The sequence below is a fragment of the Aotus nancymaae genome, unplaced genomic scaffold (genome assembly GCF_030222135.1).
Source record: "Aotus nancymaae isolate 86718 unplaced genomic scaffold, 86718_ANA_hifiasm-v0.15.2.pri h1tg000067l, whole genome shotgun sequence".
Taxonomy (NCBI): domain Eukaryota; kingdom Metazoa; phylum Chordata; class Mammalia; order Primates; family Aotidae; genus Aotus; species Aotus nancymaae.
The window spans coordinates 17222170-17336689 of record NW_026988482.1 but is presented as its reverse complement, the minus strand read 5'-3'; the positions used below and the strand labels follow the sequence as shown (position 1 = coordinate 17336689).

General features: G+C 43.0%; 4 protein-coding genes and 1 pseudogene across 8 annotated transcripts; 2 read left to right on the top strand and 3 right to left on the bottom strand.

Moving 5' to 3' along the window:
- Nucleotides 1-8693: 8693 nt before the first annotated feature.
- SENP5 (SUMO specific peptidase 5) lies at nt 8694-74604 on the top strand. Of its 3 annotated transcripts, none has more exons than XM_012435054.2 (10): nt 8694-8752; nt 29534-31077; nt 42383-42488; nt 42649-42787; nt 43094-43141; nt 46842-46919; nt 61645-61782; nt 66210-66293; nt 68036-68086; nt 69271-74604. In XM_012435054.2, the coding sequence occupies exons 2-10, from the start codon at nt 29565-29567 to the stop codon at nt 69379-69381; spliced, it is 2268 nt and encodes a 755-aa protein (XP_012290477.1). In that variant the 5' UTR covers nt 8694-8752; nt 29534-29564; the 3' UTR covers nt 69382-74604. The 3 variants fall into 3 exon arrangements, with proteins under 3 accessions (XP_012290477.1, XP_064223030.1, XP_064223029.1); XM_064366959.1 differs by lacking the exon at nt 8694-8752 and adding an exon at nt 17458-17539; XM_064366960.1 differs by lacking the exons at nt 8694-8752; nt 66210-66293 and adding an exon at nt 17457-17539.
- On the bottom strand, nt 73424-81162 carry NCBP2 (nuclear cap binding protein subunit 2). 2 transcript variants are annotated; one of them, XM_012435053.2, is made up of 4 exons: nt 81035-81162; nt 77344-77525; nt 75541-75679; nt 73424-75123 (listed from the first exon to the last, which is right to left on the bottom strand). In XM_012435053.2, exons 1-4 carry the CDS (start codon nt 81110-81112, stop codon nt 75052-75054), a joined length of 471 nt encoding a protein of 156 aa, XP_012290476.1. In that variant the 5' UTR covers nt 81113-81162; the 3' UTR covers nt 73424-75051. The 2 variants fall into 2 exon arrangements, with proteins under 2 accessions (XP_012290476.1, XP_064223031.1); XM_064366961.1 differs by lacking the exon at nt 81035-81162 and adding an exon at nt 80714-80781.
- A 119-nt stretch (nt 81163-81281) lies between these two features.
- On the top strand, nt 81282-82155 carry NCBP2AS2 (NCBP2 antisense 2 (head to head)). Its single transcript, XM_012435052.2, has one exon. It carries the CDS (start codon nt 81326-81328, stop codon nt 81623-81625), a length of 300 nt encoding a protein of 99 aa, XP_012290475.1. The 5' UTR covers nt 81282-81325; the 3' UTR covers nt 81626-82155.
- A 1475-nt stretch (nt 82156-83630) lies between these two features.
- Nucleotides 83631-104882, bottom strand: PIGZ (phosphatidylinositol glycan anchor biosynthesis class Z). Its single transcript, XM_012435048.3, is given in 4 exon segments — nt 83631-85943; nt 89493-89623; nt 89625-89692; nt 104847-104882. Coding segments are annotated over 3 exon segments (1719 nt in total). The 5' UTR covers nt 104847-104882; the 3' UTR covers nt 83631-84423.
- Nucleotides 92923-104801, bottom strand: LOC105705230 (eukaryotic translation initiation factor 3 subunit J-like; annotated as a pseudogene). Its single transcript, XR_010338906.1, has 3 exons — nt 104543-104801; nt 96838-96898; nt 92923-96518 (listed from the first exon to the last, which is right to left on the bottom strand). The product of XR_010338906.1 is annotated as a eukaryotic translation initiation factor 3 subunit J-like (transcript).
- Nucleotides 104883-114520: the final 9638 nt, after the last annotated feature.

Here is a 114520-nt window from a genome sequence, read left to right as displayed (position 1 = left end):
TGAGGAATACTTTACAGATGGAAGCAGTTTCGTGACAGAAGGGACCCGGTGAGCTAGGTACGCAGTAGTGATATGGGACTCAGTGGTGGAGGCGCGACCCCTACCAGCCGGAACATCAGCTCAGAAGGCAGAACTGATAGCTCTAAGAAGAGCTTTACTATTGGCTAAAGGGAAAATAGTAAACATCTATACTGACTCTAAGTATGCCTTTGCCACCCTGCACACCCATGGGGCTACATATGAAGAAAGAGGACTTTTAATTCTAGAAGGGAAAGAGATAAAATATAAGGAGGAAATTCTACAACTCTTAGATGCTGTGTGGGCTCTGGAAAAGGTGGCTGTCATTCATTGCAAAGGACATCAGGTAGAGGGGACTTTTGAATCAAAAGGAAACAGGAAGGCAGACAGGAAGCAAAACTGGCAGCAATGAAAACCCTACCCCCTAAAGAGGAATCCCTAGCTATGCCTCTCCTCCCGAGACTTCCCTACCAGAGACCCCTAGCTATACTCCAAACGAAAAGGCTTGGCTTGCCCAGGAAAGTGGAAATTACATTGAAGGAGGCTGGTGGAAGTTTTCTGATGAGAGGCTAGCCATACCGGAAATGGCGGCCCCCAGATTTGTAAAGTAGTTCCACCAAGGAACACACATGGGGAAAACAGCATTAGAAACATTGCTTGGACCGCATTTCTATATGCCACAGCTCACTGCCATCACTCGAGCCATTTGTGAACAGTGTCTAACTTGTGCCCAAGACAACCCATGACAGGGGCCTACCCAGCCCCCAGGAATTCAGGAAGTCGGAGCAGCACCTCGCGAGAACCTACTCATGGACTTTACTGAGTTGCCCCGGGCTGGGAGCTGTCAGTATATGTTAGTGTTAGTCTGCACATTTTCAGGATGGGTAGAGGCTTTCCCCACCCGGACAGAAAAGGCACGAGAGTCAGCAATGACTAAGGTATTGCTGAGAGACATTATTCCTAGATTCGGACTCCCCCTAACTCTGGGGTCAGATAACGGACCGGCATTTGTGGCCGAAATAGTTCAGGACTTGGCTCGACTGTTAAAATAATGGAAATTACATACCGCTTATAGGCTGCAAAGCTCAGGAAAAGTGGAGCACGTGAACTGGACACTCAAGAAACTGCTGAAGAAATGTTGTCAATAAATTCACCTGCGATGGGATCAGGAATTGCCTATGGTCCTCCTCCGAGTCATGTGCACCCCCACAAAACAGACTGGGTATTCGCCCTATGAGGTTTTGTTCAGCAGGAACCCCCCAACTGTAAGTCAGATTAAAGGTGATCTCCATGAGTTAGGGGAGCTAACTTTAAAAAGGCAAATTCAGGCTTTAGGCATGGAAATGAAAAAGTACACACTGGGTGCAGGAAAGGATGCCTATAAGCCTAACAGAACAAGCACATTCCTTTAAACCTGGGGACTCTGTTTGGGTCAAGAAATGGAACCCAACTTCTCTAGGACCCATATGGGTTGGGCCCCATACTGTAATTTTGTTCACCCCCACTGCTGTTAAAGTTGAAAGGATTGTGCCTTGGATCCACCACAGTCGGCTGAAACTCGCAGCCCAGGACCAGCAGACCAGTCAACAGGATCCAGACCATCCTACCCGATTAATCCTGCGACCAGACCGTGTTGCCAGTGAGGATGACTACAGCCCTGCTCTGGCCACTCCAGAAGCTGGCCAGTCTACTCACGGCAGAATCCTGAGTAAATCTGCAAGCCCTGCTCTAGTCACACAACCAGAAGCTGACTAGTCCATGCACAGCCGAAGTTTGAGGAGTCATCCAAGTAAATGTGGTTAGAAATGTTAAGCTTGATTGCCATTTTAGTACTGTTAACTGTTCTATTGCTATGTGGTCATTTTTTGCCAGTCCCTCTGCCCAAGGAGAGATTCATTCTGCCCATGCTGGATATAAGGATGCTATCCTTTGCTTTGCTCTTGCTAGTTCCTGTATCTGTACAGGAGGAAGGGCAACTCATAGAAGGATGTCCACACTGCATGCATACTACTTGGATAGGGAATACAGTAGTCAAGACTTTACTGTATCAGAAATATTATGAATGTACAGGGACCCACCTAAGGACTTGTACTTACAACCAGACAACTTACTCAGTTTGTGCCCCAGGAAATGGCCAGTCTTATGCTTGTTACGAGCCTAAGTATTCACCTGGGTCCTGGTTTGAAGTTCGGATCAAGGAAGAGGACAGGTGGACTAAAGCCCCTCCTTCCCAGAAAGAAGCTATAGATTTATACTTTAATTTCTGTCAAGTGAAATTCACAAGTACAGCTCCCCCCACAATGACTAACTCCACAGGTTTCACCACTGCCTGTCACAGAACTAGGTGTTTATCCCCTGCATGTTGGTGAACAATTTGCTGGAACTGTCTGACATGGTCCAGTAACCAGCAGCAACCAAGGCAAGTCATGGTTATGAAAACAGCTTCCTTTTTTCTACTGAAACCAGACTGTAAAGTGAGCAGCTGTCACCCTGTAACTCTTTCAATTCTTAAGCCAGATCTGTCTATATGGATAATAAGTAACTATATGACAATATACAGAGGCAGTCGGAGAATCATTTTGTAAATTGCAAAAAAAAAAAAAAAAAAAAAAAAAAAATTGAGTCCGTCCCATTCAATGACAATTCCAGGTATTTAAGTCATTCTATAAGAATCTCAACCAAGAGATACCTTAACCCCATCCTGCAGCCAGTAACCTGTTTGCTCAATTGGCCGAAACATAGCCAGCAATCTATGTGTCTTCTCTTATGTCTGCAGAGGAGCCAATATGGGAGATCAATGGCCATGGGAAGCAAAAGAGTTAATGCCTCAAGAAAGCTTTACCTTCTATCTCTCTTCTACTGAGCCGATGCTCAAACATTCAAGAATTTGGCTCTTGAAATCCTCTATCATAGGGAGATACTGCATTGCTGACTGGGGGAAAACCTTCACCAACCCATTTGGGGAATTGGTTTGCTTAGGACAGCAATATCATAATGAAACAATGAAGAAAACTCTATGGAAAGGCAAAAACAAGCAAGATAGAGATCCCACCAGACTATCATTTTCTCGCTTCCCTTCTCGGAACCACTCCTGGTACCAACTAGAGGCAACTAATAGCTAGTAAACACCCTCTGGCCTCTACTGGATCTGTGGGCAACGGGCTTATCAACAGTTATCTGCCAACTGGACAGGGGCCTGCCTACTAGGAACAATTAGACCATCTTTCTTCCTACTCCCACTGCAGCAAGGGGAGACTCTTGGGTACTCCATTTATGATGAAATCAAAGAAAGAAACAGATGAGATGTAGACATCAAGAGAGACATAAAGATAGGAGACTGGAAAGATACTGATTGGCCCCCTGAGAGAATAATTTAATATTATGGACCAGCCACCTGGGCACAGGCTAGATCATGGGGATACCACACCCCAACTTATATGCTTAACCGCATCATAAGGTTACAAGCAGTACCTGAGATCATTACCAATGAGACGGCAAATGCTTTAGATCTCTTAGCCCAGCAATCCACAAAGATGAGGAACACAATTACCAGAATAGGCTAGCTTTAGAATCTCCTTGCCCAGGAAGAAGGAGTATGTGGAAAGTTCCACTTAACTAACTGTTGCTTAGAAATTGATGATAATAGAAAAACTATCATGGAAATTACTGTGAAGATGCAAAAATTAGCTCATGTTCCAGACTTGAAAACCCGACAGTTTCCAGATTCCCTTTTTGGAGGTTGGTTTTCACCCTTTGGTGGTTTTAAAGCATTAATAGGAGTAGTGCTGGCTATATTAGGGAATTGCTTAATACTCTCCTGTCTCTTGCCCCTTATTATTAGAAGCATTCAGTCTACTATAGAAGTTTTAGTAGACAAAACAACCGCAACCCAACTGATGGCTTCTATGAAATATCAGTCTTTGCCTGCAACAGAAGACCCGCCCCGTCATGAAGAACTAAATAGAAGTGATGCTTTCTATCGAGTTTTTACTCACAGGAAGCATCCATGGGGGGAATGAGGCAGGGAAATAAAAGAATAAATAAGTAAAGTCACATAAAAGTAAGTTCCTTGTGTTAAATTGAAGACAGTCTATAAGCCCAGGCTCTGCAGAAGCTTTGATATCATTATCTCAGAAGCCAGAACTTAAGGGAATGTGCTCTGAAGACTTTCCCAATACTCCCTCACCATCTGGAGGAAAGCATAAATTTTCTCCCACATCCCTACCCGCATGATATGAGTAAGCCTAAGAATTTATAGATATCTGTGTATTGCAAGCCTGTTTTATATCTAAATAACACAATGAAGGCCATGAGAAATGTCCCAACAGGATGGCTCCCTAGACATCAGAAAGGAGGCCAGACTGAACCAGCCTAGGTTTGAGATAAGGCCACCTGGCCCACATATCAAGAGTCATGTGTAAGCCTGTCACTGTATTGATTAACTGCTTTTGTTCTCGCTTCTGTAAGCCTGCTTCTTTTCACACCCTTAGATGCATAAAAGGCACGTGCCCTCTTTGTCCGATGCTCAGTCCTTTGGATACAAATCCACTGAGCCTCTGTACACCTTAAATAAATTCTCCTGTAACCTCATAGGTCTCTCCTGTTCCCTGATTTCCTGCAACACTCCCACCTTGGCTTCCCAAAGTGCTCGGATTATAGATATAAACCACTATACCTGGCTTCAAGGATTAAGTAAACTAAAATTCCAGACAAGAAGAAGCCCTTCCAAGGTGAATTGATAATAACTAGCTGTTTTTTGTGTGTGTGTGTGTGGAAACATTTTCTAATTTTAGATCACTCTTAACATAGGCAGAGGAGTTTTTTGGGGCTAAGAAAACCCAGAAGAGCTTTGTGGTCATTTGGGGTTACTGAACTGACTGAAAATTAGAAAAGTCCCAAAGCATGGTTGATTTTTCATGTGGGATATTTGCTGAGTTGAAGACCTGCTTGGGGTTGGCTCAGGGATTGGCTCAAAACTTTTCAAAAGCAAAATCATTGTGTTTAGGAAACAAAACCCCATTAGAAGGATATGGCTTCCTCAAATTCATGGCTAGTATCTATCTCTCTCAAGATATTTCTCATATTTTGAAGCTGAATAAGCTAGAAGCTAAACTCAACGTTAAACTAAGCTCAAAGTCTCTAAAGGAATGAACTGAAAGTCCTGTAGTCTTTCAGGATTGAGGAGACAAAGATCTACAAGGTTTTTCTATTAAAAACCTAGGGCCAAATGTGGTGGCTCATGCCTGTAATCCCAGTACTCTGGGAGGCCAAGGACAGCAAATCACAAGGTCAGGAGTTTGAGACCAGCCTGGTCAACATGGTAAAACCCTGTCTCTATAAAAACACAAAAATTAGCCAGGTGCGGTGGCATGGGCCTGTAATCCCAGTTATGGGAGAGGTTGAGGCAAGAGAATAGCTTGACCCTGGGAGATGGAGGTTGCAGTGAGCCGAGACTGCACCACTGTACTCCAGTCTGTGTGACACAGTGAGACTCCATCTCAAAAAAAAAAAAAAAAAAACTAAAATGGATGAGAAGATGGAGACTTTCAACAGATAACTAGAATCTATAAAAAGAATTTGTAAAAACAAATCAAATTTTATTTTGTTTGTTTGCTTATTTATTTGGGACAGGGTTTCACTTCTGTTGGCCAGGCTGGAGTGCAGTGGTGCAATCTCCTCTCACTGCAACCTCTACCTCTGGGTTCAAGCGATTCTCCTGCCTCAGCCTCCTGAGTAGCTGGGATTACAGAGGTGCATGCCACCACTCCCAGCTAATTTTTTTTTTTTTTGTATTTTTAGTAGAGACAGGGTTTTGCCATGTTGCCCAGGCTGGTCTCAAACTTCTGGACTCAAGCAATCTGCCCACCTGGACTTCCCAAAGTACTGATTATAGGTGTGAGCCACGGTGCCCGGCTACAAATCAAACTATAAAACTGAAAATCTAGGCCAGGCACTGTGGCTCATGCCTGAAATCCCAGCACTTTGGGAGGCTGAGGTAGGGGGATTGCCTGAGGTCAGGAGTTTGAGACTAGCCTGGCCAATATTGCGAAACCCCATCTCTACTCAAAATACAAAAAATTAGCTGAACAGGGTGGTGGGCGCCTGTAATCCCAGGTACTTGGGAGGCTGACACAGGAGAGTCACTTGAACCTGGGAGACAGAGGTTGCAGCAAGCCGAGATTGTGCCACTGCACTCCAGCCTGGGCAACAAGAGCAAAACTCTGCCTCAAAACAAAACACAACACAACAAAACAAAAAAAACCTGAAAATCTAGTACTTAAAATAAAAACTCAATGTATAGATTTAACAGCAGGTTGGAGATTATAGCAGATAGACTCAGTAAAAGTGTAAAAGACATGGTGAACAAGGTCAAATATTTTTACATATGAGCTGGGTGTGGTGGCTTGTGCCTGTAATCCCAGCTACTCAGGAGGCTGAGGCAGGAGAATCACTTAAACCCAGGAGGCAGAGGTTGCAGTGAAGTGAGATTGCAGCATTGTGTTCAAGCCTTAGCAAAGAGAATGAAACTCTGTCTCAAATAATAATCATCATCATCATCATCATCATCTTACATATGGTTATTGATGTCTTGAAGAACAGGCATAGAAAATACAGCAATAGCCTTATCTGAAGAGATAATGATTGAGAATTTTCCAAAACTGATGAAAGACATCAAGCCACAAATCAGAGAAGCTCAATGACATCCAAGACAGATAAATACAAAGAAAACCAAGAAAGGGCACAAAATAAATGGCTAAAAATCATTGACAAAGAGAAACTCTTAAAAAGAAGTGAGAGGGCCAGGCATGTTGGTTCACACCTGTAATTCCAGCACCTTGGGAGGCCCAGGTGGGAGGATCGCTTGAGCCCAGGAATTCAAGACCAGCCTGGGCAACAAAGGGAGACATCATCTCTACAAAAATAATAATAAGAAGAAGTTAAAAAAATTAGTCCAGCAACATGGCAGAAGCCTGTGGTCCCAGCTACTCTGGAGTCTGAGGTGGGAGGATTGCTTGAGCCCAGGAGGCAGAGGTTACACTGAGCCCAGATTGTGCCCCTGCACTCCAGCTTGGCGAGAGAGCAAGACCCTGTCTGGGGAAAAAAAAAGAAAAAAATCAACAGTAATTGCAGTAATTGTTTAGAACTAAAACTAAACAAAGCTTTTGTTTGGAAAGGAGTACTTTATCATTAACATTGTTTAGAATTTTTCTGACAGATGGTGATAATTAAAAGCAAACCATCCCGCTGTTGGCTTCACTATGGTTTTTTTTTTTTTTTCTTGAGACAGAATCTCGCCCTGTTTCCCAGGCTGGAGAGCAATGGCAAGATCTTGGCTCACTGCAACCTCCCACTCCCCGGTTCAAGTGATTCGCCTGCCTCAGCCTCCCAAGTAGCTGGGATTACAGGCAAGCACCACCACGCCCCGCTGATTTTTGTATTTTTAGCAGAGACGGGGTTTCACCACGTTGGCCAGACTGGTCTCGATCTCCTGAACTTGTGAGTCGCCTGCCTCGGCCTCCCAAAGTGCTGGGGTTACAGGCGAGCCACCGTTCCAGGCCAATTATAGTTTTTATCTTCTCCACCATCAATTTATATCTTTTTTTTTTTTTTTTTTTTTTGAGACAGAGTTTCGCTCTTGTTACCCAGGCTGGAGTGCAATGGCGCGATCTCGGCTTACCGCAACCTCCGCCTCCTGGGTTCAGGCAATTCTCCTGCCTCAGCCTCCTGAGTAGCTGGGATTACAGGCATGCACCACCATACCCAGCTAATTTTTTTTGTATTTTTAGTAGAGACGGGGTTTCACCATGTTGACCAGGATGATCTCGATCTCTTGACCTCGTGATCCACCCGCCTCGGCCTCTTAAAGTGCTGGGATTACAGGCCTGAGCCACCGCGCCTGGCCCCAATTTATAGCTTTATTGCCTACACAGGTGCTCAGGAACACCCTTCGTATTCCATTGCAGTCACCTCCACTTTATTCTTCCAGATTGAGTATGTCCCAAACTGAACTCATCTTCTGCCATAAATCTGCTATTATTATGTTTTTACCTATCAGGACATTGGCTTATAATTTTGGAAAGCATTCACAGTTGGGGCGGGTAGGACATTTATGTGTCACAATACCGGACATTTATCACAATAGCGGGGGGGGCGGGGGGGGCAAGATCAATGAATGGGAAAACCAGAGAGGAGACGGACGTCTGGGCCAGGCCTCACAACGTCCAGAGCTGGAATGGGTCTTTTGCTTTCGGCGCAGGGGTGACGGGATCAGTGAAGGGCAGGGGTGTACACTAGCTGCGGTCTGATTTAGCCCTTTGGGGTTTAAAAACTGTAGAAGGGGCTGAACAGAAGTCTCAAACGCGCTTTGCAGGGCCTGAACGCAGCTGTCATCCCGGCGCGTTCCGAGGGAGACCGGGGCTGGGGACTTTGTGACACGCGAGGGCCGAACGGCTCCGGGCCGGGAGGCGGGGCGGGAACAGCGGAAGCGGGGCGGTGCCAAGACCCCCCCCCCCGCCGTCAGGCGGAAGGGCGCGGAGGAGGTGACGCAGTAGGCCAGCGCCGGCGTCGCGGCAGCGGCTTCAGAGGAAGCTCGGCGGCGGTGGCCGCGGCGAGCAGGCCGGACGCCTACTCGCTGGCTGGGCTTCCTCTGGAGCTGGCGAAGGCGGGGCCCGCGGTCCAGGGTGCTGCCGCGTCGGGGCCGGCGGTGGGACAGGTGCTGGGAGCGAGGGGGCAGGTAAGCGGGGGCGCGGGCAGCCGAGTGCCGGACGTAGCGATCGCTTGGCTGGGCTGGCTGGCCATTCCTGCGCCTGTGCGCGCCACCTCAGCTCCCGGCCCGGAGGCCTCAAGCCGCCCTCCCCCATCCCGAGCCGGAGGCCGCGGTCCGTCCCGGCCACAGCGTGCCTTTCCCGGGGAGGCGCGCGAGCTTGTCCCGAGGGGCCGCTGCCTGCGCTCTCGCTCCAGCCGGGCTGTGCGGCGGAGGCACCGCGAAGCTGGCGCCGTACCCTCCCCGACCCCTAGCTCCTCCTGAAGCCTTGAAAGCTCTGGAAAGAGAATCGGCTGTCACAGGCTTCCAGCTCGGGCCGCCTTGGAAGTCCAGGGTTTTTATTTATTTGCTTGGACTGCCCTGCCTCCTTCCGGCCTTGATTCCTTCCCCCGCGTTCCCGGGACCGTTTTCCAGAGAGCCTGGCTGGGCATGAGCGCGGCGGGAGCCGTCTTTTCCCTTCGGTCTGCGCTGGGCGGTATCAGCCCCCGCTCTTCGCCCAGTGGCCACTCTGTCGTGGGAAGAGGGATGCAGAGGGGTTGTGGGAGTTTTGGACTTAGAGCCAGAATAGACGAGGTGAAATCCTACCCTGCTGTCTGGTAGTGTTTTTCATCTCATGCTAGACATTTCGACCTTTTTCACCGCATGTAAAATGGGACTTTTTTCTACCAACATAAATTATAATGTTGGGAGAATTAAATGAAGAAAGCAGACGTTAGTTATGAAATGTTTTGAGAATATGATTAAATTTAAGAATATCCAGAACACTTCATGAAAGATTCCTAATTCTGTTTCCGCCCCGCCCCCCCCCCCCATTTTGCCCGGAATAACTAAGCTTGGTATGGAGAAGGGTGCCCGGAGATGCCAGCCTCTTGTGTGGTCAGAGCCTAACTGCAGCCTCTGCTTTGGGTGGGCAGTATCAGGAAGAAAGGAGACTGTCTCCCAGCCATCTACATGTCTCACGCTTTTTGATAGCACGGTATTGGTTATATGAGGGATGGCTTAAATGAGTTTTGATCTTTACTCAAGATAGGTTTTTCCCAGGTGATCTTTTCTAGGAGTGTAGAGGAGGGTGATAGGGAGGGAGGCTTCATTTACACCTTGGTTCACTCTTACTTTTTTAAAAAAATTATTTATTTATTTTTTTGAGACAGAGTCTTACTCTGACGCCCCGGCTGGAGTGCAGTGGCGCGGTCTTCTCCGTTCACTGCAACTTCTACCTCCTGGGTTCAAGCGATTCTCCTTGAATTGATTCAGCTTCCCGAGTACCTGGGATTACAGGTGCCCGCCACCACGCCCGGCTAATTTTTGTATTTTTAGTAGAGTCGGGGTTTCACTATGTTGGCCAGGCTGGTCTCGAACCCCTGACCTCAAGTGATCTGCCTGCCTCAGCCTCTCGAAAGTGCTGGGATTACAGACATGAGCCACTGCACTCGGCCTATATCACTTTATAAATCAGACTTTTTTTTTTTGTAGGTTATTATGTGAATCCTTCAAAAGTCATAGAAAAATTGAAATTTAACAATATTTTGCTTTCATTCTAGCTTGTCATAAACCCAGTGCTCTATACACAGGCCTGCCTTTCCCTCCTCCATCCTGGTATGCATGACCATTTACTTTGTTATTAGCCAGCTTCCTGTGGAGCTCAGTTTGAGAACAGGGGGTTCTGTGTTTCTTTAGTTGCCATACAAACATCTTACTGAAGTAGATCACCTTGGCATTCTCGATATTAAGCATGTCTTTGTGAATTTTTAGTTCATTTTTCTTTTCTTCATTAAATTGTACTCTGTCACTGATTTAAAGAATTTGGTAGATGCTTTAGGAAGGGTCAACTGATAAGGTGGTCACAGTGTTTGACATGTACTTTTCTTATCCATTATGATGAAACTTGTGACTTTTTTTGGGATGTGGGTAATATTTTCAAAATTTAAGGTAAATAGGCCATCAGGCTGAGTTGAACATTCTCTTTTAGGGAAATATATTCATTCTTAAATTATTCTTTTGTAGCCTTCTCATTGCTTTAGCAATTCCTACTCTGTTATTGGTAGAGCCAGAAATGGACCCTACGTCGCAGATTCTCCAAAGATGCTAAATTTTTTTTCTCTAAAATGACCATGTTTATAGCATGTTGGTTTTCTTTTCTTTCTTTATCGATATGGAGTTTCGCTCTTTTTGCACAGGCTGGGGGGTAATGGTACGATCTCAGCTCACTGCAACTTCTGCCTCCCAGGTTCAAGCAATTCTCCTGCCTCAGCCTCCCAAGTAGCTGGGAACACAGGCACCCAGCACCATACCTGGCTAATTTTTGTATTTTTAGTACAGATGGGGTTTCACCATGTTGGCCAGGATGGTCTCAATCTCTTGACCTTGTGTTGATTTTCTACAACAGATGATAAAAGACATCATAAAGTCACTGATTTAAAGTCATGGTAACATATAGGTGGTCTAATACATTCAGAGTCTACAGAGACCTGGTATGTATCTGAAAAACCAAATGGCTGAATCTCTAAAATTTTATTTTTGTGTCTGAAATACCTTAACTCTAAAGTTGATGAATTGATGTTGAATTTCAGATTCTGACAGAAAACTTTTCACATTTCTGACAGGAAACAAGTAGAGGTATATATGAAGGGTTGGTATGAACCCAGGGTTACAGTTTCAGTCTAAACAGATACTACAGATTTAACATTGAAACATAGCAGGGCTATGGAGTAGTAACAGCCTAGCAAAACGTAAAGATTAGAAGTCACTTGCTGGCTCTTGAGGCAGTCTTCTGACTCTGAAACTACTTGAGATGAAACTTTTGAATAATTTTTTTAACTTAATTTTTTTTTCTTTTGAAATGGAATCTTGCTCTGTTGTCTAGGCTAGATTGCAGTGGCAAGATCTCAGCTCACCGAAACCTCTGCCTCTGGGCTTCAGGTGATTCTCCTGCCTTAGCCTCCTGAGTAGCTGGGACTATAGGCATGCGCTACCATGCCCAGCTAATTTTTATATTTTTAATAGAGATGTGGTTTCACCATGTTGGCCAAGATGGTCTCAATCTCTTGACCTTGTGAGTCGCCCACTTCAGCCTCCCAAAGTGCTAGGATTGTAGGCATGAGTCACCATGCCTGGCTAACTTAATTTTTTAAATATATAATTACGGCTAGCTGTGGTAGCTCATGCCTGTAATCCCAACACTTTGGGAGGCTGAGGCGGGCAGATCACCTGAGGTCAGGAGTTTGAGACCAGCCTTGCTAACATAGTGAAACCCTGTCTCTACTAAAAATACAAAATTAGCCAGGTGCGGTGGCACATACCTGTAGTCCCAGCTACTCAGGAGGCCAAGGGCAGGAGAATCGCTTGAACCTGGGTGGTAGAGGTTGCAGTGAGCCTAGATCTGGCCATTGCACTCCAGCGTGGGCGAAAATCAAAATTCTCTCAAAAAAAAAAAAAAATTACACACAGTGAAATACATAGATGTTAAGGGTTTTTGTTTTTTAAAGCATATATACACAAAATGGAAGACAGAACAACAGCAAAAACATTTGGAAGTTGGAATGCAGATTGATTTAAGCAATCTGCCTGCCTTGGCCTCCCAAAGTGTTAGGATTACAGGCGTGAGCCACCACACTTGGCTGATACAACTTTTTCATAGTGAAGCTTCAGTTAACCTGTACAGTGGCTGCGCTGCAAACTTTCACCCAAATATTGCGCTACTTAAGGGGTTGCTTAGGCTTGGGGCTATCCTGGAGTTGGAGAATGTCTAACAAGAATGTAAAGCTCACTTCTTTTTCCTATATGTGTGTGCATTTTATCTTTGAAGGAATATTGATATTTGATCAATGTAAACATAACAGCATGGCTGTGAATACAGGGACAGAAATGTAAAGGAAACCCATGTGAAAGTTGCTTTAATTACTGTACTGTTTTATTTGAGAATCTTCAATGGCAGTATCTTTTGTCTTTGCTCCAGGGTCAGATTTCCTAAAGAAGAAGGGATCTCCTGCTTGGAGAGTACAAAGCAGGCTTCCAGCTGTCTACTTGCTAAACTGAGAGAAAAGCTGGAGGTCTTAGCATTCATTATTTAAACACTCATTCATGTTCATTTAACTCAACTGTTTTCAGAAAGATGACCTCATTCTCAGCTGGACCAGTTGAAAAGCTTTCCAGTCCAGGAATCCACTATCCAATATGGTAGCCACTAGCTACATGTAGCAGCTTAAATCTAAATAACTAAAATTAAAGGTTTAGGTCCTCAGTTGCACTAGACACATTTCAAGTGCTCAGTGGCCACATTTGCTGAGAGCCTACCATATTGGGCAGAGTAAATATAGAATATTTCTATCATTGCAGAAATTTTATTGGGCTGTGTCATTCTAGTTTAGAGAGGAAGGCTCCAGGTTTCTGTAAGGATGAGTTAAGGGACAGTTGGCTGGTTTCATGGAGTGTGGGAGGATATTTAAATCATTTGACCAATTCTTTTGTTTTTAGTATCATGTTCACATTGCTCTGTAGAACAATTCCTAACCTGTTCTGAGGTATTGTTCTTTAGATTGCTTTCCTTGAGTCTCCCTCTGTGGCCCAGGCTGGAGTGCAGTGGCATGAACTCAGCTCACTGCAACCTCTGCCTCCCAGGTTTAAGCAGTTCTCCTGCCTCAGCCTCCTGAGTAGCTGGGATTACAGGCACCCACCACCATGCCTGGCTGATTTTTGTATTTTAATAGAGAAGTTTTCACCAGGTTGGCCAGGCTGGTCTCAAACTCCTGACCTCAGGTGATCCACCTGCCTTGGCCTCCCAAAGTGCTGGGTTTACAGGCATGAGCCACCTTGCTCAGCTGAGATTTAACTTCTTTAGATCATTCAGTCAGTCTACATTCTAACTTCCAGAATGTTTTTGCTGTTCAGTCTTCCATTTTGTGTACGTATGCTTTAAAAAACAAAAGTCCTTCAGGTTTATGTATTTCACTGTAAGTAAGTTATATCTTTAAAAAATTAAGTTAAAAAATTCCTTTTTTTTTCTTTTTGAAACAGAGTCTACCTCTGTTGCCCAGGCTGGAATACAGTGGTGTGATCTCAGCTCACTGCAACCTCTGCCTCCCAGGTTCAAGTGATCTTTCTATCTTAGCCCCGCCTAGTAGCTGGGATTATAGGAGTACACCACCGTGCCTGGTTAATTTTTGTATTATTATTATTAGTAGTAGTAGTAGTAGAGTTGGGGTTTCACCATGTTGGCCAGGCTGGTCTCGAACTCCTGACCTCAGGTGATCCACCTGCCTCGGCCTCCCAAAGTGTTGGGATTACAGGCATGGGCCATCACACCTAGCCACGTTAAAAAAGTTTTTTTCTTTTTTTTTAAGAGACGGGGTCTCACTTTGTTGTCCAGGCCGGAGTGCAGTGGCTGTTCACAGGCACTATCCCACTACTGATCAGCACAGGAGTTTTGACCTGCTCTGTTTCCGACCTGGGCCAGTTCACCCCTCCTTAGGCAACCTGGTGGTCGCCTGCTCCCAGGAGGTCACCATAATGATGCGGAACTTAGTGCGGACACCCAATCGGCATAGTGCACTACAGCTCAGAACTCCTGGGCTCAAGCGATCCTCCCACCTCAGCCTCCCGAGTAGCTGGGACTACAGGCACGCGCCACCGTGCCCGGAAAAAATTCTTAAGGTGTTGATCAAAAGATGCAAAGTCTCAGACTGGAGGAGTAAGTTTTACTGATCTATCCCATTGCATGGTAACCACAATTAAGAATGAATTTCTTAAGAACGAAGGCCGGATGCGGTGGCTCACGTCTGTAATCCCAGCACTTTGGGAAGCTGAAGCGGGCAGATCACCTGAGATCAGGAGCTGGAGACCAGCCTGACTAACATGATGAAACTGCTTATCTACTAAAAATACAAGATTAGCCAGGCATGGTGGTGCACGCCTGTAATCTCAGCTACTTGGGCGGCTGAGGCAGGAGCATTGCTTAAACCCCGAAGATGGAGGTCGCAGTGAACTGAGATCGTGCCATTGCACTCCAGCCTGAACAACAAGAGCGAGACTCTGTCTTAAAAAAAAAAAAGTATGTATTTTGAAATTGTTAAAAGAATAGATTTTTGGTGTTCTGATGACAAAAAGTTGGTGAGGTGATGAATATGTTAATTAGCTTGATTGAATCTTTCTACAATGTATACATAGATCAAAACATGAGATTGTATTCCATAAATATACACAATTATTTTCCAAATAAAAATACCTGAATCACAGCCTGGCCAACGTGGTGAAACCCCTCTCTACTAAAAATACAAAAACTAGCTGGGCGTGGTGGCACGCACTTACACCCCCAGCTACTTAGGAGGCTGAGGCAGGAGAATGCTTGAACCCAGGAGGCCGAGGTTGTAGTGAGCCAAGATTGTGCCACTGCACTTCAGCCTGGGTGACATAGTGAGACTAATCATAAATTAATTTTAATTAATTATTTAGGATTGGGTCTTGTTATGTTGACCAGGTTGGTTTGTATCTTGGCCTCAAAGGATCCTTCTGCCTCAGTCTCTTGAGTAGCTGGGATTATAGATGTATGCCATGGTTCCTGGCTGGTTTTTTTTTTTTTTTTTTTTTTTAATTTAATGGCTTACACCTGTAATCTTAGGTAGTCAAGGCAGGAGAATTGCTTGAGCCTGGGAGTTTGGGGCTGCAGTGAGCCATGACTGACAGAATGAGACCCTGTCTCTTAAGAAAAATTAAAAAATAAAAAAGGGAAATTTTTTTATTCTTAATGAAGTTAGCAGGGAATGATGGCAAAATGTGTCTAACAATCTGCAGTCTTTATCCACAAGTAAAGTACTTCATCAACATTTAAACGTGTATAAGAATCTCCATTAAAAAAATGTTTCAGCTTTACCCAGGCTTCTTGAGCAGTTTTATGTATTGCCATCTTTATTCTACCGTCGTTTTTGTCCTTTCTATTGTGCTAAAATTTCTCCTGCAAATGTCAGAATTCAGTGAACACTGTTAATCGTTATCTTCCTTGGCTTCTCAACAACCTTTGACCATTTCCCTCTTTTTAGAAACTTGTTCTAGCTTTGCTGATACCACTACCTTTACCTGATTTTCCACTTTATCTCACTGGTCCTTCTTTTTCACTTTCCTTTGCTTAGTCTTCTTTCTTTATCTCACTCTTAAATCCTGGAGTTCCTTGGGATATTGCCCTAAGGTACATTCCTTTCTACCTTTTACAAATTCTTTCTAGGTGATCTTATCATTTTCTATAGCTTTGGTTACTCTAAACTGAAAACTGCAATTCCCATAGTGTCCTCTTTTCAGAATTCTTGAACTGTATATCCCACAGGATATATCCACTTAGATTTCTGATTCAACATGTGAAATAAATAGATCTCCAATTCAACACGTGAAAGACTAAAGGCATGGTCAGTATAACTTTACCCTGTCTCCATCTATGTTCCGTATCAGTGATACCACTATTTACCTAGTAGCTCATACTTTTACCCCCTACAGATAGGCTTTTGACAAATTACAAGTCCTGTAATTTCTGTGTCCTGAAGATTGATTCACTTTGCTACATCCTCCCAGTTTTCTCCTTAATCCAAGAGGCTGTCACATTGTACCTGCATTTATTTACCTGTGACAGACTCCTAGTGGGTCTCTTCTGCTGTGGCCTTCTCCTAGCGATTTTGCACATTTCAGGTAGAATAATTTTTTTCAAGAATAAGAATCAGATGTTTGTCTTTTAGTGGCTTCACACCAACCTTATGTTAAGTATCAGCATCATGAATTTAGCTCTCCTGTTCTTTATTTACCCCTTCGGTGCCTCCTTTCAGTGTTACTGAAGTTCTTTCTGTTCTTTGGAATGCTGAATTCCCTCTCTTGCCTAGTAACTCTTGCTCATCATTTGTCTCACCTGAAAAATAATTTATTCAGAGAAAAAATAATTTGTTCAGAGAGGTGTTTCCTGACCCTTTTGCCAGAAATTTCCATTGTGCCTTGAATTTGACCTTTTTTTTTTTTGAGACAAAACCTCGCTCTGTCACCCAAGCTAGAGTGCAGTGGTGTGATCATAGCTCAGTGAAACTTTGACCTCCCGTGCCCAAGTGATCCTTCACCTCACCCTCCTGAGTAGATGGGAACACAGGCATGTGCCACCACTTTTGGCTAAAATTTTTTTTTTTTTTGAGACAGCATCTCCCTATGTTATCCAGGAAGGTGATCTTGAACTCCCAGGCTAAAGCGATACTCCACCTTGGCCTCCCAAAGTTCTGGTATTACAAGCATAAGCCACCATGCCTGGCCGATATTGGCAGTATACCATAATAAGAGTTTATTTGAATTACATTATTTATTTCATATTAAGAAGTTTGTTTATATATAAGTGATTGTTCCACTCTAAACTAGAGGTTCCTAAACTTCTTGTTTACAGCCTCCTTAATATATTTTTTTACATGTCCTTAAGCCTAACAGTTTAATTTATTAAATAATTATGTTCAAACAGCTTAAGAAGTATTTAAGTTCTAGTAACCTAATTGACATCTAAGACATACACAAATTAAAAGACAAAATCAGATAGATGTGGTGGCTTGTGTCTGTTATCTCAGCTTTTTGGGAGGCCAAGGTCGGTGGATCGCCTGAGCCCAGGAGTTTAAGACCAATCTAGGCAACATAGTGAGACCTTATTTCTACAATTTTTTTTTTTAAATTGCCAGGCATGGTGGTGTACGTCTGTAGTCCCAGCTACTCGGGAGGCTGAGGGAGGACTGCTGGAGCCTGGGAGAGGCTATGGTGAGCACTGATTGCAACACTGTAATCCAGCCTTGGTGAACAGAATTAGACACTGTCTCAAAAAAATAAAAGAAAAATTTATATTTTTATTTTATTCTTAAATAACTACAGTTGTTTGCTGAATATGCTTGTTGGGGATGACAAAACCCAAACCCTGGAATCATATTGAACACTGCCACTCACACTACCTTTTACTGTTTTAATTAAACTTCTTTGGGGGCTGGACATGGAGGCTTATGACTACAATCCCAGCACGTTGGGAGGTTCAGGTGGGAAGATCATTTGAGACCAGGAGTTCAAGACCAGTCTTGACAACATAGTGAGACCTCCATCTCGCTACCTTATTTTATTTTTTTAATTTAAAATTTTTATTTATTTATTTATTTAGAGACAGAGTCTCACTGTGTCACCCAGGCTGGAGTGCAATGGCATGATCTTGGCTCACTGCAACCTCCGCCACCCAGATTCAAGTTATTCTCCTGCCTCAGGCTCCCGAGAAGCTGGCCATTACAAGCGCCCACCACCACACCCAGCTAAGTTTTGTATTTTTAGTAGAGATGGGATTTTACCATGTTGGCCAGGCTGGTCTGGAACTCCTGACCTCAGGTGATCTGCCCTCTTCAACCTTCAGAAATGCTGGGATTACAGGTGTGAGCCACCACACCTGGCCACCGTCTCGTTATTTTCAAAAATAAATAACATTTGCTTACATCTTTGCTTTCTCTACTCATTTTTTTTTTTTTGCTCTGAATTGATATTTGCATACTTATTTTTTTTAAAATCACAGCAACCAACACATACTCAGCTTTGCAAAGATTATGATATCATTAAAAGGAATATAGCATGATTTATTTTGAACCTGATCTTGAACTAGTAATTTACTGAGTGTTTGACAAATACAGAATATCACTTTTTCCCTGTAATTTAGAATTTCCTGTGGTGCCCTTGTGAGATCTCTACAGAATCACAGGTTGCCTTGGGCACAGTTTGGGAACTGTGATCCTAAACTGTTAATAGGTTAGTGTATATGCTTATAGACATTTTTCTGATTCAAGCATATGCATGTAGTTTTCCTTTTAACAAAAATGGGCTGGTACATATTGCACAGCAACTTGATTTTTTTCGTTCAACAGTGTATCGTAGTAAAGGTAGTGGATTGAACATATACACCTAATTTTATGCCAGCCTGAAAATTTCATTAAAACAATAGAAGACTTCAAACAAACAAACAAACAAAAACCTTGTCCAGGCACGGTGGCTCACACCTGTAATCCCAGCACTTTGGGAGGCTGAGGCGGGTGGCTCATGAGGTCGGGAGTTCAAGACCAGCCTGACCAATATGGTGAAACCCTGTCTCTACTAAAAATACAAAAATTAGCCAGGTATGGTGGCAGGTGCCTGTAGTCCCAGCTACTCGGGAGGCTGAGGCAGGGGAATTGCTTGAACCTGGGAGACAGAGGTTGCAGCGAGCCAAGATTGCACCACTGCACTCCAACCTGGGCAGCAGAGTGAGATTCCGTCTCAAAACAAAAAAACAAAACAAAACAAAAACCCTCAAGATAACAACAGGAACTATGAGCATAACAACAATATTGTGAAAGCTGGAAAGCAGAAAAGACTAATGGTAACTAATTCACCAACTTGAAAAAGCTGTATCATAAACCAACAGTGGAGAGAGCCTTCAAATAGTCATGTTATATTACCAAACCCTATAAAAATCTCAGCGTTAGCTGTGTCGTATACTGTGGAGGTGAAGGTGGAACAGAAAATATGAGTTGTTTGAAAGTGTTTCAGAAAAGTATTTCCACATCTGACCTCCCTTTCTTCTCCCGGTAGACATAAACAGGGTAACTAGAGACTTACTATCTGGAGTAGAAAAGAATTATTATCTGGACAAAGGGATACCATGCATAGTTAAGGGTGAGGTACTGTGCCTTATAAAGAAGCCTAGTGGAAATTTGTATACTGAAGGCAGAAACCTCTAGCCTTTTTTCCTGACTTAGTTCTCAGAATCTTGTCCCTTTCTACTATTTCCCATTCACCAAAAGCAGCCTCTTTCAAGTTTAAGCTATTGAATTGGTGTAAACAACATGTCTTTAAATTACCTTTTTATTTTTTTATTTTTATTTTTTGAGACAGAGTCTCGCTCTGTTGCCCAGGCTGGAGTGCAGTGGCACGATCTCAGCTCACTGCAACCTCCACCTCCTGGGTTTAAGCAATTCTCCTGCCTCAGCCTCCTGAGTAGCTGGGATTACAGGTGCGTGCTACCATGCCCAGCTAATTTTTGTATTTTTAGTAGAGACAGGGTTTCACCATGTTGGTCAGGCTGGTCTTGAACTCCTGACCTTGTGATCCACCCACCTGAGCCTCCCAAAGTGCAGGGATTACAGGCATGAGCCACTGCGCCTGGCCACCTTTTTATTTCTATTTATTTATTTTCTTTTGAGACCAGAGGCTTCTTGTTGCCCAGGCTGGAGTGCAGTGGCACGATCTCTGCTCACTGTAACCTCTGCCTCCTGGGTTCAAGTGATTCTCCTGCCTAGTCTCCCAGGTAGCTGGGATTGCAGGTGCCTGCCATCACACTTGGCTAATTTTTGTATTTTTAGTAGAGACAAGGTTTCACCATGTTGGCCAGGTTGGTCTTGAACTCCTGACCTCAAATGATCCTCCCACCTTGGCCTCCCAAAGTGCTGAGAGTACAGGCATGAGCCACCGTGCCCCGCCTAAATTACTTTTCATAATGTAACTTTTGATTACTTAATTTATGCTTTATCTGTTGATGAAGATCGTTCTTTTTCACATCTGTTCCCTGCATCTGTGTGCATGCATACTTCTTATCTTCCCTCCAAGATATCACTGTATCTTCCCTCTATAGGGATGCCATAATTTTTTCTAGAATTAATTTTCCTGAATGGGGGGCAGTATTGCTATCCCAGGTGAGTTAATTCTTCATTGTTCTGTTTATTACTTGATATTTAGCATCCTTGGACCCCAGCACCAAATGTCAATACCAACCTCAATGCATTACAGCAACCAAGAATTTCCCACATATTTCCAAACATTGGGTTGGGGTGTCGTATGTAGTATCTGGTTGAGAAACATTGGGTTAGAGCAGTGTGGAGCTGATTACTATTGTGTAAATGGTAGTCGTAGTTAAGTCATGTAGTATACCAAGGTTTACAACCACTATTTTCCCTTTCTTGTACATTTTTTTGTTGCCCCTGAAATTAATTGTTTTTATTTTTTGTTTAGTGTTCTCTGTACCTACTAACTGCAAGCTCTCTTTTGATTGTCTATATCTCCTTTATTTGCATTCTTACACTTTAGAAATTCTATGAGTGTCACATTCTTGGAGCCTTTTGACCACTCCCTTCAGGATTGGTGGCTCTCCAGGCTTGAGGCACATTGTCATTCTGCATCTATTTTTACTGTTATGTTTAGTATTCTCTTTGCTTGACCCTTGTTTTGGATCTCATTGCCTGGATCGTGTGTCTTCTTGACTTACTCCCTTATTTGCCAGAGTATCTCTGCATCCTTCTCAGAGTACCTGTGACTCCCTGAGAACGATGCATGGGAGTTAAATATTTTGATAACTTACATCTCTGAAAAGCTTTTTCTGTTAGTTTTTATGTTAGTTTCAGTCTGTAATTTTGTGGTACTTTCTAGGAGATTGCCTCAAAATTTTAAATGTTTTAAATTTTTGGCCCAGTGCGGTGGCTCACACCTCCCGAGTAGCCGGGACTACAGGTGCGCACCACCACGCTAGGCTAATTTTTGTATTTTTAGTAGAGACAGGGTTTCAACCATGTTGGCGAGGATGGTCTCCATCTCTTGACCTTGTGATCTGCCCGCCTTGGCCTCCCAAAGTGCTGGGATTACAGGCGTGGGCCACTGCGCCCGGCCATTTTTTTTTTAACTTTTAACTTTGAAATAAATTCAAATTTACAAAAAAAAAAATGGCAAAATATTACAAAGTTTTCCTATATGCTTCACCTAGCTTTGCTCCAGTTTTTTTGTTTTTTTTTTTTGTAGACACATTCTTGCTCTGTTGCCCAGGCTGGAGTACAGTGGTGTGATCTTGGCTCACTGCAACCTATACCTCCTGGGTTCAAGTGATTCTCCTGCCTCAGCCTCCTGAGTAGCTGAAATTACAGGTTTGTGCCACCACGGCCATCTAATTTTTGTATTTTTGGTAGACATGGGGTTTCACCACGTTGGCCAGGCTAGTCTTGAACTCCTGACCTCAGTTGATCCACTCACCTCAGCCTCCCAGAGTGCTGGGATTACAGGCATGAGCCACTGCACCTGGCCTTGTTTTAGTTTTTATGGAGACAGAGTCTTGCTATGTTGCCCAGGCTGACCTTGAACTCTTGGGCTCAAGCAGTCCTGCCTCCGCCTCCCAAGTAGGTGGGTCTACAGGTGTGCACCACTGAACCTGGCCTCTCTAATGTTATAGAACTATAGCACGTTATCAAGGCTAGGAAATTAACATTAATAGAATACTATTAACTGATCTACACACCTTATTCAAAGTTTGTCAATTGTCACGTGACTTTTCTTTTTCTGAACTAAGACTCAATCCAGGATTACACCTTGCTTCTCCTTAATCTCAATCTTTTATTCTAGGACAGTTCAGTCTGTCTTTGTCTTTCAGGACTTTAATTGACCTGATTGAAGAGTATTAGCCAGTTATATATTAGCCAGATATAGAATATCTCCCCAAATTTGGGTTTGTCTGTTGTTTCCTCATGATGATGATGATTATTATTTTTTTAGAAAATCTCTCTCTGTCGCTCAGGCTAGGGTGAAGTCCTGCCATCTCGGCTCACTGCAGCCTCCGCCTCCCAGGTTCAAGTGATTCTCGTGCCTCAGCCTCACTTGTAGCTGGGATTGCAGGTGTGCACCATCGTGCCTGGCTAATTTTTGTATTTTTAGTAGAGACAATGTTTTGCCATGTTGGCCAGGCTGCTCTCAAACTCTTGACCTCAGGTGATCCACCTGCCTTGGCCTCCCAAAGTGCTGGGATTATAGGCATGAGGCACCGAGCCAGTCTGGTGATGTTAATCGTGATGATCTGATTAAGATGTTGTTTACCATGTTTTTCCATTGGAAGTTAATCTTGGCCTGGTGCAGTGGCTCACCCCTGTAATCCCAATACTTTGGGAGGCCGAGGTATGTAGATCATTTGAGGCCAGGAGTTTGAGACTGGCTTGGCCAATATGGTGAAACCCCATCTCTACTATAGATACAAAAATTAGTCTGATGTGACGGCATTCACCTATAATCCCAGCTGCTTGGGAGGCTGAGGCAGGAGAATTGCTTGAACCCAGGAGGTGGAGGCTGCAGTGAGCAAAGATTGTACCACTGCACTCTAGCTTGAGCAATAGAGTGAGACTGTCTCAAAAAAAAAAAGTTATTCTTTTTAATTTAAAGTATTTTGTGGGAGATACTTTGAGACTGCGTATATATCTTGTTTCTCATATTTTCAGTCTCTAGTTTTAGCATCCATTGATGAGTCTTCCTGAGTCAGTTATTTCTGAGAGAGGTTGCAAATTATAACTTTCTATTCCTTTTTTCTTTTGAGACAGAGTCCCTCTGTCACCTAGGCTGGAGTGCAGTAGTGCGATATCAGCTCACCGCAACCTCTGCCTCCCTGGATTCAAGCAGTTCTGCCTTGGCCTCCCAAATAGCTGGGACTACAGGTGCATGCCATCACGCCCGACTAATTTTTGTATTTTTAGTAGAGATGGCATTTCGCCATGTTGGCTAGGCTGGTCTTGAACTCCTGACCTTGAGTGATAGGTATTAATTTTAAATTAGGTGTTAAATATCTATAAGGTATTAAGTATTCAGTAATGTCACACATTAAATATTAAGTATTTAATATTTAAAATATTAATTTAAATATTTGAACAGTAGAAGTAAAAGTTACACATACTTTGGTAACTTTTCTGTCATTCTTTCTGTGTCATTCTGTGTAAGGAATAGCTGTCCCTTCTGCCTGTTTGTTTATTTAGTTAGTTTTTTACATCCCTATAAACAAGGATATTTACTTTATTCTTGGTGCCTTTTTTTTTTTTTTTTTTTGAGACAGGGCCTTGCTCCATTTATTTACCAGGCTGGAGTGTTGGAGTGTGGTGGCACAATCAGGGCTCACTGCAACCTCAAATCCCTGGGCTTAAGCCATTCTTCTACCTCAACTCCCCAAGTAGCAGGGATTACAGGTGTGTGCCACCACACCTCACTAATTTTTTTGAATTTTAGTAGAGATGTCTCACTATGTTGCTCAGGCTGGTCTTGAACTCCTGAGTTCAAGCATTCCTCCAGCTTTGGCCTTTCAAAGTGGTGGGATTAGAGGTGTGAGCCACCATGCCCAGTCTTGGGTCTGTTATTTATTACTCTCATTTGTAATGTTAATAATATAATGGTAGTATTTGGTTGCTCAAAGTTTCTTGGCCATTATAAGTGAGGCCTTTCAGGTTGTCTTCTGTGTCCTTTTGTTTTTTTGTTTGTTTGTTTGTTTTATTTTTTGAGATGGAGTGTCCTTCTGTCACCCAGGCTGGAGTGCAGTGGTGCAATCTCAGCTCACTGCAACCTCCACTTCGTGGGTTCAAGCAATTCTCCTGCCTCTCCCACCTGAGTAACTGGGATTACAGGTCTGTGCCACCACGCCTGGCTAATTTTTGTATTTTTAGTAGAGATGGGGTTTCACCATGTTGACCAGGCTGGTCTTGGAACTCCTGAATCAAGTAATCCATTCGCCTCAGCCTCCCAAAGTGCTGACAGGAGTGAGCCACCACACCCTGCCTCTTGTGTCTTTTTGACTTTTTTTTTTTAAGCACTTCTATATCTGTATGTATATTAAATACTATGAGTTCATACTGATAACTCTAATTTCAGTCTAGCACCATGAGTTAATTCTCACTTTGTCTCCTGTTATTTGTAATTTCTTTCTCCAGCAGGAAGAAACCTAGCTCTGTCTACAGTGTATTTATTTACTCATTTGCTCAATTTTAGAATACTTGTTTCAGAATTAACTCATACTTCTGTGAAAAACAAATTTGCTAACCAGTGTACTGTGCTTGCATGTAGTCCTTTTGTCTTTACAGTAAAAATGTTGTTTTCCTGCATTTGCTGCTTCTCTACTCCTTTCAGTGTAGTTATGGTATTCATTTGAAATTCAATTATTGTTTGCGTTTCATTTTGGATTACTCTGCATTCTGGTTGGTTTTCATTATTTGTATACTTAAAAAATATGTGAAACATTATCATGGTCCGAAAAGTTGGAACTTTACAAAAAGGCATATTCAAAGAAGTGCTACTTATCTCATTTACTCGACCCTTTCCCAGTACTTCCATTCTTCTCACCTTTTTCCCACCTATCATGAGTGGCGTATTATTGATGTTCATTTGAACTTTGCTTTTTTCGCTTAATGATATATCCTGATAGAACTCATTCTAATTCTTTTATAGCTTTATTCATTGTGTGCATAAACCATAATCTATTCAGCCACTCTCTGTGGACATTTAGGTTGTTGTCTCTTTTTCTTTTTTCTTTTCTTTTCTTTTTTTTTTTTTTTTTGAGACCAGATATCACTCTGTTGCCCAGGCTAGGGTGGCAGTGGCACGATCTCGGCTCACTGCAGCCACAAATTCCTGGGCTCAGGTGATAAGCTCAGCCTCCTGAATAGCTGGGACCACAGGAACACGCCACTACACCTGGCTAATTTTTATATTTTTTATAGAGATGGGTTTTCATCATGTTGCCCAGATTGGTCTCCAACTCCTGGGCTCAAGCAATTCATCCACCTCAGCTTCCCAAAGTGGAGGATTATAGGCTGAGCCACAGTGCCCTGACAGTTGTTTTTTAATATTTTGCTATTATAAACAATGTTACAATGAATAGCCTTGTACATGTGTATATTTGTATTATTGTAGGCATGTCTTCAGGGTAAATTCCTTAAAGTGGGGTTGCTAGATTAAAAGGTAAATACTTTTGTAGTTATTAAATGTTACCAGATACCCTCCAAAAAGATTGGATCAGTTTGTATTCCTCACAACAAAGTGCAGAAAGGCCCTTCTTCCCCATCAAGAGAATGTGTTATAATTTTTGCCAATTGTCTTATGAATGAAGTTGGACATCTTTCTTAAGCTTAAGGAACATTTAAAAAGCTTTATTTATAAATTGTCTCCTTACATCTTTTTCCTACTTTCTATTACCCTTTTTTTCAATTATCTCTCAATTTAAGAGTTCCATATGTTAGGGATATTAGCCTTTTATAATACATGTTGCAAATTTTTTTTTTCTAGTTTATCGGTTGTCTTTTTATTTTGGTCATTTATTATTATTAAATTCCAAGCTTTCTATTGAGTTTTTAATTTCTGCTATTATTTTTAATTTTTAAGACTCCTTTCTTATTTTTGGCAATTCCTTTTAAACAAAAATAACATCCTGTTCTTTTTTCCAATGGATATATTTACTTTTGCTTCTTTGAAGATAGTGTTAGTTTTCTTTTCTTCCTTCTTCTTTTTTTTGAGACAGAGTCTCGCTCTGTTGCCCACGCTGGAGTACAGTGGCTCAATCTCAGCTCACTGCAACCTCCACCTCCCAGGTTCAAGTGATTCTCCTGTCTCAGCCTCCTGAGTAGCTGGGATTACAGACATGTGTCATCACACCCAGCTAATTTTTTTTTTTTTTTTTTTGAAACAGAGTTTTGCTCTTCTTGCTCAGGCTGGAGTGCAATGGTGCGATCTCAGCTCACCACAACCTCTACCTACTGGGTTCAAGTGATTCTCCTGCCTCAGCCTCCTGAATAGCTGGGATTACAGGAATGTGCCATCACGCCCGGCTAATTTTGTATTTTTAGTAGAGACGAGGTTTCTCCATGTTGGTCAGGCTGATCTTGAACTCCCGACTTCAGGTGATCTGCCCACCTCGGCCTCCCAAAGTGCTGGGATTACAGGCATGAGCCACTGCACTTGCCCCCACCTTTTTTTAATTGTGGTAAAATATATGTAACATAAAATTTACTATTTTAGCCTTTTTTAGGTGCACAGTTCATTGGCATTAAGTACATTGGCATTGTTGTGCAACCATCACCACCATTCATCTCCAGAACCTTTTCATCTTCCCAAAATGAAATTCTGTACCCATTAAGCAATAACTCCCTTTCTTCCCCTTCCCTGTTAGTTTATAAAAGTTGACTAACCTATCTATTTTTTTTTGCTTTTATCTGTTTGTTTTGGTCTGCTTTTTATCCCTAGAGGTCTGGTGATTCTTGTTCATCCTTTATTTTTTATTTAATTTTTTTTGAGACTGAATCTCACTCTGTTGCCCAGGCTAGAGTGCAGTGGTGTGATCTCAGCTGACCACAACCTCTGCCTCCCAGGATCAAGCCAGTCCTGTGCCTCAGCCTCCCAAGTAGCTGGGATTACAGGCGTGCACCACCATGCCCAGCTAATTTTTGTATTTTTAGTAGAGGTAGGGTTTTCCCTTGTTGGCCAGGCTGGTCTCAAACTCCTGACCTCAACTGATCTGCCCATCTTGGCCTCCCAAAGTATTGGGATTATATGCATGAACCACCATGCCTGTCTAAGAATGACACTAAGAAACTGCTTGGAAACTCTTAACACATGGTGGGACATGTCAACTTTGGGCTATGTTGAGCCATTTTGTCGGGGAATATCTGTATCTTTATGGATTTTTTTTGTATGTGTGGACTAGTTATATTTTCCAGAGAAGAATATTCCAGTCTGTTTGTATGGATAAGACAGACTGCTAGCATTCTGGGAGATGAGTGACAAAGAGTGCTTGAGGCCTCGTATCAGTATATAATTCCATCTTCAAACTGTACCTGGAGTTTCTCTGTCTGTAGACTTTCCATTTTACTCTTTTTGAAAGATAAACTTCCAATCTTGGGTAGGGGAGGGTCACTTAACTGCCATGGTGGAGTTAAGTAGGGATCTGGAGTCAAATTGCTTCTTAAACTTTAGGCTACCCTATAGCCTAAAGTTTAGGCTTGTTTTGTTGAGATATCCGCAAATATCAACAAATATCAATTAATATTAACAAATATCAATGAGATATTAAACAATTAATTGATTAATTCAGGCTTGTTTTGTTGAGATATCCCCAAATATCACTATCTCTTGGTCTTTTCTCTTTGAATGATCTGTTTCCCCCAGGGACTGGTCGCCTTCTTGGAGGTATAGAGCTTCTTGCCAGTCTTATGGAAGCTGAGTGGGGAAGGGCTTGTATTTATCTTCCTAGTATGCTCCTGTGCTCAGCTGTACATGATATACCTGACTGTCCTGGGTCATCTTCCCCAGGAAGTGAAATTTTCATTACCTGCCAGGGTAGGAGATGGTATCTAGAAGTTTCACTGCTTCTTACTCAGACTTTGAGCCAGCCCTTCCTTTTCAGCACCATGCATACTCCTGACTTTCATAGGTATATATTGCCTCCACTTTTGAGCTTTTCTGCTTTCTGAGGTCCTATAGCTTCTTGCTGCTGCTGCTGCTTTTTTTTTTTTTTTTTTTGAGACAGAGTTTCACTCTTGTCTCCCAGGCTGGAATGCAGTGGCGCAATCTTGGCTCACTGCAACCTCTGCCTCCCAGGTTCAAGCAATTCTTCTGCCTCAGCCTCCTGAGTAGCTGAGATTACAGGCACCTGTCATCACGCTTGGCTAATTTGTTTTGTATTTTTAGTAGAGACAGGGTTTCACCGAGTTGACCAGGCTGGTCTCGAACTCCTGACCTCAGGTGATCCACCTGCCTCAGCCTCTCAAAGTGCTGGGATAACAGGCGACAGCCACCACACCCAACCCTGTGTTCTCATTTGTAAAATAAAGGAGGGGGAAGGGAGAGGAGACCAAATACCACTTAAGACTGATTCCATATTGACTTATTTATAATTTGCTTATAGCAGAATAATTTGTTTCATACAGCAAATTTTTAAAAGAAAGAGCAGGTACTTTTTCTCTGTGTAGTCATGCGCCAGTAGATATTCAATAAATACATGTGGTGTCAACATCTCAAGAGGGAGGCCGGCGTCCTCTGTTACTATTCAAAGACTCTTTGAGTAGCCATGCAAGGACAGGACTCTATCAAATGCTCTTACTCAGTGATGGTTCTGGATCTTAAGTGAATATAAGAAAAAAGAACCAACACAAGCATACACACGTATACTGCAGGAACATACTCTAGAGACAGCAGATGGAAATGAATGACACTCAAAACCATACAGTGATTTCCCTTCAATATTTAAGGAGATCTAATATTAGTGAAGGCTCTTTAGTCTAGAAAGAAAGGCACTAGTCACTGCAGGTAGTGGAAGAAATAATAGCCTATAAATTGGAAGCCAGTATTCTAATTTCAGCTTGCTAACAATTTATTAAGAAAAGCTGCATTACTCTTCTGTGTATAAGTTTTCTCTGGGGAAAAGAATGGAGGGCTGAACACATGTTTACCTCAGTTCCTTCTCCAAATCACACTGAAGTTACAGAAATCAGATTTTTTTTTTTTTTTGAGGTAGAGTTTTGTTCTTGTCGCTCAGGCTGGAGTGCAGTGGTGCGATCTCGGCTCAATGCAACCTCCGCCCCCTGGATTCAAGCAATTGTCCTGCCTCAGCCTCCCCAGTAGCTGGGATTACAGGTGTGAGGATTACAGGGCTCAAGCAATCCTCCCACGTCAGCTACCCAGAGTGCTGGGATTATAGGTGTGAGCCACTGTGCCTGGCCGGAAATAATTCTTTAAATATTTTTCTCAGAGGCAGATGTACAATAAATGGCTTCTTGTTAGAGTACTCATGTCCTCCCTCCTCTCCAGTTTTCATTGTGATGAAAACCTTGGTCAGGTAACATTTCATTGTGTCTAATAATCTAAATTGAAGTATATGTACTCTTTTTTTTTTCAATTTTCTACCTTAATTACTGTGAATATCTCTTCATGACCTTATTTTTAGATAGAAATATAACCTCCTTCTCTTCTTTACAGCTGCATCCAGATCTCATTATGCATCAGAAAAATGAAAAAACAGAGGAAAATTCTATGGAGGAAAGGAATCCACTTAGCCTTTTCTGAGAAATGGAATACTGGGTTTGGAGGCTTTAAGAAGTTTTATTTTCACCAACACTTGTGCATTCTGAAAGCTAAGCTGGGAAGGCCAATTACTTGGAATAGACACTTGAGACATTTCCAGTGTAGAAAGAAAGCCCTTCAAATCCAGAAAACGTGGATCAAGGATGAACCCCTTTGTGCTAAGACCAAGTTCAGTGTGGCTACTCAAAATGTTAGTACTTTGTCCTCTAAAGTGAAAAGAAAAGACACTAAACACTTCATTTCCTCCTCAAGAACTCTCCTGAGACTCCAAGCAGAGAAGTTGCTGTCATCAGCAAAGAATTCTGACCATGAATACTGCAGAGAGAAAAATCTCTTGAAGGCAGTTGCTGACTTTCCATCAAATAGTGCTTTAGGTCAGGCCAATGGTCACAGACCTAGGACAGAACCACAAGCTTCTGACTTTCCCATGAAGTTCAATGGGGAGAGCCAAAGTCCAGGTGAGAGTGGCACGATTGTGGTCACCTTGAGCAACCATAAGAGAAAGTGCTTTTGTTATGGCTGTTGCCAAGGGCCGGAACACCACAGGAATGGGGGACCCTTGATTCCAAAAAAGTTCCAACTTAACCAACATAGAAGAATAAAATTATCTCCTCTTATGATGTATGAAAAATTATCCATGATTAGATTTCGGTACAGGATTCTCAGATCCCAGCACTTCAGAACCAAAAGTAAAGTTTGCAAGCTAAGAAAAGCCCAGCGAAGCTGGGTGCAGAAGGTCACTGGGGACCATCAAGAGACCCTTAGGGAGAACATTGAGGGTGGCAGTTGCAGCCCATTTCCTTCCCCAGAACCTAAAGACCCTTCTTGTCGGCATCAACCGTACTTTCCAGATATGGACAGCAATGCTGTGGTGAAGGGGACGAACTCTCATGTGCCTGATGGCCACACTAAAGGAAGCCCTTTCTTGGGCAAGGAGCTCAGTTTAGACGAAGCATTCCCTGACCAACAAAATGGCAGTGCCACACACGCCTGGGACCAGTCACGCTGTTCTTCTCCTAAGTGGGAGTGTACAGAGCTGATTCATGACATCCCCTTACCAGAACATCATTCTAGTACCATGTTCATTTCAGAAACCGAAAGAGATATTATGACTCTGGGTCAGGAAAATCGGACAAGTTCTGTCAGTGATGACAGAGTAAAACTGTCAGTGTCTGGAGCAGATACATCTGTAAGTAGTGTAGATGGGCCTATGTCCCAAAAGGCTGTTCAAAAGGAGAACTCATACCAGATGGAGGAGGATGGATCTCTCAAGCAGAACATTCTTAGTTCTGAGTTGCTGGACCACCCTTACTGTAAAAGTCCACTGGAGGCTCCCCTGGTGTGCAGTGGACTCAAACTAGAAAATCAAGTAGGAGGTGGGAAGAACAGTCAAAAAGCCTCTCCAGTGGATGATGAACAGCTGTCAGTCTGTCTTTCTGGTATGCACTTTTCCTTTATTCTCTGCCAAACTCCAAGCTCACACCTGCTGTCCATTATCCTTGCTTATAATAAGAGTTCTATTTTTTTCTCCCACACATGGATTTTTCTCTAAAGCAGATAGTCTTCTTGAAGCCTTTTATATTGCTGCATTGTGTAGATGTTCCATAATTTAATCTTTAATCCTCATAGACACTTGCATTGATTCCATTTTTTTCCATAAGCTAATAGTGCGACGAAATTATTTTTTTTTTTTCTTTTTCTTTTTGAAACGGAGTCTCGCTCTGTCACCCAGGCTGAAGGTCAGTGGTGGGATCTCAGCTCACTACAACCTCCACCTCCTGGTTCAAGGATTCTCCTGCCTCAGCCTCCTGAGTAGCTGGGACTACAGGTGCATGCCACCACACCTGGCCGATTTTTATAATTTTAGTAGAGATGGGGTTTCACCATGTTGGTCAGGCTGGTCTTGAACTCCTGACCTCAGGTGATCCACCTGTCTCGGCCTCCCAAAGTGCTAGGATTACAGGTGTGAGCCACCATGCCTGGCTTTTTTTTTTTTTAAATATAGGAGATGCTCCTACGTACTAGGCACTGTACTGTTTCCCAAGAATGTAGCAATGAACGAAATACATGATCTTCAGTGTCATTCTAGTCATAAAATTGTTATATTAATTGCTAATTATAAATGTCATAAGAATGGTCCCTCAAAAAAGGTAAAAGCTTTCAGTACCCCAAAATCGTTTGATATTTTTGCTTAATAGAAAATTTCAGTTCTTACATAGTGAAACTTTTTTTTCTTTTTTTTTTGAGACGGAGTCTTGTTCTGTCACCCAGGCTGGAGTGCAGTGGCGGGATCTGGGCTCACTGCAGCCTCCACTTCCCGGGTTTAAGAAATTCTGCCTCAGCCTCCCGAGTAGCTGGGACCACAGGCACAAACCACCACACCCAACTAATATTTTGTATTTTAGTAGAGACAGGGTTTCACTGTGTTGCCCAGGCTGGTCTTGAACTCCTGAGCTCAGGCAATCCTCCCACTTTGGCCTCCCAAAGTGTTAGGATTACAGGCGTGAGCCACCATGCCCTGTCTAAAACTTATCTATCTTTAAATTTGTGGCTTCTAGTTCTTAGTCATGCTTTTTAAAAAGGCTTTTCTTGTCAAAACTATCCCATAAATCAAATAGGTATAAACATTTATTTGGAAGACAATATGATAGTATAAATTAAAGCACAATCTGGCAACAGTTTGCTATGCAGCTCTTTAAGAATATAGATTTAGTCCAGGCGTGGTGGCTTATGCCTGTAATCCCAGCACTTTGGGAGGCCAGGGCAGGTGGATCATGAGGTCAGGAGCTCAAGACCAGCCTGGCCAACATGGTGAAACCCCGTCTCTACTAAAACTACAAAAATTAGCCAGATGCAGTGGTATGTACCTGGAATCCCAGCTGTTTGGGAGGCTGAGGCAGGAGAATGACTTGAACCCAGGCGGCAAAGGTTGCAGTGAGCCAAGATCATGCCACTGCCCTCCAGCCTGGGCAACAGAGTGAGACTCTGTCTCAAAAAAAAAAAAAAAAAGAATATAGATCTATATTTTGATAAAGATGTCTGTGTAAAGTGTAAACAGGCTGAGCATGGTGGCTCACACCTATAATCCCAGCACTTTGGGAGGCCGAGGCGGGTGGATCACCTGAGGTCAGGAGTTCAAGACCAGGCTGGTCAACGTGGTGAAATCCCGTCTCTACTAAAAATACAAAAATTAGCCGGGCTTGGTGGTGTGTACCTGTAATCTCAACTACTTGGGAGGCTGAAGCAGGGAGAATCACTTGAACCTGGGAGGTAGAGGTTGCAGTGAGCCTAGATTGCACCACTGTACTCCAGCCTGGGTGACAGAGCAAGACTCCATCTCAAAAAAAAAAAAAGAAAACAGCAAGTTGTAAAAGTCACATATATGAATATGTGTATATATGTGTGCATATGCATTTGTATAGGACATATCAGGACAGATACATGAAATTATTACAAATAGCTTTTGGGCGCTAGTTAGGAGGGTTATTTCTTGGTAGTTTAAACAGTTCTGAGCACTTTATTTTTCCAGCCACTAAGTATAAGAAATTCTTTCTCATAAAAAGGCACAAAGTACAGAGTCTTAGCAAATTAAAAAAAAAAAAAAATTCCATCTATCCTCTTCTGTTCTAGAATAAAGACAGATTTCCCTGCTGAGGTTAGCAGGTTCATGATAAGTAAACCTAAAAAAAATTAGTATTTACCCACAAATGCCAATTAACCCTTATAGATGTAACAATTCCAAATACAATTGATAAGGTGAATATGCACATAGTAAAAGGGTAGCATGACCTGAGGAAGTAGGAATTCTTACAGAATTCACATTTAGTGATAATATAATTCATTATTTTAATAGGCTAAAGGGAAAAAAAAAATGTTATCTCAGCAAATGCTGAAAAACCTGTTAGTAAAATTGTTTCCTGTTAGTAAAATTGTTTCCTGTTATGTTTAAATCTCTTAGAAAACTAGTAATAAAGGAGGCTTCCTTCACTTACAAAAGAATATCAATCAGAAACCAATAGCAGTTCTAGGTTTAAGACAATGAAGTAAGCATGGAATCTCTTCTTCCTCCTACCAAATCCATAGAAATTATGAAAAATATATTAAAAACACATGTGTCTTCATATTCACAAACAAGGAAGAGAGAGTTTTGGTAGATTAGAAACTCAGAATCAGCTCCCACTGGGCAGAAAGTAGAGGGAGTCCAGAGGGGCAGAAGGAAGATCAGTGCAGGGAGGTGGTGTGACACTGAGTGCCCATATTTCTGGAGATGGTGGAAGTGGAGAGGAACGGGGACACCCATGGTAAAGACTAAGTAGTTGGGGAATTTCTCCCTGTCTGTGCCACATATCAACAAAGAACAAATCTGTTATCAAGCCAAAATTTTCAGAACAAGAGACAGGATACTCTTCCACACATGTCCTCCTTGTAACACTTGGCAAGAGTGAGGAACATCCATTTTCAGAATAGCTGCTGGGGTTCTTAAGGTCCTTATTCCCACTGAAAATAGTTCAAGGCAGAGCAGCAGCTACTGCCCATCATAACCCTTTGCCCTCCATTCTCAGCAAGTTACCTAAGTAGAGATGAGCTCACAGTCTGTCTCATCTGAGAAAAGCCAACACAATGAAATAGACAAATTCAACAAATAACAGAACTAAACCTCAATAATGATTAATGGGGCAGTGAGTACAATAGATGCTCTTTTAACTGACTTCTACAACATTAGCCACTATTGAGTTCTATGATGTGCTGAATGCTGGCTTGTCTTTAGTATGACTGCACATTGTGCTCCTTTCAGTTGATTTATATCTTTAAGAGTCAATTATACTTATGGGTAATTGACTCATTTCAGTTTCATTATTTTATTCAGTATTACATAAACTGATGAAATATGAAGAAAACTCCTCCCTTGAAAACCAGTGGAATGCTTTGTAATGACAGTAGCGAGTTGCTGCAAAATTAATACTGAGTTACACTTAGGCAAGACAACTGTAAAAGATTTGAGAGAATGTATGAAAATGTAGGACTCTGTACTGAGATTACTTGGCAAGTTCTTATAACTTGTTGCTTCATTTTAAAGTTGTAACCTCCATGTCTTGGGTATGCCAGGAGATAATGGAAGGGAAACTGAAGAAATTAGTAGTGTTTTCTAGAACTGAAAAGAAAGATCTGAGTCTAAAGTTGAAAGGCTTTGTAAGTGTAGTAAAATTATAGCACATTAAGGATTAAGAGAAATAACTTGGACAATTACTTCTTTTGGAGGGAAAAGGGATAGATTCCTGTGCCACAAAACATTCCAGATGGATTAAAAGTTTGGCTAACTGGAACCAAGTACACAAAAATGTGTACAAAAAAGCTTATAACAGCATTATTCGTAATAGCCAAAAAGTGAAAACAACCTAAATGTTCAACAACTGATGAATGGATAAATAAAATTTGGTATATCTACACAATGGAATATTATTCTATAAAAGGAATAAATACTGATATATACTTAAATGTGGATGCACCTTGGAAACATGCTAAGTGAAAAGCCAGACACAAAAGACCTTGTACCATATGATTTCATTCATTTGAAAAATCCAGAATAGGCACATACATAGAGATATAAAGTAGATGAATGGTTGTCAGGAGCTGTGAAGAAGGAGAATGAGAGGTGACTGTTAATGGGTATAGAGTTTCTTTGTGGGGTGATGGAGATATTCTGGAATTAGGTAGTAGTGATAGTTACACAATCTGAATATATTAAAAACCAGTGAATTGTATTCTTTAGTGGGGCAAATTTTATGGCATGTGAATCACATCTCAATAAAGCTGTTAAAAAGAAACAAATACAGGCTGGCCATGGTGGCTCACATTAGTAATCTTAGCACTTCAGGAGGCTGGGGCAGAAGGATTACTTGAGGGTAGGAGTTTGAGACCAGCCTGGGCAACATAGCAATATAAATACATAGAGGCATATATATAGACTTAGTGAGACTCTATTGCTACAAAAAATAAAATTATCTACATGTGGTGGTGCACACCTGTAGTCCCAGCTACTCGATGATGAGGTGGGAGGACTGCTTGAGGCCAGGAGTTTGAGGCTGCAGTGAGCTATGATAGCTCTACTGGACTCTAGCCTGGGTGACAGCAAGACCTTGTCTCTTAAAAAAAGAAGAAAAAAAAACAAATACAAGTAATGATTCTTTTTAAGTTTTTGGTTTCTTTGTTTGTGACAGTCTCACTCAGTCTCCCAGGCTAGAGTGCAGGGGTTCTGATCTTGGCTCACTGCAACCTCCACCTCCCAGGTTCAAGCGATTCTCATGCCTCAGCCTCCTGAGTAGCCAGGACCAACAATGTGCACCACTACGCCTGGCTAATTTTTTGTATTTTTAGTAGAGACGGGGTTTTACCATGTTGGCCAGTCTGGTCTCAAACTCCTGACCTCAAGTGATCCACCCGCCTTCGCCTCCCAAAGTGCCAGGATAACAGGCATGAGCCAAGGTACCTGACCTAAAGATTATTTTTAATTGACAGAATTATATACATTTATGGGTACAATGTGATGTTTTGATATTTGTTTACATTGTGAAGTGAATCAATCTAATCAACATATCCATCACTTACACGCTTACTTTCTTGTTGTAAGAACATTTAAAATCTATTCTTATGTATTTTCAAGACACGGTACATTAACTATGGTTGCCAGACTGTACAATAGATCTCTAGGGCTGCTTCTTCCTGTCTAACTGAACCTTTATAACCCTTGACCAACATCTTCCATTTCTCTGCTCTACCCCTAGCCTCTGGTAACCACCTTTGAGTTTGACTTTAGATCCCATATATAAGTGAGATCATGCAGTATATTTCTTTGTGTCTGGCATATTTCAGATACTGTGCTTCAGATTCATCCATGTCATTGCAAATGACAGGATTTTTTAAGGCTGAATTGTATTCCATTGTGTATATATACTACATTTTCTTTCTCCATTCATCCACTCATGGGCATTGAGGTTGATGCCATGTGTTGGCTATTGTGAATAGTGCTGCAGTGAGTATGGGGGTACAGGTACCTCTTCAACACACTGATTTCATTGTCTTTAAAATATACCCAGAAATGGAATTGTTGGATCATATGGTAGTTCTATTTTTAATTTTTTGAAGAACTTGTATGCTGTTTTTTCTTCATGGCTGTGCTATTTCACAGTCCCACCAGCAGTGTACAGGATTCCCTTTTCTCCACATTCAAGTCATTTGCCTGATATTTAAATTATGTTCTTGCTATTCAGTTGTTTGAGCAGGAGACCATATTTATAATCTTACATTGATGACATTTTTGCCCATGATAGGAAGCTCAGAAGCAATGAAAATATACCAAATTGACTCTACATACATTTAAATCTTGCATGTATGTGTGTGTCTATAGCAAAAGTCAGGTGAAAATTTAAAAATTGAGATATGCATGTCCTTTGACCCAGAAATTTGACTTAGTAGCAAGTGAGTCCTAGGGAAACAACAAGGATAGATAAAGAGTTTTAATTGTCACATTATTTAGAGGTAAAAATAAATGGCCATCAGTAGGGAATTGATTAAAATACAGTATGTGTATTTTCAGGGAAAAAAAAAACTGTCTGTTATGTATTAAATGGAAAAAAGCAGCTTCCAGAAGAGTAAGTTTAGGCTGGGCGCAGTGGCTCATGCCTGTGACCCCAGCACTTTGGGAGGCTGAGGTTGGTGGGTCACCTGAGGTCAGGAGTTCGAAACCAGCCTGACCAGTATGGTGAAACCCCTTCTCTACTAAAAATACAAAAATTAGCCGGGCGTAGTGGCATGCGCCTGTAGTCCCAGCTACTCGGGAGGCTGAGACAGGAGAATTGCTTGTACCTGTGAGGTAGAGGTTGCAGTGAGTTGAGATCATGCTACTGCACTCCAGCCTGGGCGACAGAGTGAGACTCCGTCTTAAAAAAAAAAAAAAAGTTTAGTATAGTGTGTTTAAGACATACATGTTCAAAGGCTTGAAAGTCCAGAAGGAATAATGGGCTGACTGCCATTTATTTAAAAATATTTATGGTCATATATTAGAAAAAATAAGAACCACTTAAAGGCTTGTTTCCACATACAAAGTAAACGTTTATAAAAATGTCCAACTCTTTCTTTTTCTAGACTATTAATGTGGTATTTTTAATTTAGTGCTTTGGAAAAAAGTTTAGATCCTTACCTCATTCTTTACACCGAAATGAATTCCAGCTGTTAATAAATTTTTAAAATTTATTTACATGAGTCTGGTAACCAATGAAATTAGTTGCTAGTTCTAATACTGTTTATTGAATAATTTGTTCTTTTCCCTGTGGTTCAGAAATGGAGCCTGCCATTGGGTCTCTTTTTGGATTTGATCTCTATTCCATGCTGGCTCTATTCTGCCTTAATTGGTATAGTTAGTTTTATAATTTGACGGGACTAGTCACTTCTTATTCACTTCTCTCCTTTAATTCTTTTCAAAAATTTCTAGGAATTCCTCACATTTTTGTCCCAAGGTAAATTTTGGATTTGTTTTGTAATCTTTTCTAAAAGTATGGTTTTTACTTGGTGTTGCATTATATTTATAGATTAATTTAGGGAAAACTGCTTTTATTGCAATATTGAGTTTTTCTGTCCCTTAGTATTTCCCAGCTTTTCACTTAAGTTTTGCACATTTCTTATGTTTGTTCTTTTTTTGTTTTTTTTTTCTTTTTGAGACAGAGTCTAGCTCTGTTGCCCAGGCTGGAGTGCAGTGGTGCTATCTTGGCTCACTGCAGCCTTCGCCCTCTGCCTCCTGGGTTCAAGTGATTCTCCTGCCTTAGGCGCCCAGCTAATTTTTGTATTTTTAGTAGAGACAGGGTTTCACTGTGTTGGCCTGGCTAGTCGTGAACTCCTGACCTTGTGATCCACTTGCCTCAGCCTCCCAAAGTGCCGAGATTATAACCATGAGCCACTGTGCCTGCCCCTTATGTTTGTTTTTAGATACTTTATACCTTTCTTATTGTTGATGGGCCCTTACTGAAGTATGTATTATTTATTTTATATTTTGTTGGAGAACCATGTGGTTGCATTTCTTGTGTGCATAACACAGTGAACTTCACTCCACATTCACAGTGGAATGTGACCCAGGTCAGTCATATCAAACGAAAACTGTCCAGTGTCCTTAGTTTAACATGATAGGTACTTTTAAGTTCTTTTTTTAAAAAATTATTTCTTTTTAATTTTTTTAATTAATTGTTTTTTTTGGTCTGGCTCTGTTGCTCAGGCTGGAGTGCCATGGTACAATCTTGGCTCGCTGCAATCTTTGCCTCCCAGGTTCAACCCATCCTTCCACCTCATCCTCCCAAGTAGCTGAGACTTTAGGCATGTGCCAGCACGCCTGGCTAATTTTTATAGTTTTTGAGAGTGGGGTCTCACTTTGTTGCCCAGACTGGTCTTGAACTCCTGAATTCAAGCAATCCTTCTGCCTCAGCCTCCCAAAGTGTTGGGATTACAGGCGTGAGCCACCGTGCCTGGCCAGGTACTTTAAATTCTAAAATAACACCTCAGGTTTTGTTTTTCTTTTGTATTTTTTAAATTTATTTTTCTGTCTTGATTGAGTTATATAGGTTTTGTTTTTCATATTACTTCCTTTTGTACTTGCAGAGGGCTCTATAATTTGAACTCTAGTTTTTGTTTGTTTTTTCCTAACATTTTACCCTTTGTTTCTTGGGTCAGTTTGAAATTTTAGTACTTTTGGAGTAAAACAGATTGTGTATACCAAGTGTATTTTTCCTTTTTTAGTTGATTCGTTTAGTGAAAGCAAGTGGGTGAAGAATGGTGGATTTAACTATCATTTTATAAAATCTGTTTCTGAGTAGTTCTTGGCCCACAGATATTAAAAAGGAAAGGTGAAGAACCAAGTTGTTTTTGTAGAGAAAAGATAACAGATATTTCTTGCTTTGGAAGCAGTATAGCGTAATAGTTAACAGCCCAGTTTCTGTAGTCACAGGACCTATAATCAGAATCTTAGTTCTACTGTATACTAGTTAAGTGCCCTTGGGGAGGTTACTTAACCTCTGTAAGCTTCTATTATCTCCATTTGATTGATTGAGACAAAGTCTTCCTCTGTCGCCCAGACTGGAGTGCAGTGGCATAATGTTGGTTCACCACAGCCTCTGCCTCCCGGGTTCAAGTGATTCTCCTGCCTCAGCCTCCTGAGTAGCTGAGATTACAGGCACGCCACCATGCCCAGATAATTTTTGTGTTTTTAGCACAGGCAGGGTTTCACCGTGTTGGCCAGGCTGGTCTTGAATTCTTGACTTCAGGTGATCTGCCCGCCTCAGCCTTCCAAAGTGCTGGAATTACAGCATCTGATCCAGTGTCTCTATTTATAAAGTAGGGATACTATCTTAATATACAGGGAAGCTATACGGACTAAATGAGATATACTAGTGCTTGTCTTATGATAAGCGTTCTTTAACTGTTGTTTTACTCTGGTCCCAGTGAGATAATGGTGTGTATAAGTGAGATATTGTCATTTAGAGTTCTTGAAGATCTTGCCCTGAAGGGTATTTCTGCCTAAGAAATCCATGCTTATCAGCTGAAAATGAAAATAAAGATACAGATAAGAGGAAAATGTGTAACAATTTAGAATCTCCATAATACTGCCACTAGAAATAACATTGTTAACAAGAGCACCATGTTACTAATTTGAAATTCAGATCCATATCCCATTGTGGGAGAAACTGCTTTCTTTCTTTCTTTCTTTTTTTTTTTTTTAGATAGAGTCTCGCTTTGTCACCCAGGCTGGAGTGCATGGTGTGATCTCGGCTCCCTGCAACCTCTGCTTCCCAGGTTCAAGTAGTTCTCTGCCTCAGCCTCCTGAGTAGCTGGGATTATAGGCGCCTGGCACCATGCCCGGCTAATTTTTGTATTTTACTAAATACAAAAGACGGGATTTCACCATCTTGGCCAGGCTGGTCTTGAACTCCTAACCTCATGATCCACCCGCCTCAGCCTCCCAAAGTATTGAGATTACAGGCCTGAGCCACTGCACCCACTGGAGAACTGCTTTCTTATTTGAGGAGCCTCAATCAAGGTTGTGGGGCCTAAAGTTTAATTTTTGTTGTTGTAGTTAGGGGTGTTATTTTTATATGAAATTTATTTCTTAAGTGCAGTTTCTCAAATATTGAGATTCCTTATCTTCCGTTGGGCCCATTCCCCAACGTAGACACAGGTTATGATTAGGAAACTGCAAGATGTGAAATAGCAAAAAATAGTGGCAAGTATATGGTCTGTTCCTAGTTTGGAAGCCCCAGATCTTTATCCCCTACCCTGATTAAGTTAACATGGAACTATCTTCCTGTCTACTGTATTTGCCTAACGCCTAGAGAAGAATGGATGTGAGAAAGCACCTCTTTTCTGTTTACTGTGCCTCGACCTTTGCTCTTATGTTAAGCCTTTAAAATTGAGAGCTACTCTAGGAGATTAACAAGAGGAAAAATAAATTTTCACTTCTTTGTCTGTCTCTTCCCCCATAAGAGATGAAACACTTCATTCCCAAGACACTCTTGTGATCTTTTCTGTCCTGTTTATGTCACTGCATAGTAGAGGCCATTCTTAGAGTTACAGAGGGAGCTGGTATGTGGCTAACAATCCTTATTTTTCCTGTCTTAACTCAGTAGACTTAACTGTCAGACTGATAGTTAGCTAGGTTGTTGCTTTGCCCATTCAGCATTGGTGAACAGCATGTCATGTGTGTACTTTTGTGAGCTCCTAAGCCTTGCCTCAGCATTTTTTTTTTTTTTGTATTTACTTAGAAATAATGTCCTGGGTTTATTTCCTGGGGCTTTTTTAGGTTCAGTGGATCATTCAGTGATATATAAGTACATATACATGTTACTCAAATTAACCTGAAAACTGTCCTATGATGTGGCCAAAAAGTCACCTTTAAATTTATTTCTTATCTTGGGAGGCTGGGGCGAGAGGATCCCTTGAGGCCAGAAGTTCAAGACCAGCCTGAACAACATAGCAAGACCCCATATAAAAAAAAAATTAAAAAATTAGCTGGGTATGGTTTTGTGGGTCTGTAGTCCCAGCTAGCATCCAAGCAGGAGGATGGCTTGAGCCCAGGAATTTGAGCCTGTAGTGAGCTATGATTGTGTTACTATGCCCCAGCCTGGATGACCCCATCTCCAAAAAAATTCCATTTACTGTCTTAAAATGTGCCTTACTAGCTGTTATCCAGTTGAGCTCACCCTACAGGGTTATTCGGTGTCATGACTATAATAACTCTTATCAAGTTGTATGATGATGTTCCTTGCTGATACTAAATTACACACCTTTACCAAGTAATAGAGTCACAATGATCTCATCAATTCTTATTGTGATTTTAAAACAATTCTTTTAGTTACCAAAAGGATAGACAAATATGACTATGTGATTAAGCCCTTTAGATTTCATGCTTTAAGAAACAGGATTCGTCTCCAAGGTTAAGCTATGGGAAGCTGTTAGTACCTATCCATTCCTTCTCTAACAAGCATCAGTAACTTAAAAATCTAATGTGAAATGATGCCTCACAGTATTTCTCTCTAGATTACAATGGTTAGAGTCTAATATATTTTTTTAACAAAAGACATAACTTCAAAAATATAGGTTAACTACTGTATGTGTTAAGTGCTGTGTATAGGTTAAGTGTTTGGAGAATGACACTACTGAAAATGGCTTGTTTTTCTATCTTAATTTGTCTTTCTTCCTTTATTTAAGGATTCCTAGATGAAGTTATGAAGAAGTATGGCAGTTTGGTTCCACTCAGTGAGAAAGAAGTCCTTGGAAGATTAAAAGATGTCTTTAATGAAGACTTTTCTAATAGGTATATAAATGATGCTAAAGTTAAGCCTTTGAAAATAAAATTGTTAGCGTATATGACTTTTCTCTTGATTTAAGGAAAAAAAAGAAGATACTTAGCAGTAAATTGAGAAGTACTAATTTTTTTTTTTTTTACCTTTTCTTTCAAAATCTTTCTGTTTCAGAAAACCCTTTATCAATAGAGAAATAACAAACTATCGGGCCAGACATCAAAAATGTAACTTCCGTATCTTCTATAATAAACACATGCTGGATATGGATGACCTGGCGACTCTGGATGGTCAGAACTGGCTGAATGACCAGGTTAGTATATTGTAGTTTGTCAATGTGGAGAAGTTGCAGAGGATGTTGGTCAATTAAATATAATCTCTGGTTTGGTCTCTCGGTTGTCTTTTGGAATCAAGGATTCTTTATTCTTTATTCATTACTTACTGACCTCAGGATCCAAATGGTTTGATTACTGCTGACAGTAATAATATATTATTCATTCTGATTGGGGTGTTCTGAATTGTATAGGGTTAGTAGCCTGGTTTTATTTATTTATTTTGTTTTTCTTTCTCCAACTTATTGGTAGAGATTGTAAGCTGGTTTTATGTTGACTTCTTATAGGTCATTAATATGTACGGTGAGCTGATAATGGATGCAGTCCCAGACAAAGTAAGTGAAAACCTTCCTCTTCTCCAGGAGAGAGTGTCCTTGTGTATTAAAAGGAGTAGTTTTGTTTTGTTTTTAAACTTGTTGTAAATATTTGACATTCCTTAATTTTTTTTTTTTTTTTTTTTTTGAGACGGAGTTTCACTCTTGTTACCCAGGCTGGAGTGCAATGGTGCGATCTCGGCTCACCGCAACCTCCATCTCCTGGGTTCAAGCAATTCTCCTGCCTCAGCCTCCCAAGTAGCTGGGACTACAGGCGTGTGCCACCATGCCCAGCTAATTTTTGTATTTTTTAGTAGAGACGGGGTTTCACCTTGTTGACCAGGATGGTCTAGATCTCTTGACCTCGTGATCCACCCGCCTTGGCCTCCCAAAGTGCTGGGATTATAGGCGTGAGCCACCCCGCCTGGCATTCCTTAAATTTTTAAAAAGGAGAATTCAGTTTTGTCTTGATCATGTACTGGGGTTGACCTTAAGTTCCATCAGATCACTTCTGCATAAGAAAATCACTGTGCAATTGTTTTTATTTGTGTTAATTTGTGTTAGGGTAGGTATGTTTGTTAATATCTGGAGAGGGCTTTTTGTTGTTGTTGTTTTTGGTGAGGAGATGTGCAAAATGGGAGTAGTTAAGCTTCTTACATTTGTTTATTTATTAAACTTTTTTTTTTTTTTGAGACAGAATCTTGCTCTGTCACCCATACTGGAGTGCAGTGGCATGATCTCGGCTCACTGCAACCTCCTCCTCCTTGGTTCAAGCGATTCTACTGCCTCAGCCTCCCGAGTAGCTGGGATTACAGGTGCTTACCACCATGCCTGGCTAATTTTTGTATTTTTAGTAGAGATGGGGTTTCACCATGTTGGCCAGGCTGGTCTCAAACTCCTGACCTCAGGTGATCTGCCTACCTCAGGCTCCCAAAGTGCTGGGATTACAGATGTGAGCCACCACACCTGGCCAGCTTTTAAAATTTAACCTAAAATCTTGCTCTCTTTAAAAAGTATTCATCTTTCACTTTTTCTTGGATAAATCTTTGATACTCAGTTCAAATACAGATTCAACCCTTATAAACTCTGTCTTAAGAGTTTTATTACATATCAAAATTATTTTTTTACTTATTGTATTTTTCTGAGTACACAAACACCTGATGGGTACAAAAATTTCCAAGTACTATATAAAACTTTTATAAATCTAATAAAGTAACAACTACTAAAAAATCAGATTCTGATACTGTTTATGAATATAGAAAATGTTTTATGACTTTCCACTTAAATTACAGATCTGTTATACATTTATAAATTGGAATCAAGACACTAATCTGCTAGATTCTCTATTGTCAAATTTTCTTAATCATCAGAAAGTTTAAACACATGGATTATCTTTAACATAAAAATATTAATTTCAGTGGTTTCATTTACCATCATTGTACATTTAATTCTAAACATTCATGGAGTCTAAAGGACACTTAACTAAGGCAGCAGTTCTCAAAGCATGGTCCCCATGCTAGCAGCATCAGTATCCCCTGAGAACTTACTAGAAATGCACGTTCTCAGACTCTAACCTAAACCTGCTGGAGGGTGGGGCCCACCGATCTGTGTTTTGACAAGCCCTCCAGATGACTCTGATGGACACCAAGTTTGAGAATCACTGCTGTAGAGACAGCTACTATAAGCTCTTATTTATTTATTTATTATTTGAGACAGAGTCTTGCTCTGTCGCCCAGGCTGGAGTGCAATGGCATGATCTTGGCTCACTGCAGCCTCTGCCTCCCAGGTTCAAGCAGTTCTTCTACCTCAGCCTCCCTAGTAGCTGCGATTACAGGCACCCGCCATCATGCCTGGCAAATTTTTTTGTATTTTTATAAAGACAGGGTTTCACCATGTTAGCCAGGCTGCTCTTGAACTCCTGACCTCAGATGATCTGCCTGCCTCAGCCTCCCAAAGTGTTGGGATTATAGGCGTGAGCCACTGTGCCAGCCTAATTAAAATTAAAAAAAAAAAAAACTTTGTTTGTTTATTTATTTATTTATTTTGAGATGGAGTGTCGCTCTCGTTGCCCAGGCTGGAGTGCAATGGCATGATCTCGGCTCACTGCAACCTCCACCTCCCAGGTTAAAGCGATTCTCCTGCCTCAGCCTTCTGAGTAGCTGGGATTACAGGTCTGCACCACCACGCCCAGCTAATTTTTTGTATTTTTAGTAGAGACAGGATTTCTCCATGTTGGTCAGGCTGGTCTCTAACTTCTGACCTCAAGTGATCCACCCGCCTCGGCCTCCCAGAGTGCTGGGATTACAGACATGAGCCACTGCGCCTGGCAAAAAACTGTTTTTAGAGACAGGGTCTTGCTCTGTCACCCAGGCTGGAGTGTAGTGGTGCAGTCGTAGCTCACTGCCCCCTTAAACTCCTGGGCTCGAGCAATCCTCTCACCTTAGTCTCCCAAGTAGCTGGGACTACAGGCATATGCCACTATACCCTGCTAATTTATTTTTATTTTTGGTAGAGCCAGGAGTCTTGTTATGTTCCCCAGGCTAGCTTGAACTCTGGGCCTAAAGTAATCCTCTCACCTCTGCCTCTCAATATGCTGGAATTAGAGATGTGAACTACTATGTCTGACAGCTCTTTTTATCTGTATGTTAAGCTGCATGGCTATCAAAAGAATATGCATCAGAATCATCTGAAAGGTTTATAAAACCAGATTACTGGACCCTGCCTTTGGAGTTTCTGCTTTAATAGGTCTGGGATGAGGCCTGATAATTCAAATTTCTAACGAGTTCCTAGGTGATATTGACACTACTGGTCTGGTGACTACACTCTGAGAACCACAGAGCTAAGGGAACAGGTTTATCATTTCAAGTTACTGAATGAGCACTTTAAGACCACAACATGTTTACCATCTCAGATGAGCTGATATGCTGCTTAGTTATAAGCCAGAAATTCAAAGCCAACAATGCAAGACCTGATACTCTGTACAGCCAAGGTAATTCTGTGGTACTAGAAATAATCATGCGAAGCCCTTTTTATAGTTAACTCTAACAACAGGAGTCTCTAAATCCATCTCCTTCACATGGAGTTAGTTTTGTAATCCATCTCCTGTGAGTTCCAGGTAATCCTTACCTCATTTTTTCATAGCCTCTTTCAACTCTTATCACCTGGTTTGGAGAGATTTGTCAGGTTGCTTCTCTACTTGATTGAATTCAGGTAATCTGTTTACTGCCTCATTCCAAATCTGACTATATAGACCACAGCTGTAAGGTCATTCCAATAAAAATTTGAAACAGCATTTTCTGTAAACCTATAATGTATTTTCTATATTTTGATTATTATTATTTTTTTTTTGAGGCAGAGTTTCGCTCTTGCCCAGGCTGGAGTGCAGTGGCATGATCTCAGCTTACTGCAACCTCTGCCTCCTGGGTTCAATAGATTCTTCTACCTCAGCCCCCCAAGTAGCTAGGATTACAGGTGCCCGCCATCATGCCCAGCTAATTTTTGTATTTTTAGTAGAGACAGTGTCTCACCATGTTGGCCGTCTGGTCTCAAACTCCTGACCTCAAATAATCCACCCGCCACCTCGATCGTTGTCTTTAAGAAGAAATGTTTCCTTCCCTTTTGTCTGCTTTACATTCAAACATTTAAAAATCTCTTTCTTTTGAAGTTAAATCTGGGCACAGCCTAGTATAATCTGGTTGCTTGTATTTGTTGTCTGTTCTAGGTTCACTTCTTCAACAGCTTTTTTCATAGACAGCTGGTAACCAAAGGATATAATGGAGTAAAAAGATGGACTAAAAAGGTATCCTCTTTATTTCTTCTTTATTCTAAATTTGGAATGCAGATGATAAGCCACTTTGTGTGGAAGGATAAGAACTTTAATGCCAATTTGATGTTAAGTAGAAATAGACTCTTTAATGTGAGAAGTTTTAAAATTGTTTATTTTAAATCTTACTGTTTGAAAGACCTTAATTGCCTCCTGGTCCCAATTATAGTGGTAGAACAGTGGAATGATAAAGAAAGAGCTGCCATCATTTGGTTATCTGGTGGGCTGGTCAGCAGATAGCAGAGGCTTTCAAAATTTTTTGCCAGTGCTGGGCACGGTGCCTCACACCTGTAGTCCCAGCTACATGTGATGCTGAGACCAGAGGATCACTGGAGCCCAAGCATTTCAGGCCAACTTGGGCAGCATAGCCAGATCCTGTCTCTTCAAATGTTAACTGATCCGTCACGAGAAATAATTTTTATATCACAATCTATACATAAAATCATATATATACAAGTAATTGCAAGACTTTCCAAAACCACATACCTAATTTACTATGTATGATGTACTCTAATCAGAGAGTGATAAGTGCTATTTGCTATGGAAACATTAGAACATAGTATGAGAATACAAGGTAATTAGGATAGGGTAGCAGGAGGGAGGCGGAAGATGGGCTAGTTCTTTTAGATAGGCTTATAAGGAAAGGCCTGTTTGAAGAGGTCACATTTCACTGAAAACTTAGTGGTGAGAAGGACCAGCCATGTGAAGATCAGAGGAGCATTCTAGGTAGATGGAACAGTAAATGTTAAAGGCCCTGAAGCAGAAGTGAGCTTGGTATGTTGGAGTGTTACACACATGAGATCAGGGATGTAGGCAGGGATTGAGTCATGTGGGGCCATGTAGGCCCTGGTAAAGAGTTTGGATGATGAGGGCAATTTGAAGACATTAGGGAGTTTAGGCTGGGCGTGCTGACTCACGCCTGTAATCCTAGTCTTAGACTTCTCACCGAGTTCAATGAGGAAACAGAGACCGGAGTGAGGAAATTAAAAGCCAATTTATTCGGCTCCCGGGCGAGGTTCTCTGGTCCGGGAAGGGGCCAGAGAAGTCGCGCTTCTCTTCTTGCAGCGCGGGGTTTTATAGGGAATAGAGGTAGCTGATTGACTACGGGGGAAACAAAGACGAGGTAGTTCTATTGGTTATTAAAAGACTGGAGACGGGCTAGGTGAACAAAGCGGGGGCATTTCCATTGGGTATAAAGGGAGTGAGCACCGACGAGGGGCTGGCCAAGAACGTACGGGGGGCTACTATAGGGCAGGTTCTTGGCGGGCTTTTTCAAAATTTCTGGCGGGTGCAGGGCTGAGATTGGAATGCGGAAATGGGAAAGGGGGAGTCCGCGTGGAGAGGGCAAATGCTGAGCAATGCGCTCAGAATGATGACGTAGTTTTTAGGCGCAGAGAGAAAGAGCGGGGAGGCGTGTCCACTCGGCTCCCAAGGAGGCACCGGCCTTACACCTAGCACTTTGGGAGGCTGAGGTGGGCAGATCACTGGAGATCAGCTCGGCCAATGTGACAAAACCCTGTCTCTACTCAAAATACAAAAATTAGCCGGGCATGGTGGTGCACGCCTGTAATCCCAGCTACTTGGGAGGCTGAGATGGGAGAATTGCTTGAACATGGGAGGTGGAGGTTGCAGTGAGCCAAGATCACACTACTGCACTCCAGTGTGGGTGACAGAGCAGACTCCATCTCAAAAGAAAAATAAATAAAAAATAAAAATGAAGACATTAGAGAGTTTAAACAGCAGGTGAAGGGTGTGTGTGAGTGTGTGTGTGTGTGAATGATAGATAAGTTTGTCCTTAGCAGCATTCCTTCATTCATTCATTAAACAGTTAAGTACCTGCTGTGTGCCTATATGGAAAAGCTGTTTTTTCCTCTGCTGTCACACCACAATAGTCAGCACAGAAGACCAAAGCAAGCAAGCAGTTCTGCAGCAAACACTGGCTGTTGCCCTCTAATTCAGTTAAAATGCTATCTACTTGGAGACAGTGCCACATCCCACAGGCTGAGGGCTTATGCCTCAAGAGTGCCCCCCACCCACTTCAGACACCAGTTGCAAGTCCAGGCTTCTGAAACTTCTGACCAATGGGCTTCAAGTGAGGGTTCCAACGCTCTCCTCCTTGAGTTTGATTAATTTGCTAGAGCAGTTCACAGAACTCAGGGAAGTTCTTACCTACATTTAGCCGTTTATTATAAAGGGTATTACAAAGGATATGGATGAAGAGATGCATGGGAAGAGATGTAGGGGAGCGGCCACAGGGAATCTCCATGACCTCCCCAGGCACACTACCCTCCAGGAACCTCCACATATTTAGTATCTGGAAGCTCTCCCAGTGCAGTCCTTTTCATTTTTTATGGAGGCTTCATTGTATAGGAAATTGACTAAACCACTGGCCATTGGTTAACCTTTAGTTCCTCTTCCCTTCCCAGTGGTTGAGGGGTTGGGTAGGGCTGAAAGTCACAATCTTCTAATTCTGCCTTGCTCTTTCTGGTGACCAGCCCCTATCCTAAAGCTACCTAGGAGTTGCCAGCCATCAGCTAATCATTAACATACAAAAAGACATCACTGACATCGCTTTGGACTGGGTGTGGTGGTTCACACCTGTAATCCTAACACTTTGGGAGGCCCAGGCGGGCATATCACTTGAGGTCAGAAGTTCTAAACTAGCCTGGCCAACATGGTGAAATTTCGTCTCTACTAAAAATACAAAAATTAGCTGGGCGTGGTGGCACACGCCTATACTCTCAGCTACTCAGGAGACTGAGGCAGGAGAATCGCTTGAACCCAGGAGGTGGAGGTTGCAGTGAGCTGAGATTATGCCACTGCACTCCAGCCTGGGTGACAGAGCAAGACTCTGTCTCAAAAAAAAAAAACAAAAAACAAAAAACATCATTTTGGAAATTTCAAGGACTTTAGGAGTTGTATGCCAGGAAACGAGATCAAAGACCAAATTTATTACTTTACAGTGTCATAGTGCCAGACATATGGCAAATTGATAAAGTGGTAAGTAAAACAATATTAGAGACATTTCGTGTCGTTGTTTGTTTAGTGGGTACAAAGAAAAGTACTGGATACTATGGGAGTGTCTTGGAGTAGGGGTTTGGTTAATCTAGCCTGAGAATAAGGGAATGTTTCTCATAGGAAGTAATTAAGCAGAAATGTCAAAGTTGAATACAAGTTGATTAGGAATATGTGAGACATTATAGACAGAAGGAATAAGTATCTGATAGAAGAATGGGAAAAGGCTGTGTAGCTGAAATACAGAGAGCAAAAAGGAAAGTGGCATGAAGTGCATCTGATCCGGAGATAACAGGGCCTTGAGGTTTGTGTTTTGGATTTTATCCTAAATGTAATAGGAAACCATTATAGGGTTTTAGGTGACATTATCTACTTTGTAGTCTTTGTTCTAACAGTACTGAAGAAGATGGATGTGTGTGGGAGCAAAGTTGATGTGGGTAGAACAGGAGACTATTTCAGATTCATGGTGCTTTGAACTAGAATGATAGCAGGAGAAATGGAAGATGAGTGTGATGTAGGAAGTAAAATTAACAGGACTTGGTGATAAGTTGGTTATGGAGATGAAGGACAAGGAAGTGTGAAAGATAACTTCCAAGTGTGTGACTTGTATGACTGGATGGCCTATGGTTGTATTTACATTAGAAAAATGTAGGACGAGTGGTAGGGGATTCAAATTAAAAATGTACATCCATATAATTGGATGCTACTTAAGCAGGAAAAGCTATGTAGATAATGAACAATGATTATATTCCATTTGGGGTGGGGAAAATTACAAGCAGTGTGGGCAGAAAATATACCTTCATGGAAAAATATCTGAATGATAAACATGAGAGTAAAAGAATAAAGTCAAATATGTGAGTTATTTCATTAAATAGTAATAAACTAAATTATTCCCTCCTCTAGATCAGGGGTGTTCAATCTTTCAGCTTCTATGAGCCACATTGGCAGAAGAAGAGTTGTCTTGGGCCACACATAAAATGCACCAATGCTAACAATAGCTGATGAGCTAAAAAAAAAAAATTATAAAAAAACTCATAATGTTTTAAGAAAGTTTATGAATTTGTGTTTGGCTGCATTCAAAGCCATCCTGGACTATATGCTGCCTGTGGGCTGCGGATTGGACAAGCTTGAGCTAGATCCTTTCAGATTGGGTTAAGTAAAAAGAGCCCAGCTATATACTGGATATGAGAAATAAACATAAAATAATATGAAAAACAAAGGTTGGAAATGGCATGACATTTAAAGAGGTACTAGGCTGGGTGCTGTCTCACATCTGTAATCCCAACACTTTGGGAGGCCTAAAATTATCATAAGTGGAAGGATAGCTTGAGCCCAAGAGTTTGAAACCAGCCTAGGCAACCAAATGAGACCCTGTTTCTATAAAACATTTTTAAAAATTAGCTGGCCATGGTGGCAGCCTGTGGTCCTAGCTATCCAGAAGGCTAAAGTTTGCGTGTGGTACCGGCTATCCAGAAGGCTGAAGTGGGAGGATCGCTTGAGCCTGGGAGGTAGAGGCTGCAGTGAGCCCTGATCACACCACTGTACTCCTACCTGGGTGACAGATTGAGACCTTGTCTCAACTTAAAAAAAAAAAAAAGGCAACTACATAAAAATTGAACGCCGGGCGCGGTGGCTCACGCCTGTAATTCCAGCACTTTGGGAGGCTGAGGCGGGTGGATCACGAGGTCAAGAGATCTAGACCATCCTGGTCAACATGGTGAAACCCCGTCTCTACTAAAAAAAAAATACAAAAAATTAGGTGGGCATGGTGGCGCGTGCCTGTAATCCCAGCTACTCAGGAGGCTGAGGCAGGAGAATTGCCTGAACCCAGGAGGTGGAGGTTGCGGTGAGCCGAGATCGCGCCATTGCACTCCAGCCTGGGTAACAAGAGCGAAACTCCGTCTCAAAAAAAAAAAAAAAAAAAAAAAATTGAACAACTTGTTCCTGAATAACTCCTGGGTAAATAACAAAATTAAGGCAGAAATCAAGTTCTTCGAAACCAATGAGAATGAAGAGACAGTGTCACAGAATCTCTGGGACACAGCTAAAGCAGCAATAAGAGGTAAATTTATAGCACTAAATGCCCATATCAGAAAGCTGGAAAGATCTCAAGTTGACATCCTAACATCACCAGTAAAAGAACTAGAGAAGTGACTGGGCATGGTGGCTTATGCCTGTAATCCCAACAAATCACCTGAGGTCAAGAGTTCGAGACCAGCCTGACCAACATGGAGAAACCCTATCTCTAGTAAAAATACAGAATTAGCCGGGCATTGTGGCACATGCCTGTAATCCCAGCTACTCAGGAGGTTGAGGCAGGAGAATCGCTTGAACCTGGGAGGCAGAGGTTGTGGTGAGCCCAGATCACACCATTGCGCTCCAGCCTGGGGAACAAGAGTGAAACTCTATCAAATAAACTAGAGAAGCAAGAGCAAACAAATCCAAAAGCTAGCAGAAGACAAGAAATAACTAAGATCAGAGCAGAACTGAAGGAGACAGAGACCTAAAAAACCCTTTTAAAAAATTAATGAATCCAGGAGCTGGTTTTTTGAAAAAGTTAACAAAATAGACCTCTAACTAGACTAATAAAGAAGAAAAGAGAGAAGAATCAAATAGACACAACAAAAAATGATAAAGGGTGTATCACTACAGACCCCACAGAAATATACAAACTACCATCAGAGAATACTATGAACACCTCTATACAAATAAACTACAAAATCTAGAAGAAATGGATGAATTCGTGGACACATACACCTTCCCAAGACTAAACCAGGAAGAAGTCAAATCCCTGAATAAACCAATAACAAGGTCTGAAATTGAAGCAGTAATTATAACCTACCAACCACAAAAATCCCAGGAACAGACTGAATCACAGCCAAATTCTGTCAGAGGTACAAAGAAGAGCTGGTACCATTCCTTCTGAAACTATTCCAAACAATTGAAAAGGAGGGACTCCTCCCTCACTCATTTTATGAGGCCAGCACTTGGCAGAGACACAACAAAAAAGAAAACTTTAGGCCAATTTCCCTGATGAACATCAGTGCAAAAGTCCTCAATAAAATACTGGCAAACTGAATCCAGCAGCAGGTTAAAAAACTTATCCACCACGATCAAGTGGGCTTCATCCCTGGGATGCAAGGCTGGTTCAACATAGGCAAATCAGTAAAGAATCCATCACATAAACAGAACCAATGACAAAAACTACATGATTATCTCAATAGATGCAGAAAAGACCTTTGATAAAATTCAACATCCCTTAATTTTAAAACTCTCAATAAACTAGATACTGATTGAACATATCTCAAAATAATAAGAGCTATTTATGACAAACCCATAGCCAATGTCAATGGGCAAAAGCTGGAAGCATTCCCTTTGAAAACTGGCACAAGACAAGGATGCCCTCTCTCACCACCACTTCTGTTCAACATAGTATTGGAAGTTCTGGCCAGGGCAATCAGGCAAGAGCAAGAAATAAAGGTATGCAGATAGGAAGAGAGGAAGTCAAATTGTCTCTGTTTGCAGATGGCATGATTCCATATTTAGAAAATCCATTGTCTCAGCCCCAAAACTCAAGTTGATAAGCAACTTCAGCAAAATCTCGGGATACAAAATCAATGTGCAAAAATCACAAGTGTTCCTATACACCAGCAGTGGACAAGCAGAGACCCAAATCATGAATGAACCCCATTCACGATTGCTACAAAGAGAAATATGTAGGAATACAGCTTACAAGGGATGTAAAGGACCTCTTCAAGGAGAACTACAAACCACTGTTCAAGGAAATAAGAGAGGACACAAACAAATGGAAACATATTCCATCCTCATGAATAGGAAGAATCAATATTGTGCAAATGGCCATACTGCCCAAAGTGATTTATAGATTCAGTGCTATTCCCATCAAACTACCACTGGCATTCTTCACAAAATTAGAAAAAATGACTCTAAAATTCATATGGAAGAAAAAAACCTGTATAGCCAAGATAATCCTAAGCAAAAAGACCAAAGCTAGAGTCATCACATCACCTGACTTCAAACTATACTACAAGGCTGCAGTAGCCAAAACAGCATGGTACTGGTACCAAGACAGACTGCTACCGATGGAACAGAACAGAGACCTCAGAAATAACACCTTATATCTACAACCATCTGATCTCAGACAGATCTGACAAAAGCAATGGGGAAAGGATTCCCTATTTAATAAATGGTGCTGGGAAAACGGGCTAGCCATATGCAGAAAACTGAAACTGGACCCCTTCCTTACACCTTACACAAAAATTAACTCAAGATGGATTAAAGACTTAGATGTAAAACCCAAAACCATAAAAATCCTAGAAGAAAACCTAGGCATTATTACCATGGACAGACTTCATGACTAAAACACCAAAAGCAATGGCAACAAAAGCCAAAATAGACAAAAGGGATCTAATTAAAGAGCTTCGGCACAGCAAAGGAAACTATCATTAGAGTGAACAGGCAACCTACAGAATGGGAGAAATTTTTTGCAATCTACCCACCTGACAAAGGTGTAATATCCAGAACCTACAAGGGACTTAAACAGATTTACAAGAAGAAAACCCCATCAAAAAGTGGGCAGAGGATATGAACAGACATTTTGAAATGTCTTCAAAAGAAGACATTTATGCCTGTAGTCCCAGCTATTCGGGAGGCAGAGACAGGAGAATTTCTTGAACCTGGGAGGTGGAGTTGCAGTGAGCTGAGATCACATTACTGTACTCCAGTCTGGGCGACAGAGTGAGACTTTGTCTCAAAAAAATAAAAAGGAAGAAGTATGTGACCAAATAATGTATGAAGAAAGCTCATTGACTGGGCACAGTGGCTTCCATCTGTAATCCCAGCACTTTGGGAGGCTGAGGCGGGTGGATCACCTGAGGTCAGGAGTTTGAGACCAGCCTGGCCACATGGTGAAATCCCATCTTTACTAAAAAATTAAAAAATATTAGCTGAGCATGGTGGTGGGAGCTTGTAATCCCAGCTACTCAGGAGGCCGAGGCAGGAGAATCGCTTGAATCCGAGAGGCAGAGGCTGCAGAGAGCCGAAATCGCGCCATTGCACTCCAGCCTGGGCAGCAAAAGTGAGACTCCATCTCAAAAAAAAAAAAAAAAAAAAAAAAAAAAACAGAACAGAAAAAGTTTTTTCTGTTCTGTTTTTTTTCTTTTTGAGATGGAGTCTCGCTCTGTCTCCCAGGCTCTAGTGCAGTAGTGCAATCTTGGTTCAAGCAATTCTCCTGTCTTCAGCCTCCCGAGTAGCTGGACTACAGATGCATACTGCCACATCCAGCAGTGCGTGCTAATTTTTGGTATTTTTAGTAGAGACAGAGTTTCACCATATTGGTCAGGCTAGTCTCGAACTCGTGACCTCAGGTGATCCACCTGCCTTGGCCTCCCAAAGTGCTGAGATTACAGGGGTGAGCTACCACACCAGGCCAAAAATTTAAAACATTTAAAATTTTGAGGCAGTCTCCCAGAAAATGCCACAAAATGACAGACTGAAACAAATGTAAAAACTAACAGAAAAAGGTTTTCAGAGATGTAAGTTATCCAGATATTTACCTCTCATCCTTCTCAGAGTCACAGGAGGAGATACTCTGGCAAGAAAACATAGCATCCAAGCAATGAGATCCAAAACAAGGGTCAGGCAAAGAGAATACTAAACATAACAGTAAAAATAGATGCAGAATGACAATGCGCCTCAAGCCTGGAGAGCCACCAATCCTGAAGGGAGGAGGAAAAAAGGCTCCAAGAATGTGATACTGATACAATATCTAAAGTGTATGAATGCAAAAAAAAAAGAGAGAGATACAGGCAACCAGAAGAGAGTTTGCAGTTAGTAGGTACAGAGAACACTAAGCAAAAGATGAAGACAATTAATTTCAGGGACCATGAAAAAATGTACAAGAAAGGGAAAATAGTGGTTGTAAACCTTGGTATACTACATGACTTAACTATGACTACCATTTACATAATAGTAATCAGCTATAGGACAGTTCCGTCACCTCCAAAAGAGTCCTCATAATCCTTTGTACAACCTTGGCCCAGCCCCTAACCCAGCAACCACTAATCTGCTTTTTGTCACTCTAGATAACTTTGCATTTTCTAGAATTATGTAAGTAGAATCGTGCCTCATACTATTTTGTTTGGTTTCTTTCACTCAGCATAATGATTTTGAGGTTCATCTGTGTTACTGCATGTATCAGTAGTGTATTTCTTTTAGTTGCTGAGTAGTGGCCTATTATTTAGATAGATCACATTTTGTCATCCATTCACTGGCTGATGGATATTTGTGTTGTGTCCCATTTTTCTCTCTTACAAATAAAACTGCTATATAACATTTGTATATAAGTCTGTGTGTAGATACACATTTTCAGTTTCCTGGTAAATACTTAGAAGTGGGATTGCTAGATCATATGGTGAGTGCACGTTTAACTTTTCAAGAAAGTTAAACCATTTTTCAAAGTGATACACTGTTTTACAATCCAACCAGCATTTTATGTGTGAGAGTTGCTTTGTTCTGTATCCTCACATTTGGTATTGACATTCTTGTTAATTTTATTGTTGTTATTTTTTTAATAGAGTGAGGGTCTTTGTTGCCCAAGCTGGTCTCAATCTCTTGGCTTCAACAGAGACTTCACAACAGATAATGTACAACTTTCAGTTTGTCTGTGTTCTCTTGCTAACACTACACTGTATTACTATATCCTCCCACCTCAACCTCCCAAAGTTTTGGGATTACAGATGTAAGCCACTATGCCTGGCCTCTTCTTAATTTTACCATTTTAATGGGTATATATATTGTCTCATTGTGATTTTAATTTTTATTTCCTTGGTGACTAATGACATTGAGTACCTTTTCATGTGCTTTTTCTGTCTTTGGCCTTTTGTGTCTTTTAAAAAGTTGTATTGTTACATATGTTATCATGATAAGTGCTTCCTACAAAAGACTGTACTGAGTACGTTTTTTTTTGAGACAGAGTCTCACTCTGTTGCCCAGGCTGGAGTGCAGTGGCACGATCTCAGCTCACTACAACCTCCACCTCCTGGGTTCAGGCGATTCTCCTGTCTCAGCTTTCCAAATAGCTGGAACTACAGGCACCTGCCACCACACCCAGCTCATTTTTGTATTTTTAGTAGAGACAGGTTTTCACCATGTAGGCCAGACTGGTTTCAAACTCCTGACCTCAAGTGATCTGCCTGCCTCAGCCTCCCAAAGTGCTGGGATTACAGGCGTGAGCCACCACGCCTGACTGAGTACTTTTAAAATTATATAAAATACACATAAAATGTACTTTCTTAAACACTTTAAAGTGTACAGTTCAGTAGTGTTAAGTATATTCACAACATTATGCAACCAATCTCCAAAACTTTCATCTTGCAAAACTGAAATTTGTATATCATATTTTGTGAAGTCTCTGTTAATATTGTTTGCCATTTATTGGGTTGTTTATCTTTTTATTATTGAGTTGTAGGAGGTGTTTTTACATTCTGGATATAAGTTCTTTGTCAGGTCTATGCTTTGTTGTTTTCTCTCAGTCTGTGGCTTCTCTGTTTTCTTAACTGTCTTTTGATGACTGGAAGTTTTACATTTTGATGAAATTTAATTTACTATATTTTTTCTATTATAGTTACTGCTTTCTATATCCAGACTAAAATATATTTGCCTCCTGAGTTTTCTTCTAATAGCTTTGTAGTTTCCAGTTTTATATTTACATCTCTGATGCATCTCGATGAATTTTGTATATAAGAAGTGAGGTAGGGAGGGATCAAGATTTTTTTTTTCTTATTATATTTTTCTTTTCCAATTTAATTGCTCTGACACCATTATAGAAAGTCAACTGACCATATATGTGTAAGTCTACTTCTGGACTTTCTGTTCTCTTACACTGATGTCTATTTTTTATGTTAACACTACACTGTATTACTGTATCTTCATAATGTGTCTCAAAATCACTGTGAGTCTGCCAGCTTTGTTGTTTTTCCATATTGTTTTGGCAGTTCTAAGTCCTTTATATTTTCATGTAAACTTTAAAATTAGTTTGTCAAACTCTGTTGTTTAATAAGCATGCTAGATTATGATTGGGATTGTGTTTAATCTATACATTAGTTTGGGGAGAATTGACATCTAATAATATTAAGCCTTTTAGTCTGTGAACATGGTATATCTTTGCATGTATTTAGGTCTTTAATTTTTCTCAGCATTATTTGTAATTTTTTTTTGAGTTGGAGTCTCACTCTGTTGCCCAGGCTGGACTGCAGTGGTGGGATCTCAGCTCACTGCAACCTCTGCCCCCGGGTTCAAGCAATTCTCCTGCCTCAGCTTCCTGAGTACCTGGAACTACAGGTGCATGCTACCACGCCTGGCTAATTTTTTGTATTTTAGTAGAGATGGGGTCCACCATATTGCCCAGGCTGGTCTCGAACTCCTGAGCTCAGGCAATCTGCCCGCCTCGGCCTCCTCAAGTGCTAGGACTGCAGGCATGAGTCACTGCGCCTGGCTGATTTCTGTATTTTGACTTTGTATCCTCTGACCTTACCAAAGTCATTTACTACTTCTAGGAGCTTTTTTGTATATTCTGTGAAATTTTCATAGACAGTCATGTCTGTAAGTAGTGACAGTTTTATTTCATTCTTTGCAATCTATATGCCATTTTTTCCTTGCCTTACTACACTGGCTAAGACTTCTAGTACGATGTTGAGTTGAAGTAATGAGAGAGGACATCTTTCCCTTGTTCTCAATCTTAGAAGGAAAGCATTCAGTTTTTCACTATTGTGTATGATGTCAGCTGTAGGCTTTCCTATTATTCCTATTTTCCTGAGAGTTTTAAATCATAAGTAGATACTGACTTTCATCAAATATCTTTCCTGCATCTAAGCAGATGGTTCTATGGTTTTTCTTCTTTATTCTGTGAATGAGCAGCAGCAGGCTGAATGAGCAGCAGCAGACTGAAGAAGCAGCACCTATCTTGAGACATGGCAGTTTCACATGGTAGCTCATAAAGTTTTAATTTGATCATGATATGACTTCACTTCTGCTTATTACATCCTTTTGATTAAAGCAAATCACATGACAGGATTACACTTCTCTCTTTGGGAGGGGCAGAGAAGTCACATGGCAATGGGCAGGACTCTATAATCTTATCATAGGGAGGGCAACAAGTAATTGGAGTCAATGATGCAGTCTATCATGCACATTTTTCTTAATTATGTATACAGGTTAAATATCCCTCATCCAAAATGCTTGGGACTAGAAGTGTTTTGGATTTTGGACTTTTTCAGATTTTGGAATCTTTGCATATATATATAATGAGATATTTTGGAGGTAGAACCAAAGTCTAAACACAAAATTCACTTATGTTTTATATACACCTTAGATGCATGGCCTAAAGGTGATTTATAATATTCTTAATAATTTTGTATATGCAACCCATCAGAAAGCAAAAATGTCACTATCTCAGCCACCCCTGTGGACAGTCTGTGGCATCATGTCAGCACTCAAAAAGTTCCAGATTTTGAAGGACTTCAGGTTTTTGGGTTAGGGATACTCAACCAGTATAAAGCTGTATGTATGTATATGTTAATGTGTTAGAAGAAGAAAAAGATTTGGAAGGTTACATGAAGTGTGTCTTTTTCTGTATTTTCTAATTCTTATACAGAAATCTATTTTACAATGAAGAAAACATTACTTTTTGAGAAGAATATAAACCTGGTTTTATTAACTACTGTATTCTAAATATGATTCCTTATTTTAGATACTTGGAATTAAAAAAAAAAACAGATACTCAGAATTTTTAATCTGGAAAGGACCATTGTTTATTGTTTTCACTACTTCTGCCCACATTACTCCCCCAAGTTTATGGATGCAGAAACTGAAAAGCTAAAATGATTTGCTCCAAGGTCATGTAGACTTGTAGAAAATTCATTTAGAGCATGACATTATTTGAATGAACATCAGAAAGTGAGAAGGAAATCTTGGGAAATTAGTTTCTGAGAATTTGAGGTAGTTTAAAATGTTTTAACCCAAGTAATCACCAAATTACACTAAAAAAAATACCTGAAAAGAGAAATTCATTCACTCTTTTACAAATGTGTATGGAGCACCTACTACTTTATCTCCCACTTGACAACTGGAATTTTGAGTGCAGTAGCAAGCATTTCTAGATTGTAAAGTGGTACATATTACGATATAAAGGATGTGTTGGGATTATAAAAGATGCATAAAGTATTATCAAGGATGTTTTTCTCAAGTTTGACATTTGAGAGACCCAAGTGAGTAATCATAATAATAACTAAGGTATTTGGCTACTTATAATGTGCTAAACAAAGCTTTCTGCATTTTACACGTGTTCATTTATTACTCTTAAAAGCTTCATAAGATAGGTACTATTGTTCTATGCATTTTATTAGTTGAGGAAATCAAGGTGCAAAGAAGCTAAGGAAGTTACCAAAGTCATCTGACCAATAAGTGGAAGAACCACAATTTGAACTTGAACAGACTTGCTTCGGAGCCCATGATCTTAACTGCTGCTTACACCATATCTGCAGAAAGAGTCTGTACATGCTGTTTCAGGGTCTCACTCTGTTGCCCAGGCTGGAATGCAGAGGTGTGATCATGACTCACTGCAGCCTCGACCTCCTGGGCTCAAGTGATCCTGCTGTCTCAGCCTCCCAAGTAGCTAGGATTGCAGGCATGCACCACCAAACGTGGCTGATTTTTTATTTTTACTTTTTTTCCTCGAGACAAGGTCTGGCTCTGTCACCCAGGCTGGAGTGCAGTGGCGTGATCTCGGCTCACTGCAACCTCCACCTCCCAGGCTCAAGCCATCCTTTCAACCTCAGCCTACCAAGTAGCTGCAACTACAGGTGCACACCACCATGCCCAGCTAAATTTTGTATTTTTTTGTAGAGACAGGGTTTCACCATGTCACCCAGGCTGGTCTCGAACTCTTGAGCTCCAGTGATCTGCCCACCTTGGCCTCCCAAAGTGCTGGGATTACAGGTGTGAGCCACTGAGCCCGGCTTGATTTTTTTATTTTTTATTTTTATAAAATAATGAGGTCTTGCTACATTGCCCAGGCAGGTCTTGAACTCCTGGGCTCAAGCTATCCTCCTGCCTCTGCTTCCCTAAAAGCTGAGATTACAGGCGTGAGCCACAGCGCCTGGTGAGTTTTTATTTCTTATAGAGATAGAGTCTCATTATGTTGCCCAGACTGGTCTTAAACTCCTGGGCTCAAGCAGTCCTTCTGCCTCAGCCTCCCAACGTTCTGGGATTACAGGTGTGAGCCACTGTGCCTAGCCCCTTAATACCGTTTTCTAATACTGTGATTCCTTGCTAAACAAGAATTGAATCCAGGTTAAATATGTACATGAGAAAATGAGGTAAGCATAAAAATAAGAAGCCAAATCGTATCAGGCAGTTGACACACAGGTTTAATAGATTAACTAGAAAATTGTACTTTGTATATCTTTATTTTTGTATTATTGTTGTATATCATATAGCTTAGTAGTTATAAGCATGGACTTAGAGTAAGACCTGGGTTCAAATTCTGATTCACTGCTTCCTAGTTTTTTGCTCTTGTGCAGGTAAAAGGTCAGCAAATGGAAGCTGCTGTTTTTTGGTGGTTTGGATAGCCTGTGGTGATGGCTGTGTTTCTTTCTCTTTTCTTGATCAGGTGGATTTGTTTAAAAAGAGTCTTCTGTTGATTCCTATTCATCTGGAAGTCCACTGGTCTCTCATTACTGTGACACTCTCTAATCGAATTATTTCATTTTATGATTCCCAAGGCATTCATTTTAAGTTTTGTGTAGAGGTAAGTTAATATACTGCCTATTTTTTTCATTTATTTTATGATTGGCCGAATAGCATCTTAGCTCTAGATAGAACAGCAGCAGTCAAAACCGTTTATTTCATGAAAATCCTCTAAAATATTAGCTGGGAAAAGGACCAGAAGAGGAATTCTGGCTGAGGAGAGGATCTGTCTCAGATCTCGATCCCACTCTGAAATACTCTACTTTGATATTCTCTGCTTTTCCCTTAAAACTACATCTTGAATGTGGTTAGAAATTGTTTTTCTTGGATTATCTTAGAGCTAAAATTGGCTTGTATCTTCAAAATAACTCCTGTAGAATAAATTAGAACCCAAGAGAATCAATTGACAAAACATTAGTGTTCAGCTAATAACAGTTCAACACGATGGTGGGATGCAAAATCAAGAAAAATTAGTAGGTTTCTGGATTTTCCTGCACTATCAAGAACCAGCTAGAAAATGTAACTGGAAATAAGGTTCCATTTATAAAAGCGACAAAACATAAATAACCCAGGAATATGCCCTAGCAAGAAATGTGGAAATTATTTATGATGAAAACTTCTAAAGCTTTATTTAAGTACTTAAAAGAGATCTGAATAGATGGAGAGAGGGACCTATATGTAAAACACAAAACTGTAAAAGTATTTGAATGAAATATAGAAAATGCTATGTTCATAGAGTGGGGAAGGACTTCTTACATGGAACCAAAGAAAAGACATTTATCAAAAGTTTGATTAACCACCTCATAATTTAAAACTTCTGTCTATCATAAAATTAAAAGACAAGCAGCAGACTTGAAGAAAATGTTTATGATGTAAATAACAGACAATGATTATCCAGAATACATAGAGAACTCCTACAAATGAATAAGGGGAGGATAAAGGACCTAATAGAAATGGACAAAGGCTAATTCAGTAAATTTTAGGAAAAATACAAGTAACCATTTAAAAACACATGGAGAGATGTTCAGCCTCACCAGAAATAAAAGAAATGCAAATTAAAACTACATCAGTTACATTTTTTGCCTATTATGTTAGAAAAAGTGATGCTATTAAAGTGTTTATGTGAGCGTAAGGAAATAGGCATTCTTGTATTTTCTGGTGGAGTGTATCCATTGATACAGCCACTTGGGGATAACTGCAGTTCTCATCAATTCTAAGTGCTTTGTAAATTCAAAGATGCAAATTCTGTTGCATATCAGTTTGATTTCTTGGTATACATAAAAATGCTTGTATATGCACACAAGGATGGGGCATGTACATGGCAGCATTATTTATAATAATAAAATATAAATTTATAAAAATGTATATTTATAATATAACATAGGATGTTCATGTCAGCATTACTTATAATAGTGCAAAATAAAACAATGTCAGTTTAGCTCTATCAAGAGAATAGCTATATACGCTGCGGTACAGTATACCCATACTACTAAACTGACCATAGCAGTTAAAGAGAATATAGCAGACCTTCAAGTCCTCAAATGAAAAGATGTCCAAGGCATAGAGTTTTAAAAAGCCAATTGTGGAATGATACAGGATAATACATTTACAGAAAAAAATACATGTATATGTGTATATATACAAATCCATGCATGTGTATATGTAGACACATATATACATATATATTTGTAAGTAAAAAGATGGGATCTTAGCATTTTTTATATCAATGATTATTACCTTTGGGTAATTGTAGAAAAGTAGGACTCAACGGGGATTTGGCCTTATTTGGGATATTTTAATTACAAGGAGAATATTTTGGCCTTATTTTGGGATTTTTTTTTTTTTAGCAAGGAGAATATTTTCTTGTATTATTTGTTTAATTTACATTTAATTTAAAAATTAAGTATAATGCAAATTATGAGGAAAATCAAGTTTTCCAAATTCACATTTTCATTTCCAAGAAATCCAGGAAAAACCTTGAAAACAAGAAGCCTCCCGGGCCGAGTTCTCTTAACTCCAGCCCGGAAGAGTTGGTACAATACCAGGTGTGAGCATTCTTTTCCAGTTCCCTTCCCCTAATTCCTTGCCTGTCTCTCAACCAGCATATTCTCATACTGACCAGAGCCTGTCTATATTGTCTCTTTCCTAGACAAATCTGCAAAGATATAACCAAAAGTGCAGCCATATCAGTGCCTTTAAGAATCAGATTCTGACAGGCAGAAGGCAGCGGAGGTGTCGGGAAAATTGTTTCATCTAGGAAATATTTACTGTGCCTCTTGCTTTGCGCCAGGCACTGATGCTAGGGAGTCACGTAGGGTCCAGACAGACATTCGCCTTCATGGAGTAAATGATGATTAAACAGGATTTTGTTTGTAAAACATGCAGTTGGGTTCTAAGTCAATTCTGAATCATTAGGGCCTGCAAAATCACGTTCTGCACAGTCATTGAAAAATTCATCTTCTGAATTTTTGCCCAAGCCCTCCTGCAGAGTTCTTTCCTTTTCAGCAAAATTATAATTGGCCTAATAATTTTGCACATTTGCAAAAAGACCCTAAGAGCAGACTCCTTTTTGGTGATAGCTAGAAGTAATTTAGAGCCAAGTACAGTTCAGTCATCCGGGCAGGTGGGGTCAAGCTGTTTTTTGTTTTAAGAGGATGTGGGGGTTGTAGAAGTGGCTCCTAACTAAGAGTTAGGGGCCTATATTTCCAAAGAATTGATGAAAAATGTTTTAAACAGTTACCACATAAATGTGTAAATTCCATGACAGCAGAGACTACGAGAGCTTTATTCACTAGTGTCCCCAGCACTTGAACCATTATAGATGCTCAGTACATTTTGAGTGTAGGTGACCATTTTTAGGACAAATATTTTTTGCCTATATTTAATTTAAGAATTCACATATACTGGCCGGGCACGGTGGCTCATGCTTGTAATCCAGCACTTTGGGAGGCCAAGGTGGGTGGATCACGAGGTCAAGAGATCAAGACCATCCTGGCCAACATGGTGAAACCCCATCTCTACTAAAAATACAAAAATTAGCCGGGTGTAGTGCTGGGCACCTGTAGTCCCAGCTACTTGGGAGGCTGAGGCAGGAGAATCACTTGAATCTAGGAAGTGGAGGTTACAGTGAGCCAAGATCGCAATACTGCACTCCAGCCTGGCGACAGAGTGAGACTCTGTCTCAAAAAAAAAGGAATTTACATATACTGCTTATTCTGAGAACTTGTTTAAAGGGAGAAGAGCAACATGCTCTCATACTTACTTAGTTAAGTATTTGCTTTCACCATATATTTTTTCTTCTGAAGAGGTGGCTTCCAGTCCACCCTTTTTTTTTTTTTTTTTTTTTTTTTTGAGTCAGAGTCTCTTTCTGTCACCCAGGCTGGAAGGCTAGAGTGCAGTAGCCCAGTCTTGGCTCATGGCTGCGCCTCCTAGGCTCAAGCAATTCTCATGTCTCAGCCTCCAGAGTACCTGGGATTACAGGCGCACACCATCACGCCTGGGTAATTTTTGTATTTTTAGTAGAAACGGCATTTTGCTATGTTGGTCACGCTGGTCTTGAACTCCTGACCTCATGTGTTCCACCCACCTTGGCCTCCCAAAGTGCTGGGGTTACAGGTGTGAGCCACCGCATCTGACCCCAGTCCACCTTTTGTTGGGGGTGGGATGGGAGTGGGTTATTCACATAACCTCTGACTTCACTCTTGATGTGGAGAGAGATACGCACAAAGGTTGAGGGCCTTGGGGACATTTTGAAACTCCAGCAGACTTCATCTTGGTAGATATTTCAAAACTGGTCTTGACCGTATTCAATATTCAGAATGAATTTTAGTATAACTTTCCAGAAACTGAATGTTAACCTTTACTGCAATCCTCAAAAATAAGGAGTGTATCAGAATATGAAAAGCTGGAATGTTTTTCATTTAGTTTTAGTTATTATTGATGTCTGCAGTGGGTTCCTTTCCTCTGTTGAGCATTGGCAATGATAAAGACTTTCTTTTTGACTTGCCAGTATGTAAGTTTCAAATGCAGCAGGCTGACTTACTGCTAGGAAGGGCTAGCTAAACATCTCAAAAAATGTTCTGATTAAGCAAATGCCAGTGTCCACAGTCTTGGTGCATACCTTGAATACAGAAGATCTGAGTCCTCCTTAACAATATGAAATGAAGAGTCTGAAATAGAGTTCCAGCTTTAGCTGGGAGCAGTGGTGTGCACTTGTAGTCCCAGCTACTTGGAAGGCTGAGGTAGGAGGATCTCTGGAGCCTAGGTGTTCAAGGCTGCAGTGAGCTATGACCATGCCATTGCACTCCAGCCTGGGTGACAGAACAAGATCCCGTGTCTTAAACAAAGTTTGTTCCAAGTTTCTTAATGCATACTCTGCCCAGTTATGGGGCCACAGCCTCCTCCTTTGCTTCTGTCTGCTGTGGGCATGTTCCATTTTTCACCAACTGATGGAACACAGCATCTGTGTTGTGGTTTCTTTTTAACCAGAATATAAGAAAGTATTTGCTGACTGAAGCCAGAGAAAAAAATAGACCTGAATTTCTTCAGGGTTGGCAGACTGCTGTTACAAAGGTAAGTATGTGTTAACAATGAAATCCAGGCATGTCCAGGGGATGGAATTATCTAAGGGTGGGTGCCTTTAGGAACATTTGAAGACTGGTGACAGAGCTACCAAGGAGAGCCTGGAGGCTCTAGGGAGGCAGCTGAGAATAAACTTCAGTTTAGTATTCATCATCTGCTGCTCAGTTGCCCAGTGCTTCCTGGGAGCAAATCACTTCAGTCATTTCCTCCCTGAGGCAGTTGCTAATGATGTATTTGCTCTTCTGGGGAAAAAAAAAAGTTTTTTGGGTGGCACTTGCCTCTTGCGTCATGGCTTTTATTTCCAGATGACCCATATAGACCCAGAGAAATGCTGAAATGACTATTTGGATCCACTGAGCGGGGAAGGTGCACTGGGCTACTTGCCAGGCATGTGGGGAAAATAGCCCAAGAGCTTCAGTCCCAGCACAGTCTGGATGCAGCGCCGTGTTTGGCCCATGACATTCAAACTGTGGGGCAGAGTGCCCAGGCACAGCTGCTCATTCCTGTTGTAAATACCAGTGTCTTCCATTTATGGTGAGCTGTATTGTTGTCAGTGTTTTTGTGCATTAGAGCTCATTTGATCCATATAACCTGGGAGATAGGCAGCACATTTTAGGGGTAAACATCATCTTTATTTTTTAGATGAGAAAACTGAAGCCCAGGTGTGATTTTCCACAAAGGACATCAAAACTATTGATAGTCAGGTCCTTGAACACAGGTCCATCTGGATCATTGACACATGTTATAGGCAGGGTCTTGAAACAAACCTTTAACCCAGACCCAAAGAGACAAGATTTATTAGTTCATCCTTGAACTGAATCAATGCTGAATTTTAAAATTAAGCTTAAGTTTTGTGTTTTGAATAACCTAGTATACCAGTTCAAACCAGAACTGGTAAATTTACTGAATTTACTCGACTAAAAAATCTAAGTATTCTAAATTTAGTCAGGATCTTCTGTATTCCCACTTTGGGCAGAATACAGTAACCAGTTATTTTAAAAACATACTGTTGGCTGGGCACAGTGGCTCATGCCTGTAATCCCAGCACTTTGGGAGGCAAAGGTGGGTGGATTGCTTGAGTCTACGAGTTCAAGACTAGCCTGGGCAATATAGTGAGCCCTCATCTCTACAAAACAAACAAAATTAGCCAGGCGTAGTCCCAGCTACTTGGGAGGCTGAGGAGGATTGCTTGAACTCAGGAGACTTGAGATTTCGCCACTGCACTCCAGCTTGGGCGACAGAGTGAGACCCTGTCTCAAAACGCCAAAAAACAAAAACCATACTATTTACCTTCGTGGTTTCTTTCAAAGAATAGGACAGGGTTGTGTGATGTGAGATTGAAAGTGAAGACTGCTCAGCGGAGTTTTTACCATCCTAGCATCCAGAGGCCAGGCCTGTGTTCTCCCAGCCACAATTCCATTTTGACTCTGTTGACAGTGAATTGATAGCAGAACTCTAATCCAAATGCATGTTTTTAAAGTAGGTTTTTACATTTGATTTCCCATTTCTCATATTTAGGTAAAACATTGTTCTTTAATTGTGATTGCCACTTGATAGCTCTTTTTATGTGGCCAGGTGCCTCCATAAAATTAGATGCTTGAAATATCAGAGGGTATACCAGCTGTCCTGGAGAGAGAAAAGTTTCCTATCTTTTACACATTTTTCCATAAAGGAGTTTTTCTTAAGAGGAGTAATTAATCTTATTTTAATGACTCTTTTGTTTTTCTCCTCAGTGTATTCCACAACAGAAAAATGACAGTGACTGTGGAGTCTTTGTGCTCCAGGTAAAGAAATACTGTTTTTTCAGAATTTATAATGCGTGAATTGAGTTTGTTGGGTTGAGAGGGGAGTTATGGCAGTTCCTGTATGTGTACATGATGCTAGGTACAAGCAACGAAGTACCTTCCCTCCCCTTTATTGCTGATCTGCATTTTCAGATGTTACCATTAGAAAGAACCACCTTCCAGGGACCAAGAATGACCTGTGGGTATCATCCATGTCTTATTGGAAGTTATTAGTAAGCCACATTGGAGACTGACTTGAATTTGTCTGTCATAACCATTGGCATCTGCAGAATTTTTAAAAAACCATTGGTAAGCAATCTGCAGGTCTTTGACACAGAGTGATTAAATTTTAAATATGGTCCACATTGAAAAACTGCCATCTCATGTTGTAGATCTCCTTAGAGATCAAAAAGGGCTATGGAAGAAATTCAGTTATATATATGTATGTGTATATATATATGTGTGTGTGTATATATATGTGTGTATATATATGTGTGTGTGTATATATATGTGTATATATATATGAAGGAAATTACAGAATATAATGCATGAATTTAGAGATTTGCAAAGATCTTGGAAGACAGGTTCATTTGTATATCTTATACATGTTTGAGGTTTTGTAAGCAAATTCAAGTTCCCACTTAAGGGCCATGATAGATCTAGCTGCACTCTCAGCAGGTTGCACTTTGGAAGGAATTTAGGCCTGTTCATCAGTTGCTGCTTTTCACAATATTGGGTCAGGAGGGAGAGGCGATCCCAAGCCATATACTAACTTGTTCAGTTGACTGTAATTTGGGCAAATGTTGAAAACAATGTGTTTTTACAGTAGTTTAAACAGACATGAAAATGCTGCCTTACATCAGGGGTCCCCAATCCCTGGGCCACAGACAGATACCATCTACATTAGGTTATCATAGGAGCATGAACCCTATTGTGAACTGTGTATGCAAGGGATCTAGGTTGTATGCTCCTTATGAGAATCTAATACCTGATAATTCATCCTGAAACCAACCTCCTCCCCTCACCCCCAGTCTGTGGAAAAATTGCCTTCCATGAAACCAGTCCCAGGTGCCAAAAAGGTTGGGGACTTCTGCCCTAGACCCTATTAGGTCTGCATTTAGTAAAATATAACGGGCTGGCACACAGCTCCAAGTGCCACTTAAGTATTTCTGGGACCTTTGCAGTACTGCAAGTGCCTCGCCTTAGAGCAGCCTTTCCAGTTTTCACAAGAAGACATGCCCCGAGTGCGGAAGAGGATTTACAAGGAGCTATGTGAGTGCCGGCTCATGGACTGAAACTCAGCAGGGACTCTGGGAAGTCTGACCAAGTTGGAGCAGATGGTTTGTTACTTGAATCTCCAAACACTTAGTTGAATTTTTACAGATATTGCAGATCAGTGGTGTTGGGCCACTATTGTTACCTCAAATTTATTTTTTGCCCTTATTCTTTCTCCAGCTACCATGTACTATTGTTTAATGTTCAGTTTGGTTTCATTTTTAATTTTATGGATTCTGTGCGTCCCCCATATTTAATATTTATTATTCAAACGCATGCATATAGACAGAGCATGCAGTGAAGAGTATTAAAAAAAAAAAGCTTAGTAGATTTGGTGCAGCTTTTGAAACTTAGTTAGATGTGAACTGAATACAGGTTTCAAATTTATTCCCAGAACCTAAAAATGCAAGATGTTTTTGATACAGCATAACTCTGAGAATAGTAAGTGTTCCCTGGGACAATAAGGGTAGCTAGGAGTGGTTTTGACAAATCCAGTCCTGTTTTACTTTTACCAGTGGCACCTTTCACTGACTTCCCTCTCCAAGTGAGTCCTAGAGAGTGCAGTTCATTCCTTTTGAAGGGTGAGATGGAAGTGGTAGTAAACTGACTGGTGTGTTCTGTTTCAGGAGGCACACTTGTAAGCACAGTGCCTGCTTTGGGAAGAGTAAATTATGGTGTGAGAAAAAGACAGCAACTTTAGGGGCCAGTAACAATGACAGATTTCAGTCATGGTTTTAAGAATTATAATACATGGTGTACATCTTATAAAGGCTTTTGATGGGATAGTGAATTCCCTGGATTTTTCTGGTTTTGACCTGTTAAAAAACTCTTATCCCATCAAACCTAGTAGTCAACAAATAAGAATGCAGCTAGGAGTGATTTGTAAGTTGTCATTTCCCTGTGTTGCCTCCCAATTGGAAGAAGTTAAGATTTACCAAATCCATTTCTATTTTCAAGAGTATCTGAAATTTAAACATTCAAAATTGAAGACTGACTGACTTGAGATCTTTTGCAAGTGGCTGGAGAGAAGGGGGACGGTAGTAAAGGCAGCTTACTCCCATGGGAGCGCAGCAGCTGCGTCAGGTTTTTTCTCCTGTCCCTTCAGTGATCTCAGTAACATGCAGGGCACATCTGGCTTCTGCGTGACCAATGCTGACACTAGGACAGTTGTTTTTTCTCCTTCTTTTGAACCTCGTCTTCTGAAGGAAGGTCTAAATGGCCTTGTCCATACACTTAGCTGCATTAGGATTAATGTCATGCACCTTACATCTTTAATCCAGCCTTTTGTGACATTGGAAAGGAAACCCGTAAGTTATATGTACCCAATTATCTTTTCTGAATCAGAGGAGGAAAAACAACCAGTGTATGTATGAGAAACTCAGAAGTTTGAATAGAAAAACACCAAGTAAATGGCAGAAGATACTCAAATTTATGCCTGGGTAGGTTTGGGATGTTGAAAAAGCTAAATTGTTTAGTTTCACATGGCCCTAAGGTATGGCTGAGAAGGCTGATGCCAGCAGTTGAGGACTGAGTCAGACCATGTTTACATGCAGGGTTCCCAACACCAGGGGTGACACTGGGAAGCAGCCCCAGCACTTTTCTCTCCTGAGTCCTCCAGACTCAAATCCTTAATTTAAAACCAGGTCAGTGTTTCTTACTGTGTTTCAAGTCGTTACAAAGACTGAGAGTAGAGGCACTTTATGCTGCTATAGGTGGGGTTCTGTCAGCATTAGGAAAAATGACAGTTTAAGGTGAGGAAGGGCTTTTCATGAGTTTTTCAAACATAATTATGCAAACATGAGATTTTTCAAAACATATGCCAGACATTTGCCTCTAATTTTTTTTGGTGGGGTGGGGTATACCAAAGTAGCCAGTCACTGGGCTGTTGATTCAGAATGTCTTGTACTTCACAGTGAGGAAGTATTTCAGTTCTTCATTGACAGAACCTGGCGTGCAGAAGAGACAGAATTGTTCCTGTAAGAAAATCAATGCCCAGAGCATGAGCTGCCGTTTCCTCCAATGTGCGAAACGTGAGCTGTCCAAGTCCAGTGACTCTCACTTCCAGCTTAATGCTTCATAGGGCATCTTGAGGTGTGCCGCCGAGCATGGCTTAGACTAAATGTTGAGTTTGGTCTTTTTTCTTCCCCTTTTTTTTTTTTTTGAGACAGTCTCGGTGTCACCCAGGCTGGAGTGCAGTGGCATGATCTTGATCTCTAAATTAGGTATAAACCTCTGTTTAACTTAAGTCCTAGATCAGAATGTCCTTTTTTTCTGATGTTTACAGTAATTGCTTCCTTGGTTAATAAAGGTATTTTTGAAACACGCTCTGGACTATTGGTGAAAGAGGCAGACGTGGTTTTACTGGTACTAGTTTGGCACTGAACTGTTTGGGTGCCCATGAGGTAGGCAGACCTTATACCTTTTTTTGTTTGTTTGTTTGTTTGTTTGAGACAGAGTCTCGCTCTATTGCCCAGGCTGGAGTGCAATGGCACAATCTCAGCTCTCTGCAACCTCGGCCTCCTGGGTTCAAGCAATTCTCCTGCCTTAGCCTCCCAAAGTGCTTGGATTACAAGTGTGAGCCACTGTGCCAGGCCTAGACCTATGCTTTTGAGGTTGAGTGCAGGCCTTGTGCTAACTAAAAGCTACTTTTGATGAGCCTTCAACAAGCTGCCCAGTCCTCTCCTCAGCAAACATACCAGGCTGTAGTTACTTCTTTACAGTGGTATTTCCTTTTGTTAAGTCCATAGCAATGAATATAGATTTAATTCAACTTTTAGTTAAGTTAAAGAATCCTCATCAACTTTCCGTTGGCCTCTTAAGAAGGGGAAAAGAAGCTGCTGCCAATAATCCCCAAACTGTTTTTGGCTTTGCATTCTCTTTTCTACCTAGCACTGAATCTGAGTAACATTGTCAGCCTGGATTTATAGTTGGAAGAAAACAGTAACAGACCTAACTGGGACTCAGCCAGCACTAGTCTCATCTTAGCTGCCCTTTTTCTCTGCAGTTACAGTTTACTGCTTCCCTGGGCTAGAAGTAATTGGGGGGTCTGGGCAGGTCAGACTCTTCAGGCAAGACAGTCTATTAATAGTGTGAAATAGAGATACTGATTCCCTGCTCTGCTTAGTTAAGAAACGGAATTAAATCAGCAGTTATAGATGACCCAGGGAATACCATCAGAGAAGTGCTAATTGCATTTGGGTGTTACAGAAGCAGACCTAGACAGGCTGTTCACTTAACTGGTATCTGTTGGTCAGAAAAAATTTATTTAAAGATTATCATCATATGAAATTACAGTACTCAACCCTTCTAGCAAAATATTTTTTTGAAAAATAAACTAAATGCCTTTATAAACTTCTGTTCTCTTGTGTTGAAAAACATGTACTGTTTGGTAATTTTTTTCTTATGACATTCCAGTCATGACAAGGGTCATTTAAGAACAGTGAGCAGTGCAGGCAGGCCCTAACCAGCACCATCCAACTTTTCTATGATAGAAATGTTCTGTATTTTTGTCTACAACAGTAGTCACTAGACATATGTGGCTATTGAGCATTTAAAATCAGGTTAGCTTGACTGAGAAACTGAATGTTTAATTCTCATACTTCACCACCTATGTTAATTGTGGTTCCCTGATCTTAGTGTACATGTTTATATTTTCACTTTCTCTGATTAAAGTGAGAAATAAGTCAGATGCTATCCATGAGAAACAGGAAAGAATGGTGTAGCAGAAACTCATATTTAGTGTTCTCAAGCCCAAGAAACATAAGATCCTCTTAATTCAGCCCCAATTTCCCTTCCCCTGCAATCATCCAGAGTATGTTTTCTGGAAAACTAAGCTATTCTTCCATCAGTAGAGGTTGCTTGGTGCCTATTTTATCACTTTCACAACATCATCAGTGTTCTCTCTTTACATGCAGCCATTATTTCCAACTGTCCATCAAAATGGACATGCAAATTTCCACATTATTCATAGAATCCCCCTAGAACTCATTCATGTGTAGTCCAGAGTACAGGAATTCCAGAACACATCCCTCTTTATAAGGCAGGAAACGGGAAGTGAAAACGGTAAGTCTGTCCAACTTTATTGAAACCTGTTATATAGAAGGCAATTGAAATAAAACCACTGTCGTCTCCTATAGAAATATGAGTTAAGTTTTACTACAAAAGAATATAAAATACATTAGCTTAAACTACAGTATAAACAAATTTTTAAAATGAACAGTGTATCCTCATTAAATGTTTACAAAGTTTCTTCCTAAGCACTTTCAGATTTCTACACTCACTGTAACATGAGAGATGTTCACACTAAGGTACTTCAGCCTCAACTTTCACAAACTATTGACAGTTAGAAAGTACTTTGTTGCTAAGTGAAAAAAATTCACATTTTTTCATATTGGGGAAAATTATACTAGAAACAGTTTCAAATGAACAATAACTCACATGTATTAGAGAAAAATCACCTCTTGCTTTACAAATACAAAATAAATTCCCTAGACTCCCCTTCTCTGTAGAGACCATCAGCTTACTGTGAAGGCTTGAGCCTCAGTAAGTACAATTTGAGGAAAAAAATAAAACAGACGACTTCACCATGAGAAACGGCTAAAAGCAGCATCCCCTACAGGAACCTTCTGTGATTGTTTCTATTAAACATTCTCTAACTTCAACATCCTTTTTTAAACCCACTCCATTCCTAACATCACTGAAAATGAAAAGAGTAAATTTGATGGTCCTCATGTCAAGGCAGTGTTTTCACTGTCATTTGATATTTTATCCCATTTCCTACTGACAATGTCTCCCCTAACCCTGAAATTATTTAGAGGTTCTATGACAAACCCTTGCTTTTTAGCTTTAGGTATAACATTGACATCTTTGGAAAAATGTGTCAGTAAATAATCAAGTTCTGGCCTCATTTTCTGATGTGTAAAACATGGAAGCAGGGCTGTCCTGTGTAGATTGCTTTTGTATCAACTATTTAGGAAGGTCCTTGATCTCTAAGCTTGCCATTAGAGATTAACATTCATCGAAAACAAATCAGTTGTCAAATACCTGTTCCTAATTTAGTGCAAAGCCATACAACGTAGCACAACTCCATTTGTTGTTTTATGTTTTGCTTTGTTTGTAGAGAAGGGTACCTTGCTATGTTGCCAAGTCTGGTCTCAAACTCCTGGCCTCAGCTATTCTTCCTTTCAGCCTCCTGAAGTGTTGGGATTACAGGTGTGAGCCACCATGCCTGGCCCCACCTCCATTTATTAGGCATTATCTCATGCAAACTTAAAATTAAAAAAATAATTCCAGGCCCCAATGTAGATCACGAACCTGCTTAACACTCAATATGGTAAAAACAAATGTTTTAAATTTTTCTAGTCTTCCTAAAAGAAGTATAGTGATTTTGGCTAAAGACTAATCAACATTATAGATCCAATCTGTTGTCAAAGAACACAGTTTCTGACCTGGTAACAAAATTGTTCTGATAATGTGACACATGGCCAAGATTCTCAGACAAGAATTAAAGGCATTCGTTTGGATTCTGTCCTTTAATAACTTTCAGAGGAAAATCAAGAAGAGGCTTTCAGCTCAGTAAAGACACTGATCAAAGCTTGGTAAAAATGGGCTTGTATGCAGACTTTAAGTGATGTTCTTCAACAAATTAAACAGGCCAAAGGAGTGTTTTTCACTGATGGAGCTCTCACCACTCACTGGTTCTGTGCCAGTTTTCCATAGCCTCCTCTCCCAGCATCATAGTCCTGCCGATACTCATCCCGTACCTTTAATGAAAAGAACAGAGTTACAGTATAGAGAAGAATGGTAAAAAATACGCCTCCCACAAACATGTCAAACAGTGAAACCTGTTCAGATGCCCTAATGTGAACATTTCAAGCAGGACATATGCACTTCAACTCATTTCAGTGCATTTTGCTTTCCTTGTAGATATTCCTGCAGGTGGAAGATATCCAGCCCCTAGCAAAAATTCAAGAATGGATGCTTGTTAGAAATGTACAGAATAGACTATTTCAGGGTTTAAAAAATCAATTTACCCAAACCGTTGGGTGGTTTTTACATCCACTTCAAGCCAAGATTATAGACACAAAGTTATTTATAAAAGAGTAAATACAAATTGCCAAAACACGTGTCATTGCGACTGGACTCCCGGCAATGGCTGAGCCGAGGCCGATTCCGCGTACCTGGCCCCCGGATCGCCCGCGGCCGTACTGCCTGCCCTCCTTAAAGCCCGCGTCCCAGTCTGTGCGAATGATTCGGTCATCCAGACGAGTTCCATTTATGTACCGCATGGCATTTTCTGCATCTGCTCGTGAGTAATATCTTAAGTATTAAGGATCACTAGCATTTTCCCAGGCATTTTTGGAAATGGGAGAACAACATGTAAATGAAGCTGAGTTGTTAAAAAGTGTAAGAGCTAATCCAACCAGATGTAGTGCAGAGACAGTAATTCAGCTTGCATAGGCCTGTTTGCAATTGGTCTAGAAGCACATAGTCAAATGTGACACTTATCATGGCTACACTGATCATGATTTCCTGGACATTCCTGTTGATATTTTTTGGTCTCATCATCCCCATATTTTGGTTTGCAAAATATAAAATACATTCAGTGCAGGTTTAGACCACTGTACACTTCTTATCCAAGAAACAAGTGCTATATATTCAAGTTAGGTGCTACATATTCCAGAGCAACCTTAATAAAGAGGTCACAGTGCATATGGAATCACAGGAAAGACTCACGGTATCAAGAAGGTAGTAGTTCCCAAACCTACTTAATCACAGAGATCTCCATTTAATTAAATGTCTATCTGGGAAGACCTGCAAGCAGGAAGACTTTTAATCCCAGACAAATAAGACAATAGTGTTCTCAATAAACCGTCTGGAGGAACTAGTGGCTTTGATGTTAGCAGGCCAAAATAAAATCTCTTCATTCTAGCATTTGGGAAATGCATATATCCCCAAGGCAAGCCAGCAATCTGGGAGAGAAGCCCTGCCTGGGTCCAGTGAATCAGCATTCTTAATTATGAACAGAAATCCAAGGATTACAAGACACTTAAGGAAAATTTTCAACCAAAACAAACATAAAATCAGGGCACAGAAAAAAATTCAAAAGAAACATTAGATTGGGTCTGCAAAACTTCTCAGAATATTAAATTGAATGAACAAAACATAAAATATAGTAAAAAGAACATAGGATAAATCCAGGAGGTCCAATATTTAAAGAGTCTGAGTAAGGTAATTAAATGATCACAAGTAAATAAAGTTTTGGTTTTTACCTATACAATCAACTTATATACATCTACATAATGAAATACTATACAGCTATTTTACTTAAAAATTTTCTTTTTCTTTAAAGATGGGGTCTTGCCCTGTCACCCAGGCTGGAACACAGTGGCACCATCACAACTCACTGCAGCCTGGAACTCTTGGGCTCAAGTGATCCTGGGTCTACCTCAGCTTTCTGAGTAGCTAGCACTACAAATATGAGCTATCAAACGCAGCCACACAGCTGTCTCTAAAACAGACCTACATGTGCTGAAATGGAACAATAAAAAAATTTATTTAAAAAGAAAACCAGCACATGAAATACACTACTGCACACCCACAGGATTACTTTTTGAAAGACACCCAAGAAACTGGTAACTGACTGCTTCTAGGAAAGGGAGTTAGGTGTTTAGAACAGAACAAGATTTTTATATTTTCACTATGCTCTTTGGAATTTTTTTTACATGAAGGGCAAATATTCTTGAAAAACTTTTTCTTAACCATAAACAAAGCATGGATTTCAAGAGAATGTAAATAGTAGCAGCTTTCATAGTGTAAGAGCAGAGATAAATATGACAAAAGGTAAAAGGGAGATGAAGGAAAACGTAGGGACAAGTGCAGGGATGCTTATGAGCTAACAGCCTCACTTTTTTTTTTAAACAGGCAACCAACCACTCAGCTCTACCCTTGTTCAACAGCTACATTAAACACAGGAAGGATACTCCACAAAACAGAATCCACATGCTGTTTTCTTCATTTTATCCAGACCCATAATGATTTTCTTTATGTCACCACTTTTGCTGAAGAGTTCATAGATTTGTTCTTCAGTTGTGTAAAAAGAAAGATTTCCAACATATAACGTACAGCTTTTCTTGAGTAATTTTTCTTGTTCTTCATTGTCACCCTAGAATTTCAAATAGAAACAAAAGTTAAGCAACTTAAGAGCCTTGCTTAAATAGTATTTCTAAGCATGGTAAAAAACATTCATTAACTCTGATTTGGAAATCAAATTCTCTCATCCCAATCTACCACAAATCCCTTGCCCAAAAGAAGGGGGAATTGTTCACACTCTGTGAAGCACTTATGGAAAATCCAGACTCAATAGAGAGACAGTCTCAAAAGTTACACCGCATACAATAAAATAACTTCTACACCAGATTCTCACAAGTGGCTTGCCTTTTCCATGTACACACCATATCCTCAGCACTGCATCCTTTAAACCCAAGTTTAAACTCTGGACCTTGACCTAATATATGAGAAAGGGCCCTTTTATCCTCTACAGTGAAAAATAAGTGGATTTTCAGAGATAGAGTTCCTCTTTTAATGCACCTATAGAAACTGTTCAAAGCAACAACTTGGATGCTTTACATGCTCATATATTTTTCTGAATTTAGGAAAAAATGTAGTGATCAATAAAAAAAAACAAAACAGACCTCATTTTCCTAATGGGCTTCCAAATTGGGATGAAAGGATGAAGCCAGAGACAAGAATATAACTGAGCTTCATCCAGTACAACTGACAAATCCCTGGATCCAAAATGGCTCATCGAGGTTGGGCGCAGTGGCTCACGTCTGTAATCCCAGCACTTTGGGAGGTGGAGGAGGGTGGATCGCCTGAGGTCAAGAGTTCAAGACCAGCCTGGCCAACATGGTGATGCCCCGTCTCTACTAAAAATACAAAAAAATTAGCTGGGCATGGTGGTGGGCACCTGTAATCCCAGCTACTTGGGAGGCTGAGGCAGGAGAATCACTTAAGCCTGGGAGGTGGAGGTTGCAATGAGCCAAGATCGCGCCATTGCACTCCAGCCTGGGCCTCAGAAGCAAAACTCCATCTCAAAAAAAAAAAATCCACAGAACAATAATTAGTCATTCTATGTTAAAAAGAGGTTTCCAGAACTATGAGACATTAGACAAAGTAAATTCCTGTCATTTTATTGCTGTCACTGATTTGTTAACATGGACGGGGCATCTTCTTTTTCTACTTTCCTCACACATAAGTAAGGTCCAAATAGCCTACAGTTTAAGATAACTATGGTATAAGTACTTAAGTATATGAATATAGATTCCATTCACAGAATGCTAGAAATTCCACGACAGTATGTTATTACTGTCTAAACAAAGCTCTAGGTTTTAGACTGAAGAGATGAATAATAGACAAAGTCAAAAGTTTTCAGGTTTCATTTCACAAGATGAATTAAGTTAAAAATGGTTAGGACGTGGAACTGTCTAAAGTAATAGCTGTAAAAGTGGTAAAAGTGCAAATCATACCTGGCACTTAAGCATCTAAAAACTTGACCAGCCGGGATCAGTGGTTCACATCTGTAATCCCAACACTTTGGGAAGCCCAGGCTGGTGGATCGCTTGAGTCCTTGAGTTTGAGACCAGCCTGAACAATACAGGGAGACCTGTCTCTACAAAAAGCCATATGTAGTGGTGCGAACCTGTGGTCCCAGCTTCTCCAGAGGCTGAGGTGGGAGGATCACGGGCTCAGGAGGCTGAGGCTGCATGATCCATGATTGTGCCACTGCACTTCAGCCTAGGCAACAGAGCTAGTCTCTGTCTCAAAAAATAAATAAATTTTTGTTTTTTTTGAGACATAGTCTCACTCTGTCGCCCAGGCTGGAATGTATAAATAAAAAATCTTTTTTGTTTTTTTGACACATAGTCTCACTCTATTGCCCAGGCTGGAGTGCAGTGGCGTGATCTCAGCTCACTGCAACCTCCGCCTTCTGGGTTTCAAGCGACTCTCCTGCACCAGCCTCCCAAGTAGCCAGGATTACAGGCAACCGCCACCATGCCCAGTTAATTTTTGTATTTTTAGTAGAGATGGGGTTTCACCATCTTGGCCGGGCTGGTCTTGAACTCCTGACCTCGTTATCCACCTGTCTCGGCCTCCCAAAGTGCTGGGATTACAGGTGTGAGCCACCGTGCCGTGCCCGTCCTTGAATATACATATACATATATATATACGTATACATATATATGTATATATATACGTATATATATATGTATACGTATATATATACATATACGTATATATATATATGTATATATATATTGAGATGGAGTCTCGCTCTGTTGCCCAAGCTGGAGTGTAGTGGCGTGATCTCAGGTCACTGCAACCTCCGCCTCCTGGGTTCAAGCATTTTCCTGTCAGCCTCCAGAGTAGCTGGGACTACAGGCGCGCGCCACCACGCCCAGCTAATTTTTTGTATTTTGAGTAGAGATGGGGTTTCATCATGTTGGCCAGGATGGTCTCGATCTCTTGAAGTCATGATCTGGCCGCCTCTGCCTCCCCAAGTTCTGGGATTACAGGCGTGAGCCACCATGTTTGGATGAATAAATTTAAGAGCTTCCTCAATTTGCTGTCAAACAAAATTTCCTTTTCCCTACTTTAGTAACACATTTCACACATTCTCCACACCTACCCTCCGCTAAGTACACCCTTTCATTTCCCAGTCACAAGGGGATTTCCCCCCCCCCTTTCTAAATCCTCACTACTTCTCTCTTAACTCACTTCTGCTTAGATTCTGATTACTTCCCTTCATTTATAATCCACACTAGGGGGAATTATGAGCTCGTAGAGTGCAAAAAACTGTCTTCCCTCTCCCTCTAGGGTTTAGTACAAAGCTTTAGCAACAGCACTCAACAAACGTTTACTAAATAACTGGGTTAATGAGTCCCGCTCCCCTCAACCGTATTCCATCCCTGCCTTTGTTGATACTGAAAAGCCTACTCTGAATATCTGCAGCCTCCTCCTTTTCCACAAAATATAGTGATACAGTATTCGATATAGTCTGGACTAAAAATTTCCCTCTTCTGAATGCAGCAATTCTCCCATCTTTACACCCTCAACGTGCCCAGCTTGACGGGTCCACCTCCCACTCCGAAGCTTCCCCGAGGGCGGAGTGAGGACTCCACTTTTGTCTCCCACGCACCGCGTACAGTTTCCGTAGGACCACCCTCCCGAATCACCGAAGGGCACTGCTTCGCTGATTTAAAATACAAAGTAAAAAGCCCCGTATCTGCATCAGGAAGGCGCCTCTACAGACTCGGGGAGTTAGGACACCCCTCCCCCTTGTTACGTAGTCACCTTTCCGAGGCAAAACCGTGGAAACGGGAGCCACTACTACTACTATCACCACTCAAACCTCTCGGCGCTGGCCGGGGTACCGGGAGTGCCTGCGAGGGAATGGGAAAGCGAGCCTCAAATTCCCATTCTTCCAGAGAAGGTGGCTTCACTGATATCCAAACGCCCTTCCAGCACCCATTCTCTGCCTCCCCAGCAGGCACCGAGGCCCCACTTGGCGTTTGGGGACTCCAGCATAATGGGAGGCAACACAACGAGACGAGCAAACCGTTTCTCATCGTTCTGGCCCAGGGCCTTCCCCTCTCGCGGCCCGGCCTCCCTCACCCGGAAGTGCTGGTCCCGGTACTGGCTCAGCTCCACGTAGGAGTCGCTGCGCAGCGCCTTCAGGAGGCCACCCGACATAGTGCAGAGAAGCGGACGAGTACGAGACGACTCCCGACACGAGGCGGCGGCCGCCGTGGCGGAAGCGGAAACGCGCGGAGACGCGCGTTTTACTGGACCCAATCCGGGCAACAGTGTCGTCATCAAGCTGCGCGGGCGCAAAAGGCGTCCGGTCGGGCCCCGCGGGGCGGAAGGCAAGGGCGGCGCGGTCCGGTTTTCGGGCGCCCGGAGAGGATGGTGCTCCGACGGCTGCTGGCCGCCTTGCTGCACAGCCCGCAGCTAGTGGATCGTCTGTCGGAGTCGTGGCCTATCCGACGTGCGGCGCAGCTCACAGCCTTCGCACTGCTACAGGCCCAGCTGCGGGGCCAAGACGCGGCCCGCCGCCTGCGGGACCTCGCGGCTGGGCCCGCGGGCTCCCTGGGCCGCCGCGCTGAGCGATTCAAAGACGCTTTCACCCAGGAGCTACGCCGCGGCCTCCGGGGCCGCTCAGGGCCACCACCAGGTAGCCAGAGGGGCCCGGGCGCAAACATTTAAGCCTGGGCTGCGCGGGGCCGAGGCCGCTTACTTTCCCTTCTGGGCTCTATACTGGCCTTGGCGTTGAGGGGTCATTCCGGGCACTGCGCGCGGCTTCGAATCCTGACTCCGATTTTTGGCCTGCGGATATCCCACTCAGAAGAGCCTAGGCCAGACCGCCGTCTCCGTTGAAGTCTTGTGTTTGGACAAGGCACAGTGTGGAGAAAGACCCCGAAGCCTAACAGAGATGAAGATGGTCTGGGTCCAGTCACAGCACCTACGGAGAGCCACCGGCCGAAGCCACAGAGCCTTTCCTCTGCAAATGGGATTGAAACTCTTGACAGATGCTACTGAATCTGCACGGACATAGCAGGACACTTAATTCCAGGGACGATATGGATGAAAAGACTGCCCTACAGCTGCCAAAATCCTTTGATTAAATGTGTGAGCTGATTAATAGGCATGAGTGTGATACTTCTCAGGCAAGATGGATTAAGAATACTGGGGACTGTAGGCCTGTGGTAATAATAAACACGTACTTTATGAAACGAGTACTTATTCTGTGCTGGGACTTGCTAATCGCACTCTGTGTGTGTGTGTTTGTGTCATCTCCTTAAAACCACATTCACATGAGGAAACAGAGATGGGGTGGTCTCACTGTGTTGCCTCGGCTGGTCTCAAACTCTTGGGCTCAACTGATCCTCCTGCCTCAGCCTCCCAAAGTGCTGGGATTACAGGCAAGAGCCACTCCAACAGAAACAGAGGCTGCTGCTTAAGTTGCCCAAAGCCTTGCAGAGTAGGATATGGGCAGAGGCATTTGACTGCTGGCCTTAAGTCCTTAACACAGCTCTGCAGCATTTATCCTGACGCTGGATGCCTTCCTTCTCCAACCCCCCACCATCAGGCATTAAGACTACTGCCTAGGAGCAGGGTGTGGTGGCAGTTGCGTCTGATCCCAGCCACTCCAGAGGCAGGAGGATCGCATGAGCCAAAGAGATGAGACCAGCCTGGGCAACATAGCGAGAACCTGTCTCAAAAATAAAAAAGACTACTGCCTGCCATGGAACGAGCTACCTGGACTCCTATCCCTCATTTTAGAGGGTCTGGGATACAAACTAAGACTATGGTCCAGCTAGTTAGTGGACCCATGATTAGAAAATCCATTGTATATAGAAGTGTCCTGTCATTTGAAGCTCCTAGCTAAATTTCTGATTTTTTTTTTTTTTAAGACAGGGCCTAACTCTGTTGCCCAGACTGGAGTGCAGTGGCACAGTCGTAGCTGTCACTGCGACCTCAACCTGTGGGCCAAGCATTCTTCCTCCCTGGTCCTCTAAGGTAGCTGGGATTACAGGCCTATGACACCATGTCCAGCTAATTAAAAACGTTGTTGAAATGGCATTGCAGTTTGTTGCCCAGGCTGGTCTTAAACTCCTGGCCTCAAGTAGTCCTCCCACTTCAGCCTGTCAAAGTGCTGGGATTACTGGTGTGAGCCACCACACCCAACTCTGATCATTTCTAATTAGGCAACACAATCATGTAATCATGCAATCTAGAAAACTTGAAGCCATAGGAAAAATTTAAGCTGGTAACCAGATGCTGGCTGAGCATTGTACGTTCTCTGCTTTCTAGGAGAATGATTCCGCCTGTCCCCAACTAACCGCGATGGAGTCCTGCTCTGTTACCCAGGCTGGAGTGCAGTGGCATGATCTTGGCTCACTGCAACCTCCGCCTCCCGGGTTCAAGCAGTTCTGTCTCAGCCTTTCAAGCAGCTAGGATTAAAGGTGCCTGCCACCATACCCAGCTAATTTTTGTATTTTTAGTAGAGATGGGGTTTCACCATGTTGGCCAGGCTGGTCTCAAACTCCTGACCTCATGATCTGGCCACCTCAGCCTCCCAAAGTGCTGGGATTACAGGCGTGAGTCACCACGCCCGGCCGGGAGAATGACTTAAGGTCAAGGTGCAGAAATGACTGGAGAGTTTCCCACCACCTCTCAGGAACAGGAGTAGAAGAAAGCAGGGAGAAAGTCTCTAGGTGCTATTACATATTTCAAACATCACTTGTTTGCATTATAACCAAACACTGAGACAGCAGTCATCAGAGTGCCATGAAGTACAACACAATCTGCACTTCCGTGCTTAAAGAGCTTTGTGAGAGATGTGCCTGTGGACTCCAGGAATGACACAATGTTAGCTGGCAGACACCTCAAAGATCCTCTGATGTCAACACATTGGGAAGTGGGGCAGGTGAGTGGAAGGGGCTTTCTCTTCCACTCACAGTGAGTAACAGACCAAGGGTCCCCTGGTCTAGTCCTGGGGCTAGCACTTGGGTCCCCTGGATCTGGACCGTCCTTTCTCTATACTTCATCACACTGACTTCCACATACTTGGATAGCCAGATCAGTCTTAGGAAGCCGGAGGGTTGTCATGACAGCAAGAGGTAAGGCATCATGGAAAGTTTGGGAGCGGTAATTCAGGAATGTCACTAGCAGTTCATTGTTTTTTCTCACAACCAGGTGCTATTATCTATTTCAGACATCACAGTGGCTGGAAGCAATAGGGCAGAAACAGGTGCCATCGCTTACACCAGGTTCTTTGGGGACCTTGGCATCAAGACTGACAGGTCAGATCTTTGGTCTCAGGGAGGAGTGCCAGCTCATCCAGAAGGCAGAACAGCCAATGGCCGTGCCCAGGAAAGGCAGCAGTGGGAGTTGTGAAGGAGAACCAGGGCTCTGTCCCAGCGTCCCAGCCCAGCTACCCAAGCAGAAGGTGGAGCGGCATCTTCTATGGCTGAACTTTGGGCAGCGGCTGCTCTGCCATGTCAGGATTCTTCCCCCAGCTCCATGATGTGAAGACTGAGGTGGTCCCTCCAAGCCCCACTCAGCAAGGAGGACAGGGCTGGTGGATCCTCCAGGGTCAGATGCGGAAATAAAAGAGTCTCATTCTTGAGGGGAAAGCTGCATTTCTCCACGGCACGCCTGGTGGTGCCAGGGGTCACCACAAAGAGGCGGCAGAGCCACGGCCCGCCGGCCACTTGGCAGGCTGGTTGTCTGGTAAAACTTTTCAGGGCTTGGCACAGGACACGGTCCTCAGTCCCACCCATGTCCACCACCTCCACTGGTGCCCCCAGGCCTGGGAGGTGTAGGAGGTGCCGGGGAGGCATGTAGGTGTGGGCGAAGAGGAGTGTGTAGTGGGTAGGCACGCTTGGGAGCACAGGGGCGTGGACCACCTGCTCCAGGTACTCCAGGCCGGGCACCAGGCCCCCCTGATGTAGGCAGCCAAAGAAGAAGGCACCGAGGGCATTGAAAAGGACCACGGTACCCTTCCAAGGCACAGGTTGGGTCTGTGGACTACAAAGCAGGACTAGGGGGACCAGGAGGGGAATCAGGAACCGAGCCTCCTGGTGGCTAAAGGCAGACAGCAGGGCCAGGGGCGTGAAGTAGAGGAGAAGGAGATACGACCTGGGGCCGGACAGCGGACTCCGGGCACGCTGCGCCCTCAGAAGGCTCCTTTGTGCACAGGCCTGATGCAGCTGCTGCCACGCAGCTTGCAGGGCCTCGGCATGCAGCCTCCCGAAGAGCAGGAAGCCGTTGACTGCCAGGTGAGTGAGCCGCACATGTGTGCCATGCCTTGCCAGGTTCTGGGGATTCAGGTTATAGTGTAAGAAGTTGACAGGTGTAAGGACAAGGGTACTGGGTGTAGCAGGGCTGGAGAAATACCAGCTGTCTGTGGCCACGAACACCGCTGCTGTGAGGACCGCCCCTGGCAGCAGCACCAGAGCCTCTCGGGTCAGGGACTTGAAGCCAGGGTTTGTGGCTCCATGAGTGCCCCAGAGGTAGAGTGGGACCACAGCAAAGGCCAGAAAGGTGGGCCGGTTGAAGAAGCCAGCAGCCATGATGGCTCCAAGAAGCCAGCTGTGCCACCACGGACCCGGCGCAGGCTCCTTGGGTGTGGGGCCCCATATGACATGGGAGGATACCAGCACCAGCAGCCACGCCAAGAGCAGTCCCTCGATGGTGTTGGAGAAGGTCCTTGTGTAGAAGACCAGGGTGACGTAGGAACCAGACAGCAGGACCAGGGCGTTCCAGCGATCTGCCCCCCACAGTGGGGCCAGGTGGTACACCGCCCCATCCAGGGCAAAGGAGAGGGCAGTGAGGAGGAGTCGGGGCCCCACTAGCAGCACATAGCCACTCACCAGGCCAGGCCACAGGCCTAGCTCTTCCCAGAGCCTGAGCACCCAGAAGGTAGAGCCAGAGATCAGCAGGGGGAAGACCACCGTGCGGCAGGAGCTGCTGGGGTAAAACTCCCAGGGCCGGTTGGCCTGAACGCCCAGGATGTCCTCTGCAGAGAGAGAGAGAGGCAGAGGTGAGCCAGTACCAAGCTCAGGATGTAGTGGGCAAAATTCGAGGATGGCACCCAACATTTTCCACCTTGTGGTGTGCCTGCCCAGCCTAAACCCTGGGACTGTGCACAGAATGAATCCCTCCCTCCCTCCCTTCCTCCCTTCCTGATAGGCTGTCTGTCACCCAGACTGGAGTGCAGTGGCATGATCGTAGCTCTTGCTATGTTACTCAGGCTGATCTCAGACTCCTGGCTTCAAGCCATTCTCCCACCTCAGCCTCCTAGCATGCTGGGATTACAGGTTTGAGCCACTGCACCTGGCCCGCAGGATGGATTGTACTACTGTGATTAGGTTATGTTATACAGGGGCACTGACTGTGAAACAGGGAGACTATGGGGTGGGCCAGACCTAATCACACCAGTTCTTTAATAACAGAGTTTTTACCATCTGGATGCAGAAGGGGCACTCAGATTCAAAGCCTGAGAAGGATTTGACATGCCACTGCTGGCTTAAGGATGGAAGGGGCCTGGCACAAAAGTTAAAAAAAGAAGAAAGAAAGAAAGAAAAATGGAAGGGGCCATTGGCTAGGAATGTGGGTGGCCTCTGAAAGCTAAGAGCAAGGAAATCACACTGTAGTTCCACAGCTGAAAGCAATTAGATTCTGCTGGACTTAGAGAGCTTCCAGACAAGAACTCAGCCCAATCCATACGCTGATGTCCACCTTGTGAGCAGAGAGCCCATGCTGCCCTTCTGATTAACAGAACTGTGAACTCACAAATGGGTGCAGTTTTAAGCTGCTAGGTTTTTGATGATTCACCATGCAGCAGCAGAAACAAGTGTAGGGGAGCTCAGAGTGCAGAGGGCAGGAGAAACTTCCCTGGGAGAAGGAGCAGTGTGTCCTGGGAAGAGTGCGTGGGAAGTGTGCAGGTGTGGGGAGGCTTAACCTCTTCTCGGGATTCCAAGATCTCAAAGGTCAGACTCAGAACCCCATCTCTGATAATGATTGTTATCAGGAGATGGGGGAAGAAAATAGGGTTGGGACGAGCCCTCAGGATTATGTAAAAGGTGATTTATGTTTAGTTTTGTTTATGATACTTAAATTTTTTTTTTTTTTGAGATGGAGTCTTGCTCTGTTGCCAGGCTGGAGTGCAATGGTGTGATCTCAGCTCACTGCAACCTCTGCCTCCTGGCTTCAAGCAGTTCTTCTGCTTCAGCCTCCCAAGTAGCTGGGACTACAGGCACATGCCACCACGCCTAGCTAATGTTTGTATTTTCAGTAGAGAAGGGGTTTCACCATATTGGCCAGGCTAGTCTTGAACTTCTGACCTTGTGATCCACCCGCCTCGGCCTCCCAAAGTGCTGGGATTACAGGTGTGAGCCACCGTGGCTGGCCCAAATTTTTTTTCTTTTTTTTTTTAAACGGAGTCTCGCTCTGTCACCCTGGCTGGAGTACAGGGGCGAGATCTCGGCTCACCGCAACCTCCACCTCGCTGGTTCAAGCAGTTCCCCTGCCTCAGCCTCCAGAGTAGCTGGGACTACAGGCTCCCGCCACCACACCCCGCCAATTTTTTTGTACTTTTAGTAGAGACAGAGTTTCTCCATGTTGGCCAGACTGGTCTCAAACTCCTGACCTCAGGCAATCTGCCCGCCTCAGCTTCCCAAAGTGCTAGGATTACAGGCGTGAGCCACCTTGCCCAGCCTTTTTTATTTTTGAGATGGAGTCTCACTCTGTCTGTTCTGACTGGAGTGCAGTAGCGCAGTCTTGGCTCACTGCAACCTCTACCTCCCAGGTTCAAGCGATCCTACTGCCTCAGCCTCTCGAGTAGCTGAGACTACAGGCACATGCCACCAGGGCCCAGCTAATTTTTTGTATTTTTAATAGAGACAGGGTTTCACTGTGTTAGCTAGGATGGTCTTGATCTCCTGACCTCAGGATCTGCCCACCTCGGCCTCCTAAGTGCTGGGATTACACGCATGAGCCACTGCGCCCAGCCTAATTTTTTTTATAAGAAGAATATATCCAAGTAGTACTTATATAATTTAAGAAATCCTTGCTTCCTGGTCTGTAACCCTGTGCCCAATGTTCCAGAGCTCTGAGGGGTGGGTGTGAGGGAGCAGCTCCACCCCAAGCCTCATTGTTCACAGCATCTCTTGCTTGATCACCCTGCTGGTTGTCTAGAGCTGATTATACAGCCTGGGCATCATCCGGGCTCTTTGATTCTGCTACTTATTTCTCCAGCCTTTCGGCTGTTTTATCTGTCTATGTTAGACAGTGAAAGGGAAGCAAGACCCAGGATCAAATCAATCTGGCTGCTTTTCTGGTTTAAAAAAAAAGTGTGTGGGAAAGAAGATGAACCTTTTAACTTAAAAAACAAATTCACCTGTTGAGTCCTATGGCAAAGAAAGCTGGTGCTTCCCCAATATCTATATCTATTCCCTCCTACTTCCTTAGACTTTTTTTTTTTTTTTTTTGAGATGGAGCCTCACTCTGTTGCTCAGGCTGGAGTGCAGTGGCACGATCTCAGCTCATTGCAACCTCTGCCGCCAGGGTTCAAGCAATTCTCCTGCCTCAGCCTCCCAAGCAGCTGGGATTATAGCTGCCTGCTGCCACGCCTAGGTAATTTTTTTGTATTTTTAGTAAATATGGGGTTTCATCATGTCGGCCAAGCTGGTCTCAAACTCCTCACCTCAGGTGATCCACCCACCTTGGCCTCCCAAAATGCTGGGATTACAGGTGTGAACTACCGCACCTGGCTCCTTAGACTCTTTAGCTGGGCACTTGGTCAGATATAAAGACTTTATTTTTTAGCTTCCTTTGCAGCTAAGTGTGGTCTCATGATACATTATGTTCAGTGTGATGGAAATGGGTGAAAAGCATGCAACCTTCAAAATATGACCTTAAAGAGAGAAGAAATGCCTTTCTCCTTTGTTGGCTGGAAAGACTGGTTGAAGACTTACTTGGTGGCTGGAGCTCAAGCAGCTGTCTCCATGAGGATGAAGCCACATATTCATAACATCTGAAAGGCCTCAAAGCCTTTGGGCAAGATGGCATGGGCAAGGCAAATATCCTCATGATGTGTCCTATACCACCTAACAGATAAGTGAGTGTCCCAGGTCTGGGTTCCTTTATCCCTCACTTGAATCTACAGAAGAGAGGTTTCATTATCTCAGATCACAGCCCGTGTAAACTCGCGCCAAACACTGGGGGATTACACGCTGTAATCCCCTGTAACACTGGGGAAGTCCAACTCTAAAAGTGTTCCACTGGGAAGTTCAACACAGCTTTCATTCTGAATGACCTGTAGTGTTGGTCCAACCACCAAGACTGGTGGTTTATTAGCATTACCCAGAAGGTCGGTGTCACCATTCAGGAAGGAGACATGAAGTCCCCACTTCCAAGTTCTTACCCCAGAGAGGCTGCTTCTCTGCTTGTGGATTTACTACTCATCTGCACGGACATGCTACTCCCCCCCCACAAAATCTCCCCATCAGCTTCTCAACCAGACTCTGCTGCAACTTGTCTCAGCCACACATGCGGAGTATTTTACCTGCCATGACCTCAGGTGACTGGAAGAACTCATCTGGGTGCACATAGCCTGTCTGCGGAAGGAGACACCATAGCACTCGGAGCAGGCTGAGGCCTCCCCAAAGCACCCTGACTGCCATCTTCAGATCCAATTACCGCGCCCAAAACCTGGAATAATGTCCCAGCTGCTACAGATGCTACGTTGGATTCACAGATCTGCATCTGTTGAGGAGAACACTTATTGGTTATCATGATGTAAATTATAATACATTCAACTGTCTGAACAAAGTCAAAATGGACCTGCATTTAATAAAAATGACAATAATAATAATAGCTACTTTATACTAAATGCCCACTAACTGCCAGGCACTTGACATGCATATTTCATTTAATCCTTTCCACAGTCTGGAGCAGCGGGTCTTAGTATCCCTATTTTATAGATGTCGGGAAACGGAGGCCTCTGTTGAGTAACTTGGTAACTTGCTGCTCATATTTGCTGAGGAGTCTGGTGGTTAATTTTATGTGTCAACTTGACTGGGCTAAGAGATACCCAGATAGCTGGTAAAACATTATTTCTGGCAGTGTCTATAAGGACATTTCAGGAAGAGATTAATCTTTGAATTGATAGACTAAGATCATCATCTGCACCAATGCGGGTGGGCATGATCAATCCTTGGAGGGTCTGAATAAAACAAAGAAGTGGAGGAAGGGTGAATTTGCACTCTCTTCAGCTGGGACAGCCATCTTCTCCTGCCCTCAGACATTAGTGCTCCTGGTTCTTGGACCTTCAGACTCCAGATCTCACACCAGTGCCCCCCAACCCACCTCCCTGAATCAGGTTCTCCATCCTTAAACAGAACTGGGAGTTACACTGTAGGCTCCTCTGTTTCTAAGACTTCTGACTCAGACGGAATTAAACCACAAGCTTTCCTGTTCGCCAGCTTGCAGGTGTCAGATTGCAGGACTTCACCAGCCCCCATGATTACATGAGCCAATTTTCATAGTAAATGATAAAGCCAATTCCCAATTGTTTCTGTGTCTCTGGAAAGCCCTGGCTTGTATAGGGTCTAAATATGACATTTGCTCAATGTGACATTTGCAAGTAGGATTAGGGTACCCAGCAAATCTGGGTCTTGCAGCCCCATCCTGATCACCAGCTCCTATCCACAGGCCAGCATGGCAGGCTGTTTCTTGCATTTCTGAAAACTTGGGAAATTCAATTGATTCCACCCATTGCCCTGCAAAAATTATACTCAACCCCATTGTTTCCAGTTACTCCCTCCGACTTTCACACACCCTGGAACCTGCCTTTTGGAAGGTGATGGGAACGTTTATAACTCCATATGATGAGAATTCTAACTCCCTCAACTCAAATATAGTATTAACTGAATCTCACAAGTTTTGCTATGTAACTCAAAGAGCAGTGACAATCTGAGCCCATTGCATGCTAGATCTGTAAGTCAGGAGCATCGCTGCTGAACAGGAAAGCAAGTTTGACAAACTGCTTGTCACTTCTCCAGAAATAGTGATGTTCCCCTGACTTCTTGATATTTTAAACTCTGACCTTAAATAGTTCTTTCTCTCAGGTTTACACCTGAGAGCTCACACTGTCAGGTGGCTCACACCTGTAATTCCAGAACTTTGGGAGGCTGAGGCGAAAGGATCGCTTGAAATCAGGAATTCGGACCAGCCTGGGCAGCAAAGTGAGACTCCATTTCTACAAAAAAAAAAAATAGTTGTGGTGTGCACTGGCAGTCCCAGCTATTCAGGAGGCTGAGACAAGAAGATCACTTGAATCCAGGAATTTGAGGCTGTGGCGAGCTGTGATCACACTACTGCACTTCAGCCTGAGTGACAGAGAAAGACCCTGTCAAAAAAAAAAAAAAAAAAAAAAAAAAGCCAGGTGCGGTGGCTCACACCTGGAATCCCAACACTTTGGGAAGCCAAGGCAGGCAGATTGCTTGCGGTCAGGAGTTTGAGACCAGCCTGGCCAACATGGCAAAAACCCATCTCTACCAAAAAAATACAAAAATTAGCCAGGTGTGATGGTGGACCCCTGTAATCCCAGCTGCTCGGGTGGCTGAGACACGAGAATCGCTTGAACCCAGGAGGTGGAGGTTGCACTGAGCTGAGATCACACCACTGAATTCCAGCCTGGGGGACAGAGCAAGACTCTGTCTCAATCAATCAATCAATCAATCAATATTAAAAAAAAAAAAGTTAACTATAGTTACCCTATTCTGCTATCAAACATTAGAACTTTAATCTTCTAACTGCATGTTTATACTATAGCTTATATTCTTAATTCATGTTTATTCCTAATATTGGTTACTTGTACCTTCTTTTTTCTTTCTTTATAATCCTTACCAGAATTTTGTTGATTTTGCGAATCTTTTCAAAACATCAACTTTTGGCCTTGCTGTTTTTAATTTCTTTGCTCATCTTTATTTTTTCATTTTACTCTTTTTGGGGATTATTTTATTGTTTATTTCAAATCATTTGATATGAACACAGCTCATTAATTTTGAACCTTATTTTCTATGAGAAGTAGTCAAGGCTACACATTTTTCTCTAAATATAGTATTAACTGCATGCCACAAGTGTTGCTATGCAATAATTTCATCAACTTTTGGTTCTAAATATTTCTAATTGCCATTGTAATTTCTTCTTCCACCAATGTCTTATGGTTGAAGGATTTAATTTTTTTTTTTTTTTTTTGAGATGGAGTCTCACTCTGTTGCTGGCTGGAGTGCAGTGGCACAATCTCGGCTCACTGCAATCTCTGCCTCCTGGGTTCAACCGATTCTCCTTCATCAGCCTCCCGAGTAGCTGGGATTACAGGCACACACCATCACACCCAGCTACTTTTTGTATTTTCAGTAGAGATGGGATTTCACCATGTTGGCAGGATGGTCTCGATCTCCTGACCTCGTGATTTGCTCACCTTGGCCTCCCAAAGTGCTGGGATTACAGGCATGAGCCACTGCACCCAGCCGAAGGATTTAATTTTTTTTTTTTTTTTGAGACGGAGTCTAGCTCTGTAGCCCAGGCTAGAGGGCGTGCAGTGGCACAACCTCGGCTCACTGCAACCTCCGCCTCCTGGGTCCTGGTTCAGGTAATTCTCCTGCCTCAGCCTCCCGAGTAGCTGGGATTACAGGCACGTGCCACTGTGCCCAGCTAATTTTTGTATTTTTAATAGAGACGGGATTTCACCATGTTGGCCAGGCTGTTCTTGAACTCCTGACCTCATGATCCGCCTGCCTCGGCCTCTCAAAGTGCTGGAATTAAAGGCATGAGCTACCGTGCCCGGCCAGGATTTAAGTGTTAATGGTCATTTTTGTAGATATTCCATGGATGCTTGAAAACACTATATATTCTATATTTACTAAATGAGGAGTTCTATATATTGTCATTAGATCAAGCCTATTAGTTGTATTGTTGAAATCTTTTTTTTTTTTTTTTTTTTTTGAGACAGAGTCTCACTGTTTTGTCTACGCTGGAGTGCAGTGGCATGATCATGGCTCACTGCAGTCTCTACCTCCTGGGCTCAAGCAATCCTCTGACCTCAGCCTCCTGAGTAGCTAGGAAGACAGGCATGCACCACCAAGCTTGGTTAATTTTTAAATTTTTTGTAGAGACAAGATCTTGCTATGTTGCTCAGGCTGGTCTTGACGTCCTTGGTTTCAAGCAGTCCTCCCACCTTGGCCTCCCAAAGTGCTGGAATTACAAGCATGAACCACCATGCCTGGCCCAAATCTTTTATAGTCTTAATTTATTGATTTTTTACTGCTTATTTTATCAATCACAGAAATGTGTGTTGAACTAGCTCATGAAATAGTTGACTTGTCTAATTTTCCTTATGATTCCGTCAATATTAGTTTATTTTTGAAGCTATATTATTATATTTGTAGAAGTTTATAACTGTTATACCTTATTGGAAAATTGAATATCTTATCATTATATAGTTACCTTTTAATCTCTAGTACTATTTTGTCCTAAAATTTATTTTCTCTGATATTAATGTAGGTATACACACTTTTCAGAAATTTAGTATTTACCTGGTCCATACTTTTCCACCCTTTTCTTTTCTTTTTTTCTTTTTGAGATGGAGTCTCACTGTCTTGCCCAGGCTGGAGTGCAGTGGTGTGATCTCAGTTCACTGCAACCTCTGCCTCCTGGGTTCAAGCAATTCTCCTGTCTCAGCTTCCCAAGTAGCTTGGACTATAGGCGCGAACCACCATGACCGGGTAATTCTGATATTTTTTGTAGAAATGAGGTTTTGCCATGTTGGCCATGCTGGTCTCGAACTCCTGACCTCAGGTGATCTGCCCATCTCAGCCTCCCCAAATGTTGGAATTACAGGTATGAGCCACTGTGCCCAGTCAATTTACTGTTATTATTGATATATTTATTTCTACCATCCTATTTTGTTTTCTTTTCTTGTTTTTTCAATGATTTTTTTGTCCTTTCTTGCCTTCTTTTGTATTGATATTTTTTCTCTTTTCTCTCTACCAGTTTGGAAGTTACATATACTCAGTTTCCAATATGCTATAAAATACCATATACTATTTAATATTTTAATATTTTTTATACTATGTTACGTGTCTTCACTATTAAATTCTGGGTGCACATTTCTTTTTACTTACTATAGTTGAAAATTTTTTGGCTTCTTGAACCTGTGGATTAGGACCCTTTGTCATTTATAGAAAGTAATCCTCCATTAGACTGTATGCTGCTGATAAAGACATACCCAAGACTGGATAATTTATAAAGGAAAAGAGGTTTAATGGACCACAGTTCCATGTGGCTGGGGAGGCATCACAATCATGGTGGAAGGCAAAGGCACATCTTACATGGCAGCAGGCAAAAAGCGAATGAGAAGGAAGCAAAAGGGGTTTCCCCTTATAAAACCATCAGATCTCGTGAGACTTACTACCACTAGAACAGTATGGGGGAAACCACCCCCATGACTCAATTATCTCCCATGAGGTCCCTCCCACAACATGTGGGAATTGTGGGAGCTACAGTTCAAGATGAGATTTGAGTGAAGACACAGCCAAAACATATCATAGACCTTCTCAATCTATCTTTCATGTCTCTTTAAGTTCTATTTCATATTTTCCATATCTTTATCTCTCTTGGCTATATGTCAGATAAGTTCTGTTCTGTCTTTCATGTCTCTAGTCATCCTTTCAGCTGTATCTAGATGTTGAACCTGTGTATTGAGTTTTAAATTTCAGTTGTTATATTTTTCATTTCTATAAATTGTTTGATTTTTTTCATATCTGCTTGATCTTTTTTCCCTCACAATAGTGATTTTATTAAATTAGTTGCTTTATAAAACATTGCAGATGTCATAATTGTTAACATAACAATTTACCAAACTGTAGTTAACTGGTGTAGTTTGCTGAGCATGTTTTATAACGGAAAGGAAATGTCAAAACCCTGGTAAAGTTGTTCCATTGCAGCCTAAGAGAACGAAGATTTGTTTCTCAGACATTTAAATCAGGCAAATAAAAACAGGTAAAGAGTTTCCCTCTCTCATCTGAAGCACTTCATCAGTAGAAATAGCCTGATAAATAACTAGACAGTCTTTGCACTCAAGAGATTCCATAACATGTAATGCAATAATGGAGAGGTTTACCTTCTTTAGCTTCAAAGTTGGAGGGTTTTGGTCATTTAAATTTTATATCAAACTAGTGCTTTTCAGCCGCAGTATCTTCACTCTGAGATAAGCGGTCTTCTTCACAATGTATTTTTAATATCCTCGTGTTCAATTTTAAGACAAAGCAATTTTAATACTAGGTGCACACCACATGCCCTTGCTGCAAACTGCCTTTCTTGACAAGTTATGAAGTAGTTCAAGAAGGTATGGTTAAGACTGTATTACTGAATGGTGCTGGTAAATACTACACAATTTTTTTTGTCATGTTGCAGCCTTTTTCCAATTTAGTGACTGCTGCTGTGAAATCAGATAGCAACAATGACAACATTATTAGGTTTGTTTTGAACTATGATTTAGTAGCAACTGAGGTTCCCAATTTTAACCGCTTGGCAGCGAGATCCAAGTTCCCTTATTTGCACATTAGCACCTAAGTGTCAAGGGGTTAAATAATCAGCACAAAAGATACTGCACTTCTGATTGTAGCATTTGGCAGAACTGAAAGGAAAGGAAGTTGTGCTACATGTTCAAGGGATTGTGGGCAACATAAAGATGACACCAGGAGAGATAAAAATGTCACATGAAGTCTTCATAGTCTTGTACATATCCTCCATTGTAACCACCATAATCTGCCAGATCATCCTTCATGGTGGCTTTTAATCCCCCTCCAGAAACCACACCTTTCTTCTTATTGGCTTTGCTTTGCTTTTCTTGCTTCTGTTTTTCACTGCAAAGCACAGTCAGTGAATTGGTAAACTTTTTCAAATCATCAGTTTCCAATGAAATACACACATCTCGAACTAAGACTTCCAAAAAACTGGCATAATATAGTGACTTTTCATATTGTGTAATTTTATCTCTTAGTAACTTCCCAAACTCTGTAAAGTCATCTCTTGAAGATGGGTTCACAGCATCTATTCCATAAACTGTATTATTAACACCAAAAGTTTCCTTTGCTAATTCGACGTCGGACTCTTCCTGTAATTTCTTTAGCCGCAGTTTATGTGCTAATTGTGCTTCTGGTGTTAGCACTTCAGGTTCTTGTAACTTCTTTTTAATTTCTTCTTGCCTTTTCTTCTGTTGCTGTTCTTTCTCTTTTATCTTTTATCTTCTCTGCTGTTTTTTTCTTTTCTGAAATTTTTACCTCTGGTTTTACTTCTCCTTCCTCCTTTTTTTTTTTTAAAATCATCATCGTCATCCCAGTTATCTTTGACGTTCTCATCCTCGTCCTCTCCTTCCCAGCGCTCCCCGCCGGCAGTGCCGCCGCCCCCAACCTTCCGCACCGGGTCTTCCACGGAGAACGCACCCTCGACCCAGGAGCCGGAGTCCCAGCCGCCGCCGCCGCCGCCACCTCGAGCCCGGTGTGAGCGTGTGTCACGGGGAGAGCTAGCGAGTCATATCTGCTTGCTCTTTTGTGATATTTTCAAGACTCTTTTATTTACTAAATTATATCGAACATACTTATTGGATATACTAGGTTTGATAACTCCAGCATCTAAAATCTGGGTCTGAATCAGCTGTCTCGTTTCTGCTGGAACTCACTCATAGTGCCCTGTTTATGTGTGTATGTATGTACATATATGCACATTTTTTGCTCCAGGTTTTGTGTGTGTGTGTGTTTTGTTTATCTTTTAGGAAGGAGGATAGTTCCTGGTCAGGTAAATTCGTGAGGGCAGGCTCGGTTACAGATTCTGAAGGGAGATACCTCACCCCCAGCTCAATTTGATAAGCATCAGGATCCAACAAGGGCAGTTTTCCTTTCAATCCTGTAGGGATGGAAGAATTTATTTCTTAGGCCACCTTTATACTGGAACGTGGCCCTATAGCGTCACAGTTTTGGGGGGAGTCTCCTGTTAGTTAGACTTCCCTCTTGGTGGGCAGTAGGCTTTATCTTCTGTCCTGCTAGTCCTGAGAAGCTACCAAGTCCTGAAACCCTAATTTGCATAACCCAACTTTGAGGGTATCTACAAAAAAAGCTTTTTGTTTCCTAGCCTTTACAGTTCAATAAGACACCCTAGAAGGAGACAGAAGCAGTGAAAGGGTCCCTGCTGTTAAATGGCATGCAGCGTAGGGACCTGACGTGGCCAGTGGTTTGGGTAACGAGGAAGCCAAGGAGGCTCTCAAATTCACAGTTTTGTATGTGTTCTCAAGTCCAAATCTGGCTCTGGCACCTTGCATACCTCTCTAAGTCTCTGTCTTCATGCCTAAGTATGACTTAAGTTTTATTCAGCTTAAATACTATTTTATTCAGCATTTTAGTTATTTTCAGCACTTTAGTCCTTTTATAATTCAAGGACAACTTTCCACTTGTGTCCTGTTTAACAAGCTTTATTATTTTTTTTGATATTCATAAACATAATACAAGATTGTTGTAGAAAGAGTAAAAAGTGCAATAAGTCAAAAGGGGAAAATGGAAATTACATGCAGTTCCTGACACTCAAAAAACACTGTTAACATTTTGATATATGATTTTTCTTGGAAAATATAGGATTATATTTCTGCTTATTCATATGTATCTACAGTTTGGCATAATGTTGGCATAAGAAATAGTCATGTTGGGAGATAAGACAGGGATTGAGAACAGCTAAGTTAGTTTAAGCTGTGTCAAGTTATTTTCAAGGAAGTCATATATTTAAGGGACAGCCTTAGTCAGCAGATCCTTCTGGTCATGATTTAAAGGAAGAGGGCAGGAAACATGAGGGGACTGTGTTGCAGTCACATCAGTGCTTTTTAAGGATGTGTTTCAAGACTACTGTGGGGGAACTTGTATGTCTCCACAACTGTTGAAGGCATCTGTTGAGGGTGAGTGGGGATAGACGATGCTATGCCGAGGTTTCTGAGCTGAGCTCCAAAAGAACTGATGGCAGGCTGTTCCTCAGTGCATGGGAGGGTGGGAAAGTTGGCATCATGACTTCAGCTATGGAGCAAGCCAGTCTCATGGGCACGTGGCCTTCAATAGTTTGGGTCTGCTGGTCAAGTGTGGTGGCTCACAGCACTTTGGGAGGCCAAGGTGGGTGGATCACAAGGTCAGGAGTTCAAGACCAGCCTGGCCAAGATGGTGAAACCCGTCTCTACTAAAAATACAAAAAAATTAGACGGGCGTGGTGGCCCATGCCTGTAGTCCCAACTACTTGGGAGGTTGAGGCAAAGAATCGCTTGAACCTGGGAAGCGGAGGTTGCAGTGAGCTGAGATCTCACCACTGCATTCCAAACTGGGTGACAGAGTGAGACTCCGTCTCAAAAAATAATAATAATAATTTTAAAAATATGAATCTGTTGTCTTGTATCTCACCCTCTCCCACTCTTATCCTGCTCTCCAGTTACTACACACCCTGCCCATGCCTGTGCCATTGACTGGGGCTGCTCATCTCAATAGTGTAGCTTTGCAACATTGAAATTGAGTTTTGTCTCTATAAGGGATGTCTGACAATTCAGTGAGTATTTTCAATGTATCTATTATATATTTGTAAATGGAAGGGGATCATACAATGCTTGCTTTAAAATATGCTTATATCACTTAGCAAAATATGACCATCTTTCCATATACCATGAACATCCCCTTCCACCATCTGCAAGTTCTCCTTTCATCAAGCATCTACTCCCTCCCTATGTTCTCTTTGATTGACACCTTCCTTTCCATAGAAACACATTTGATTCTCTACCATTCTTAGAAAAACAATCAACCAAAATTATCTTGAAACTGTATGTCCCCTCTTTCTACTACTACCTCTCTCTCCTCCTTCCTTCACAGGAATCCTCAAATCTCTGCACTCCTCCCTTTTTAATTTCAATTTTTTTTAGAGAGGGGGATCTTGCCTCCTCAGCTTCCCCACTGTCAAAACCGTTGGCAACTTCAGGCCCCTCCACACATGCCGTTTGACAGCAGGGATCCTTTCTACTCTTCCTGTCTCCTTCTAGGGTGTCTTACTGTACTGTGAAGGGTAGGAAACAAAAAGTTACATTTTGTAGATACTCTTGAAGTTGGGTTATGCAAATTAGGTTTTCAGAATTTAGAAAGCAGATGTGAGACAGGCCATATTTTTTGCAGTTTTCTTTGTTTTCTCCTGGCAAACAAGATTGTTGAAAACACGGAGTTTTCCTGCATCAGCTCTCCACTATCCAGTCCCTGCTTTGTGGGAATGGAGGACACAACTGCAGTTATGGTGGCCACAGTGCTGTGTTACAAAACCCAGCTAAGTTCTACAGGTGGCTTTACACTAGCCTGACTGTCACAGAAGTGGTAGCTCCTCTATGGAGTTACTTCTGGTGTTCAGAGAGTCTTGCCCAGAGGTCCGAACAGAGATCATTTTTCAGTGTTCTGAATGATTTTTACTACCTATTGCCCTGTATCAAATTCCTTTTCTGCTGGCTTCTAATTCTTGTACTGAACCTTCACCATTTAGTATCAGAAGTGCCTGCAGCCAATAGATCCCTAAGGATGACAATATTCATTTGCTAAGATAAAATAACTACCTGTCTATCCTTTATGTCTAGAAAGAAAATAATCTTTCAAGAACAAGAGCAAAACAAAGATTTTTTAAGAAAACCAAAACTGAAAAGTCTTCACAAGCAGATCTTCAGAAAATTATAAAGAACATATATCAGGCAGAAGGCAAAATGATTCCAGATAGAAGATCTGAGACGAAAGTAGGACTAAAGAACAAAGAAGTTGATCATTAAGTGAGAGACATCTGGAAGGTAGAAGTCAAATAAATATCATCTTCCTGCTGCTTTGACTGTTTTCTTCTAGCAAATAAGGTATAGGAGATGGTTACAGTTTCTGAAGTAGTACTCCATGTTCATTCGCCAGCTTCATTGGGTGCTGCTGATAGGTGGCTTGTGGTGGTTTGGCAATGGCTTTCTAACCCAGAGTCACAAATAAAGCACTGTGTTCTTGAGTGTGACAGTTCCAGTGGTGGTCTCCTACGTCCCCACTTTCCTGATAGGGGACAGAAGTAGTAGCTTCATTGGTCAGTTTTGCAGTGTTCTAGCAATCATTCCTGGGGATTCAGCTTAGAGCTTGATCACCCAGCACTTCCAAAGGTTTTGTAAGCAGCTAATTCCCTATATTAAACTCCCTTTTACATAAAACATTTAGTTGTTGCAAACAGCATCAACAACAAAAACAATGCAAGCTGGCTTCAACAATTAATCATATTGCCAGGCCTGGTGGTGCACCCCTGTAGTTCCAGCTACTTGGGAGATGGAGGCAGAAGGATTGCTTGACCCCAGGAGTTCAAGGTCAGCCTGGCAACATAGCAAGACCCTCGTCTCTTTAAAAAAAAAAAGAAAAGAAAAAAGCAGGAAACAATTCATCATGTTACATAAAAAAAACCCTTGGTACTGCCAGGGTCCTGTGCCGCTTCTCAGGTCAGGCTTGATGCTGCCTTTCTCTTTGTGTGGACATAATCCTCAGTTCCAGCCATCCCATCCAGACATGACAACACTGTATTTTTGAGGCTTTCTCTTTTTAAAGCAGGTTTATTGAAATATAATTAATATACCGTACAATTCATTTAAAGTGTACAATTCAATCATTTTTGGTATATTCCTAGACAGGTGCAACCATCACCACAGTCAGTTTTAGAAATTTTCATCACTCATGAAGAACCCCATATCCTTTAGTTATCACCTCCCATCCTCCTCTACCACCCCAGACTCTGGAAACCACTATTCTATTTTTTTGTCTCTATAGAGTTCCCTATTCTGGGCTTCCATATGAATAAAATGTCTGTGGGCTTTTGTGGCTGGCTTCTTTCACTTAACAGAATGGTTTCATGGTTCATCTGTGCTGTAGCAGGTATCAGTACCTCCTTAGTTTTTATGGCAAAATGATATCCCATTGTATGGATGTACCACATTTTGTGTGTCCATTCATCTGTTGATGAACCTCTGAGTTGTTTCCATGTTTTGGCCATTGTAAACAGTGCTACTATAAACTTTTGTGTACAAGTTTATGCATGGACATATGTCTTCATTTCTCTTGGCATATACCTAGGAGTGGAGTCCTTGCATCCTATGGTAACTCTATGTTTAGTCATTTGAAACTTCCAGGTTATTTTCCAAAGTGGCTGTATCACTTTACATTCCCACCAGAAATGTATGATGGTTCTGGCCAACACCTGTTGTTATCTGACTTTTGGATTCCAGGCATCTCAGTGGGTGTAAAGTGGTATCTCGTAGTTTTGATTTGCACCTGCATCTTTCTTTTTTTTCTTTCTTTCTTTCCTTTTCTTTCTTTTTTTTTCTTTTTCCTTTCCTCTCTTTCTTTCTTTCATTTCATTTCTTTTCTTTTTTTTTTGAGATGGAGTCTTGCTCTGTCACCCAGGCTGGAGTACAGTGTCACGATCTTGGCTCACTGCATCCTCTGCCTCCCAGGTTCCAGTGGTTTTCCTGCCTTAGCCTCCTGGGTAGCTGGGATTACAGGCACACGCCACCATGCCTGGCTAATTTTTGTATTTTTAGTAGAGATGGGGTTTCACCATGCTCGCCAGGCTGGTCTCGAACTTCTGACCTCAGGCGATCTGTCCCCCTCAGCTTCCCAAAGTGCTGGGATTACAGGTGTGAGCCACCGTGCCTGACCTGCACCTGCATTTCTTTTTAAGATCAAGGAAATCTTTTCCAGAAGTTCCCCAGAAGACTTTCTATCAAGTGCTGTTGAACAGAACTGCATCAAATACACCTTCCCAAACCAGTCACTGGCAAGGGAAATGAGATTACCAATGAAGACTCACCTCTGGGGTTGGAGCTGGGACTGTGGGTGCTTACCCTAACAACAGGTTCTGTTAGGAAGGAGAAAGGAGGCAGAGGATCAGCTGTGTGGCTGCTACATGTGACTTCCACAGGCTTTCATCCCCTGGACATTTGTTCTTAGGCCCCTCTTCCTCCGTCCACCCCTTAAATGTCAATACTCCTGGTCTTCAATATCCTCCATACACACTCTTTCTGGATCATCTCATTTATTCTTATGGTTTCAGTTTCTACTTTATGACTTCTGAAATTGCTTCTTTTCTGAGCTTCAGATTTACTGATAATAATAAGAAATAATATAACAATAATAATAGTACTGACATTTATTAGATACATATTACCTTCCAGGCTCTGTACCTTATCTTATTTAATTATCACAACAACTCTATAACCCTATCCTCCCCCACCCGCTTTTTTTTTTTTAAGACAGTGTCTCACTCTGTCACCCAGGCTGGAGTGCAGTGGTGTGATCTCAGCTCACTGCAACCTCTGCCTCCCAGGCTTTAGCAATCCTCCCACCTCAGGCTCTGCAAACCTATTCTTATTCCTGTCTTACAGATAAATAAACAGGTTTTTTGTCCAAGGTAGCAGAACTAATAAGTTGGTGAAACTTGAAGTTGGACCCAGTCTGTCTGACTCCCGTGCCCCGCTCCACTGCGTGTTAGGCTTCTGAACCTACTTCAGACACAGGGCAGCCAAACAGAACTCATCATCTTCCCTGGAAACAGCCCTGTCCCCATGCTCCCTGCAGCAATGAGGGAACTACCATGTATTAGTGTCCCAAACTTCTGGTACCAATTTACCGCATTAATCCATTCTCACACTGCTATAAAGAACTACCCAAGACTGGGTAATTTCTAAATAAAAAAGGTTTAATTGACTCACAGTTCTACATTGCTGGGGAGGCTTCAGGAAACTTATAGTCATAGCAGAAGGAGAAGCAGGCACCTTCTTCACAAGGTGGCAGGAGAGAGTGTGGGTGGAGGAAAAGACGGATGCTTATGAAACCATCAAATCTCATGAGAACTCCCTCACTATCATGATAACAGCTTGGGGGAAACTGCCCTATGATCCGATCGCCTCCTACCAGGTGTCTCCCTCAACACCTGGGGATTACAATTCAAGATGAGATTTGGGCAGGGACACAAAGCAGAACTGTATCATATCATTTACCCAATTTAGTCCAGAGTCCCCTGGTGAAACGCAGGTGCTATCTCCCTTTTCCTTTGTCCCTTCACTATGTAATGCCAAGTTTGCTTGCTAATTATTCCTTGAACCCAGCTCTTCTTCATTCTCCACTATGATTATCTGAGTCCAGGTATGCTGTGACTGGTGTGGTGTGCATGTGCCTGGGATTTCTCAGCCTCAGGGCTGGCTGTGCAGAACCTTCAGATGGCTGGAGCCCCTGGGTTGGTTGTTTCCATCTGCAAACAGCCCCCCTCCTTTGTCAACCAGTGTGTCATACAACAGGAATCTTTTTCTGTGTACACATAATGAGAAACATGTTAAGAAGCATGGCCTGGAGTAGACTGCACCCACCACCCACCTCTCCACTTTGCTTCTCTCACTGCATCCTTCCTCCTGACTGTGGCAGAGAGAGGTTGAATCACCCCCTTGTGATAAACCTCTGGTTGGGGGGCCATCCCCTCACCACCCTCAGGACCAGGTCCACATTACTTATTGTGGCTTATTGCTGGCAACAGGCCTTAAGCCTGTCATAAACAGGCCTTAAAGCAACTGGCCACAAACAAAATGTCTATAGCACTGTAACATACTTGTGATGGCAGTGACGCACATTGCTGGAGGTTGTTGGTTTACTGAGCGAGGGAATGAAATACCTTACCCATCCTGGGCGGAAGACCGCTTAAAGGCATTCCGGAACTGGTGCCCTGAAAACATGTTCCAGTTGCAGTAGATACATGCATCAGAGCCTGTTTATTGCCACTAGGAAAGAATGCTTTGTTTTATGTGAAGAATGATTTTAGTTAATCTATAAACTGCAGTAATGATGATTATCACTTGCTTGCTGTCAATAAATATGTGGGTCAAACTCTGTTCAAGGCTCTCAGCTGGGAAGGCTGAAGCCCCCGATGCCCCACCTTTTGCTCTTTATCTTTGTGTCTGTTTCTTAATTCCTTCAGTGCCGCCTGGGTTGGGGTGTCTGCAACCGAACTGGTCTTGCCAGCTGACAAGGCCCTCCATGGCTTCGAGTCCCCTCCTGCCTGCACTCATGTCTTCATGAGTAGAATTCAGTGCTCCAGAAACATCATGCCTTTCTGCAGTCCTCTCCTCTATTCTATGCTGTTTCTCACCCCAGCTTCTTGGCTCATGTGGTTTCACTTGCCCAATATGCTAATAATATGGAGGTTAAGACCAGCGGTGGCATCAAGTAAACCGGGTTCAAGTCCTTGCTCTGTCACTTGTTCATGATGAAAGAGCACTTAATCTCTCTGAATCCCAATGTATACTCCAGCTATAAAAAGAGTACCCATCTCAGGGCTGTTGTGAAGATGAAATGAAGAAAACAGGCAGACCTAAGTGGTTGATTTTGTTATCCATTTTGCTTAACTGCCCTGACCCCCAAGAAGGCTTCCCTAACCCTCCTTCTGAAGGACCCTGTGCAAAACTCTACAGGCACCATGCATTGACAGTTGTCTGACTGTTTCTCTGCCTCGTTTGGCTGAGGTCTCCCAGGCCTGGAATCCTTTTGAGAGTCATCTCAGGGCTCGAGTCCAGCTTGGGAAAGCCCACTGCGGCCCATCTGTCAATGACAGAGCAGGAGGTCCTCCGGAGAAGGTGGCAACATAGTGGGGCATCGACTATAACAAATGTAGGAGCTCTACGGAACGACACCCGCCCGCCGCCGGCTTCCCAGTCTGAGACCCCATTGAAGGAGCTGTCCAAGTGGCCGTCTCTCATCTTTTATCCCAGGGGGTGGAGCCAACGCCAAGCATGGCGACTTACCTTAACCTAATCAGGATGCAGCCTGCTCATTCATTCGTTTATTCAGAGAGATCTGTCAGGGTGCCAGTCAGGTGCTGGTCCAAATCTTGCATCTCCAGCAGCCTCCTGGTGGTCGGTCCCCGGGAGGACTCGCGAGCGGCTTTAGAGTGAAGGGACAGCGCTGAGTCGCGGCGATTGGGCAGGGGAACCAGCGTTGACAACCACGCCGACAGGAGCATCCCGCGCTCATGTGCGGGAGAACGTGTAAGGCAAGCAGGAGGGAGAGACCATCTCGGAGACAGGGGAACAGCCAAGCAGAAACCACTGTGCTGGGCGCGTGGGGGAGGCCGGGAAAGACAGCACATGTGTGGGGCGGGAGGAGGGGAAGGAAGGGAGTAGGAAAGACTGCTCTGGCCAGCCGCGGGTGATGGGGACACCTGTCAAGTTCGCTGAATCCGAGGGCCTGGGCAGGCTTTTAGTGCTCCATGTTTCTCCAGCGCCCAGTGTGTGCGCAGAACCGTGTCGGCTCTGGGGACTGAGTGAACCAGCACCGTCAGGGGGGCAAAACCATCGCGTGTGGCTCATTCCAAGAAAGGTCCCTACCTTCATATGTAAACTTCTTTACCAAGCTGTTGGCTCGGGGCTTACAAGAGAGGACGGCGGGCCCAAGGTTCGGCCCCTTTCTCCGGATCTGGCATTTGGAGCAGGTTTTAAGACTTCGGGAAAATTGGGGCCCCTGCGCAACCGGCAAAGGCTGCTTTTCCGGCCCTCAGGACTAAGATCTTGTTCCAGTCCTTCAATCCTCCAATCCTAGGGCTCTGCCCCAGGGGTAGAGGGTGAGGGTGGCTCCCCAGAGTACATTTGCCTTTTGGTGTAGCATTGCATCCTCGTTTTGACTCTGGGGCCTGCAGTAAGCCCTGCAGGGTGCTCCACCTTGAAGCATGGGAAGATCCGATGCTGGCCGCCTTATTCCGCCGGTTGCCTGAAAAGGCCCGTGTTTATCCTTCGCTCAACAGAGAACGCAACACACAACATTAAACACACATAAAGAGAGTGAAAGAGAGCAAGGCATCTTCATCAACAAGGGCGCACCATTTAACCACCCACGACCTCGCAGTGCGCCTCTGCAAAGTGGAGGCTCCGCTCTGTAGCAGGAGATGGGGGTGTTAATTTTGAAAGCGGTTCCCAGTTTTCCAAGGCCAAGGTGTCTGGGGCTGAGAATGACTTTTGAGGACTGGTGAGAAATGTCGTCACTACCGAACCTTCCCCGCCACACTGTGAGTCCCACGCAAAGGCCCCATGACCACCAACCCGAGCACTGGGTGCTCCCTGGCAGGGTCGCCTTTGCCTTGTCCACGCCCCCATGCGTCCCCTGGCCAGGAGGCCATCCTCTCATCCTGGGAGGGCAGGCCTGGCCCGAAGTGCTGCCCCTAAGGCCGGGAGCTGAGATTCTTCTCGGCTTCGGGCTCAGCGCTTTCCAACCCTTGCCCTGTTGAGGGGGCATTCTCCTAGGGGGAATACCTGGGGAAACTGAGACCCAGTACGGTTATGGGCCTCCCGGAGAACACCAGCCGCCAGCACAAGCGGATTCAACCCCAGGCCTCAGCCTGGGCCCAGAGCCGTGTTTTGGAGTGGAGTTTACCCACGGCTGCCCTTCTTGGGCAAATGTCACCGTTGCCCCCGTCCCCCTAGGTCCGGAGCAGGTCAGTGCTCCAAGCCAGCGGACCTCGGCCTAGGGACAGGTGCCCGCTAGAACGTGGGGGCCTCCGGCTCCCCTGCTGTCTTCCCCAGAGGCTGGGCCTGCTGGTCTCCCGGCTGTGCGCAAGGTGGGGACGGAGCCGACTGTGGTCCCCTCGCCCTCCCCGCACCGGCTCTTCTGGGCCCGCTGGGGCTGCGCACCGACTCACCCGCGCGGCCTCCGGGCTGCGCCTGCAGCGCTGGCGGCGTCCGGCCCGGCGAGGGCCCGGGTTCCAGGTGGCCCCAGAGGCGGTGGAACCGGAGGGCGGGAGGGGAGGCAATGGGAGCGACTGAGCGCCCCTCAGCCGCGCGGAGACTGGGACCACCGCCTCCTGCGCGGGGCTGGCCGGGGAGGGAGGAGGAGCGCGCGGGCGGGGCCGCCGTGTGCGTCCCCGCGCTCCCTCCCGGCCTAGTCCGGCTGTCCCGGGGCGAGCTGAGGCCACGCTGGGGAGGGTTCTGGGGGCGCCGCGGTCCCTCCGGCCGGTCAACGCCAGGCGGGGATGGGTGTCGCCGGGCCGCGCTCAGGCTTCCTCCTCTGCAGCCTCTCCTACGCGAGCGGCGCCCTTTCAGCGCGAGGGGATTTTAAACCAAAAACCCCGGCCACCCTTCTCTTGTTCGAAATGACCATTTGGGGGTTCTCCGTGGTGGGAAGTTCTGCCGGCGCCGCCCCGCTTCCACGAGCCGGAGGTCGACGAGGGCAGCGCGCGGTCCGGGAGTGCGGCCCACGGTCCCGCTCCCTGGCCCGCAACGCCTCAAAATGGAGTCACTCCATGACAGGTGACTCAGCGCATAGGGAGGCTGCTGAGCCCCGCAGTGATCAGCGTGTGCGTGGTGTTCCCAGGTTACCACGCCTCGGGCAGCCCCAGACCTGACAGGAAAGTGAAGCCGAGAGGCGGCTGAGAGAACAGTCGCGACACCGTGGAGGCCCCGGAACCCCGCAGGACGCTGACCCTGGTGCCACGCCCGCAGGAGCTGGTCCGAGCGGGCCCTGAGGCGCCTCTCCCTGCGCGTGAGGGCGGCGTCCGCGGGGAAGTGCGGCCCGGAGGGGTCCGTGTCGGCGCGCGGGGCTGGCGCTGCGGTTGCCTCTCCTCAGTCTGTGCCAGTGGGATGCGGTGGCTTGTCGGGGTGGGAGAGCCTCGGGTAACCCAGGCATCCAGGCACTCATTTGGCCACCGAGCCGTTGTGGAGGCGCCCGGAGTCTGCACAGCGAGGCTGACGGGGACCTGACACGGTCACGCGGCGCCGGGGAGCAGGTTCGGGTGGCCAGGGGCGGGCATTGCCGCCCCTCTGCGTTCCGCAGGCGGGGACGGGCGACGGCTCTAGAGGGCTGCAGGGAGGCCTCCGTGTGGACAGGGAGCCAGTGCCCGGGAGCCAGACTCCTTCCCGGAAGGAGACGCCAGGCCCCCAGGAGCTAGGGCGCGACGCGCGGGCACTCGTGTCCTAGCCGGTGGCCTCGCCGCTGCGGGCTGCGCGGAGAGCGGGGTAGCGCGACGCGCCCCCTCACCACGCAGGCGGAAGAAGGCATCACCGCGACCCCACAGCATCCCCGCCGCGCGAGCGTCCCGCCAGCGCCGCCGGCCCAACGCTGCCCCCTGGCGGGAGAGCGCTGCGGGAGCCCTGGCGAGGCAGAGCCGCAGGACCAGACCTCCCCGGTGGCCTCCAGTCCAACGCTGCTTCGGAGGGTCGGGAGCAGGGTCGCCCTCCATGTCCCATAGCAACCCTCACATTAAAAACGAGTTTATTGAGATAGGATTATATTATATGCATAGTATAAATACCAGAAAATTTAAGTACGGTTCATGGAAATAAACAGTTCTATGACTTTTTTATTTTTTAGATACAGGGTGTCTCTCTGTCGCCCAGGCTGAAGTGCAATGGCACTATCTTGGCTCACTGCAGCCTTGACCTTCTGGGCTCCAGCGCTCCTCCCGCCTCAGCCTCCCGAGTAGCTGGGACCACAGGCGCCGCCACGACGCCCCACTCAGTTCCATGACTTTTGACACATGAAACCACCATGCTAGCCTGCTCGCAGTTCAAGAAGCATATTTCCTCTCCTCCCAAAAGTACCCTCCTGCCCTTCTGCAGCAAATCCTTCACCTCCCCTAGACCCTGTCTCCAGACAACTGTTCATCTGATGTCTGTCACTGCTCTTTGCCTTTCTCAGAATTGCATACAAGAGCCATTCACTTCCTGGTCTTTTGTGCCTGGCTTTCTTCGCTTAGCACATGCATCTGAGAGTCACCCATACGGTGTGTGTGTTGTAAGTTTCCTCTACTGTAGTCTTGAGACCTCTCTGGAGAGTCGCTGTAAAGGGCAACTCTGTCCTGGCAAGGCTCCTGGGATTTGGTCGTGAGTGTTTACAGTGGGCCTTTCATGGGACACCTCTGCATCCTGGCTGACCAGACATCCCTCTCCCAGGAGACTTATCTATCCTGGCAGATGCCCTTGCAGTTATTGTTTGACCTGTATCTAGTTTATTCCCACCAAGATAGCTGCTCTCTAGGAAAAGCCCTGACCAGGGAAAACGTAAGGTTTGAGCGTGTCACTCAGGCACAACACAGAGCAGGCAACACAATGAAACACAGGCACTAACAGAAATGGCCTATTACTTACAGATCTACAGAGGAAGAGGGCACAATGAGGGCCATCAGAAAGGTCTTGGGGTCATTGTACACAACCATCGTGCCGGGAGCCAGAGAGAGACAGAACTGTGGGCTGAGGCTTTTACTGGAGTCCAGGGCATTACTCAAGCAGTTTTCCCAAGGGGAGCTCTAATTGGTTCATCTAGAGTGAGCAGACTGGAGTCCTGTGTGGCCATCTTGTGAATTAGGAGTGGTCACTCTGGCATATCTGCACAGTTCACGCAGGGTGTAGGCGTCAGTGGGCTGAGTCTAGTAGGTTGTATGTATATGTCCCATAGGGAGGCAGTTACCAGGAGGTGGCTACATAGGACCAGATACCTGGATGGAATGTGTTTAGAAACTGGGAGGAGGCAGAGAGCTGGAAACTCTCCAAGGTGACTAAGCCCTGCTTCTAGTATGAAACAGTTAACCCTATGCTCAAAATGAATACTAAAGCAACATAAAATTTCAAGTATTTGCTGGAGTGTGCATCAAGTTCCCTCCTTATCACTGGTGAGTTGTATTCCATTGTATGGATATGCCACAGGCTGTCTGTCCATTTGGACACTGGTGGATGGACTAAAGCCAGCCAAGCTGGGCTGGTGGGGAGGCACCTTCTCAGGACCGCAAAGGAGGATGCAGAGGTTGTTGTTGGATGTCTGGATTGTTTCCAGTTTGAAGGCATTGTGAATAAAACGGACTTGAGCCTTCCTAGAAAGGTCTTTAAATATACTTATGTTTTCATTTCTCTTGGGTAAAATTTCTGGAATTAAGTGGGATGGCTTCATTGCATGATGAGTCTTTCTAAAAACTTTATAGAAAGCTGCCAGGTGCAGTGGCTCACGCCTGTAATCCCAGCACTTTGGGAGGCTGAGGCAGGTGGATCATGAAGTCAGCAGTTTGACACCAGCCTGACCAACATGGTGAAACCCCATCTCTACTAAAAATATAAAAATTAGCCAGGCTTGGTGGCACGTGCGTGTAATCTCAGCTACTCAGGAGGCTGAGGCAGGAGAATCAATTGAATCCGGGAGGTAGAGGTTGCAGTGAGCCAAGATTGATCCACTGCACTCCAGCCTGGGCAACAGAGCAAGACTCTGTTTCAAAAAAGACAAAAACAACAACCAAAAAAAAAAAAAAAAAAAAAAAACAACTATAGGAAGCTGTCAAATTGCTTTTCAAAGTGGTCATACTATTTTACATTACCACCAGTAACGTATGAGAGTACATAACGTTCTATGGTTTGTCTTCTCATTTTCTTTTTTCTTTTTTTCCATGAGACAGGGTCTCATGCTGTCTCCCAGGCTGGAGTGCAGTGGTATAATTGTAACTAAATGCAACCTCAAACTCCTGGGCTCAAATGATCCTCCCACCTCAGCCTCTTGAGTAAATGGGATGATAGGCACATGCCACCATGCCTGGCTAATTTTTTTATTTTAATTTTTTATTTTTAGTAGAGATGAGGTCTCACTATGTTGCCCAGGCCGGTCTTGAACTCCTGGGCTCAAGTGATCCTACTGCCTCAGCTTCCCGAAATGCTGGGAATATAGGTGTGAGCCACTACACCCACCTGTCTTTTCATTTTCCTAATGTTTTCTTTCAAAGAGCCAAAGTTTCTAATTGTGACAGCATCCTATTTATTTATTTGTTATTATACATTGAGTTCTGGGTACATGTGCAGATCGTGCAGGATTGTTACATAGGTATACACATGCCATAGTGGTTTGCTGCATCCATCCCCCCCGACATCTACATTACGTATTTCTCCTAATGTTATCCCTCCCTAATCCCTCCACCCGCTGCTATCCCTCCCCTAGTTCTCCCATCCCCCAACAGGCATTAATTCCGAGGCCTCTGTTCTGTTCCATTGGTCTGTATGTCTGTTCTGGTACCATAGCCTTGTAGTTCAGTTCGAAGTCAGGTAGTGTGATGCCTCCAGCTTTGTTTTTTTTGTTTTTTTTTTGTTTTTTTTTTTTTTTTTGCTTAGGCTATGTGGGCTCTTTTTTGGTTCCATATGAAGTTTAAGGTGTTTTTTTCCAGTTCTGTGAAGAAGGTCAATGGTAGCTTGATGAGGATAGCATTGAATCTATAAATTACTTTGGGCAGTATGGCCATTTTCATGATATTGATTCTTCCTAATCATGAGCATGGAATGTTTTTCCATCTGTTTGTGTCCTCTCTTACTTCCTTGAGCAGTGGTTTGTAGTTCTCCTTGAAGAGGTCCTTCAAGTCCCTTGTTAGTTGTATTCCTAGGTATTTTATTCTCTTTGTAGCAATTGTGAGTAGGAGTTCGCTCATGATTTGGTTCTCTGTCTGTTATTGGTGTATAGAAATGCTTGTGGTTTTTGCACATTGATTTTGTATCCTGAGATTTTGCTGAAGTTGCTTATCAGCTTAAGGAGATTCTGAGCTGAGATGGTGGGATCTTCTAAATATACAATCATGTCGTCTGCAAATAGAGACAATTTGACTTCCTCCTTTCCTAATTGAATACCCTTTATTTCTTTTTCTTGCCTGATTGCTCTGGCCAGAACTTCCAATACTATGTTGAATAGGAGTGGTGAGAGAGGGCACCCTTGTTTTGTGCCAGTTTTCAAAGGGAATGCTTCCAGTTTTTGCCCATTCAGTATGATATTGGCTGTGGGTTTGTCATAAATAGCTTTGGCTATTTTGAGATACGTTCCATCGATACTTAGTTTATTGAGAGTTTTTAGCATAAAGCGCTGTTGAATTTTGTCAAAGGCCTTTTCTGCATCTATTCAGATAATCGTGTGGTTTTTGTCTTTGGTTCTGTTTATGTGGTGAATTACGTTTATAGACTTGTGTATGTTGAACCAGTCTTGCATCCCCAAGATGAAGCCGACTTGATAGTGATGGATAAGCACTTTGATGTGCTGTTGGATTCAGTTTGCTAGTATTTTATTGAAGATTTTCACATCAATGTTCATCATGGATATTGGCCTGGCCTGAAATTTTGTTTTTTAGTTGCGTCTCTGCCAGGTTTTGGTATGAGGATGATGTTGGTCTCATAAAAGGAGTTAAGGAGGAGTCCCTCTTTTTGTATTGTTTGGAATAGTTTCCTAAGGAATGGTACCAGCTCTTCTTTGTACATCTGGTAGAATTCAGCTGTGAACCCATCTGGACATGGGCTTTTTTTCGTTGGTAGGCTATTAATTGCTGCCTTGACTTCAGACCTTGTTATTGGTCTATTCAGGGATTCAACTTCTTCCTGGTTTAGTCTTGGGAGGGGTAAGTGTCCATGACTTTATCCATTTCTTCTAGATTTACTGCTTTATGGACATAGTAGTAGTTTGTAGTAATCTCTGATGGTAGTTTGTATTGCTGTGGAGCTGGTGGCGATATCCCGTTTATCATTTTTTATTGTATCTATTAGATTCTTCTCTCTTTTCTTTTTTATAAGTCTGGCTAGTGGTCTGTCTATTTTGTTGATTTTTTCAAAACAGCAGCTCCTGGATTTATGGACTTTTTGAAGGGTTTTTTGTGTCTATGTCTCCATCAGTTCTGCTCTGATCTTAGTTATTTCTTGTCTTCCTTAGTCTGAAGATGTTACTGAGTAACTCTAAGGCCTTCTCTGGGTCAAACAGACTCACTGTAATCTTCTCTCAAAAAGTCCAGCCCTCCTCCTCTCTGTCATCGAGTCCTCTCCCCTTCCTGTGTCCCCCTCACCTTTTATCTTCCTCGTCCTCACTGTCACCATTGGTAAGCAGTACTGGGCACCCAAAGGGTGCCAAGACACTGTAGGAAGCTGGAAGATGGCTGTAGAGCCCATGCTGGGAGCTTCTTCATTTTCCTCGTCCTCTGCCCAAGCCTGCATGGAGAGGGATAAAGTTCCCAAGCAGATCCAGGCTCAGGAACAGCTGAAGTCCTGGTCTGGGCCTTCCTGTGGTTTTCCTAACTCACCAAGTTACAGGTCAGTCAGAGTAGCAGTGCTTCTGACCTTGGCAAGGAGCTGGAAGGATCTGGATGGGAAGTCAGAGCCTGTGTAACAGTCCTGGCCCTGCCACCCACTAGATGTATAACCCTGAGCCAGCTGATTCCTCTCCAGGGCCTCGGCTTCCCCATCTGTCATATGACCAGTGATCTCTAGAAAGCCACACAGTTCAATATCTTGGGAGAAAGGCATCTGATATAGTCCCGGCCCTTTCAGGCCGTGATGGCGCTGATAGTCCCATGGTGTCAGCTCATGGGATATCTGCAGAGACTGGCCGTTGTGGCTCCCTCCTGACTCTGCATTTCCTGGGGAGCCTGCTGCCTGGAGCCCATAGGAGCCCTGGGGGAGGACGAATCCCGCTGGCTTTGCCATTTCCTCAGCGTGACTGGCAAGCAGCCTTTTTCCTCCCCGCCTCTACCCTACCTCCTGTGTTTCGTAGGAAGGGAGGAAGCAGCCACGGCGGCATGGAACGGTAATGTTTGGACCTTGCCATTCAAAGGATTCAAAGGACATTTTTATCCTTAAAGATGTGAATCATAATAGTGCATCCAACTTATACAAATACTGATTAAATTTTCCAGAATGAATTTCACAAAGCCAACAATTACTTGATTTATGAGCTTTATAGCAGTTTTCTTTTTTATTTTAATCAACTTCCTTTAATACATTTTTGAAACTCTTTATTTATTTATTTATTTGAGACAGAGTCTTGCTCTGTCACCCAGGCTAGAGTACAATGGTGCAATCTTGGCTCACTGCAACCTCCGGCTCCTGGGTTCAAGCAATTCTCCTGTCTCAGCTTCCAGAGTACCTGATGTGTGGCTAATGTTTGTATTTTTAGTAGAGACAGGGTTTCACCATATTGGTCAGGCTGGTCTCGAACTCCTGACCTCAAGTGATCCACCTGCCTCGGCCCCCCAAAGTGCTGGGATTACAAGTGTGAGCCACTGCACCCAGCCTAAAACTATTACTTTAATATCCTGCTTCAATGGTTCCACTAACATCCTCTGTTCTTTGGGCTTTTTTCGTTTTGTTTTTGAGACACAGTCTCACTCTGTCACCCAGGCTGGAGTGCAGTGGCGTGATCTCAGGTCACTGCAGCCTCGATCTTCCAGGCTCAAGCTATCCTCCCACCTCAGCCCTCTGAGTAGCTGGGACTACAGGCAAGCGCCACCACTCCTGGCTAATTTTTGTATTTTTTGTAGAGATGGGGTCTCACCATGTTGCCCAGGCTGGTCTTGAATTCCTGGGCTCAAGCAATCTGCCTGTCTCTGCTTCAAAAAGTCCTGGGATTACAGGCGTGAGCCACCACACCTGCCTCATCCTCTGTTCTGATGTGATGTGAAATGCTGAGAAATTCAAGTGTGTGCACCTAGGTCAGTCTT

Bases quoted from the DNA above. Each gene is read 5' to 3' on its own strand.
- NCBP2 (XM_012435053.2), bottom strand. From the start codon at position 81,112: ATGTCGGGTGGCCTCCTGAAGGCGCTGCGCAGCGACTCCTACGTGGAG. The intron at 77,526-81,034 runs GTGAGGGAGGCC...TTGAAATTCTAG, and splicing joins ACCGGGACCAGCACTTCCGG to GGTGACAATGAAGAACAAGA. The intron at 75,680-77,343 runs GTATCCTTCCTG...TTAATACTTAAG, and splicing joins TGTGGATTCTGTTTTGTGGA to ATATTACTCACGAGCAGATG.
- SENP5 (XM_012435054.2), top strand. From the start codon at position 29,565: ATGAAAAAACAGAGGAAAATTCTATGGAGGAAAGGAATCCACTTAGCC. The intron at 31,078-42,382 runs GTATGCACTTTT...CCTTTATTTAAG, and splicing joins GCTGTCAGTCTGTCTTTCTG to GATTCCTAGATGAAGTTATG. The intron at 61,783-66,209 runs GTAAGTTAATAT...CTTTTTAACCAG, and splicing joins ATTTTAAGTTTTGTGTAGAG to AATATAAGAAAGTATTTGCT.
- NCBP2AS2 (XM_012435052.2), top strand. From the start codon at position 81,326: ATGGTGCTCCGACGGCTGCTGGCCGCCTTGCTGCACAGCCCGCAGCTA.